Raw genomic sequence first — 104,699 nt, 5'->3', positions numbered from 1 at the left:
AATTTGAGATAAAGGGAAAATGCTTATTGTCTGTTTGTATGTTGACGATCTTATATTTACTGGAAGTTGTAATGGCATGCTTGAAGAATTCAAGAAATCTATGATGGATGAGTTTGAAATGTCTGATCTTGGTATGATGCATTACTTCATTGGCATAGAAGTGGTACAATCGGATGATGGGATCTTTATTTCTCAAAAGAAATATGTGGGAGAAATTTTGGACAGGTTTTAGATGAAGGATGATAATTCTATAAACACTCCAGTTGAGTTTAGCTTAAAGTTATACAAAGATCATGAAGGGAGGAAAGTTGACAGCACACTTTATAAACAAATTGTGGGCAATTTGATGTATTTAACTACAACAAGACCAGACATAATGTATTATGTGAGTTTAATTAGTAGATATATGGAGAATTCTACACAAATGCATTTGTTGGCTGCCAAGAGAATCATTCGTTACTTGCAAGGAACTAGAGACTTTGGGCTATTTTACAAGAATGGTGAAAAATCCGATTTGTTGGGATTTACTGATAGTAACTATGCAGGAGATCAAGATGATAGGAGGAGCACTTCGGGTTATGCTTTTATGTTTGGAACATGTGCTATTTCGTGGTCATCTAAGAAGCAGCAAATTGTCACATTGTCAAGTACATAAGCTGAATTTGTTGCTGCAACAACTAGTGCTTGTCAAGCTATTTGGCTAAGGAGAATTCTTGAGGAGCTACAATTCAAGCAACCAGGACCTACTAAAATTTTTTGTGAAAAAAACTCAGCAATAAAACTCTCCAAGAATCCGGTGTTACATGGAAGAAGCAAGCACATTGATGTGAAGTTTTATTTCTTGAGAGATCTTAGCAATGATGGAACAATTGATCTAATCTACTGCAGGAGTGAAGATCAAGTTGCTAATATATTCACCAAGGCCCTCAAGATGGAGTCATCTGTGAAGCTCAGAAGGTTACTAGGTGTTTGCACAGTGGAAAAAGTCAAGGCTTTAAACTGAATATTAGCAAAAATCAGTTTAAGGGAGGGATTATTAATATAATAGTTATTTCCTTTTGCACGTGTTGCTGATTTGGCTTTTCAGTTATTAGAGTTAGTGGAGTCATGTGTGTTGGTTATCCTAGTTTTAGGTGTTAGTGGGGCAAGTGCTTTATGCAGAACATGGGTAGTTATGGTGTGTTTTACGTTATGTATTTTGTCTTTTGTAAAAGACTTGGTTGTTCTATACGTAAGATGAAGTTTTAGCCTCATCTCTCCTCCTTTTAGCAATTTAACAAGAACGTGACCTCACATTGAAATATTTTAGTCTTCATCTTCTCTACTCTTTCTAAATAAGAGAAAACGCCATTCATCTTCCTTTTTCCTCATTCAAATGTGAAAATCTTACAAACACGGTATAAGGAACGAAAGTTCCACGACTTTCGAGATTTTTTTTTTTTTTGATGAACAACTTATGGTAGATATCTCTTTTTCTCATATTTCTTATTAATTATTTTTATGATAATGATTATACATTTCACAACATATAGAAATTTTCTTTAAAAAAGTCAAAGGGATTTGTCCCGAAGCCACCCCACTTATAGGAACACATGCGGCCTTTGTTGACTATGGCCCTATTCGAGTAATCGCCCCTCTCCTCTCTATTTCCATCTCTCTATATCTTTGGCTCAAGCCCATGACAACACGTGAATAGACAAGTGCGTTCATTTCTCATTACAAAAGCTCACACAAAATCACACGGCCCTCATTTTTATTAATTAAAGTAACAGTTAAAGTCTGTTTTGCATTCTTCCAAAACATAACTCCACCAGCTAACATTAAAACGTATTCGTATGTCAATTTTCAAGAATTAATGCAACCAGCAAATAGGGTTGAGCGGTTTCAGATTCCATAGATTCCATATAGTTCCACTTGAAATCTAAAACCTACCCTTTAAACAAGTTCCTCATTTTTATTAGTTGAAGTAATAGTTAAACTCTGTTTCGCACACCGAGTTATTCCCTACAAAGGCTTTTGACTTTCAAAATATCATCCACACAACAAACCAGAAAAGCTGTACTAGAAACTGCAAATTTTTGCATTTGTAAAAAGATCAAAGCTGCAATTCAAATCATTGTAAAATATGCAGCAAGCTAAACTGATAACTGATATGGTGATACCTAAAGATCGAGAGCTCCAAGAAGAGGCACATAGTCTGCCAAATTGAAAGCCCCGGCTAAGTTCTAAAACTCGCGAATCCCGGGCTTCAAGTTGAACTTATCCCTCGTGCTATACCCCAATATCATTCAGCACGCCAAGTCCCCACTCAGCTGCCCCAACTCCACACTCACGTCCACCGCCTCACACGCTGCCACTGCTGCCCTCACCCTCCTGACCACCCTTCCCAGCTCCTCCCTCCTCATCAGTGCAAAAGACTCCACCTTCACTGGGCTCAGCGACTGCAGTGTACACAGCCTCCTCACACCCCGCCAGTACGTACCGCTCTCCGCCAGCACCCCCTTGTTGCCGTAAGACAAGCGGCGCAGGGCATCCACGCTCGGGTGGCTCGAGAAGATGCCATCATAGGTCTTAAGGACCAACTCGGCCACCTCCGGTGCAACGAGACCACCACCATTGGCTTGTTGCCGAGGCGGAGGAACATGATGGGGCCGTGGGACTTGGCAAGGCTGTGGAGGCGGCGGTGGGGAAGATTGCCCAACGGTGAAGGTTCCCGATGATGGGCAACGGCTGTGGACCCGGCAGCAGCTTGGGGGCTTGCCGCCAGCGGAGGTGGCGGAAGAAGAAGTAGAGAGTTATTAGAAAGAGTGGTCGAGAGAATGGCGAGTGGGGTGAGATAGCTAGTATAAGCACCTAGATGGGGGTGAATAAGTGCAACAACAATTTCTCGTGATATGTGAGCAATATTAACCAATGAAAATGAAGCTCGCCTTTTTGATATCACAAGTAATTATGATCAAAGTTAAAGAGAGTAGGGAAGAGAAAATGAACATAAGGTTTATAGTGGTTCAGCTTTAATCCAAGCCTACGTCCACTCTCCCACGCTAACAGCCTTCTTGGCTGGATTCCACTATGCAACCAACAAGAGATTACAACTTTGAGTGCAAACACTTAGTAGTAGATCACACTATCTCACTAAGTCACTCTTTTGGTATTTCTCTCACGATCACAAATGTTTAAGCTCTCCAAATACAAGTGTATGATCGAAGGTCGCTCAGACTTTGGAATTATAAATTCTACTCTCTATCTCTTATTTGCTCATCGGTCCTTCATCTCCTTAAATACTTCTCCACTTCCAAACTAGCCGTTGGACAGTATCCCAGAGAATCGTCTTCCAATATACCCATTGGACAGCTCTGTATCTAGAAGATTTGGTAGCCGTTGAGTGACAAAGGTAGAATTCCAAATTGATTCCGATTGCCCATACAAATGGAATCTTGGTTTCCATAAGTAAAGCTTCTTCGTATAGAAAGTTCTTATCTTCAAGATCCAATCGCCAATCAATTAGATTGAATCAATCAAATCAATCTTGATGTGGAATCCAAACCAGATCACTAGCCGTTATATGATTGGGCTTGAGTTACGTTCTATCGAATCTGGATGTAAAATCTGAGAGCCATAGACTTTACAATCTAAGTCTGAGTGTGATAGACTTTACAATCTGAGTCTGAACATATTCTACTTCAACATAGAGTTTGTCTTCTGGTTCAGCTTCAGCATAGAGTCTGTCTTCTGGTTCAACTTCAGCATAGAGTCTGTCTTCTGGTTCTTCATTTACGTTCAGTCTTGAATTAGTCAGAGTTGACAGACTTCTAATGTAGAACAAACTTTGACACTAAAGTCTGGCAATCTTCAGACTTTGACATAGAAGTTTGGAAATCTTCAAAATATACTCTGGACATGTATTACGTTCAGTCTTCTGGCCATCTTCTGACTTTGATAATATCCTTTACATGTTCTATCATCTGCATGGTCTATTACTCAACCGTCAAACATGTTAGTAGCTTTTGATTTATTTTGTCATATTCAAAACTTCATAAGGGATTTCCCTAATAATCTCCCCCTTTTTGATGATGACAAAACAATCTCTGAATATGCAGATTTGTAAACATGCTTTTAAAAATATTAATTTAAATCAAAGGATATCAGAAGTTAGCAAATAAATTGAGCATAATAATATATAGAAAAATAATCACAGCTCAATATTATGCATTAAATAATATCAACCAATTAACACATATGCATATTCATATCTTCTCCCCCTTTTTTTCATAATCAAAAAATGATAATAATGGAAAAAGTTATCACGTAGAGAATGATAACAAATATCTTGCATAAATCACAATTTCCAAAAATCAGCTTTTATAAAGTAAATCGAATATTAAAGATATGCAATATAGCTCACTTCGATCATATATATCAGCAAGTATTCAATAAAAATCACAGATACATCATAAAATTCATGTACCCTTTTTGTCATGATAAAATGATAATATCAATACAAGATTTATCAATGACAAAAAGTAATAAAAGATGCACTAATCGGATTTTTTAGAACAAATTTTGACACGTTTACCTTTCCTTCCATCCATAATAAGATCACAATCAATCCAAAAAGATTTTTCCATAATTGATCAAAGCTCCCCCTCAATTTGTTGTCTTTTTGAGATGATCACGATTCTTTTCCTTTTATTTTGGATTTGCTTTCTCCCCCTGTTATCATGACAATATTTGCGAATAGAAATAATTATTGCTTGTGCATGTTGAACATAATATTTTTCCAGTATTTCCTTTGTAGCAACAACATCCGCAATGATCACTTACATTTTGAAATTCGAGGCAAAAATTTATTTTCTTTAACCAAGCTTATCTCGAATTCAACCTGCATAAACTTAACAAACAAATCCTCTTTCTTCTTTCTTCTTTATATCCTGCAAAAATAACTCATCTTTTCTTTGATACCCATTTTTTATTGGGTCCATGAGAGTTAGTAGAATATGTTTTTTTTACCCAATTTTTCTTGATAGATCTCCAGACTTTAGAACAATATTTTTCAAAGTGTTCCGTATCTCCACAATTTGAACACTGACGTTATTTCCACCAACAGGTTTTACAAACACTTTTTGAAAATGATTTTTGTAAAATGCCTTTGAAGGTTTTTGTCTAAGTCTCTCTTTTACTTTAGGATAATCAATTAAAGAATTATTTTCCTTATTGAAACCAAGTCCCAACTTATTATAGTAAGGAACTTGTATAGAAAGGATATGCTCTAATATTTTTGAACCATTTGAAAATCTTGTCGAAATATTTGAAAATTCTTTCTTTAAAGAATCATTTTCTTTGACAAGTAAATCTCGACTTTCTTTTATTTGTAGAAAATCTTTTTGCAAAATTTCAAAATTTTCTTTTTGAGAAAGATCATGTTGTCTAAGCCGAAAATTCTCATTTTTAAGTTCGGAGATCCTTTTAAGAGAAGATTTGAGATTTGAGCAAAGCTCATTTATATACTTTGAAAGGAATTTTTTAATGGCTTACCTCGATTTCCTCATCGAATTCTGAGTCTATGTCCGAGTCAAACTCTGATTCTGAGTCTGTGTCCGAGTCGACTCGATTCTTTGATTTTGAATGTGCCGTCAAGCATATATTTCCTTGCTCATCATCTTCTTTCATTATTCTTTTCTGGCCATTGTGCTTGTATTGTCTTCTTTCACTAAACTTCCTTCCTTTTCTGCTCAGCTTTTTGAATTTCTCGATCATAAAAGCAAATTCTTTGTTGTCCATGTCATTTTCTGAGTCTGTTTCATCAAAAACAGTATTAGATATTGAAGCAATGGACTTCTTACCTTCGGGATCTTCGTCATCGAGTTGTTCCACTTCATAGGATTGAAGAGTGCTGATCAATTCATCAACGGAGAGTGGCATAATCCTTTGAGTCTCGTGGATTGAGGTCTTGACATGGTTCCAATCTTTTGAGAGACCTCGCAAGAGTTTGTTGACCTTCATTGGGGAAGAAATTGGATGACCTTGATATGCCAAACCATTTACAATTTCTGTAAAACGATTGAACATATCTCCAATCAACTCTTCTTGCTTCATCTTGAAGGATTCATATTTGCCGAGCAGGAAGTTTACTTTTGTCTCTTTTACACGATCGATCCCTTCATATGTAACATGAAGTCTATCCCAAACTTCTTTTGATGTTTCACATGAAGAGATTCTGTTATATTCAGCAGGAGACAAGGCGCAATATAAAGAATAAATGGCTTTTGCATCAAGCGCTTCTCTTTTGGACATCTCCGTCCGAGACATAAGAGCGGGGAGTTTGGTTTCTTTGTCTTTGCCATTCTTGTTTGATGTAGATGCAGCAGTGGGGTTGATTCCTTTTTCCATAACATCCCATTGCAATGGATCTTTGAATCTTAGGAATGCTTTCATTTTATTCTTCCACACGTTGTATTCCTTTTCATCAAAATATGGTGGCCTTGTATTACTTTGTCCCTCCATAAGTCCCGGTGCCAAGATACTAGCCATAAAAGATATTTAGCTCAAAAGTAAAAACACTTTTATAAACCGAGCACTTGGCTCTGATACCAATTGAGATAGCTAGTATAAGCATCTAGAGGGAGGTGAATAGGTGCAACAACAATTCTTGTGATATGTGAGCAATATTAACCAATGAAAATGAAGCTCGCCTTTTTGATATCACAAGTAATTATGATCAAATTTAAATAGAGTAGGGAAGAGAAAATGAACACAAGGTTTATAGTGGTTCAGCTTAATCCAAGCTTACGTCCACTCTCCCACGCTAACAGCCTTCTTAGTTGGATTCCACTATGCAACCAACAAGAGATTACAACTTTGAGTGCAAACACTTAGTAGTAGATCACACTATCTCACTAAGTCACTCTTTTGGTATTTTTCTCACGATCACAAACGTTTAAGCTCTCTAGACAAGTGTATGATTGAAGGTCGCTCAGACTTTGGAATTATAAATTCTACTCTCTATCTTTTATTTGCTCATCGGTCCTTCATCTCCTTAAATACTTCTCCACTTCCGAACTAGCCATTGGACAGTATCCCAGAGAATCGTCTTCCAATATACCCATTGGACAGCTCTGTATCTAGAAGATTTGATAGCCATTGAGTGACAAAGGTAGAATCCCAAATTGATTCTGATCGCTCATACAAACGGAATCTTGGTTTCCATAAGTAAAACTTCTTCGTATAGAAAGTTATTGTCTTCAATATCCAATCGCCAATCAATTAGATTGAATCAATCAAATCAATCTTGATGTGGAATCCAAACCAGATCACTAGCCGTTATATGATTGGGCTTGAGTCACGTTCTGTCAAATCTGGATGTAAAGTCTAAGAGCCACAGACTTTACAATCTGAGTCTAAATGCGATAGACTTTACAATCTGAGTCTAAACATATTCTGCTTCAGCATAGAGTTTGTCTTCTGGTTTAGCTTCAGCATATAGTCTGTCTTCTGGTTCAGCTTTAGCATAGAGTCTGTCTTCTGATTCAGCTTCAGCATAGAGTCTGTCTTCTGGTTCAGCTTCAGCATAGAGTCTGTCTTCTGGTTCTTCATTCACGTTCAGTCTGGAATTAATCAGAGTTGACAGACTTCTGATGTAGAACAGATTTTGACACTAAAGTCTGGCAGTCTTCAGATTTTGACACAGAAGTTTGGAAATTTTCAAAATATACTCTGGACATGTGTTACCTTCAGTCTTCTGGCCGTCTTCTGACTTTGATAATATCCTTTACATGTTCTATCATCTGCATGGTCTATTACTCAACCATCAAACATGTTAGTAGCCTTTGATTTATTTTGTCATCTTCAAAACATCATAAGGGATTTCCCTAACACGGGGAAGTCTCCATTTGCAAGGGGAAGGTTATTTCTAGCTTTGGTGCAAAGGGTTTTTGTAGAGGTAGGGGATGAGACGGAGATGGGTAGAGGCGTGAACCAATGGCCTTTTGCATAGTAGCGAGCGGCCAATGCAACAGGTGAGTTGGGCTTCCTGTCGCCGAGTGCACCTAATCTAATATTTTGGGACGAGAAAGGTTGGCGCTTGATTTGATACTTGCGAGAGAAGACGGGCAAAAGATCAAGGTTGGCTACGAAAACGTATGGTGTCCGTTAAATTAAGTAAAAGCCAATTCGATGAATAATTAGGAATAATTCGTTAATCAAAGCTAGGGCCATTTGATTTTGTGCGGCTTCGATATGGAGAAAGGAGCACTTGCCTGTTCCCATGTTCTCATGGGGTCAAGCAAACGATGAATGCATGGGCAAGTGATTTTAAGGATGAGGAATTTTTCCGAGTAATGTGTATGAGGAGAATTACCAAAAAAGTCATAAACCTATTGCAATTGTACCAATTCAATCATATACTTTTTTTTAGTCAATTTAGTCCTAAACCTTTTATAGTTGTGCCGGTTTAGCAATTTTTTAATTTTTTTTTTTACTTTTTTCGAATTTTTAAATATTTTTGAATTTTTGAATTATTTTTTTCTTTTCCTTTTCACTTTCTCTTTCCTCAGGCCAGCCGGTGCAATTACAACATATTTAGGACTAAATTAGCCAAAAAAAAAAAATTGACTGAATTGAAGGTTATTATTACTAGTCATGAAGCTTTATGTGTGAAGCAGATGGAACTGATGGTTGTAGCGAACCTCACGAGGTGAACCGCAAGGGCTCACTGAGCAAAAATTTCGACAATGTGAAATGTATGTACTTGCTTAAGAAAAGATTCTTCTAGTTTCACACTTGGGTCCTGTATTCATTCCGCACAATTGATAGGAACTAACTAATGAAAAACTTTTCTGGGCATTCTCTTTTAAATTAATCTGAGAACCAACTTCGCAAGTATCTATTAATGTGGAGAGGGCCTACCGGTGCTGAAATTTTGAGTATAACAAATGTTCGTAGAAACAAGCAGACTGATATTCATAAGATCATATGAAATATGCAGTTACCACAGATAAAAGACGCACACAAGAAATCGCACATGATTATGGCCATCAACCTGGCAAATTTGATGTGGCAGAGAATCTTACTCTCAAAAGCATCAAATTTGTCCAGCACAAAGATAGACACTTCAAATTAACCAGAACTCATGTAACCCCAATAAGTTGAACAAAGGATGGAGTTGACACTAGATTAGAAATACAAGCAAACATGACCCACTGTGACTAACAGGGGACATGAATGAACCAAAGAACCACCTACAATTCAAACGACACCCCAAATGGACCTCTCCGAGAACGACTAAAATGAATCAGAATACAGTGCTACCATATAAAACACAATAGTTTCTTTTTATTTTCTTTTAAACCAGTGTACATACTCTATCCTAAAGAGGAAAAATATGAGGCAATGATGGTGATGAAGCTGACATCCTAAATGGAGATCCCTGCTTCTTCTCCCCAATAAATATGTGGGAAGTCATTGCGTTGACGGTTGAAAACCCGAACTCCAACTCCGGCACAACCATTCCACGGATGAAAGGCAGATTTCGAAACCCCTATGACCGTGGGTTTAGGAAGAATTGTGCAGATTTTTTCCTCAAAGGATACGATGAAGATGTGGGACATATTGGAGACTGGACTGATTCCGAGGGCATTGGCATGACGGTTATGGCAAGGAGATCAGATCAAGAATATGATGAGTAGATGGGAATCTGAAAAAAAAAAAAATAGAAAAAAGGAAAACAATGGTCACTGCTAGACTTCTGATGGACCTAGTGACATCTCAGGTTCGATGGATTGGCCCGCTCTATTGAAGCATCGTATCATCGAGTTCAAAGCTGGAAGAAGCTGAAGTTGCGTCACGGCTGTGTTGTAAATATCTCTGACAAGCTCATAGAATGATTGAGTATCAAAGTCGGTAGTGCTTACACTTGGTCCCCATATGATTGTTTTGCTCTGCGGTGGGAGAATTACCAAAAAAGTCCTAAACCTATTGCAATTGTGTCAATTCAGTAATAAATTTTTTTAAGTCAATTTAGTTCTAAACTTTTTATAATTGTGCTAATTTAGTTCATCCGGCCAAAATTGGCCGGTTGGCGCTAATATGGCCGCCAGCCGTTTGGCAAAAGTTGACATGGCAATTTTAATTTTTTTTTAAATTGAATTTTTCAAATTTTTAAATATTTTTAAATATTTTTTTTTTTTATTTTTCACTTTCTCTTTCTTTTGGTTGGCCGGCGCCGGCCAGAGGCGAGGGCCATCGAGGCCAACCTCGCCGGCCAATGGCGAGGCCCTGCCAGATCTAGCAAGGTGGGCCTCGTCGTCGCTAGGCGAGGCCCTGCCTGATCTAGCGAGGCTTGGCCCCACCCAGCCTAGCAAGGTCGCTGTCGCCGCCTGATTTGGCGAGGAGCCTCATCGGCCCAGTTTGGCAAGTAGCCTCGCGGCCATCGGCAAGGTTGACCCTCGCCTTGGCTAGGCGAGGCCCCGCCCGGCCATGGCGGGGCCGAGCTCATTGTCCTTCGCTCAACCTCATCATGGTTGGGTGAGGTCAAGCCTCACCGGATTTGGGGTCGGTGAGGCTCCTCGCCAGATCTGGCGATGGTGGCCTTGCCAAGGTTGGGTGGGGTCGAGCCTCATTAGATCTGGCAGGGCCTCACCAACTCTCGCTGACCGGCCAAAGAAAGAGAAAGTGAAAAAAAAGAATTAAAAATTTCAAAAGAATATTTAAAAATTCGAAAAAATATTAAAAAATTGCCATGTTAGCTTTCGACGGACAACTAGTGTTCACATCAGCGTCGGCTGGCCAATTTTGGCTGGATGGATTAAACCGGCACGATTATAAAAAGGTTTAAGACTAAATTTGGCCAAAAAAAAAAAAAGGACTGAATTGACACAATTACAATATGTTTATGATTTTTTTGATAATTTTCCCGTATTTTCAAAGTACGTCTTTGACCAGAGACATCTTGGGCCAACAAAGCATGGTTCGATTGCCGGTGGAGATCGGCCGAAATCCATATAGAGGGTCGGGTGGGGAATGAAGGGGTTGATTTTGTGAAGCCTAACTAGGCTTAGAGGCCCAACTCAGCTTTCTAACTTAAGTGAGTTTGGGAAAGAGCTTAATTATAAGCATGAAAAATTGATTGAAAGGGTAGAGTTAAAGGGAATAAACCTCTTAATTTTGATGGAGTTGTTCCCTTTTTATTATCTTAAAGAATTATGGGACGTTCCGAAAATTATCTAGGCCTATATACTATTAGGAGGATAGTAATGATCAAACTACAGAATTCTAGGATATTCAATCTAATTTTCACATATTGATGAAGGAAACCAAGATATGTGTAAGGATTAGTACATCACGTTTGTTAAGATCTGAGATGCCAACATGGCAAGGGGGCACTCGTTGAGTGCACTTTATTAGGAATAACTCTATTTTCAAGATATCGATTATGCATAATATGAGGGTAGCCATTGCATTGGATACTGTAAAGTTTTCTCAATTGGTTGCTTGGGGCACTTTTTAATAAAGTCCTAAAACTAGGAACCAAAACGAAAAAAATTAACTTAAAAAAGACAAGGCCCTAAAACTAAAATACAAGGTATTTCGGATGCCTCCCAATGCAACAAATTAGCGAGCTCGACTAGATTTGTCAAAATTTGAGACCTAGCTCGATGACCTAGAGCCTACTCTCTTCATCTTTCAATTTAGCCTATTAGGTATTGAAATACACATGCAAAGAGTGTTAGGTAATGTTTCTGTTCAAAAATTGTTCCAGGGAACAGAAATAAAAAAAAAAAAAAAGTGTTTACTTTCGGGAACAGTTTTTGAACAAAAGAACACGTTTGGTAAGTGTAAAAAAAAAACTGTTCTTGAAATAAAAAAAGAACAGAAACACGTTTGGTAACTGCAGTCAATTTCTGTTCCTAGAATAGAAAAAGAACAGAAACACGTTTGGTAAACTGTACAAAATTTCTATTTTTAAATTTTTTAAAAAATGCTTTTTTTAAAATAAAGTTTAAACTTAATATTAAATTGTCATTCTCATGAAATGTTCATTAATTTTATTTTGTCCATGGTGAGTGAAGACAAACATTTTGAACATGATCATATGGCATACTTGGTAGAACATGATTGGCCTCATAAAAATTCTTCTATACAAAAATTATATGCGAGGAATAGATACTATTGACTTTTAGATAAGACTTCTGGCCAAAAGGGGGGGGGGGGGGAAGAAGAATTTTGCACATGATTCGGACATTGATGATGATCCAAGTGAAAAATAGGATTTAAGATTACCGTCGTTTTGGAAAGAAAGGTCCAGATGATTGTCTAGATTACTGAATGAGTTCGATCTAACTTTAAAGTAATTATTGATATCTACTTCATTAGATTTGTATGAGTCATAATTCAACTTTAGATGTGTTGCGTAACAAAGAAATTGTGCAAGTTTCTCTAGATTTTGAGAGGTGTCACGAATTGTCGTTAATCTTGATTCGAGAACACACAACATAGATGAGTCGATAACACACAACATAAGATGAGTGTATAGCCCTTTAATCAATAAAGTGTGAGGTTAAGCATTTATGAGGATAATGGGTAAACGTTGGAAAGATACACCCAAGTGGATTTCGTTTTGGTAATTGACTGGGCATTCCTGCATTGGAAACCGATCAAGATTGCTGAGCTAATGATGGAGCTTTACCACTTTTGCCAATCATAAATATTAATTGAATACACAAGACCATCATTCTTGAGCCGAAGAAAACAGAAGACACATGATGATCGAACGCAAAGTCCAATTTGATAAAAAAAAAAAACATGAATGAAGTAACGGTGGATAAGAAGACAGCCAAAGTTCTTCCAGGACTCATTGGTGTTTCTTCCATTCCATTACACTGCCAACTATAAACTGTCCTTGCTAAATTCCCATCCACGGAAGGAGGAGGAGTAGAACAAGCATTTTACAAAATTCGACTGTTCTTCCGCTCAGGGGTTCTTTCTTCTCTTTATTTTGGGAAGAAAGAGACGGATGCATAATCTTAAACTCTAGAATGACCTAATCAAGGCAAAACAAACGATCATCCCTCCATTGCCTCCACCATCACATGTACTGTAAGTGTATGCATGCCATTTTTGTCACTGTGGAAGTTGCCTGCAGGTTGGACAATACCACTTCCCCTTGAATCTTGTCTCTGGTGTCAGCCCAACGCACGAGTAATGGAACCATTCACCTCCTTGGCACTGTCAATCACAGTTGGGACATTAGAGAAGAGTGACCACCAATCAAAAAGAATAGTTGAAAAGGGGAACATTGACAATGCTATAACTGTCACTGCTGAGAAACTACTAAGGAAACACCCAAAGGTAGGGCAGCTACTCATTCTGCAACAGATAAAATATTTACACAGTACATAAATGTTTTATTGCGTGGTATGCAATAGAGCTACTTTTCCTTTCATGGCAATTTTTGCCACTTCACCTTTTTCATTCACTTGCTAACCAAAAACCGTTTTGAAGAGTGACATTTTTGTTGGCTGAATGTTTTGACAAATGACATTGAATGTGTCATAAGGAGTACATGCATGTTTTCGGAGAAACATATACATGCTGCTGCACCACTTCAGGTTTCAACTGTAAGACAAAATAATTCATATGCGGAAGCCAGGATCAATTGAAGACAAACCTCCAGCCATTGTTCTTGTTCGCGTTCGTCAGAAAACCTGAAATCAAACAAAAATGGGGACACTCTACTACTCAATTCACTCTCGTACTGATGGTGTATTCTAAATGAGAGAGTTTGAGTTAGACCTTGTCATCACCCGTTAGAAATGAACGTACGTTCCTATTTATACATCGTCTCCCATCAAGACGGGCGGTTGTCACGAAAGGGTACGAAGCGTGGATCGAACAGTCGCAACTTTAAGAGAAAATTTGGGTAAAAAATGTGGGATCACAAAAATAAATAACATTCTCCCACTTGATCCCATCATTTTCATCATACGAATTATTCAACTAATTCCACGAAAACTTTATGCTTAAAGAAAAGAAACAAAACACATGAATCATGGCGACATGTCCTCTAAGAGTGAGTAATATCTTCCATGTATCACAATGCATCTTATTTCTTTAATGTCAACCTATATGTGACAACATATCTTAATGAATAAACCCCATGTTTATTCCAGAACCAAGGATAAATGTTATTCTCATAAACAACAAAATGTGTACACAAAAATTGAGAATCAACATTACAACTGAATAAGAGTTTCATACAACAAAAATCGTACATATGACGACAAATTACATGATGGGACCTATTCCCATACTAGTTACATGATCCTTATACTTCATTGGTGGCATGCCTTTAGTTAAAGGATCGGCTATCATCAATTCGGTGCTAACGTGTTCAATGACCACTTTATTCTCCTTAACACGTTCCCTTATGGCTAAATACTTAATGTCGATATGCTTACTTCGACTGCCACTTTTGGCATTTTTAGCCATAAAAACCGCAGCTGAATTGTCACAATATATTCTTAATAGCCTAGAAATAGAATCAACAATTCTAAGCCCAGCAATGAAACTCTTCAACCATAAACCATGTGAGGTAGCCTCAAAACAAGAAACGAACTCAGCCTCCATAGTGGAAGTAGCAGTCAAAGTCTGCTTGGCACTTCTCCATGACACGGCTCCGTCAGCTAACATAAAAATGTATCAAGATGTTGATTTTCGTGAATCAACGCAACCCGAAGTCCGCATCCGAATAACCGACCACTTCCAGTTGTCAGTCCGTCTATACATAAGCATATAGTCTTTGGTACCTTGAAAGTATCTCAACACTTTCTTTGCAGCTCTCCAGTGGTCTAAACCTGGATTACTCTGATATCTTCCCAACATTCCAATAGCAAAAGCGATGTCAGGTCGAGTGCAAACCTGAGCATACATCAAGCTTCCAACAACAGAAGCATATGGAATGTTGTACATTTGTTCCCTTTCTAGATCGTTCTTCGGGCATTGATTCAAATTGAACCTATCACCCTTCACGATGGGTGCTATACTTGGTGAACAATCTTTCATCCGAAATCTCTCTAGGACCTTATTGATATAGGTTTCTTGAGATAGTCCTAAAATGCCTCGAGGTCTATCTCTATGGATCTTAATGCTAATGACATAAGATGCATCACCCATATCCTTCATGTCAAAACTCCTAGAGAGGAATTGTTTCACCTCATGTAGCAACCCCTTATCATTGGTTGCAAGTAGTATATCATCCACATACAGCACAAGAAAACAAATTTTGCTCCCACTGACCTTCTGGTATATACATTGATCCATGACATTCTCTACAAAACCGAATGAAGAGATGACTTCATGGAACCTTAAGTACCATTGGCGGGATGCTTGTTTCAAGCCATATATAGATTTCTTAAGCTTGCACACCAAATGCTCACCTTTACTAGAGGAAAATCCTTCAAGTTGTTTCATGTAAACCTCCTCCTCTAGTTCTCCATTGAGGAACGCCGTTTTCACATCCATCTGATGTAATTCCATATCAAAATGGGCAACCAATGCCAAAACAATACGAAGAGAATCTTTCTTAGATACAGGAGAAAAAGTCTCCGTGTAATCGATTCCTTCCTTTTGAGTGAATCCTTTGGCAACAAGTCTAGCCTTATATCTTTCAATGTTACCTAATGAATCTTTCTTAGTTTTGAAGACCCATTTACAACCAATGGCCTTCGCACCATTAGGTAACTCAACCAAATCCCAGACTTTGTTAGATGCCATTGAACTTATCTCTTCCTTCATGGCATTGTACCACAAATTGGATTTATCACTATCCATGGCTTGTGAAAACGTTTCGGGATCATTCTCAGCTCCAATATTGTAGTCAGACTCTTGTAAATACACAATATAATCACTAGGAATAGCCGATTTCTTTATTCTAGAATATCTTCTCAATGTTGCATCAACATTCTCTTGAGGAGCGTGTTGTTCAACTGGTTGTTCAACAGTTTCTGGTAATTGCTGAACAACTGGATCTACTAGATCAATATCGGCGGAGTTGTGGAACTTCAACGATTGGTTGTTCAATAGCCTACTGAGCTAAGGGGCATTATAAGCAACAACTAATCTTAAACTTGAGGTGGAAGGTTGAGTATCTGTATGATCTTTCTTAGGATCAAGGTCTTTCGATCGATCGCTCCCACTGATCAAGTCATTTTCAAGAAATTTAGCATTTCTTGATTCCACAATCCTAGTGGTGTGAGATGGACAATAAAACCTGTATCCTTTAGACCTTTCGGCATATCCAATGAAATACCCACTTATGGTCCTTGGGTCCAACTTCTTTCCTTGTGGATTATAAACTCTCACTTCAGACGGGCATCCCTAAACGCGCACATGATGCAAACTCGGTTTCCAACCTTTAAATAACTCAAAAGGTGTCTTTGGGACAGCCTTGGTTCGAACTCGATTTAATATGTACACTGCCGTTTTAAGTGCTTCGGTCCACAAGGATTTAGGAAGTTTGGAGCTGCTAAGCATACTGCGCACCATGTCCAATAAGGTCCGGTTTCTTCTTTCCGCAACGCCATTTTGGTCCGGAGAACTAGGCATAGTATATTGGGCAACTATCCCATACTCTTGAAGAAATCTTGCAAATGGACCAAGTGCTTGTCCATCTTTAGTGTATCTACCATAGAATTCTCCACCTCTATCTGATCTCACGATCTTTATTTGTTTATTGCATTGTTTATGTACTTCCGCCTTAAATACCTTAAAGGCATCTAATGCTTCATACTTATTATGAATCAAATAGAGATACATGTAACGTGAGTAATCATCTATGAAAGAGATAAAGTATTTCTGACCACATGAGTCCATATCCGGACTACAAATATCCGTATGTATGATTTCTAATATTTCTGTACTCCTCTTGGCACCTTTCTTTGACTTGTTAGTCTGCTTTCCCTTTATGCAGTCCACACAAGTATCACAATCAGTAAAATCTAAAGTACCGAGTACTCCATCATTTACTAATCGCTTAATTCTTTCTATGGAGATATGTCCCAATCTCCGATGCCACAACATAGAAGAATGTTCTTTCACAACACATCGTTTTATACCAGCTTTATCATGAACATGCATCGCATCATAATAGGTATTGTCTTGTAAATTAATTCGAAAAAGACCATCAGACAAAGTACCACTCCCAACAATTTCATATTTAAATGATAAACAGAAGTTTGAATCTGAAAAGTTAAAAGAGTATCCCAAAGGTACAAGTCTTGAAACTGAAATTAAGTTTCTAGAAAAACTAAGAACATAAAAGGTCTTTTCCAAATCTAAAACAAAACCACTATTGAGAACTAGTCTATATGTCCCAATAGCTTCCACATGCGAACGCATCTTGTTTCCTGAATAGATGCTTTGTTCACTTCCCACTGGCTTCCGATGGTTTTGAAAACCCTGCAAGGAATTCGAAATATGGATTGTAGATCCAGAATCAATCCACCAAGTGTTGTGACTTACATCAATCATATTAGATTCATAACAAACACAAGAGATTGGATTACCTTTCTTCTCGAGCCAGGCTTTAAATTTGACACAATCCTTCCTTATATGCCCATTCTGTTTACAAAAGAAGCATTTTGATTCTTTCTTAATGTCAGCTTGGGGAGGTATTTTACCTTTTCCCTTATGCTTGCCATAGCCCTTATTCTTTCCTTGTGTTGCCAAATGAGCACTTTCTCCCAATTCCATAACCAGTCTTTCTTCCTCTTGAACACACATGGTCATGAGTTCATTAATAGATCATTTATTCTTATGTGTGTTATAAGAGATCTTGAAAGGTGCATACTATTGTGGAAGAGTGTTCAGAATATAATACACAAGGAAGGATTCAGATATCTCAACCTCAAGGTTCTTAAGCTGAGCTGTAATGTTCCTCATTTGCATGATGTGCTCACGCACACCTCTAACACTAGTGAGCTTCAATGATGAAAACTTCATAATCAGGGTCATGGCATGCGCCTTCTCAGAACTTTCATATTGCGCATCTATGGCCTCCAATAAAGCCTTAGCATTGTTATGCTGAGCAACTGAACCACGAATACTAGGAGATATCTTAGCTCTTATAAACATGGCACAAACGCGGTTGGACCGCTCCCATTGGTTATAAAGAGCTATTCAGCTGGAGTGCTCGAATCAGTAGGAGCAGGTGGTTCGTCTTTCCTTATAGCATAGTCAATGTCCATCCACCCCAATTGAAGAAGAAGTGACTCCTTCCAAACTTTATAGTTCTCACCATTCAGTATAGGAACATCAAACTTAAATTCAGAGAAATTCAAAGGTTGCGAAATTGCATATCAAATAATCATGCTTATGTCACAAAATTTGAGGCAAATATAAATAAATCATGTTTTACCAATGTAAACATGTCACAATATGAATCACATAACATAAAAACTACCTATGGGCTAAGTTTTTAATTTAAATAGATTCATAATTACTTCATGAAGAAACTACCATATTATATGCATTTTCTAAATCCCTGTGGGTAAATTAAGAAAAATAATATGATATTTCATCTAATTAATCATATTAATATAATGAAAATTCTTGTGGGATAAAATTCATCATATTAATATAATTAATTACAATCAATGTCCATTTCTAAATATGATCCAAAGGCTTTTAATATATAATTTAATTAATTAAAGATGTTGTGGCCACTCCCTAATTAATTAAATATATGGACCATTGGACATTTAATTTCATGCACAAAATGTTCATAAAAATGCATGAAATGACATAATAAATAAATACATCAAGGGCAGAACAGTAAATAAATAAATTGGCCAAGGGCATGATTGCAAAAATTTAAAAATTTGAGGCAAAATCGTAAAAAGAGGCGCGGAGGAGACGTCAGGTGAGTGCCTGGCACGCGCCCGTTCCCGCGGCAAGCGCGTGGTCTGCATGCGCGCGATTCAGCGCGCAGGCGCGTGCAATGCACTCGCGCGATTCAGCGCGCAGGCGCGTGCAATGCACGCGCCTGGCAACTGCCGTGGGCGTGGATCCCACGCGCGTAACGGTTGCCGCACGCGTGAGAGCGCGTGGCGCGTGGATCCCACGCGCCTGCAACCGCAGCGCGCATGGGCTCCACGCGCCTTCTTCCTCGCGAACAGAAGCATTTTCTTCACCGTTTTTCGCCGTTCCGCCGTGGTTTCGCCGGCCGTTTCTTCTCCGGCAGCCCATTTCAGACAAAAATAAATAGTGGGTTTTGAAGAGCATGTCGGCACGACCACATGGGTACAAGTTTCGGCGAAAATGACGAAGAAATAAACCCCAAATCATAAGAAAATTCCCAAAACACGAATCCTCAACCACCGCGACTTTCGCCGCCCAATTAGCCTCCAGCGAACACCGATATGCTGAAATAACTCATGGCTAACGTTCCTTATGGCGGTGTGACTGTGCGGGTCCGAAATCAAGGGGTGGGTCGCTGGATTTTGCCGGAATTTGCGAGTCTCTCTCGTCCTCAAAATCCAAGTTACTGTTCATCTCCAAAAATGGCCGAAAATACACCAAAAACACACAAAAATAAAACAAAACAAGGCAGAGGCTTTTAACACGCTCTGATACCAAATTTAAGACAAAATAATTCATATGCGGAAGCCAGGATCAATCGAAGACAAACCTCCAACCATTGTTCTTGTTCGCGTTCGTCCGGGCGTGAGAAAAACATACTTCATTCCCAATTCTCCCATAAGAAATCAAACAAAAATGGGGACACTCTTTCTACCCCCCCGGATTCACAAATCTATCCGGAACCCTAGTGAGAAGAGGAAGGGGATGGTTCCAAGAATCCATCACTAGCATTCCCGACCCGCCGAGAAAAAAGGTGCGACAACTACATACCACGGTAGTCCCGAATCGGAGATAGTGCTCCAGAACAAATAAGATCCAGCGGACCTCTCTGATGCCAATGGTCAAACCAAAGGGATGTCCCCTGGCCATCTCTAATCTTCCAGTGGAAGTTGAGGCGGAATTCGGATCTAAGAGGTCCGCTGGATCTTATTTGTTACTGAGCAAATCGATGGTGTATTAAATGAGAGAGTTTGAGTTAGACCTTGTCATCACCCGTCGAAATGAACGTACGTTCCTATTTATACATCGTCTCACATCAAGACGAGCGGTTGTCACGAAAGGGTACGGAGCGTGGATCGAACAGTCGCAACTTTAAGAGAAAATTTGGGTAAAAAATGTGAGATCACAAAAATAAATAACATCAACACCACAAGACTTGCCAAGTACAGTAACTCACATTCTATAAATTGTATCTACCACAATAATACTTCCCAAATGCACTACGTAAAAAATATCTGGAAAGGAAAGTAAAACTTCAAGGAAAAAGAACTGTCTTATAAAGAAGGTCTCACATTTTCGTTGTCACAGGCAATCATGTCTCCAAATGACACCTAGCAGTCACAACGATTCAATTGGTTAAATACCAAAGCTATAAAAGCCATCACGACATAGCGCAGTAGCACTTCAAATTAAAAGTAACTTCAAATTTTTACAGAAGGGTGAAAAAACTGAGGACCTGATGACAGACACAATAGGTGGGTTCATCTGGATCAATGGGTTGATCAACATCTGGGGCAGCAAAGTCCCTTCTATGACTTCCCGGAGGAGGCATGAGTTCAAAATCTCTATCCCGCTCGCGGTCCCAGTCCCCCCTGTAATCAGGCCTCTTGAATGATTGAGATTGAGGTGTTCCATATAGGGACCTGCGCCTTTCACTTTTAGGAATCAAAGGCAATGGAGGAAGAACTGCTGGCTCATCTGGAGGTATTTTTCCTTCTGTTTGTGTCATAAAGGGGAAAAAACAGAAGAAACAAACAAGCATAAGCAAATTAGCTATGAGGAGATGAAAACAACATGACACAGAAATTTCAGGCACACACTTATCAGCCAAATCAAGCAGAGACCTGCAGTACCATTGCCTAAGATCTCTCAGAAGAGTAAGTTATACTCATCAGAGCATATATTCATTGCTTCTTTTCTTCTTCTTGATGCTATAGCACACAATGGCCCCAAGTGCAAGCACATACTTACACATGCATATCCTTCAAAATCCATGCCCCTCATCAAAATGGACTTCGTTTATATAATTATGGACCACGAGTCTCCCTCCCTCTCTCTCCTTACACATGCATACCTTCAAAATCCATGCCCCTCATCACAATGGACTTTGTTTATATAATTATGGACCATGAGTCTCCCTCCCCCCCAAAAAAAAAAAAAAATCCATGCCCCGCATCAAAATGGACTTCGTTTATATAATTATGGACCACGAGTCTCCCTCCATGCCCCTCTCTCTCTCTCTCTCTCTCTCTCTCTCTATGGACCACGAGTCTCCCTCCATCCCTCTCCCTCCATCTCTCTCTCGTGATAGACATCATAAGCTGGAATTACTAATTCCAAATGCTTTTCACCAATTTAAGCCGAAGCAAGGATTTTTTTGCCTGCTTTTTACAATCCTCTGCACAAGCAATTTTAAGGATTAGTCTGGTCTCATAGTTGAGCTCCGTTTGACAGGGTATATGAAAGTGTATATCAGTCCGTAATCAAATTGCTCACAAATAAGTTGAACAAATCGACCAAATAAATCCACAGACAGTAATAAATCAGGAACTCACAAATAAGTTGAACAAATCGAGCTGCTCTGCCGCTCGAGCGACCCGAGCTGCTCTGCCGAGCGACCACAGCAGCTCGAGCTCAGCAGAGCAGCTCCAGCGAGCTGTCGCTGGAGCGACCGTCCCGGCTGTCGGCGAAGGTGGCTCTCGCCGAAGCCCTCTTCGAACGGAGATGGAGGAGCAGCAGAAACTTACCTGGATTCGGAAGCTTCAGCCGGTGAAGGAGCACCACCAGTCGGCGCCGGAGAGTCAGCCGAGTGGGGAGGCGCCGGATAGTCGTCGGAGTGGGGAGTCACCGGAGAGTCAGCCGAAGTGGGAGGCGCCGGAGAGAAGGGTGAGATGCCGAGAGCACGAACGAAAGCTTCGGGCACGAACGAACGCTCCTCCAGAAGTGTTCCGGTTTTGTTCTTTTATTTTTGTTCTTTTTAACAATCCGAGAAGTGTTTCTGGAGAACAGAAACAAGTTTTTTTTTTTTCTAATTTTTGTTTCAATTTTGTTCCGAACGAAAAACAAAAAAAACGAAACGCAAACAAACACGTTTCTATTCTTTTTTTTTTCTCGGAAAAAAACACAAATTTTATTTATAAACAGTTTTCAAAAGTGAAAACATGTAGGGCCTAAAAGTGCGAATGGTAACGTTTACGTTCTTTTTTATTCCGGAGAAACAAAAAAAAAAAAAAAAGTTTAGTTCGGGAGAACAATTTTGAACAAAAGAACGCGTTTGGTAACGTTTGTTCTTAATAAAAATGAATAAACACGTTTGGTAAATTTTATTCTTTTTTATTTCTTTTAATTTTTTAAACATTTTATTTTATTTTCATTTTTCCTTTCTTTTTATTTCTTTTTTCGGTCATCCACCCGGCCTCCGTGATAGGCCGACGAGGCCTCAGCCTCGCCTAGCCATGGCGGGCCGAGCCTCGTCGTGGTTGGGCGAGGCTCGGCCTCGCCCGCCCGGCCTCGGTCGCCGACCCTCGAGGGCGTCGCCGGCCCTCGACGGCCGATCGCCGGCCATGGCGAGGCCGGCGGCCGGTGAAAGAAAAAAGAAGAAAAAAAAAGAAAGAAAAGAAGAAGAGAAAAAAGAAGAGAAAAGAAAAGACGTTTCTTCATTTTTGTTTTGGAACAAAAACAACAATTTGTTTGTTTTTTTTTTTTCTTATTTTGTTTGAAAATAAAAAAAAAACAAAAAAACACAACCAAACGCCGCGTTTTACATTTTTTTGTTAGGAACAAAATCCGTACTAAAGTGTTCAAGAAACGTTTCTTTGGAACGTTTCCATGCACGCCCAAAGTCTAGTCGACCGAAATATTAAATCAGGTGCTGCCAGCTGAAAGCCCAACTCACGTCGGGCGTCGAGGTGGAGGCCCACTTTATCTTGTTGCAGTCGCCACCGCTCGCCACCACCCAAATTTCCAAAAGGCAAGTCGTTCATGGACTCTCCACATCTCCGCCCGCTTCATCCTCTTCCTCTTCAAAGACCTTCTGCGCCAAAACAAGAAACAGCCTTCCACCTGCAAATGGAGACTTCCCCACTCCTCGTTCTCTCGACCACTCTTCTAATAACTCTCTACTTATTCTTCCGCCACCTCCGCTGCCGGCAACCCCACAAGCTGCCGCCGGGGCCGCCACCGCTGCCAGTCATCGGGAACCTCCACCAGCTGGGCAACCTTCCGCACCGCTGCCTCCACAGCCTCGCCAAGTCCTATGGCCCCATCATGTTCCTCCGCCTTGGCAACAAGCCGACGGTAGTGGTCTCATCCCCGGAGGCGGCTGAGCTGGTCCTCAAGACCTATGATGGCATCTTCTCAAGCCGCCCGAGCGTGGACGCCCTGCGCCACATGTCTTACGGCAACAAGGGGATGGCGTTCGCGGAGAGCGGTGCATATTGGAGAGGCATGAAGAAGCTGTGCACGCTGCAGCTGCTGAGCACGGCAAAGGTTGAGTCTTTCGCACCAATGAGGAGGGAAGAGCTGGGGAGGGTGGTCAGGAGGGTGAGGGCGGCGGCGGCGGAGCATGAGGTGGTGGACGTGAGCGCGGAGGTGGGGCAGCTGATCGCGGACTTGGCGTGCAGGATGATTTTGGGGTGCAGCACAAGGGATAAGTTCAACTTGAAGCCTGTGATTCACGACGGTCTGAACTTAGCCGGGGCTTTCAATTTGGCAGACTATGTGCCTCTTCTTGGAGCTCTCGATCTTCAGGTGTCAGTTTTCGGTTTAGCTTATTGTACATATTACAGTGAAATGGAATTTATGTGTAGTAAGAGGCTAAAACAAACAGCATGAATCTAGCTAACTTGTTCTTTTACAGATGCAAAGAATTTGCAGCTTTTCTGGTTTGTTGTGAAGATAATATTTTGAAAATCGAAAACCTCTGTAGGGAATAACTCGGCGTGCGAAAGCTGTCAATCGAGCCGTGGATAAGGTGCTGGAGGACATCATTAGAGAACACGAGGAAGTCACGACCGGAAAATACGAGGGCGACTTCATAGACACGTTGCTCGCCGGCATGGGCCACCCCATGAACGGCTCGCCGCAAGACGACGAGCCGGTTCACGGGCTGGGTCGGACCAACATCAAGGCCTTGGCCCTCGACATGATCGCCGCGTCGTACGAAACCTCGTCCACCGCGATCGAGTGGGCCATGTCCGAGCTGATCCGCCACCCGCACGCGATGAAACGCCTCCAGCGAGAGCTGGAAGCTGCCGTCGGGTTGGGGCGGACCGTCGAGGAGGCGGATCTGCCGAAGCTGAATTATATGGACATGGTGGTGAAGGAGAGCTTCAGGCTGTATCCGCCGGCCCCGCTCCTGATCCCACACGAGTCCACGGAGGGCATCGAGATGGGGGGATATTACATCCCGAAGGGGACTCGGGTCATCGTGAACGCGTGGGCACTCGGGAGAGACGCCGGCGCTTGGGCGGAGGACCCGGAGGAGTTCCGCCCGGAGAGGTTTGCGGACAGCGGCGTGGACGTCAAGGGGCGGGACTTCCAGCTCGTACCGTTCGGGTCGGGGCGGCGGAGCTGCCCGGGGATGCACTTGGGTCTCGTCAACGTGCGCCTTGTTTTGGCCCAATTAGTGCACTGTTTTGACTGGGAGCTGCCGGCGGGGACGTCGCCGAACGAGCTGGACATGAGCGAGGACTTCGGGTTGACGATGCCGAGGGCGAAGCACTTGATCCTAAGGCCCAGCTATCGCCTGCTCGTTTGAAGTTTTGCAAAGCTTTTTTGTTTTTTGGTGTGGGTTCTAGTTCCTCTGTACGGTTGTACGCCTAGTTCAACGAAAAAAAGGATAACAGAAAGGAGAATGATGATGGGCAATGTCGGAATTCGAGCACTGGATGAACTCGATTTTCTAAAAGTTTGAATTGTTGAAATGGTAATGGGTCAATAATCATAAAAAATGTCATGGCATATTACTTAACACGTTTTATATAAATGTCAAGAACGTGACCTCACACTGAAATATTTTAGTCTCCATCTTCTCTGCTCTTTCTAAATAAGAGAAAACGCCATTCATCTTCCTTTTTCCTCATTCAAATGTGAAAATCTTATAAACATGGTATAAGGAACGAAAGGTCCACGACTTTCGAGATTTCGTTTTTTTTTTTTATGAACAACTTATGGTAAATATCTCTTTTTCCCATATTTCTTATTGATTATTTTTATGATAATGATTATACATTTCACAACATATAGATATTTTCTTAAAAAAAGTCAATAGGATTTGTCCCGAAACCACCCCGCTTATAGGAACACATGCGGCCTTCGTTGACTATGGCTCTATTCGAGTAATCGCCCCTCTCCTCTCTATTCCCATCTCTCTCTATATCTTTCGCTCAAGCCCATGACAACATGTGAATAAACAAGTGCGTTCATTTCTCATTACAAAAACCTCACACAAAATCACATGGCCCTCATTTTTATTAGTTGAAGTAACAGATAAAGTATGTTTTGCATTACCACCACCTGCGGTGGCCTAACTAGATAAGAGCCCCCATAACATCTACCCAGGATGGAGGGGTTCAAATCCCGCAGGACGCACGGGATCTTAAGCGCAACGTCGGGTGATGGGTCCTCCGCCAGCATCGCTCCAGTTATTAGAAAGAGTGGTCAAGAGGATGGCGAGTGGGAAGTCTCCATTTGCAAGGTGGAAGGTTGTTTCTAGCTTTGGTGCAGAGGGTTTTTGTAGAGGTAGGGGAGGAGACGGAGATGGGGAGAGGCGTGAACCAATGGCCTTTTGCAGGTTAGCGAGCGGGCAATGCAACAGGTGAGTTGGGCTTCCTGTCGCCGAGTGCACCTAATCTAATATTTTGGGACAAGAAAGGTTGGCGCTTGATTTGATATTTACCAGAGAAGACGGGCAAAAGATCAAGGTTGGCTACGAAAACGTATGGTGTCCGCTTAATTAAGCAAAAGCCAATTCGGCGAATAATTAGGAATAATTCGTTAATAAAAGCTAGGGCCATTTGATTTTGTGTGGCTTCCGTATGGAGAAAGGAGCACTTGTCTATTCCCATGTTCTCATGGGGTCAAGTAAATGATGAATGCGTGGGCAAGTGATTTTAAGGATGGCAAATTTTTCAGAGCAATGTGTATGGGGGAATTACCAAAAAAAATTTAAACCTATTGCAATTATGTTAATTCAGTCCTAGATTTTTTTTTAGTCAATTTAGTCATAAACATTTTATAATTGTGTCGGTTTAGCAATTTTTTAATATTTTTTTCTTTTTTCAAATTTTGAAATTTTTTTTGTGAATTTTTTAATCCTTTTCTTTTTCCTTTTCCTTTTCACTTTCTCTTTTCTCTCTGGTCGGTCAGCGCAATTATAAAAGGTTTAGAACTAAATTTGGCAAAAAAAAAATTATAACTGAATTTAAGATTGTTATATTGTTCATGAAGCTTTCTGTGTGGAGCAGATGGAACTATGGTTGTAGCGAACCTCACGAGGTGAATCACAGGAGCTCACTGAGTGAAAATTTCGACAATGTGAAATGCATGTACTTGCTTAAGAAAATATTCTTCTCGTTTCACACTTGGGTCCTGTATTCATTCCGCACAATTGATAGGAACTAACTGATGAAAAACTTTTCTGGGCATTCTCTTTCAAATTAATCTAAGAACCAACTTCGCAAGTATTTGTTAATGTGGAGAGGGCCTACCGGTGCTGAAATTTTGAGTATAACAAATGTTCGTAGAAACAAGCAGACTGATATTCACAGGATCATATGAAATATGCAGTTACCACAGATAAAAGACCACACAAGAAATCGCACATGATTATGGCCATCAACCTGGCAAATTTGATGTGGCAGAGAATCTTACTCTCAAAAGCATCAAAATTTGTCCAGCACAAAGATAGACACTTCAAATTAACCAGAACTCATGTAACCCCAATAAGTTGAACAAAGGATGGAGTTGACACTAGATTAGAAATACAAGCAAACATGACCCACTGTGACTAACGGGACATGAATGAACCAAAGAACCACCTACAATTCAAACGACACCCCCAAATGGACCTCTCCGAGAACGACTAAAATGAATCAGAATACAGTGCTACCATATAAAACACAATAGTTTCTTTTTTATTTTCTTTTAAACCAGTGTACATACTCTATCCTAAAGAGGAAAAATATGAGGCAATGATGGTGATGAAGCTGACATCCTAAATGGAGATCCCTGCTTCTTCTCCCCAATAAATATGTGGAAGTCATTGCGTTGACGGTTGAAAACCCGAACTCCAACTCCGGCACAACCATTCCACGGATGAAAGGCAATGAATGGACCACAAGCAAAAACACCCTGCAGACCAGAACTCCAAAGTCAAAAGATAGAAATGATATTCCCGCCAAGGGAAATAAGCAGCTAAGAGGTTAACTGCCGGGGACTAAGGAGTCATTTTCAGATATACAAGACAAGCCAAAAGATAAGAATTTCTCATCATTAACCTTGTTGATTAATCACCTGTAGAGTAATATTCACATGCATAATATACAAAGCTGCAGAACAACCTATGCTATAGAGGTCGATGCAATATACTCAAATGATATAGTCAATCCCATCCATCATCAAGATCCTCAAAGGATGACTTTTGCAGGTTCCTAATTCCAGATACAACAATGCTACCCATGCCCCCTTATTTTTCTCAAGAAGCATAACCACGTATTATCTAGATGATTCTTCAGTAGTCACTACGCAGTCATATAGCAGCAAGAATACAAGGTCATCGATAAGGATAGCATTATTGATCGTGAAGCTGCAAAGTAAAACCAAGTCCTATTAGCTAAAGATCCCTCACAAGCTCTCAACAAAGGTTTATTCGCAGATGTTTATCTCACAACTTCACGAGCACTAACAACGTAAATTTTCCATCAAAAAGCACAAAGGTTTCATTTTCTTCCTCACTTGGAGAAATCATCAAGCGAAGGAAAAGATGAAAGGGCAATCAAGGAGACCCCTCCAGAAAATCAAAACAGACAACACCCAGAACTGGCTTTTCCTAAATTATTCAATGATATAATAGTGCTAGAGACTTAGAGAGAAAGCAATACAGGGGACAATTAATGATTATTTTAAAACTCCAGATTCTAGGCAACAATAATTTATTTTGGCTGGAACTGCAATAGGAACCAACATTGTTTTGTCATAAAAAGACATCACCACATACCTCAACAAGCAGCATTATATAACCCAAAAAGAGGAGAAAAACAAGGGTGATGTCTGTCTTGGAAAGCCTGTACAAGGTCATGTAACTTAATGTTGTTCAAGAGCATGATGAAGTCCGGATGTTCGCCTGCGGAACAATGGCTCCAACCGGAATGACGGAACACCACTCCGTAACTTTTTAGCTTCATACATCTCATTCCATGCTTGTATAATCTCATCGATTTTAAATCCTAAACCTGTTGCACAGGAGAGGATCAGCTTCTTCTCAAGATTAATAAGTCAACAAAACACAACACGACAGGGAGTACATAAATGTTACCTTCCATTGCACCATGGTTTGAACAATGGTTCTTCACCATAACCGCTATATCCGTTGGAGAAGCCCCAGCAAGTTCAAACTTCTCGACCGCAACTTCCAAACATTCATGCCAGACAGGTAAGCCTAATTTGAATTCCACAATGGAACGCTCATACAACATGCTACCCCATAATAGATTTATCTGAGATCTCATGTTTGCAGCCTGATCAGCAGCTTCATTTGCTGTCATTTCATTGAACGATCCATCCAACCCTAATTGTTGCAACTGAACTTTACTGGTATTTGGATTTGAGAGATCCCTCAGGCGTTGCTCTTCCCATTCTTCCCACATCTGCATGCCCTTTTCCATGTTGTCCTCAGCATAGTTATAGAGTTGGAGAATCTCAGTAGAAGGCCATGTTTCCAAGTCAGCTTTGCTGCCTAGTGCATAATACCAAGAAAGTTTAGCCCGCTCAAATTGTTGCTGCCCTAGGGCTAGATATCCTTCATAGAAATCTGGTTTAATCTTCAATGCTTCTTCAAATCTCTTCCCCGCGCTTGTATACTCTTTTAATGCCCGATCATATGCAATTTTTATCTGCTCGAGCAAGGAATCCTCTGAAGCATCCTCTGGTAAGTGCACACCTTTTCTTGCCCTTGACATGTGGACATTACCCCAGTTGAACAAAGCTAGAGCTGCCATCTCTTGAAACTTCTCAGCAGCTACTGTGAAAATGCCTTGAGCCTCATCACTAGTGATAGTTTCCTCCATTGCTTCAGAATAAAGCTTCATACCAAGTTCATGAAGATCCAAGTATTCATCAGAATCTAAGCCAACGTAATTCTTGAAAAGTTGAGCAAAATTAATTATCCAGTCATCAATGCAAGTTGGCTTCTTTCCTGCTTCATCGGCTTTGACCACGTGCCCATTCCCCTGAATTCCATTGTTCTTGATAATAATGTCATGAACGTCATACTTGTCTGAAAGTCTCCCGTGAAATGGATCCTGGTCAGGATTCACTGGGACAACATACAATCTGATAGAACCCTGTGGCTCTGTGGATGCCTCAGCCCACCTTAGTTCTTCATCTGTAGTAATTGTGACCAAGTCACCTTCTTGGTCTCTGTACTTTATAAGAACAGCTCTGGAGCTCGAGAAGCGATCATGTACCACTTCCCTCACCTGCAAGAGACTACAATTAACTGGCAACTGAGCCCATCTTATGTCCTCTCCATAAACCAACTTTACAGTCTTCTTAGGCTCTTCATCCTGAATGCTCACGATTTTCTCCTCCACTACTGCCTTATCCTCTGGCTTCTTGTCTTCGGCTCCTTCTTCATCCTTGCTACTCTCAAATATCTGCTCAGCCTTATTCTCCTCAACTTTATTAACATTCTCAATCTCCTTAGGTTTTTCGATAGGTTTCTTCCCCTCAATTCGGCTACCTTTCTTTTTCCGAGCTTTCTCTTTCACTCGTTTTGCCAATGATGAAGAGCTAGGAGGTTCAACATAGTCAGGTGGCAACTCAATTGATTCGTTGTTCACAGTCAATCCTTTCTCTGCAATTGTGGCTTTCACCCTATCTGCTATCTCCAATGCCATTACATTATTTGGCTCCATGTTCAGAACTGTTGAAGTGTCCCTCAATGCTAAATCCAACCGATTCAATGCCTCGTAACATCTTGCCCTCTTCAGCAGTGCTTTAGAATACTTGGGCGTGACTTCTAGGGCCAAGTTGCACTCATTGATCGCTCGCGGGTACTCACTGAGACCCATTTGCATATAGCACGCAGCCATATTGCTGCGCAGATACGACACATCTATGTGAACCCTAGGGAGCAATTTGAGGGCTTTTTCATATTTCAGCATAGCTCCTTCATAATCTCTCTTTTGAAACAGCCTATTCCCTTCATCCTTCAGCTCCTGGGACATCGCAATGAAGACCGCCGTGTCCTTATCATATGCTTTTGGACTGTTCTCCCCAGTTCTGTGTTGCTTTCCAATGGAATCGCCAGATTTTCCTCCCACCGGTCCCTTCTTCCTCCCACTCTGCTTCCCCATCGCAAAACCGAGTATTGGAGTAGAAGAACTCCAATCCAGAAAGTGAAAGAAGATATACTTTAGCTACACACAACACCGCACCTCGTCACTGCCCAATTCAGACAAACACGTCCAAATCCGGTAAACACATACAAATTGACCACAACACTACCCGTCGAATCAAAATACACACCACGAAACGACCTACACGAATCCAACCCAATCAGCACCAACACCCGCGGCACCAAATGCGATAGTATCCCGCCCTCCTCAAGCACTCGATAGAACAGGAACCACCGAAGCGAACAAGCTAACTAAACCCCCAAATTCAGCCACGAATATTCCCAAACAACTCCAACACGCCAAGTATCCTCCCAGAGAGAGGCTCAAAGTTCGCAGCTTTATCCAATAAAGCCCGATACCCAGATCGGAACACGAATTGAAGAGACGAATTCCGGTCTCTCCAAACGGGATTCGGGCAAATAAGCCCTACAGGATCGAACCCAATTTGGAGAGACGCCAGAAAATGGAGAAAGGCGTCACCTTTAAGCAGCCAAGAAGCCAAAAATGGAGTCCCAGCCTGGAAAATCCGTCGAATTCCAATCCGGAGCCGCTTATCGGGGGATGCGGTGCTGCCAAGAAAGCTGCCGTCTTCCTCGGGAAAGCCCAAGAATGTGGTGAACTGCGAGACTTGCAAGAGAGAGAGAAAAACGTGGACGACTTTCAGAAAGAAAGAGAGAAGGAATGGAATGCTCAAGAGAGAGAAACGTAGGGATGCGTGGTTGGCTGGTTCTTCTCTTTCTTGACGTTGAAGATTTTCACCGCTTAACGTAAGCGCCACAAAAAAAAGAAAGGACGGAATAAAAAAATGAAATTCGCTTATTTTAATATTTGTTCTGTCGGAAAATTTTGTTCTGTTATTTGAAATTTTTTTGAAATTTTTTGAGTATTTAAGAAATCTGGTCTTTGGACAAGAATGAAGAATAATGCCAGGGAGGGCAGGCGTTTCGTGAAATTCCAAGCTCCTCGGGAACCGTGGACTTTTCTTTTTTTTTTTTTTTTTTTTTTTGGTAAGTGCAAAAAAAATATATATTATTATTATGAATATTGTGTTGAGGAAAAATCGAGAAGACATATTTTGGGTGCATCCATTGAGATTGTGCTTTTATGTCATGATATTCACTTCAAGTTTGGTTACAAAGATGTAGTTTATTTTTATACTTGCCTTTACCCCAAAAAAAAGAAAAAAGATGTAGTTTATTTCTTCAGTTTTTTTTTGAATTCAAAAGAGGTGCAGATAAGCATAATAAAAATGTATCATGATCTAGGAAGATTTAATTTCATTAATTTCCATATTATGATTTTCTTAGATGAGTTCAATTGAGATTACAATGTATCATGATCTAGGAAGATTAAATTGAATCAAGTACTCATTCATAATATAATATTCCATATTATGATTTTCTTAGGATACTCTTTATTTTATTTTAATGCCTTAGTAAACTCACCTAACACGACAATCGATTAAATCAATGGAAGTCCCCTCTGAAAAAAAAAATGAATAAAGTACTCAATCGACATTGTGGCCACCTTTCATAAGCAAACAATTCAACGATGAATCTTTGATCAGTTCAATGACAATCTCGAGCTGAGTCTCGAAACATCTCCACGTTTCGGCATGACTGAGAAGGTAAGCGGAAAAAGAAATAGAAGGTGGCTGACATTGTTCTTCCTGACAACCGGAAAACGCACAGGGTGGAAAGATTCCGGTCAAAGGACAACTTCATCGGAGCAATTAATTTAATCATCCCCCATGTCGAGAGAGAGAGAGAGAAAGAGAGAGAGAGGATGATGGGGTGATGACGAAGCTAATATGGCTGATGTCCAGTTCCTAGTGGGGTCGCACAGCCTTAAAGGTGGGACCTTTTCATCTGTCCGCCACTTAAAACTTGCACTCCCCCCCTTATCCTTTTGCAGCAGAACCACGTGATTCCGTGAACCGACGACAAAATTGGGTTTTGGGGAAATTAATGTTTGAGATCGACTCTTGAAAGTTAGGACATCCTCGTGCTGCTGCGGTTTCGCGCGAGGGATTTTCTTTCTTGGCTTGACGGGACGAGCACCGGCGTTCTTGGAGCGACTCCAAAGACAGCGATGGAAATTTGTTGACGGTTCTGTCTGATTGCTCCTTGTAAGTGGGAATTCGGGTTTGACTTTGGTTTCTGAAATGATGGCGATGATGTGCTGATGGGAGATTCCACGTGATGGTTTACGAGGCAAAGCTTTCATGTTGGTGATGATGAATATCTAGCTGGGGATCATAGAAAGGTGGATCCGGTATGATAATACGCTCATTTCGAATATTCTAAACGCATCTGTCGATCTTTCCGTTAAAAAATTTGGAGCTATTAGGAAAACATGAGAAGCGAAAGCACCTTTTGAGAAACGAGCAGAATTCATGTACTTTTCGGTCCCTTTGATGGCTACCAACTTCATTTTGTTAGCCAATAGGTCGGCGCTATATCTAATTGGAGATTAAAGAAATGGCCCTAGGTTTGCACTAAGGATATTCAATTACTAGGCATGGGGTCCAAACTTGGAGGGTTAGAGACACCCTCTTAGTTAAGAAATCGCATAAGAAACAATGAGCAGAGTTAGATATAAACCAAACTAGGAAAGTCGGTCGGCCGGCCTAGCCAAGCAAGTTTATTGTTTGACCAGCTGTGAGAATTACAAAAAAATGAAAGTCATGACGTCTATCAACATAGTTTTGCTATTTGGTCAATTTTTATCAACATAAGTTAACACGTCGACAAACAAAGAGAAAATTACTGACTCTATGAAAGTTCACCATGTTATAGTGGTACTATAGTTACTAATCATGTGATATTTTATTAAGAACGTAAGATATTTGCCAAATTCGTACTTCTATAAGCCAATAGCATAACATTGCCATGTGCAACGAAACCATATTCATACTACCCATGCAAAAAAGTTATCAACGAGTAGTTGAAAGATGTATAGTTATTAAGATGCTAGAGATGTAATCATGAACATTCGTAGCTTTTCAATAAGGTTGGTATATTTAACTTTAAAGTTAGCAATCTTAGGTTCATATTATTGGAAAGAATATCTCCCAAAAACAAAACAATTCCAAAATTGATTATAATTAGATCAAGACCAGACAAGCAATTTTTGTACTTTTGGCAAGTGCGGTAAGAGTTTCCAAAGTTGACACACTCTTTATCTTTATTTATAGGGTTAATACCATAAAAAAAAAAACCCTAAACTAGTACATTTGTGACAAATTTATCCCAAACTATTTTTTTGACCACAAAAAATCACAAACTGGTATACTTTTGACAAATTTACCCCAAACTGGCACATTTGTGACAATTTTACCCTCTATTAGTTTTCGTGAAATTTTAATTAAATTAAATTACACGTGACAGTTAACTTGTATACCAGGTTTGAGATTTTACACTCTGTTTATCACAGTTTACAATTTTTTTGTGGTATTAATCAAATTTAGCGAAGGGTATAATTGTCACAAATTTATCAGTTTGGGGCTTTTTGTGGTCGAATAAATTAATTTGGGGTAAATTTGTCATAAATGTACAAGTTTATGATTTTTTATAGTTAGTCGGAATTAAATTTACAAATATACCAAGATAGGGTTTTCCGAGGTATTAACCATTATTTATATAGATGATTTTGTCTTTTCATTTATAAAGGCAGTAACTCGGAGAAGTGATTTTCTAGCATATATTCTAACTACTTTCTTTCTAAACCATTAGCAAACTTGTACTTTAAATACATATAAGAAACAGCATTAAAGTGTATCTAGTCCAATTCTTTATAGATATTAGAGCCTACTATTCACAAGTATATCATTCAATTTTTTTTCCAATAGCAAAAGAATCCTCAAACACTAGTGCTCCTATTATAGTCACTGGCCCCTCTTCAAATAATGCCACCATGCTTGTGTCGATCAATGCATCCGTGCAATTATCCCTTAAAATAACATAGATGAAATTTCCCCTTGTGGTTGTCTAGCTTCAATTCTCTACTCTGGGCTATGATTTAATGGGTTGTATATAGATTGAACCATATTGTGCATGTTAACACTATCATCACTGATGGCAAAGCAATGGCCAATCCATCTTATTTTCGTTGGGTATGCCAATATCAACTATTGCTTCATGCATTTATAACTTCCACTTCATACTCAATCGTGCCTCTCATTGCTTTTGCTAAAACAACATGAGAGGCATCTTTGCCAACAAGACACGTTCGCACGTCATGAGTCTCAAGTAGCATTTTAATCTTCACAAAATGTGACACTCGATCAATAGCTAAGGATATAAGTCGTCAAATAATTTTCTAGCAAACTTGCCATCATCAATTCTCCCATTAGTGATGATTTGATAATGGATGTACTAAATGGGTCGACTTCGAATTCAAGGAATTCTCCCATTAGTGATGATTTGATAATGGATGTACTAAATGGGTCGACTTTGAATTCAAGGAAATTTCTGTTGCCATTAGAGTACGTGAATTTCCCATTTCCTTCGAGGAACTCCATGATGAAGTGGTATCTAGCATTGAGTTCCTTTGTTATCTTGTTTGGAGTTATCCAATCCAACTCCAATTCCTCACTTTATATAAACATGATGACATCATTACTTATTTCTTGGTTTATGTAGATGATTTGATCCTAATGGAGGTAGCAAAAAAATTTGCAAAAGTTTGTGAAAGCTTTTGTAGGTAATTTTCACTCAAGGATCCACATTTACTTCTTGAGAATTGAGGTGATATGCACTAAGTTTGGGCTTTTTTTCTTAACACAAGTATATAAGGACATGATTGATCGAGCAACCATGTTAGGAATTGTCACCCAATGGCAATCGGTGACTTTTCACTCTTTTGATGGATTGCCTCGTACAGGCACAACTAAATGTAGGAAGATTTTTTATGCTCTTCAATATCCAAGATTCATAAGACTTGATATTGCTTTTGTCTTCAACAAATCAACTAACCGAGTTACATTGGAGTCCTATTAAATATGTTTTATGTTATCTCAAAAGAACTATCAATCTTGGCCTGCATTTGCAAAGCAGTCCCTCTTCATCACTTCATGGGTCCTCTAAAGTTGATTGGGTAGGCAATCTAGATGACAATGTTTATATTGGCCAGAATCCTATATTGTGGTGCTCTTGAATTTATCAATTGAAGTTGAATATCGCATTATTATTACAATAGCTTCTTAGCTCACATGGATTCAATCTCTCATACATTGGGGTTCTCCTTCAAATATATCATGATAATATGATAATATTGGTGCTACTTATCTTTGCAATAGTCCTATTTTTCACTTCAAGATGAAATATATTTCCATTAATTATCACTTTATTTGCAATTCATTTATAATCCAGGTCAACATTCTCTTCTATGATCAATGGTATGGTAATTCAGAATGCACTAACAAAGCCTCTTGCACAACAATGGCTTATTCAGTTATAATCCAAGATCAACATTCGCAATGGAATGCTTCTCGTGTGATGACTTTTTGAAAAAAATATTTTTCAACGGTATAGTAATTCCAAATTTTACTCTCAATCAAATCAAGATCGGTCAAGCAATTCTTGTACTCTTGACAAGTATAATAAGAATTTTCAAAGTTGACAAATTCATTTTATCTTTCCATGTATAAAGGTTGTAACTTGGAAAAGTTGTTTCATTACATAGATTCTAGTTGATGTCTTTAAATTAACCATTAGCTAACTTATACTTTAAATACATGTAAAGAATAAAGTAAAGTGTATCTTATCTTATTCTTCGCATATATTGCCATGGGTAATAAATTCTACACTACTCTAATAAGATATGGTCCAGTGCATTATGCATTTGAAATTGAATGAATTGATAGATATGGAATTAAACGTACCTGCATTACTAGATAATATTTTAAAAGAGCGTCGGCAAATTTTTCAAGAATAAGTAATAGTCTATTATGAACACGAAATTACAAAGAGCACCCAAATAATCGGTCGCTATAGTAATAGCACACGAAACGTTAGTAAATATTCATATTAAAATTAATAACTTTCCAAATACAAATAATTTAATCAAATATATATCAAGAAAGGGTTAAAAAAGGTCAAAATTGGTATACTTAAAATAATTTATCATAAATTAATTTTTGACCAATCAAAAATCCTAAATTGATATATCTATAAAAAATTTACCATTCGTTAATTTTTATTAAATTTTATTAATAAATTTAAAATATGATAAATATGATAAATATGATTGTTGATGGGTATATTGTTTTGAGTTATCGTCGTAATTGTGCCAGTCTTTTCGGTTAATACCCCGAAAAACCCTAAACCTACACATTTGTAACAAATTTACTCCAAACTATTTTTTTGACCATAAAAAACCATACACCCTGTATATTTGTGACAAATTTACTCCGACTAACCATAAAAAAAAATCATAAACTTGTACATTTATGACAAATTTACCCCAAACTAATTTATTCGACCACAAAAAACCCCAAACTGATAAATTTGTGACAATTATACCCTTCGCTAAATTTGATTAATACCACAAAAAAATCAAAAAAATTGTAAACTGTGATAAACAGAGTGTAAAATCTTAAACTGGTATACCGCTTAAGCATCACGTGTCATTTAATTTAATTAAAATTTCACGAAAACTAATAGATGGTAAAATTGTCACAAGTGTGCCAGTTTGAGGTAAATTTGTCAAAAGATACCAGTTTGTGATTTTTTGTGGTTAAAAATAGTTTGAGATAAATTTGTCACAAATATACCAATTTGAGGTTTTTTGATAGTATTAACCCTTTCTTTTTTTATTGTTTTAACGTGAACCCTTTCGTAAATGGGCGTTACCAACGGCAGCACGTGACCAGTCACGCGACCAGCAGTGCTAGCAGCCGAATGACGTGGCGGCAAGCGATTGGGTAGTCCACGTCGGGCTGTGTCTACTGTCTCCTACTGTCTAGGCCTTTCGTTCACCGCCACCGCGACCACCCCGATCGCCGCCACCGCAGTCGTCGCAGACGCCGCGCTTGCAGAGAGAGCTCCTCCTTCGTCCTTCATCGATCGATCGAGAGAGAAGAGGATTCGCTTTCTGCTCGAGATTCTGGTTCCGCTGCAAAAAGCTCCCGACTTCGATCTCGGCCTTCCGCAAACTCCGATCCATCGATCGATCGATCGATCGAGAGAGAGAGAGAGATGAGGCTGTTGTTGCTGCTGTCGATCCTTCTCCAATCCGCCCTCTGCGCCCACGTGCTCGCCGACAAGGTCTTGACGGCTCAAGTCGGTAATTGATCCCCCACCATCATCCTCAATTTGCACGGATTTCGCGATTTCTCTTTTCTTTCATTCATCGTGCCTCTTTCAAGTTACGTTCTTTAAGTTTTGGTCCTTTCTGGGTTTCTTTGTTAGCGTGAGGTAATGCCTAGAATGCTGGAGAGAATTAGCTTCCAGTCTTTTCGATGAAATTGGATGATAGTTGTCTCCGTGCTTCGCTACAGCCGTCAAGATGGGCAGACGATGCGATTTGGGTCGCCATTCAGTTTGCCCGAGCTTTGCTTGCAAAGCTTGACGCGCCCATTTGGGCTTGCTCGAGTGTTCTGGTGATTTTTGAGTCCTTTTATTTGTGTTGCGTCCCTACTAAATTATTTCCCCATAGCGAGGTAATGATGAGGGGATGTAGGAATTGTGATCGGGAGTGAACCCTAGAAAGAAGCATCGACCTTTTGGCGGTTTCCTCATGCTGTCGGAGTTTTCACTTCCCAGATGGAAGGGGAATGTGATTGATTTTTCAGCTGTCTGTGAGAAGCCATTAATTGATTAGTCTCTTGATGGTACAGGGAAGAAGTCTGTCTTTCTTCTCTTTACACCTAGATACATTTGGCAATTTTGCTGAATTGCGTATGCGTTTCAGCAATTGCAAGTGCTGTTTCTTCGAGATTAATGATTGGGGTAATAGGGATAATATGGGTAGTTACGGAGGAGATTGTTTTGACTCCCGGTTCTGATTTTAACTTGCTTAGAAAAATTGACCTTGCGGAACTCCTCCTTTTGCCAAATGTTTGGCAGGTTTGTGAGTTCACTCCTAATAGTTTGATTTCTAGCCAATGCCTTGCTTTCCACTGGTCAAGCTTACATTCCCAAATGGTGAGATGACAGCTTCTTCTAATTTATTACGTAATCATGCACCTCTGATTTGGAAGCAGGAGAGATTCATTTAGAACTGAATGATCCAATGAAATATAGAAATCTGAACACTTCTTCGCATCTCTATGGTAAGGATACAGCAACAATCCGTGAGAGCAGGAAATATATGATTGAACTGTCTGAGCAGACTTCCTTGTTGTGAAGCTGATAGTCTGGCTTGACTTTCTCATGCAGTTTATTTCAAGATTCTTTGTGTGCTCTGTGCAGATCTTCATTTCTGATCAATGCAGAACTAAGTTAACCATACTGTAGAAACCGCAGAAGACTTGAAAGTTTACCGAGTATAAGCTCCAGTAGTTCCTTATTTTCATGACACTGTCTTGACAGGTGGTACATTTGGACGTAGTTCACAAGAACCTAAGTATAATATTGAGTTCCATCCGGAAGACTCTCCCTTTCATCCGGTAAGTTAGAGATTAGGTTTCTCCTGCCTCTACTTGGGACTTGCATGGTGTGTTATCTTCTTTAATTGGCTAATATGACTAAATTGGAGATGCTGCATTGCGTTGCATGATATGGGGAAGTAATGACACTTTTCAAGTTTATTCTCTGCTTACTGCAGTCTGATATTCACTGGAATTATTATAGTTTGGATGGATTAGTTGCTAAGAAATTTAAAAAATTGTCATTTTTGGGTGTGTGCATGTTTTAAACTCTCTTCTGCTTTTGCCTTTAGGATCATTAGCATGTTGAATCTGCGATGTTTTTTCTAATTTTAGGGTTAGCATGATGTCTCTGTATCATGACCTTTTGTGTGGTTTCTGCATTTCCTTTGTAGGAAAAGTTTAAGTTAAACTTAATATTTTGGCTGGAATTTTTAGGATGATGATCAGGAATCAGTAGTTATGCCTGGTAAAGATGGACAGAAGTATTTATGTTTCTTACCCAAGGTTGAGAAAGCCAAGGGTGAAAAACCAATTGTTCAGCAGAATGTGACCAGTATGATTGTGGAGACAGAGAAACGCATCAAATTGAAGACACCTGATGAGCTGCTTGAAGTACTAAAGGGGCAGTGTCTTGTACGAGTAAGTACCTATTGCTCCACCTCTGATTGGCTCCCTCCTAATGTAGAGAGGGAAAAAAAGTAGAAAGCTGATTTCTAGTTGATAGAACCATTAAGGATGCATTACATCTAGGTTTTCTGGTAGATATTTAGGTTGCGAGGACATATAGTATTCATTGATAAATTATTTCGCTTATATTCTGATCTTAATGCAGCAAGAAGGCTGGTGGTCATATGAGTTCTGTTATCACAAGAAAATACGGCAATTTCATGTGGAGGATGATCAGGTATTATAATTGCATGTGAAGTGCTTGAGTTTTTGCATGGCTCTGGACAGATTTGGCAACCTTGAAAAGAATTTGCATGCAATACTTGTCCTTCTTTCATGAATAATCTATGTCACAGTTTGGACAAAAAGAAAGTTTAATTTTGGCATTACTTTTTTTTGGTTGTACCTCACGCTTCATGCTAATCCAAGCCATTATTTGCTTGTTACAGGTGGTCCAGGAGTTTATCTTAGGTAGGTACGATTCAGAGGCTACATCTGCTTTCAACCAGAATCTCTCTGATGTCTCGACATTGAAGGATCCCCGATCGAAAGATGCTTCACAGAGGTTTGTCCAATGGCCTTATTTTCACTATTTTATAATATAGAGGGTTGGCTTGAGGAGACTTTCTTGTTGGAGCCAGAGATAGAGCTCATTTTGATACATATATATTTGGTTTATGTAGGTATCATGCTCATCTGTACACCAACGGGACTACATGTGATCTTACAAATGAGCCTCGTGAGACTGAGGTAGAATGACTTCTGTTGTTGATATCTCAGTAAAAGATCCCCTTTATTTTTTTATTTTTCTTCATATCCAAGTTTATTTGTGCAAGTGTAGGTGAGATTTGTATGCTCAGAGCCTAGAGCTATGATTACTTCCTTCACAGAGTTGTCCACATGCAAATACGCTCTCACAATTCAAAGCCCAATGCTCTGCAAGCATCCGTACGTGTTTTTTTCCTTTTCTCATCACTGATCATTAAAGTACTGCTGTACTGGCCATGACTACCCCGCCAGTTCTCACTTCAAAAGCATGTGCCGGTTTCTTCTATTTGAATGTTTGCTTTAAACCTTTCAGATTGTTCCAAGAGGAGAGACCTGTATGGCACACCATCAATTGTAATGTGCTTCATAAAGATCAGAAGGAAAAGAAACCAGAAAAGGTAAAAATTGACGATGATGGGATTATCATGGTTACAGAAGACAAAGTTTCAGTGGCTGATGATACAGAAGGATGAGCAACAAAATATCCACACACGAAGTAAATATTTTATGGGAAGGAGCTTCTCTGATTTGCTGATGTTGTAAGGATTTTCTAGTGCTTCAAACTATCTATGACCAGCGCTTGTGCTTGCAGAAAGCTTCTTCATACAGATGGATTTTTCTTTTTTTTCTTTTTTTTTTTGGTTGGAATACCACCATTCGAGATGCTCATCTCCTTTTAAGGAACAGTAGGAGTAGGTATACAGGAAGCTCCAGGTTAACACATCGGAGTTGCACTTGTGGAACTGATCCCTAGCTTAAAGTGTTCCTCAAGCAAAATTATGTTTAAACAAAGCATGCCTAAGTAAATGTACTACCACTAGGTCTAGTCCTAGTGAGAGATGGTTGGCCCGTTGTTGTAAATCTCTAACTACTCGTCTTAGCATGCGTGATTAAGGAATCTCTATATCTACTGAAGCTTGCCTGGAAGTTTATTTACTTCTCTGATCTTGATTGTTGGTGTGTTATACCAATCCTGTCTAATATATGAATGTGGTTGTAAGGATTTATGCGCCTTTCTACATGAGGTTCATTGCCATCATGTTTTAGGCTATGGCTATGCGTGATGTTTTATGTTTCCCTTTTGATCTAAACATGACGGTTTCAGTGACCCAGTGTTAAGTAAATTTTGAAACTGCACCAATTTTGTGAATGAAAACAATCTCATACGTGGAGTGGAAAGATGACACTTCAAATCTATGCATTATGACCAGAACAAGAGGAGGAATTTTTCTTGGTTTTGGGAACCTAGGCTTTCAGCAAAGCTGATGATCACATCTTTGAACTGCAAGCGATGGCGAGAGAGAGCGAGCAAAGATCTGTCCGGCTCATACTGATAGCTTTGGGAACTCGAGCCGTGATTCAGTATGAGTCACTACAAAAGAAGTTTTGAGGAATTACAACTAGATGCACAACTGCTCCAGCAAGAAATCAGACCCTTGACACCGGCCTCTCTGCCTGCGCTCCATTGCTTTCGCATCTTTGTACCGCTCGAATAAACTCCTTCGAGCTTAAATTTCCATCGCGGTTAGCATCGAACAAGTGGAATATTATGTCCACCACGTTGCTTGTAATGGAAATGCCACACACCTTGAAACAATCAACCATAAGTTCTTCTCCAGAGAAATGCATAGCTTGGAATTGAAAATTTTTCATTAAGGAAAAAGAGATCTTTATGGGGCGCAAGTACCTGGGAAGCCGCCCTCTGGAAATCCCTTTTGGTGAGCAGTCCTTTTACTTTCCCATAACTGAAAATGGCAAGCGAAAATGACTGCAACATTTTACGTAGCTCTGCGAAATCCTTGAATTCCTGGAAGGAGATCCTCAGGTCCCTGAGTGACGGTTCCCCGTCTATTTCATCTACTCGGTCAAGCAACTTGTTTAAGTGGCACATGTCAGCGGATGCAACCAAGGACAAGGCGAAATCTTTTGCTGATATCGTCCCCACTGATCTAGTGTCGTAATGTGAAAACTCTAAACGCAAGATCTGGTTAGATGAAAAGAAAAATGCTTGAATTCATTACAGGAGAACTTCGTCTGTAGGGCTATCTGAATGAGCAATCTAGTCATAACAGATAGCTCTGAACATAGATGGTGAATAAAAAGAAGCAGCACAGAGGTTCAACTAGCGAGTAGAAAAATATGGGGAGAGCACGTACTTCGTCATGCAAGTCTTTCAGAAACTGGACAAATCGTCCATGTTTTAGCTTTTCCTGGCCGTCCTTGCCGAAGAAGTACTCCAGCAGACCGCCTTCCTCCACCGAATCCTTGACTTTTAGCCCCACTCTCTTGCCGTCCCTGTGCTGAGTCCCTTGTCTGCTTTGGGATCGCATTAGAGCCATCACCTTCCTGAATTCTTCCTGGTCTATTTCGCTGTGGACGAATGCAACTTGTTTTAGCACAGAATTGGTCAGACCGTGATAACGTATCTCCTAAGAAAAGAAAGTTCCTTTTTTCTCTCTATGTAGTAGCACTTCTTGTAATGTTTTCTGTATCTCAAGCACATCATACATTGGATGAAGAGAGCATATTGAACACAGCAAACACATGTTTCTTCCATTATGAATGTCGAGAGAGTAAGATGCGAATCTACAAAGCTATCGGGAACTTTCTGGCTGAACCATAATTACCCATTGTTGTCCAGATCAAACATTTTGAATGCCACCTCAAAACTCGACTCGGGGATACTGAGCAGTGTGACGAAAAAGATGTACCTGTTAAAAAATGATTGAAAGCCACCTTAGTGATACAGTACAGTGAATTTCAATTCTAATAGGCGGAAATTGTGATGGTGACTTCTCATGGCCAATCCAGAAGAGTGCTAATGACAGTCCTCTTACTCTGGAAATGAAATAAGTCCATCATTGTTCATGTCGAAGAGCATAAAAAATTTCGAAGGAGGACAATATAAGTCGCCAGGGATCCTCTCTCCTCTCAAATATCCCTCTCTAACACGATCCGATTCGGATGGAGGAAACACCGGCACAACTGCTCGCATCAAGTCCGCTGGTGTCATGAGAACCTCTCCTGAAGGCCTCCGGACTGATGAAAAGTAATCAAAAACCTTGAATATCGTCAAAAGAAAATTTAAACGGGTGAGTTCTCCTAGATTACATTTGGGCGAAAAGAATGCTGCAACTTAGGCCAAACAAAGCACTCATTTTGGAAGGTAAAACTGTACAAGTGACTCATAGAACCCCAGGAGATTTTTAGCTCGACGACTGATATGAGCAGAAGTGTACCTTTTCAGGGGGGCTCTGCAACCGGATCCGCCTCTCATAATTAAAGAAGATTCTTCTTCTGTATGCATCTGCAATAGATCATTGAACTAATTAGCATGGAAATAGTGGGAGCCGTGGCTTCCCACGGGATTTTGCGTACCACGTTAGCTAATGCCAGGGCATATGACGATTCTTCGATAAATACATTGTATGCTTACCTCCAACGAGGAAGTTGCTTTTCTTTCCTCTTGTTGAAGCTTGGAGATCGTCGCTGGAAGGCCATGTCTCTTTGGGACAATTCGCGAAAGACAAAAGAGGGCTAGTCTCTGAGGAACTTGAAACCCAATAGCAAAACCCAATGCATGACCCGGCAATCAAAACTCCTGAAGAAACGAATGACCCTGCATGATTTCCCAGCAATGTCTCTCCATTCCTTGCATCACCAGATTGCCATTTCCTATAGGAAGAATAGCTCCTCAGCCGTTGATTTTCTAGGACTTGGTGAATGAACCGCAATGAGCTCCTCAATGGCACCCGAGAAAACATAGTACAGCGGCGAATCCTCAATAGCAAGAGCTCTGAAAACAGATGCATCAAACTGAAAATCCAGAAGGATAATGGATTCCATCGGAGACTTTCATGGTATTCCTTTTGACCGAGGAAAAAGAGGGTGGTTTGTGACTGTTATTGTGGCGATTAGTTTCAGTTGTTTACGAGATCCTACTTTTTAGTTTTTAGGACTTCACCAATCTCAATGTCCTACTGACCAAAAAAAAAAAAAAAATCTCAATGTCCTGATTCCTAGATACTTCTAGCCTCGTCTGTTTGTAACTTTTAGTTCTACTAATTTATCTCCGCCCAGATGACGTCCTTTCCTAGATAGTCGTAAAAGGCCGGCCCGTTCAATGCACAAGACGTGAATTTTTTTATTTAATAATTTATAAGTATTACTATAATTTTTTCGGCCTAGGACTCTCTTCATTTGATTAATTTAAGACTTTCAGGAATCCTATGATGAGGCTAGCAGGTATCAACCGGAGAAGGTTATAAAATCTTGACAAATTACGCTGCACTTGCTAACTTGTCAAACGGTAGAAAATTTTTATTTATTTATTCCCGGGAGTAGATTTGGAAAAGAAATCCATTTGGTAAATTTTTTTTTCTAGAAATAGATTTGAAACAAAATGAAGGAGTAAAAAAGTTGATTCTTTGTTTCTAGGAATAATTCTAGAATCAAGACAACTCATTTTTTTTCCTCTTTCCTCTTCTTTTCTTCTTATTCTTCTTATTCTTCAATTGTTGCCACCGATTGCTGGTGGGGCTTGACCTCACCGGGCCATCGTGAGGTCAAGCTCGGTTGGCTCAGCCTCACTAAATCTAGGCGAGGCCGCTCACCTAGCCAAGGCTTGGTTGAGCCTCGCCCATCTTTCAGCATGTGACGACCCCAACACGTCACGGTTGCTATAGAACTACTATCACCGATATCTTCTTCATTGTAATTTTTTTTCCCTTAAACATGCGGAAGCGTAAGGGATAACAGAAAATTCAAGGTACATGCAATTTTTTGTAAACGGGGCAACTTCATTTCTTATTTATTCATACATGTACATCGGCCGACAAGTGGGGTGCCATGGGGAAGTACAAAAGGTCAACACTAGGCTGACTATACTAGACTCTAGGTCAGTCACCCCTCCTTACCTAGCTGTACAAGTGTCATCTAACAGTGGCTCCTAATGTCCTCAAAATCTTCTAAGCTCCAAAAATCTTGTTCCCTCCTCCTTAGTGAAGTTCACCGGCACCCCGTAACAAATCATCGGGAGGCAGGTGAGATTGACATTCTAATGATCTGAAAGGATGAAGTCAACAACCAATGAGTCACAACCTAGCAAGTAGAATGTCCACCGGTCTATACCACACAAACCGATTACCGTATGACAAAGATAGTCTCAATAGAAAGTTTCGTGAATCACATACACCACAAGTTACCCGAGAACCTTTTCAAAATACTTGGTTGATCAATATAAGTAATAACTTTTCCTAACAATTGACCAATAGTTTGATTCAGGAATACCGAAGTCACAATCAATACAATTTCATGCTGCCATCATCTTCCGGGGAACCCCATTACCCTCGGGCATCTCGCACCCATCCGGCATTGCGAGGCGTCCGGGGGACCCGCATTACACCCCCAGGCATCTGGAAGAACCTAGTTACCCCTCCAGGCATCCCTACAACAACCCGGGGCATCGTTGTTCCAAGGATCGACGGCATTCTCAATCACACATTCAAACCATGATGCATCAATTCCATAATTCAATTAAAGTACATCAACACCACTACCATTTAGGGATTCAAGCATGCATCTAATAAATCATTGGTCATTTTCATTCATTAGACTAATACAAACTCATCCATATAGATATTAAGTGAACCGTGGGGAATGTCCACATTCTAGGCCCAAACTTGCCTCATAAGGCATCTCACACGCCTCTAGAGTCGATGGCTATTGTCTAGGTAATCGATCTCCAAAAATTTATGAAAATTTAGTACAAGGTGGACAAGACCTAAAGGAACATCTTTTGTGAAGAACCCAAAATCCAGTTCAGTTCATACGGTTCTAAATAATTTTTGCAATTCGGTCTCAAAACAGTCAAAATATCCAGGACGAAAAAATAAATATTTCACGAACCTATTGAGACCCAAAAATTATGAAAATTTAGTATAGGGTATCTTGGGATGTTCTTTACAACTTTTGTGAAGAACATATTTTATAATTCTGGACCGAGAAATCTGTAGAAAATGAAAAGCATAAAGAGGTCGGTCCAGCAACCCAAAAACAGATTTTGGATTCTGAAGTTTTTCAAACATATTTTTGTCATATGAAACCCAAAAATTATGAAATTAAAGTATGTCGTAGAAAAGTCAATAAGGGAAAACTATTGTGAAGAACACCCCATGAAATTTGCATCACATAAGTCGGCACAAAATTAGCAAAATTCTGGGTCGGGCTAGATCCGAACCCGCCCTCAGCCCAGTCACGAATTTCTTCAAATTTTCTGCCGTTCTGCCTTCGCACATGCCAAATATTGACTATCTATGCCTCCACGACCTAATTGCAAGTTCGACTATTTCGAACTCGACAGCATAGCTAAGTAATGTAGTCGGAACTTCCGACTAAACCAACAATGTAGTCGAAACTTTGATTAAACGAAAATCTCAATAACGTTTTTGGGTTTTTAAGAAACTATTCTTGTCACCCGACAAAAGATCAACATAGGATAGAATGGAGGATATCCACTTGCCTCAGGTCCTAATGTGTTGCAGAGACAGCTTGGTGGAACGGAGACAAGCTGGTGGCGATGATGCAAGGGATGAAAAGAGAGAAAAACCCAACCTCCTTGTGCTGAGAAGAGGCCTATGTTGATGGCTTCTCTGCACTTTGCTGGCTGAAGTGGACGGTGAAATGAAGGGCAGAAGGTGGGCGTGGGGATTCAAAGGCCAAGGAAGAGCTTCCCTCTTTCTCTCTCTTATTTATTTCTTTTCTCCAACGCCATATTTGGTCAATTTGGGCAGCATTTGTTGACTCACACCAGCTGGAACGTGGAACACCTTGGAAAAATTCAAGAGTCTTGATATTTTTTTTTTTTCTAAGCTATTTCTTTAAAGGCCAATGCTTTGGAAGTTCTTGGGGTTAGGATGTTTGGATCAACATAGTTTATTGACAATGAGGTAGTGGTGGTGACTCAGTGATGTCGCGATAAGGATGCAAACGGCGTAGTCCGATGGAGAGCTTGCTATTTTGTCGAGCGAAAAATCAGGATGTCACACAGCAAGGCTTGGTCAAGAGGAGCAGCCTCGCGAGGGCAAATGCTCCGATGAGATCGCCAGCCCTCATCTAGTCGTCGCCAATCATCTCAAGGTTGATGACCAGCAAAGTTTGAAGAAGAAGAAGAAGAAGAAGAGAAAGAAAAGAAAAAAACAAATGAGAAAAAAAATTATTAAAAAAATTTAAAAGAAAATGATTTGGATTAAAAATTTTCAGAATAGTACCAAACGCAATTAGATTCTAGGAATAGAAATTTTGGACAGTTATTGAACGCCTTAAAATACTTAGAAATTGTTTATGAGAACAAAATAAATAAATAAATTCTAATCAGAAATTGTTCTCGGAACAAAATAGTTATCAAATGCACCCTTAGTGTGCACAAGATCCAGATTCTAGAATAAAGTTCAAAATCTTTATACGGTCAAACAAACTTTAACAACAACCTGCAAGTGTGCAATAGACTTTTAGCAATAAACAATAAGAGAGTAACAATAGAGAAATATTTAATGCCCAAGACTTGAAATTTTTAATTAAAGATTTATATGTATAAAGATATTCAACTATCATTTTTTGGGCCTAGTACTCTCTTCATTTGATTAACGTTAGACTTTACAGGGAATCCTATGATAAGGCTACCAAGTACTAAGTGAAGGAGGTGAATAGGTGATAAAATAAAATATTGACAAATTAATGTGAAATAGAACAAATCAAGATTAAGGTTTGCACAAGATTTAGATTCTCGAATAAGGTTTAGAATATGTTATGTGGTAGAATGAACTTTAAGAGCAACCCACGAGTGTGCAATAGAATTTTAGCAATAAACAATAAGAGAGTAAAGATAGAGAAATTGCATACAAGTTTTTATAGTGATTCGGCTTTAGTCAAGTTTATATCCACTTTCCTACGCTAACAACCTATTTGTTGGATTCCATTATATAATTAACAAGAGATTACAACTTTGAGTTTTAACACTCAATGATAGATCATACTATATCACTAAATCACTATTTTGGTATTTCTCTTACGATCACTATTCAATAAGTATATGATTTGAAGTACACTCAAACTTTGAAATTTTATATTCTACACCTTGTCTTTTACTTGCTCCTCGGTTCCTTGATCTCTTTATATACTTCTCCACTTCCATCCTTAGATAGTCTTTAGATGATCATCTTCCAATCTACCCTTTGGACAAATTTGTATCAATAAGATTTGTTGGTCATTGAGTGACAAAGATTGAATCTTCATTTAATTATGATTGATCATACAATCATACTATTGATTTCCATAAGTAGAGCTTATTCTCTTAAAAAATGCATGTCTCAAGATTGATTTCCCAATCAATTAATATTGAATGAATCAAATATTTCTTGGTGAGGAATCCAAACCAAATCACTAATTGTTATATGTTTTGGGCTTATGTCACGTTTTGTCAAGTCATCTCATTCTAAACTTGCCTTGTTCTGAATTTGTCACATTGTGGATATGTCATGTTTTGTATGTAAAGTCCGAGTGTGTTTTGTCTGAAGTAAACTTCACAATCTAGACTTAAGTTTGAACATATTCATCCTTAGAGTTTGCGTATGAATATATTTAGCCTAAAAGTTTAGACACAATCTGAATAAGTTCAATTTTAACATAAAGTCTATCTTTTGGTTTAATAGTATTTACACGTTCTATCATCTACATAGCGGCTTTTATGTCTTTCACTTAGTTAATCAATCTTTAAACATGTTAGTTGCCTTTGATTAATTTTGTTATCTTTAAAATATCATAAGGGGTTTCCTAGCATCCTAAACCTATTGAATGGAGAGCAATTCAATTTTAAATCTTTCAATTATGCCAACTTAGTTCTAAACTTTTTAATAATTTACTAATTTAATTATAATTTTTTTGATGATTTGCCTTTTTTTTTTTATAATAAAAAAGAACCTTTTGAGTAGACATAGGATCCCACAAAAGGAGCATCAAAACTAAGCAACTTCCATAGGGCTTGTGGGGGTGTGCTACCCAGTTCGATGGAAGATCGTTCTGTTTATGGGCCCTAGTACTGATTGGCTTCTCTTGCACAATGGGCTAATGAAACATTGAGAGTTGGCCCAATTGCTCAAAAGCCTCCGTTATAAGTACTTGCACTTCCTGAGTAAACTAATATGTGCTATTCGAGGCTTGAATGATAATTTGTCAATTTAATTTTAAACTTTATGATGATTTGCCAATGTAGTCATTCTATCCAAATATCCAAATAATAGGTTTATGATTAAATTGAAAAATTATCAAAATGTTTAAAACTAAATTGACATAATTATGATTGAATAAGTTGCCATCGATACATTTAGGACTTTTGGATAATTATGCTAACTTTTTTAGTCTGCATATTGTTTTGTCTATCAAAATATGCCTTTTCGAACTATTTCAAACTATGTTGAGGGTCGATCTAAAAGAAGAGAAATCTTTATCTCAATGAAAGTTATGAGTGTTGCACCCCATATTTATTTCTTCAATTGCATCCATACATAAGTAAATGTCTTCAAACTAACAAAAAAATTTCTTTCAACGGCCTTTAAATTCGCAAATATAAGTTCTGTCTAGTTTACAAGTTTACATAAAAGGAAGAGTGCTTCCTCTCAGTATTAATCTCTCCTCTCCTCTCCTCTTTTCTCCTAAAGACTATTTTGGAAGCTTGTCAAATGATATATCGACCAGGACAAAATTTTTCCTCTTTTCACATCTTTCGATCAAAGATCAGATTGATTCCTCCCAGAACCATGATCACTGGCGAAATCCGAGTCGCCCTTATAGTCGTCAGCCAGAAAATATGACCGATTCTTCCAGAAACCATGATCGTACGGGTTTCATGGTTTCTGAATTTGCCGCTCTGGTCCTTGACGTTGTTATAACCATAGCCTTCCAAGTTTATGTACTCATTCATGGTAAGATTACATGAAATCTGCAGCAATTACAGAATAGAGCATAAGGCATCACTACTCATATAGCAACAAAGGATCTGCAATGTGGAACAAAGACATTACCAGCAGTTGTGTGCTAAGTCTAAGTGATGAGGACCGAACCCGCCAAATGAAAAATAATAGCACCGGCATGCTGCCTTCCAACGTGTTTCAACCGAGCTCGAGAAGAAGAAGACGGTGCAGCCGGGTCCCCAAAACCTCTGGCATGAAAGGCGCATTACTATGAGCAAAAAGACGAGAAGTTGTACGAAATATTGTCTGACTACAGTCAGAAATGGCCAAACATACTCTTAAGAGCAACTACACTGGCAATCGGCAATGCAGAAACTAGTAAAACTAGTGATGTAAAAAAAATCCTGTATGTTTCTCTGTATCACAAGACGACAAAGATCAATCGGCAAACAACACCAAGGGGGAAAGACAATCAAAGGACGGAGATTTTCTTGTTGAAAAAGATCCTGCTTTTGTCAAAGTTGGAGCTGGTCGCAACCTCGTGTCCACAATGCCGTCTTGCTACTATTTCAGTCTCACTGATCTTTTGTCTTACGCAAAGGACTCACTGTGCAAGGTTTCTGTCAACACCAATTTCTTGCATCTTTCATTCTGGAATAACCCTTCAAATTATTTTGAAAAATCACAAGATAAAATGAAAAAGATCATGAGTTATGGAGGTCATAAATTAATGAATAATGGCGATGTGGCTATCACGAAGAGCTAAGGACCATGCCTTGTAACATCCATGCTTGTGTGGTTTCTGCTCAGCTCTGTCCACTTCTGCATTAATTTGGAGACATGATCCCCGTGATATTATTCTGAGTCCCACATCATGGGCTCAAACAAGACCAAGCATAAATAGGAAAAACAAAAAAAGGGAAATAAGTAAAAATAGGAAGAAAGGGAATTTATTCATGCAAAGAGGTCAGAAGAAACTAAAGCAATCTTCATTATCCAGTGATCTCAGCCTATGACACCAGTCTTGGTCGCGATTGAGATTTACACCGTCCAATTGGACAGAAAATTAAAAAGAGGAAAAAGTCAAGTCTAAGCGCATATGGCACGCAAAGGAAATCCAATCGGTAAGACTGGATCTAAATCGTAGCTCAAATTCAAGTTGGTTCAGTGAGGGCGATTGCAAAAGTCACCAAATAGGTCCTCTTTTCCTTTAGTTTGTCCGATTTAATAAAATAAAAATCGAGCGGTGTGGTATTCCGATTCTTTGAATTTCTTCGATGTCAATTGGAGTGAAGATAGGCAGCCTCTGGATTCGGTTCCTTCACGGTTCCTTCATAAAGAAAGAGGGATGACCAACCGTATCTAGGTAAGATTTTTCATGATTTGAAGTGATTTCGATCCCTTTGACAGAACATGATGACTTCAACTTTTCAATAATCTTTCAAAGAGTTCGGTTAATATAACAGAAGTTGATGCATGCGTTTAAAACAAAAATTGCCATGTTTACAAAGATTGGTAACCCATAAGATTACAATCCATTGTTTTTACTAAGTAAAACTGATTACGAAGTTCAAATCCCCTAAAGGTATTTCGGCCTTGAAAAACATGGGTGAATTTCTCTCTATTTGGTTCTTGAAAACAATAATTTCAAGAATGTAATTTTTTTCAAGAACACTGCAAGAACAGTCAACTGCAAGAACAGTCAAAGCCAAATCTTCTCCATCTCATTTCCCCCTAAGACGGACCTACCACTGGCCCGTGAACCCATCTCACCCCCCACCTGACCTTTATAATAATCTTAACCCAAGATAAAAAAAAAGTGACAAAGTCAATGCTCTAGAGAGAAAAATTAGTATTTAATTCGGTTATTGCATGTTATGGTAGTAGGTTTATATGATATAAGATCTTTAAATGGCTATATCTCTCCCTTCTTTTGGCCTTAATGACTTTTTCAGCCTACTTTTCATTAGAGTTCACCTGCCCACTAACAATAATTAAGAACCGATTGAAGAAAACAAGGCCCCTCTCTCAACAACATGTAAAAATTTTCCATACGATGGTTGGCCTAACGTGACTCCACTATTTGCTCGGTTTGCCTTTTTGAGTGCCACTATTAAATTTGCCATCAATTGTCCATGGGGGATGGATTGCTATCAAGTTTTGCCATGCCTAGACTAGAGGGAGTCCGTCTACAGCAATTTGTCCAAGGATGGAAAGCTAATCATGCAGAGAGAGAAGATTTAATGATGAAAATTTTGATAACTAGACATTTTTGGAAAGATTGCATAGCTACGTTGTAACATCAATTAGCCTACTTAACACCTCTAATCTGAGATAAATTGACAGGACGATGGCATTCCAACACGTCTTTGATTGATGATAAACTAATGCTCCTTTGCCACATCTCAAATCTATGACCATGAAGCATAATCGACAAGAGATTAAAATAGACATGAGTGAGGTTCGAAAGGAGATAACCAAGTAATGTTTGAACATTAAGCTAAGCGGTACGTAATAGATCTAGATCACTCGAAAATTAACTTAAGGCCATGGGAAAATGGGTATGTTCATCCCATCCATGACTTAAAGACTACTCATGCATGACACCATTTTTAGACATGAAGGCATCCCACCTGCTGGTCCTTTCAATGAATTCATGGTCCCAATTGATGCTTCATGTTGTCCCTGTTTGGGTTCAGCAAAGTGCTAAGACTAGCTTGTACATGCACTGTTCTTACCCCCACATCACTCTCTCTCTCTCCCTAACTCCCACATGGGCATGTAGAAGAAGACGCATTCATGACCATGACACCCAGAAACAGCAGTAAGTTCCTGGTATGATTTGGCAACCGCATTGCTTTTGTCACTCTCAGTACCTCAACTACCTTCCAAACTCTCACGAAAATATATACCCACAAACCTCCAAATTGCATACCCAAAGCCAGTATTACTTAGCCCCTTCCTCTCTCTCTCTCTCTCTCTCTCTCTCTCTCTCTCTCTCTCTCTCACCTTTCTTCTTTCTGTCACTCATCCAAAACACCAACCCCTCTCACACCCGTGAACATCACAAAAGCACATTCAAGAACCCAAGAAACACAAACCAAGCCCCCGTAAAAAAGATATGGACTGGTTCTCCTGGCTATCCAAGGGCAGCCTTGACCCGTCCCTCATCTATGAGTACGGCCGTGTGTTTGCGCTCAACCAGCTCCAGGAAGAGGATATCAGCTACTTCGACCATGAGTTCCTCCAGAGCATGGGCATATCTGTGGCCAAGCACAGGCTGGAGATTCTCAAGCTTGCCAAGAAGGAGCTTGGAGGGCCTAGACCAATCTCTGGCCTCATCATGGCATTCAACAGGACCAAGAGGTCTGTCGGTAACTACATCAGCAAGCTTGTTTCCCATGATCAAGATAAGGATGTGAAGGCCTCACCAGAGCCCAGCAGGTACAAAGAGCAGTGGAGAGGTGCATTGCTGTCAAGGAAGCACAGGAGTGAGAAGGAGATGAAGCAAAAGACAATTGTGTGCCAAGACAGGAGAAGCATGACACTGTCTGGTCCTTTGGATGGAAGGGTGCAGGACAAGTATATGATGGCCCATAAGAGCCAGCAGTTTTCTGGACCCTTGGACACCAGGGCCCACCAGAAGCCGGTGTTCGCGCTGCCGAGGTGCCCGAGCCCGAAGTTTTCGTCCGGGCCTCTTGATGCAAGGTCGATGAGAAGGTGTTGTACCCGATGAGGAGCCCAAAGTTGTCCGGAATGCTTGGAGGCAGGATTCCAGAGAGGTTCACGGTCCCGAGGAGCCCGAAACTGTCCAGGCCTCTTGAGAGGACAGCTCAAAGCCCGAAGCTGCTGTGGAGTGATTTCAACAAGGTGAAGATGGATGCATATGAGTATGATGAGCACTCCCTGTGGGCGAAGCTGTTCGATGACATGAAGCCTACTTGAGAGAGCAGCGAGAGATTCTTTAGATATTTATGTTGGGTTTTTGATTAGCATGGGGATGATGAGGGGTAGAATTTCTACAGAGAAGTTCTTTCTTCAGACAGAGGAGCCATGTGTGTCTGCTCCAATCTTCTTGTTATGACATGCATGAACAGGTGGTTTGGTTCCCTCATTTCTATTACTATAACATATGCATTACACTTTGTGTAAAGACATATATTTGGGTCATCACTGGGCCAATTCTATGCGATGCAAGATTCCTAGGGGTTTGCTGTATTCAGTTTTTTCAAGCAACAGCGTCCAAAAGTTTCTCGCTCTTAAATAAACGCTGAAATGTGCTGGAACAGTCGGTTCTAACTGCTGGGTCAGCTGAAAAGATAAATCAGAAGCGACTGGAGTCCAGAATCATCAGCACTGAAGGCTAAAGAAAGAATAGAAAGATCTGTGCAGTGGAAGATTTTGAATTTGAAACTTTCCGCACCAAAATGATTCTCTTAAGCGAAGGTAGTCGCGCATTTTAGTTGCACAATTCAAGTCTTGAGTAGCTGAACTCTTAGTATCATAACTCTTAATATCATAAATAACCATGCACATCCTTCCTTTGTTGAGCAGGTATAAGTACTCTAGCTTAAATTTTCCAACACCACATTTAAGCCCATATAATATAAGTTCATACATCCATATCCACGCCGGATACTCTTTTAATGACAAAAAATCACGTCAAAGTAGTCAAATCTGCAATGTGATGAACAGAAAAAATGCAGATCTTTGCTTCAACGCGAAGTACACTCTCCATAACATGACCAATCTTTATAACCAATAGTTTGCTTTTCTGGGTGCGGACTGGTGACCACATGCTGTCCAATGAGTTAAAATTCCATGTCCATGCTCTGTCCTTTGAGTCAGTCAGTGACGAGAACTGTTTGGCAACCTAAATGAACCCCCAGAATAGAGCATCTCGTAAACGGGCTTTATTCTGATAGTGAGAATTATGCTCATAATCACACCAAAGCCGCAGACACCAGCAAGAACAAGGAAAGTGAGCCTAAAGCAGTTTGGACCGAGGCAGGACACGCTCGATTTTAGAAGCATGAGTCCGTGGAGAGTGAGTCCGTGCTGTTTGGCAGCCTCGTTGTCATAAATATACCCAGCTAGGAGGCCGGAGAAGAGGAATGCACCAATTGGATTCCCCATCAACATGAAATTGTAAAATATTCCAAAATGCTTCAGCCCAAAAGTTCGGAGACAGTCGGGACCATTATAGAGAATTGGACGCCGTAGCAGAAACCGAGCAATGCAATCGCTGCATAAAGCGTGCCATCAAAAGCAGAAGCAAATAGAAGGTATATGGCAATCATAGCAACTTGCGTCCACGTCATCCAAACTGTTCGAGGCATAGTCTTCGTCCTGCACAAGTAGCACATATACAAAATGTAAGTCTGAACGTGGGGTATTTCTGTGATATATTGTGACAAAATTATAAGGTGGCCCACAAATATTTCAGTTGTCTATCGAAGTGGTTTATACAAGCACTATCAACAACATACAGTAGAACAAGAGAAAATAAGTCTTCCCAGATATCAACCAGTCATAAAGAAGAAAGAAAAATTTTGGTTGGATGAAGGATTTGGAAAGGAAATGACTGAAAATCTGATTACAGGCAAAATCTGATGGACACTGTTCATGTAAGAGACGCTACATCTTTTACTGGAAACTAGGGGGACTGGCCCGCATAATATTCAATATGCATTTAAGATCTTCTTTTGCCAAGTATTTTCCAAGGTCTTTTTGCATTCAGTAACCAAAGAACAACGCCAGACTTGTTAAAATGGAAAGCAGAGAACAAAATCCTGTAGTATACCAACCTGACAAAATGTTCAGAAACGACGCCCCCGCCAAGACGGCCCGCAAAGTTGCCGAAACTGAAGAGAGACAACAAGATGGTTGTGTCATGGACACCTTGAGCAATCCCTATTTGGGCCAGATTATTAAGCACAGTCACGCCAGTACCAACTCCAACAAAATACACCAAGAACAGAAGCCAAAAATCTGCCTTCACAAGAGCCTCGAAAAACTTGAAATCCTCCCCTCTCTTGGGCCTCCTCTTCTTCTTCACTGCTCCCTCACCTTCTGCCAAAAGCAAGTCAATCTCTGACGGCCCATCACTCTCACGGAAACTTCCTACATGTGTTGCAGATGATACGTGTGTCAAAAGTGGCTCAGTTTTCTCATCGACATTCTCATTTATTGGACAACCCGAAGACGTAGCTGATTGGTTAGAAGTCTCTGATTTGTTCGTCACACTGCGAAACAATGTCATCTTGACAGGTATTGCTAGAGGAGCCATGAGAAGGAGAATCATAATGACAATGAAACTAAAGGATATGGGAGGTGCCAAAGACAGCACGTCACCCAATATTGTTGTCGTTAGGAGATATAAGCCAAGCACAATGCTTGCAGCTTGTATGAAAAGAAAATGGCTGTGTTCTGAAGCATCTTCACCCAAAGCAGGGGTACAAGCCCTAACAAAGTACATCAGGGTGATACAGAGGAGAGGGATCCCGATGCAGAGGAACGCGAGTAACTTGGAAGAGGAATGTCGAAGCAAGACACTGTAAATTTCAGTAAATACAGCAGCACTTAGGCCTCCATAACCTTTGAGGATCCCTGCGACTGTGCCTCGGCTTAGAGGGAAGTTTCTCATGTTTGTTACCAGAATGGCTGTGCTTAACCAGGCACTGCTATTGGTGGCAATACAAAGGGCAAGCCACAACTGCACCGCCAAAGATGCAAATTAATAAACAGATTCAAACTTTGTTAAGCATCCATATCTTAGTAAGTGAGATAAGCAACATCTGAAGAAGCAAATGGCAGACCGACGTCATTAGGTACGGAAGTTTTAAGTTTGAGTCTGCCACTTACTTGGGTTTCTTAGCTCGAGACAGCCGTCGGTTAACACTTAGTGGCTCGACGGAAATAGTGCCATTGAAGACCAACTCCTATTTTAAGTAAACCAGCCCTTAGAATCCATCCACCTCCTATAGGAATAATACATAAACCAATCTCTTTTCCAATACCATATGATAATAACGGTCAAAGCCTTTCCCCTTTTTCCATCCTTAATACTAGTTCACGGTTATAAGATAACCCATGATCTATCCAACTATCAACACAGCCAATCCAATACTTAATCCACTAACTCAGGAACTCACCATATCGATAAAAAATCAATTGCACATAGGCTCTTCTCTAGACTACAAATTCTTCACCTAAGCCATATTCAACTTGGTCACAGATGCATACTTGTGACTTCAAGAGTATGTTTATCTACATTAACAACAACAGTAACAGCCAAAATAGATTAATTCCATAAATTTCTGCAACTTCTTTTTCTATCTACTTTCCTTTCTCATTTTGCGATAAGCATCTCGATCGAGATACACCATGAGAACACGATCTAAAGAAACCCCAAGATCAGATACTTAAAAAAACAAAAGACCCATTTAAAAAAGGAAACCACTCACACTCATCGATTGAACAAAACCAAACAGCTCAACTAAATAGCTCGAACAAGAGCAGAAAGCTAGCTCGCGGACTCACCAACCAGTAAGGCAGGGACTCGACGGTCCGGCTCACGGCGAGATAAAGCACGCCATACCCAGAGAAGCACGTGAGGGCGCCGATCAAGAGGACGGCCCAAGGAGGGAACTTGTTGATGACGAAGCCCGGGAGGAGGCCGACGTTCTCGCCGATGTCGTTGGCGACGCCGAGCATGGTGAGCTGGTGCTGGTTGAACCCGAGGACCGATTTGAGGGAGTGGGAGTAGAGGGGGAAGTTGAAGGCGTTGCCGGAGGCCACCTGGAGCCACACGCCAGCTCCCAGCCCCACCCACGGCGGCCTCGTCCCTCCTTTCAGATTCGCCATTGAAGACATGAGGAGAGCTTCTTTCCTTTCCTGGTCGCGAATGTTCTCCTTCTTCTTCTTATGACGCTAGAGAGAGGGGGCGAAATACGTTCAGGGCATGCTTGGAGAGAGAGAGAGAGAGAGGAGAGAGGGTGGCATTTGACGTTTGGACAGACCATCTGTCTCTTCCTCTGCTCTCTCCACGCGAGCAGGACAGGACAGGAAAGGAAAGGAAAGGATAACTAGGGCGGTTAAACTGTTTGTGTGTCCAGTTGGTTCTTGGAATGGGATCCACCTATTTTCTGTTTTTTTTTTTCAATGTAGACTCAATTAAAAAATTGATGATTAAACAATAACATCTCAAATAATCCTAAATTGATATATATATATATATATCTGATAAATTTTAATTTAATTAATTTATTAATCATAAAAATTTTGAAGTTGATTACCTAAATTAATTTTTAACATAAAAAATAGTATACTTGTGATAAATAAATCGTAAAAGCTCAAAAAATAGTAACAAATGCACCCCTCAATTAATTTATGTTAAATTAGATTAATATATCATAAAATAGTATACTTGTGATAAATAAATGATAAAAGCTCAAATAGGTATATTCGTCAATTGTTACATGTTATTTAATTTAGCGATTTGACAGATAAAATTTAACAAAGACTAATTAAGGGTGAATTTATTGCATATATACCAATTTTAGGTTAGTCTAAGATTTTTCTAATATTGATCCCCCCCCCCCCAAATTTCAAGATCATTTGTTTAGCTTAAAAAAGAACCGTCTCTTATTAGTTTGGATCATCTTTGACAGCTGTTTTCAAACTTAAAAAATAGCATTTAGTATACGGATTTCCACCTTTATGCTTCAAAAGATCTTGATTCAATCTACTGACAATGCCTACTCCTCCACGAAGAGGAAATAAACCTGCAAACTTCATCTGGGAATGCATATCATGCCTATACAACTCCGTTTAGAGATGCAAGCCTCTCATGCCCAATGATACTATACTTTCCAATATAAAAAATTAAATGAATTTCAACCAACATATGAGATTGTTATATGATAAAAAGAAGAAGAAGAAGGGTATATTCACTCAATTTTTCAAAGGGTAAGACGCCAGTAAACAATCCTAAATCTATGGATAACATATTCCAAGTTTAATGCCAAGGAAAATCCTATGCTTTGTTGCAAAATGGAGAGGGGTGGGGGCATATACTTTCATGTGATGTGACATGCCCCTACCCCATCCATATCTCGTAGGATCATCCACGCCACCTGCCTTCTCTACTGCACGTCTCTTTCTTTGTGACTCAAGCATTCGTGCTCGTGTGGCCCAAAGCGAAGAACGCACCGAATACAGGTCGGGTCCCACTACGAAGCATCACTTGCTCCGTCCTAGACAGAATCGATCGGGCGATCTCGTTGGGTCGGGTGGCAGTGGTGGCGGACAAATTGATTTTCGAGCCCCTGCTCTATTCTCAATTTTTCAATAATTAAACACTGATAAACAATTTGAAAAGCATAAGGAATCATCTGATCGCATCGAAAGGGAAGATCCCACGCGTGAGCAATATTCTATTGAAGTTGGATTTTTGCTAATGAATGCTTTATGGGGCAGTAATCGAGCCGGGTGTCTCTAAACATGTGGATTTGCCGCATTTATGGGCTAATCTTGAGAGGATGGTAACGCGTGGCTTCGGCTTTATCTCTACGTGGATGGTACAAGAACTGCCGACTGGGCCGTACTTGATTTCGTCGTTTTGGTGGCTTTGGCCCTCTAGACAAAGGACGCGTGATGGCCGGTCCCTACCTCACGTGAACCGTAAGGGCACGTGAGTCCGTTTTCTTGCATTTGTTAGTTTGTCTTGATCTCTAAAACACCGTTGGATCATGGAAAGGAAGCAAGCGTTGTCGAGAGGCATTTTCTTTTGGAAAATTTCAAATAAAAATTTAAAATGAAATCGTTTTTTCAAAAAAAGGCTCAAAGTGAACGTTATCTTAAATAAAGCTTTAAAGTGACAAACCAAATCATAAATAAGGACTTGAAATGACAAATTTGATCTCTAATAAGGCCCCAAGTTTATCTAGCCCAAGGCAATTTTGTCCAAAAGTATTTCTCTTTTTTTTTTTGTTTGCTTCCTCTTTCTCTTTCTTTATTCTTTCTTTCCTTTTACGTTTTCTTTTTTCTCTCTTTTTTCCTTCATCGTTCCGCAACCCATTCGGAAAAATGTCACTTGTGAAGATTGCAACGGCTTTGGACACGAAAAACTTGCTTCGAGTCTCCATGGTCAAGAATAGAGCAAAGCAAAGCAAAGCACTCCCGTGTTCTTTCAAAATGGTTATGGACGGAGAAAAGGTGCAACTAGGAGTTCTCCCTCTGGAGTTCTTGAATTGACCACAAAGCTCGCATATTTTCAACAAAACAAAAAAGAAATATTTTCTATTACATGGAAACTTTTTAATGAACCGGGTTTGCTAATTCTATTCTTTAATTTGTATATTTTATTTTAGGTCTGTAATACTTAATATCCAAATTTTCAAATTTTTCTGATGAAAGAGGGGGAGGAAAAGTCAATTAAATTTTTCTTTTTCGTCTACTTTCTTTTTACATAAAATAATTAGGTCAAATTTGATCATATGCAATGACAATAGGAATGGGAAGCTGAACCAAGAGTGTGGTGTGATGCTTCAGAGAAATCATCCTATTGATAACGCCAACAGTGATCGGAATGCCTTCTAAATACATCAAATCTTATAAGCCATCAAGTAAGATTGTTCATCCTGGATAAACTATCAATGACTATCCCATGCAAATCTGGGTTATATTATTGTTCCATCCTGTCTTGAGTGAGGTGAGAGTCGACTCGATTTCTTTAGTTCTAGCTCGTGCCGGACCTGAACGAGTCGTTTTTATTGATTACTTTTGAGTTTGGGCGTGCGCTCTAGCTCCGAACAGGTCAATATTCACTCCCCAACTCGCTGTCCGCCATCTGTTCGAAGAGATGCTCGAACCAGATTTTGCTTAGGCCTCCTCTGATTTTGGGTTGATTCTGGGCGTTTGTTGGTCCTTAGACGCGGCTTATAGTTTTTATTTGATTCGTTGCTTGATGTGTCTTTTCTTTGTGCGTATTGTGTCTTTTCCGTGGAATGCCATGACTGGCTGGAGCGTCAGCAGCCGTCGGGAGTAGATTTGCTTTTCCAGCGGTGAGTCGAGGTGGAGGCCGACCTGGACGTGGGACGTTGGTTGCTGATTTGCTATGGGTGTATGGGCGTTAATCGGCTGGCGTTGGAGGCGAAAATTGATGGGCAATCGGTCTGGCGATGGGCGTATATTGATTCATTCACTGTGATTAAACTTTCTCTCAAATTTCGTGTGCCACTCTGATGCCTTGGTGTGATGTGAAGGATCCCGTTGTTGATGTTCCGGCATGGTGAGCTTCGGTCATGTTTGGGCGTGCTCTCTCTTCTTACTTTATGCAGAAAAAGAACAGAGAAAGGGGTGAGGGAGGATAACGTGGGCTTAAGTGGGCTTGCTATGAATTGGGCTTGGTTTAGGTTAAATGAGGCCGGGCTTATATGTCAGTTTGGTCTGGGTTTAAATTTAATTGGTTTTTTTTTGGGTTTGAGAACCCAATTTTGTGTCCATGGCCCAACCCGAAGACCCTATTTTCGGGAAAATATTTTTCTACAAAAAATATTTTAAAAATTAAAAAATTCAAACAATTCTATTTTCTTCTAAAAAATTTTGTGAGTAGTTTTCTCTTAGAATGTGTGAAAATCCTTGATAATAAAAATTTATGCTCAAAATCGAACAAGCATTTACGATTTTACCATAAGATTTGAGTGTGCTTAGAGACAAACGCCTAAGTTGCTATCTCTTGATTGCGCACTTTCAATGCTTTGATTGATGTTTCCCTTTAAAATAGTAGGGAATGGGATTTTTCTTATCTCTTAGCGTTAGATTCTTGTTTTTTCTTGCTATTTATTTAATGCTTCCTTAGTCAATGATTACTATTTTAATAATTGTGCAACTACATGATCACTTCATATGTTAGTGGATAAAATTAAAATCAATCCACATTGACTGAAAAACATCTTCTTGAATTGAAACGAAAAGGCATTAATTAATTAATTAGTGTAACCAAGTCCTACACCCTAGATTCTCTAGTTGCGAGGTAGTGAGATGTATTCCCATGCTTGGTTTCTAGCCATCCCCAATAGCCTAGTGATGGCTTCTCATTAGGAGATTCTTGTAGCTTCAATTGAACCTAAAATTGAACATCACAACGTCGCACGAAGTATGGACTTGGGAGAGCCCACGCTTAATCAATGGCTGTAGGCCTGCCTTTTAGGCAATACCTTTAAACTTATGTCTTTTCCCCTCCAAATGGGAAAGGTAGTTCGTGGCAACTATCACAGGCAAATCTGATTTATATAAACTTATGTCTTTTCCCCTTTGGATGGAAAAGATAGTTCGTTACAACTATCACGAGCAAATTTGATTTATAATTGTCTCAAAGTAATGCTTTTGAAGAATAATTTGCTTCCTTCTTTTAAATCTATTTGGTTCATTTTACTCCCTTATGCAATGTCTTTCTATTTCATATTATCCATGAGGATCCTCAACTTAAAGAACAATTTCTTCAAATACGTACTCTTTAGGAAATCCCTTAATCTTCAGTTATCTTAATCCCTTAACGATTCTTTTCATTTAAATCATTAGCATGCTTTTGATATAGTGTTATATTTCTTCACAAGATTCCCCAGCCATTTGGATCCCTAGCTCTAATTTACATGTCAAATTTGACCAAGGGTTGAAATGTCAATCAAATTCATCCTGTCAGAAAAATTATCTTCTGATTTTATGTTATGTTCATTCAAGCATTAGATTTTTTACGCCATGCAAGGTGTTGATGCTTGTTTTGGACCTTCGAAATAGCAAGATATACTATATCATGGATCTTATTAAGCTTTTCTGTAGCAAGAAAGTATGCTAGACTCTAAATGCCCACGGGGTCTAAGGCAAGCTAGCTAGCAAGTGAGAGAGAAAGTGAATGAAGCTGCTTTGGTCTACCCTTTACCCAAGTACCCAAGGAGGTATGGTAAGGAAGTGTTGCACAATTATAGTTATGCTATGGTCAGAGCTTATTTTACCTAGTACCAGTCATCTTAAAGGCCAGCAAATAAGACAACAAGCGAGTTGTAATCAATAGGATTAAAATGTTTAGTTCCATTATTCTCGCAAGCAATCTATTAGGCTAGTCTCTTATCCTTTCAAAAAGGAATCATCAAGCCCGTACTAATCTAACTCTTAGGGGATCCTTTGAGTGTGAGCAATCCGATTTAGGCAAGTAATCCTGTGAAATTAAAGGTAAAAAGAAGTCATTTTCAAATGGGCTAGGGATTAGATAAGATTCTACTATTATTCAAAAAGAGTAGGAAGTCCCTAGTAGAGATCTTAGTCAAGAAACTAAAAAGCAGGAGTCTTCAAAGGGGCTAGCTTAAGGGCTAGAGTACAAGGTAAGGTTATGTTGATGACTAGCTAATTGCTAATATTCTTAGAGTTAGGCTAAGGCTAATAGATATATGTCTGGACCTTTACTCCTATGGGCAAGGAAGTTATCAAAGAGCAGTATTTCAAGTAGGGATTGTTGGGGATGCTCATATAGCGGTTTGAAAACACTTCTATTCTTTTTTTGTTCTGGGAACGAAATAAAATAAAAAAAGTGTTTCTGTTCCGGGAACAGTTTTGAACAAAAAACGCATTTGGTAAGTGTAAAAAAAAACTGTTCTTGAAATAAAAAAGAACAGAAACACGTTTGTAGCTGCGTTAATTTACTGTTCCTAGAATAGAAAAAGAACGAAACACGTTTGATAAAGCTGTACAAAATTTCTATTTTAAATTTTTTTTTTAAAAAATGCTTTTTTTAAATAAAGTTTACACTTGATATTGAATTCTCATTCCCATAAAATGCTCATTAATTTTATTTTGTTCATGGTGAGTGAAGACAAACATTTTGAACATGATCATATGACACACTTTGTAGAAAATTTTGTAAGTAAAGTTTGTATCAAATTTTTTTCAAATACTTTTTGTACTTTTTATTTTTATAACATATAAATTTGATATTGAATTCTCATTCTCATTCTCATGAAATGACGATGAGGGCGGTGATCAATGCGGTGAGGGCGGTGATCAAGGTGGTGAGGGCACAGACGAGCCTAGCGCTCAAGGAGGCCAAGGAGCTGATCGAGGGGTTGCCGAAGAAGTTCAAGGAGGGGGGTGTCCAAGGACGAGGCGGAGGACACGAAGAAGCAGCTCGAGGAGGCCGGTGCGAAGGTCGCCATTGTTTAGGGAAGGACCCAATTTGAGGCGATTGATACAGAGCTGATAAGAAGTGATGGTCTTTTAGGGTTTAAATCGAAGAGTGATTTGGTGAGAGGGTTTAGTGTAGTTATAGTGGGAAGGAAATGGTTGTTCATTGGGGGCCTAAGCTAATGTTGTATTTGCATTTTTAATGAGGAATTTGACTTGTACGAATCTCTAAATTCTTTTCTTGTTTCTCCATTCGTTTCGATCGATCTTTTTGGGCTTCTTTTTGTTTGGTATTTCTTTCGATGCAATACACAAGACAACAACATTTGATTTGACAAAATTGCAGATGAATTGATCAATCAAAAATCACAGAAAATGAAGTTCAGGATTCAAGTGCCAACAGCCATACACATCAGATACATCCTCGATTCATGGCCCAAAGTCTCCAGCCAAGAATCAACGACCAATCTATTAACATGATAAAATTGGTCATCCACGAAATGGAAATCAATCAGTCGTCGACAGGATCCTGAGGAGCTTTATCTGCGGGCCTTTTGATGGTTATGACAGGGCACTCAGCATGCTTCACGCAAAATTCACTGATGGTGTCGACAAATACCCTGTGATGTTATGAGCATGATAAGATCAAGCAATGAGGTGTTTCCAGAAATATGCATGACATTAGCTAACTCTAAACAGACGATAGAGATGTATCGACATGCGAGATGTGACAACTAGTAAGCACTCACCCAGCAAGTCAATGATGAGGTCATGAGAGGAAGATCAAGCTGTCTTGAAGCCTATGGGGACTCCACAGGGGCAGGCTCTCGATTTATGAGATGTTCAGTTGAAAGCAGAATCCATAAAAGAGCTCAATATACCTTTGGAAAGGGCCAAGACCCCTGCTTCCCACAACAAGTAAATCAGGCCTTACTCGCTTCACCTCATGACAGATGACCTCTTTTGGATCTCCTTTCTTGATCCATGCTTCACATTGTACCTAACATGAACACATCAAAAGGAAATGGCGAATATTATTGTTGGCAATGTTTATTCAGGAAAAAGAGAGGAGAAAAATCTCCAATACCCCGATTTCATGACATCTGTTGACAAAGCACTCCAGTAGATGAATTCCTCTCGCCTTGTCCCTCTGTTTCAAGCTCTTAAAATCGTCCGGAGATGCATATACACTATCCATGTCATCAAAACCTATGGCAAAGGCAAAGTGAGAGGCCATATATCAGTGAGGATGCAGGATTTCCCCAAACAATTCGCACAGGCAACAAGAATTGCTGAATCAAAAGGCACGACTGACTTATTGCCATACATATATAAATGCCACACCCAGAGTCTAACAAGCAAAACCCCACATTGATCTTTCTATGAAGTACTTCTTATGGAAATGATTACAAAACCCCACAGCCTCGCTCGAGATGCTGCTCGAGCGAGCTGCGGCTCAAGCTCGAGCGCGGCTCGCTCAAGAGCGAGCAGGCCGTCCCAGTCTGCGGCGGATTCATGGGCGAGCAACGCTCGCTCGAGGCTCGAGCGAGCTGTCCCCGGATCTGCCGTCGGCAGCCTCAAGCGGCGTCCTAGAGCTGCCGCGCGCGAAGCCCATCGTCGATCGGAGAAGGAGGAGCACCGAAACGTGCACGGTCGCCGGGTGAGAAGTCGCCAAAGAGTCAGCCCAGTGGGAGCCGCCGGAGAGATGGGAGAGGCGCCGGAAAAGGGAGAGCACGAGAACGAAGCTTCAGCCGAGAGCACGAGCACGCACGAAGGAGAAGAAGCTTTAGCCGGTGTTGTTCCAATTTTGTTCCGTTGTTCTTTTCGTTTTTGTTCTTTTTTCCCTTCGAAGAAGTGTTTCTTTTCTAAAGAAACAACTTTTTATGTTTCTTTTTTTGTTCCAATTTTGTTCGGAACAAAAAAAAAAAAAAGAATAAAAAACGCAATCAAACGTGTTTCGTTCTTTTTTGTTAGGGAACAAAATCCGTACAAGTGTGTTAAACGCTTCTTTGGAGCGTTTCCATGCACGCCCTTTGTGACTCAAGCATTCGTGCTTGAGTGGCCCAAAGCGAAGAGCACACCGAAACGGGTCGGTCCCACTACGAACCATCACTTGCTCCATCCTAGATAGAATCGATCGGGCGATCTCGTTGGGTCGGGTGGGGGTGGGGGTGGTGGTGGACAAATTGATTTTGAGCCCCTGCTTTATTCTCAAATTTTCAATTATTAAACATTGATAAACAATTTGAAAAGCGTAAGGAATCATCTGCTCGCACCGAAAGGGAAGTGTGAGCAATATTCTATTGAAGTTGGATTTTTGCTAATGAATACTTTATGGCGCAATAATTGAGCCGGGTGTCTCTAAACATGTGGATTTGCCACATTTTTGTGCTAATCTTGAGAGGATGGTAACACTTTGTTTTGGCTTTATTTCTACGTGGACGGTACAAGAACCGCCGACCGGGCCGGACTTGATTTCGTCGTTTTGGTGGCTTTGGCCCTCTAGACAAAGGACGCGTGATGGCCGGTCCCTACCTCACGTGAACCGTAAGGGCACGTGAGTCCGTTTTCTTGCATTTGTCAGTTTGTCTTGATCTCTAAAACACCGTTGGATCATGGAAAGGAAGGCAAGCGTTGTTGAGAGGCATTTTCTATGGGAAAATTTCAAATAAAAATTTAAAATGAAGTCGTTTTCTCAAAAAGAAGGCTCAAAGTGGACCTTATCTTAAATAAAACTCCAAAGTGACAAATCCAGTCATAAATAATGATTTGAAGTGAAAAACTTAGTCTCTAATAAGGCCCCGAGTTTATCTACCAATCATATCTCTATATAGCCTAGGGCAATTTCGTCCAAAAGCCTTTTTTTTTGCGCTCTCTTTCTCTTTCTTTATTCTCTCTCTTTTCTTTTATGTTGTCCTTTCTCACTCTCTCTCTCTTTTCTTTCATCCTTCCGCAACCTATTCGGAAAACGTCACTTGTGAAGATTAGCAACGGCTTTGGACTCGAAAAACTTGCTTCGAGTCTCCATGGTTAAGAACGGAGCAGAGCAGAGCACTCCCTGTGTTCTTCCAAAATTGGTATGGACGGAGAGAAGGCGCAATAGGAGTTATCCCTCCAGAGTTCTTGAAGTTGGTCATGCAATTCAGTAAGTTTTGGCTGCACTCCTGGCTGAAATAGTCATCTGCACAACACCCCGCTAGGTCTCAGTGTCACAATTCCTATATATCTATGTGGACGACACACTCTGCTTTATGAATAAAAGATCAAATTGAACAATCACACGATATGATTTCATCGCCATCACTTAGCACATTCAACGAGTCCAAGTATTAGTTGAAGTTATTGCCCAAGACCGGTCCATGAGAAAGAGAAACTCTAGACTTGCACTTTTTGTAATAAAAAGCAAATGTCGATGTTATTGCCCACACAAGAGCATTTACTCCCTCACAATCTCCTCCCCCGACCTAGAATATTGATTAAAGCCGGCTCATGAATGAAGAGATAGTTTAGTGACATTATGAAAAAATAGAGTCCTCGCTGGCATGTTAATCTTACTCATGTCTCTTCCTCTTTTAATCCATTAGTACCTTACGTCATTTTATCTATCTCCGGTCCTTCATATACTCTTTCAAGAACGTGAATCCATGCATGTATAGACAAGTAAAGCTATTGTTCACCAACAAGAAAGGATTCCACATTCATCCAAATAAAATATGTCCTTGTAAACACGCGGGCCAACAACTAGTTATATCAATCGATTCGACGAAGAAAAGTTGAAGGAATCTACGCCAAAACTCACTGTTTTTGGCTTGAACGCAGGCATCGTGCTTCATGCAGCATGTGTCGGGGCCATCGCAGGGTCTTTCCTCCAGACTTCCTCTGTAAAAGATCCCACAATACTGGCCATATCTAAGAAATGGAGGCACTGTGTCATTTCCAATGATAATTATTTTTATGTTCGATACTAATTAATCAACCACAAAAAAAAAAAGCTCCAATTTAATTGACAATCCTTCATCACATCATATGTCCCAAAAAAATTGATTTTCATTTTTTCTAGAGAAGAGCAAGCATCACTAGATACCTGAGCAGAACTCGGATTCACATTTTCTGCTATAGTCTTTGCTCTGCGAAATTATTCATTCGAGTAAGAAAAAATGTTGCCCCTGGTAAGTATTATAATTATTGTGACTAATAATCATGTTTTTGGTGAACTGGATAGTTTCATTGTATACTTGCGCAACTGTGAGTCACCCGCGTTCTTTACAAAAGAGAGTTTTTGTCAGTTATCCTTTTATTTGTTAGTTCGCGTTATAATTTGAGTGGCTATTCTTTTTTTCCTTTTTTTTTTAATGAAACAAAAGAAGATTTCTTGAGTTACATAAAAGAACAAATACGTAAAGAGTTGTATTTCTATTGATTAAATAAATTTGATATCGCTGTGATTAAAGTATAATATGAACTAAGTTTAAAATTTCAAGTTGCGTTAATTTTGAATATAGTGCGTGAAACCGACCTAATTTTGTCTTTGTCTAAACCAACAGGGAAAATTCATTTCCTTCTTTTCCGACTACATTGAAATACTAGCACACAAGATTTCGTCAAAAAAGATTGGAAGACAGTCATAAAAGACTCATTTCAATTTTAACCCTTGAAAGACAGCTTTGGATAATTATCAATTAAATGAAGCACATGTACCATTTCTTGGCTGAGGAAACTCCGAGATGGTGATTTTCCTCGAATGCTCGTACCTTTGGGATACTTATGGTTAGTAATTTTACCAACAAAAGCATGATTTTCCTTATTGTGCTCGTATTAACGAGGATCTATCTATAACTAGTAGATAACATTTGTATATGAGAATGAGATCGTACTTTTCTACAAATGCAAGTGACATCAAGGCTCCCATCATTAGTAACCTTTTTATGAATGATATTTTTTCTTAAGTGCCTGAGACTTTAAGGAACTTAATCTTAATGAAGGATTGTAATTTTCCTACAATGTTCCTAACCGGACCACCTGAGCAAGTAGCTTATAGAATGCATCTGAAAGTGCACAGCTTCCTCTCTTAATTGAACGGCTGACGTGCTCGCCGAAACCCGTTCCATTTTCGTTGCCTAGGGACCTTGGAAGGATCCCTTTTTCCGCTAACAGTTATTTGCAGAGGAAGACAAAGATTGGCAGAGCACACCACTTCAAGCAAGCCGCTTCGGGATCCAGACACTATTATTAGAGTAACTAAGACTTTCTAGAAATGACTTAACTCATGGAGAATGACGCTTTGAAATTGTAACTATATACACATCCTGTTTCAAAGAAAACTTCATTTCATGCCTCCCACTATGTCAATTCAGTACTATTGCAAGCCAGGTGATACCAGTGCGAGTATTTAACTTTGATCTCTAATGCTGCTTGTTTGTGATGCCCAACTATTTTCGAAATTCCACCAGCTTGGATGCCGATATGTCCCTTCTTGAAATTATCATCGACTTGTTAATTTGTCTTGGTGAACTTCGTTTTCTCTCTCCAAGGAATACTTTCTTACTCACAAAGTGACGGTGGACTTCCGTGTACTTTGTTCTCACATGAATCACTCAGTTCTCTACCGGTGAAATCGCCAATTGATTGTCACTGTACAGTCTCACGAGGCATTCATCACTTTTCTAAGGCATATCCTTTAGCAATTGCACTAACCATGTGTGCTTCTGAGCTGCCACGGACGCGACTCGATGCTCGGCTTCAGTCGTCGACAACAACACAATCAGCCGTCTTTCGACGCACCAAGAGATGACTCTTGAACCGAGGCTAAACATAGAGCCCATCGTCGATCTTACGCATGTCGTAATCACCAGCATTACCGGCATCACATTAGCCAATTATCGGCACGTGCTTACTTCTGAACAGCTAGATCAATTCTGTTTATGATATCTAATTTTGTTGCTTGCTCCGCCGAAGATCATCAATCAATAGAATTAGCATATGCATCTTCCCTTTTTCGTTTTCTTTTTCTGTTAAAAGTTTTTCTTTTATTTTTAAAAACTCAAGTAGATGGATTCTTCACGAAAATGTCGATAAGGCCAACCGAAAATCAGGTGGGTAGGATGTCATTGTCGCCAACCTACGTAGTGCATATATCGAGCGACTCGGAACGCACTAAGGAGGACTTGCATCTTCCCCTATCAATGTCAGAGAGAACCATAAAAAGTCCTAAAAAGGATATCAAAAAAAAAAAAAAAAAAACACTAACGAGGAAATTCCTAGGAAAAAACAAGGAGCCTGCAAAAGACAATCCGAGTCTGCGAAATTACGTGACGCGTCTCCTTACCTGTCTATAGATTGACTGATTTTGGAATAAAAGAAAAAAAAAAGTGCTTTGAAGAAGCTGGAGATGCTTGATGCCTTTGATTGCGAATGGGAAAAGAATACAAGGATGGTCTTAACTTAAGGATCATTTACGTGAAAAATGTAGCGATTTAGTGTCATTGACGATGTGTAATCGGAAAATCCGATATGGCATTATTTTAATATAAACCATCATGCCGCTCGCCAATAAAGTGAAGTCGGCAACAGTAATATTGAACTATGTTGCCTATGTGTGTTATTTGCCCGCCATCGATCGAACTGGGGCTAAATTTATTTTCTTTTTTTTTTTTTTGGTGGAAAGATAACTTATATTAGATTAGAAATCAATACAAGCGGGTGCCCTAGCGTCCAAGAGATAATATTTAGGAAAATAGATGGAGGGAAGAGAAGCCAGCTTGTAAGTGGGCCTTGATCCCTGTGGGCTTTAGCGGCCCAGTCAGCTGCTAGGTTTGCTTGACGCTGAACATGTTGAAGCGAGAGATTAGGGCATTGCTGAAGAAGATCGCTGAGAATCGCGAAGAGATGGCGTTCCGTCCATGGCGGCTGCTGTTTCTGCCGAACTATCTCCACCAACTTTAAGCAATCGATTCAATCACAAAGTGCTGAAGATGGAGTCCCCGCGGATCGGCCGTTGAAGAGCGGATATGAGGGCATAGATCTCGGCTTGGAAAGCCGAATGGGCGAAACACGATCTAGTAAGCACATCGGTTAAAATACCTTTACTATCTCTCAAATACAAGCGATTGATCCTTTCTCCGATTCCATGCGAAAAGCCCCATCAATATTACACTTTATATATCCCTCCGCGCAGCGGTTTCCATCCCCGATCTAAACCGACCAATTTGGTGTTGATCTTCGTGGCGAGGGTGTAAAACCTTGAAGATGTTGCTTTGGGTGAGGGCATCATTGACGACTTGGAGAGGATCCAGTGGGATCTGACGAAAAACGGCGTTATTTCGTTGCTGCCAGATCTCCCACAGAACGTGAGCGATCGCTTCAAACTCTGGATACGCTTGTGGGAGGGAAGCTCTGTTGACAATCCAAGCATCGAAACGGCTAACTGAGGTAGGTGATATGTGTACTCTGATTTCTTCATGACTCCAAATGCCGTTAGTCCAAGGGCAGAAGAAAAACAGATGCTCAATCGATTCTGGAACATTATTATTGCATAGAGAACAGTAGGGATGTGGGATGATATGGCGTTGATAGACATTTTCTTTTGTAGCAATTGCATTTTTGCAAGCTAACCAGAGAAATACCCGAAGCTTTGGGGCAGTACGCATATGCCAGATTTTCCTCCATAACAGGGTTGGGTTAGTATAAGAAGATGATGCTTGATGTATTGGGGTCTGATGTGGTAAAGAGAGATAATGGTAACAACTTTTCACTGTGTGGGTACCAGAAGGTGTTGCTGTCCAAACGAGTTGATCATGTAGGAGTGAAGGATTGAGAGGAGTATTTAGAATTGCTGCATTGACCTGGACATCAAAGAAGGCAGTAACAAGGGATGACTTCCATTCAGAGTGCTGTAAATCAATGAGATCAGCGACTAGTGCAGGTTTGCCCTCCTCTGGTAAGCCTCCTATTGGATCTATTGGTAACCAATTATCTTCTCTGATGCGTATCTGTGATCCATCCCCGACTAACCAACGTAGTTTATGAGTAATTGCTTCATGACCTTTCAACAAACTCTGCCACCCCCAAGAAGGACGATATCCTGAGGGAGCAGTTTGAAAGGAGGAAGATCTAAAATATAAACCCTTAAAGAGCTGACTCTATATAGCTTGAGGTTGCTGAAAAAGACGCCAAGCTTGCTTTCCAAGCATAGCTTTGTTGAAATTAATTAAATCTCTCAATCCCATCCCCCTGAAACTTTTGATTGCTTTAATTCGACCAATTTTTCCAAAGTGAATTCAGATTGACCGTTATGTTTACTCCACCCCGAATGCGATATCTTCCTTTCTATCAATCTGCAGAGACAGCGGAAGCTTGAAGATAGACATGGCATGCGAGGTAAGGCCCAATTACTGATTTCAATAAGATTTCCTTGTCACTTTTCGATAAAAATTGTTCCTGCCAACCTGCTAGCTTAGTATTTACTCTTGCCAGGATCCAGGAGAACATCTCCCTTTTTGAACGACCCCAATCCGAGGGAATGCCCAGGTACTTACCATACTTACTGATAATAGGGACTCTGAGTTCTTATGCTAGATTATGTTGTAAAGAAAGAGGACAGTGTTTGCTAAAGAACACACCGGATTTGTTTCGATTAATGAGCTGGCCTGTAGCAAAACGGTATTGGTTTAGGAGATTGGCAAGGTTGTGGCATTCAGAAAGTGTGGCTCTGAGGAAAAATACTGAATCATCAGCAAAAAATAGGTGAGATAACTTAGGACAGTCTCTATTAAATTGAATCCCCTATTTATGACCCATGGCCTCAGCTTGAGTAAGAGTAGTGGACAGGGCATTGGCAAGTAAAATGAAGAGATATGGAGAGAGGGGATCACCTTGGCGCAACCCTCTAGTAGGCTTAAAGTAAGGGAGTTGTTCACCATTAAAACGAATACTGAGAGATACTGTAGTAACGCAAGCCATTACCCGAGTAACCCAACTGTCATTAAAACCCAAATGCTTCAAATATGCTTCCAAGAAATCCCATTCAACCCTATCGTAGGCCTCCTGCATGTCTGTTTTGAGAATAAGGTTGAAGCGTTTCTTGCATGCTCGTACTTTAAATTGATGCATGACTTCTTGAACCACCATGATATTGTCCTATCCGTCATCATGTCACTAATAAAAAGCGCTTGTTCTTTTGAAATCAAAGTAGACAGCCAAGGTTTAAGTCTGTTGGCCATAATTTTTGAAATAATCTTATAAGCGAAGTTGCAAAGACTTATGGGCTCGATGCTTGTTCAATACTTTCGGATGCTTTGAACTTTAGGGAATAGGGCAATGATTGTTACATTTAGTCTAGGAGGCATACAACCCGTTGTAAAGAACTCTTGAACTGTTTGAATAACGGTTGTTTTGATAACATTCTAGTGATGCTGATAGAAGAGGCCATGAAGACCATCAGGTCCAGGAGCCTTTGAAGCTCCCAACTGGAAGGTAGCCTGGTAAATCTCCTCCTCTGTTCCCCTACTCATCAAGTGGTTATTCATTTCAGGTGTTACCACTGCTGGACATTGCTCTAAGAAATGACGAAAATCCCGGTAGCCCACAGATTGGTATAGCTGAGAGAAGAATCCCTGTGTTAGATCTTTGAGCTGTTCTGGTTCTTTGATCCATTACTGGTGAGTATCCGCAAGCATAGTAATTCTATTATGTTGTCTTCTTTGCATAGTGTAGGCATGAAAAAAATTTTGAATTATGATCTCCCCATTTCAACCATTGAATGCGAGAACGCATAGCCCAGAATTGTTCGTCTTGAGTCCATAGTTTGTGAATTTCACATCTAATAGCAGTGGCTTGCTCCTTATCCCCCGCCTGATAATATGTTCTATTTATAATTGTTTGCAGTTGAGATTGCAATTGAGAGATTCGTTGATGACAATTGCTAAAACGTGCTCTGCTCCAGCTTGCTAATCGAGTAGCAACTGCCTCTAATTTGGATATCAATGAGGTACTACTGTTTTCCCATGCCTGTTTGACCATTTCGTGACACTCCTTATCTTGATTCCAGAAAGCTTCATATTGAAAAGTCTTTGCACGCTTGACAGATGGTGGACGAGCTTGCAGCAACAGTGGACTATGATCCGAACCAACAGGTGGTAGGGCAAATACTTCTGCAGAAGGGTAAGACATCAGCCATTCCGGTGAACAAAACACACGATCGAGCTTCTCCTTTACTAGAGCATCCCCTTCTCGATTATTTGACCAGGTAAATTCGCATCCTTTACTTTGTAGTTCTAGTAAGGCACAGTCATTGATTACACTCCGAAAGGAGGTCATGCGCGAAGTGATTGCAGGTCTTTTGCCCATTTTCTCCTAGGGAGAAAGGAAGTCATTAAAATCACCTATACACAGCCAAGGTAAATGATTTGCAGCATGGATGACTCTTATGGTATCCCAAAATTCCTGACGGAGCTGATAAGTTGGAGGTGCGTGCAGGCAAGTGATATGCATTGAGGCTGCTGTCCTAGGATCAAGGGCGATGAAATCAACAAACTGAGCATTCGAATGTACAAGAGTAACTTCAAAGTTATCATTCCAAAACAGGGCAAGACCACCCTTAAAGCCAACTGGGTCCTTCACAAAAGAGTGAGTAAATTTAAATTTACGTAACCTATTCACAAGAGGTTGAGCATTCTTTGTTTCCATTAAAAACATGATATCGAGCTTGTCACGGGCTAACTTCGCCTTTAAGGCTTGAATTGTCAGGGGTTGGGTCAGGGGATTGCCCAACCCCTGACAATTCCAACTTAGGAGTTTCATTGGGGACACGGTGGCTGTTGAGGGCCAGCCCGCCAAAGCCCAAGGAGTAGGAATATCCGCCTCCAACACCGGAGTATCCGAAAGGAGGGACTCATCAAAAGTCAGAGGAAGGAAGCTTAATGTCATAGGGTGAATATCTTTTCGGTTTCTTACTGGATCCCCCAAGTGGCATTGGGCGAGGAATCTTAGATCTCTTCTGTTGATGTTTATCCACTGGAAGGACTTGAGTGCTTTTCATCTTTGCTGCTATAGGTACTAAATCCGTAGTGATAGCAGTTGGACTGATAGGATTCAGATGCTTGGAAGTCCCTATAGGTATAACAGGGATCGAAGCAGCATCCTCTGTTGAGGTATAACTTCGCCTTTAAGGCTTGAATTGTCAGGGGATTGCCCAACCCCTGACAATTCCAACTTAGGAGTTTCATTGGGGACACGGTGGCTGTTGAGGGCCAGCCGCCAAAGCCCAAGGAGTAGGAATATCTGCCTCCAACACCGGAGTATCCAGAAGGAGGGACTCATCAAAAGCTGTAGAGGAAGGAAGCTTAATGTCATAGGGTGAATATCTTTTCGGTTTCTTACTGGATCCCCCAAGTGGCATTGGGCGAGGAATCTTAGATCTCTTCTGTTGATGTTTATCCACTGGAAGGACTTGAGTGCTTTTCATCTTTGCTGCTATAGGTACTAAATCCGTAGTGATAGCAGTTGGACTGATAAGATTTAGATGCTTGGAAGTCCCTTTAGGTATAACAGGGATCGAAGCAGCATCCTCTATTGCGGGGATAAGAGGGAGAGAAGTTTGGGAGGGCTGGGTCGCATTTGAGGTGGAGTTTCTGTCTACCGTCTCTTCCATTTGCTTGATTGGTACCGTAGGGTGATAAAAAGCATCACAATAAGGGCTAAATTGTTTAATCTCTACTCTGAGCCAAGGTCCATAGACCATCGTATCACGGCCATCAAATTGTGCTTCATCATAAGGGTACTCTGGACATGAAGCTGCATAATGACCAAGCCTTCCACAGGAATAGCAGTAATGGGACAGTCTCTCATACCTAAAATCAAGCCATAGTGTTTTGCCTTCAATACTGATAAGTTTTCCTGTCTTTAAAGGGTTTTTCAGATCTAATTCTATCTGAATTCTTGCAGATGTGTCAGTTTTCACTTCCAGAACTTTACCTATTTAGGACACAGCTCGACGCAGGATGGGAGGAGAAGTCCACTCCAAAGGTAAGCCGATAACATGCACCCAAAACAGACATTTACCAAAATCATAGCATTGTAAGGGAGTGTTAGGTTGCCATGGTCGTAGGTTAACCAATTGACCTGAAAATAACCAAGGGCTACCATCCAAAATGCGACGTTTTTCCACTTCGGTTCTGAATTTAATTATATACAGCCCAGTATCAGCCGGAGTAATCTCTACATGATCCACTCGCCAAGCTTTCTTCATCGCAACATGAAAGGCAGATAAATTTACAGTAGGATTTGCAAAAATATTACCCACCAGTATAAGGCGACAATCCTTCAGTTTGGCCGACGCAAGGATGTCATCCCAAATCTCCAACTCCTGTTCTGAGCATAAACGACCCAGGCGATGACAGAGGGAAGCAATTCTCGAGGTATTGTCACTTTCATCCATGAATGAAGTAACAGTAGGTCACTAGTATAGATAATTAGAAAGAGCAGATGACTGAAAATGAGATTTGCAAGGGTTGCATGTTACAGATCGCCAACATGCATACCAGGAATTTCTGGTTATTGAGGAAGACGGAAGAACAGCGGAACCGGTGTAAGGGGTAGGAGGATAAAGAAGAAGGTGATGGTTGGAGGGGATGAAAGAAATTGCGCATGTGGAAGAATCAACGAGGAGGAGGTACAGTTAGGGTGGAATGGCCGAGGAACAACGGTGGTTCGAATGAAACTCAAAATTCAGAAGAACAGCTGGCTAAAATGAAGACATTGCGTTCTTCAGCAGAGGAAGTGGAGCAGATTTAGGTGCTGAAATTTGCGATGGAGAGCGGGAGCGAATGAACATCGCCAAATTAAAGCATGTTCCAATCGAGAATCACATGAACAAGAGCTGCAGGGTCGAGGGAGCAACATAGTTACCAGATTGAATCGATTGGAGCAATCGGGCTTCTTTGGAGTCGAACAGTCAGCCTTCTCGGGAGAATTTTCCTTTAAGTGATTTTTATCTTAACTTTATTTTGGAAATTTTTTTTTTTTTTTTTGGTAAAAGTAAGAAATGGAAAAAATTATTTTTATTAAGGTGGAAAAATTTTATTTTTCCACCTTAATTTAACTGAAATCTCTCTTTTTTAGCTTTTTTTGGTCGGACCTATTCTACTTCCAATTTAACTCCCACTCTCAAACTTTTGTCCTGATTTTTTGGTCGGACCTACTCTACCCCTTGCAAGGCGGGAGTCGAAACCCACTCTTGAAACTAATTTGTCCCCACCCCAACCCCCTGAGAAGATGGGGATTCGAACTCCCCACCTCCCTCTTCCATATTGAAATGATGGCTACTTGGGGTAAACACCAATGATTCTCTCTCTTTTAGTTCAAGAGGCACGTAATCACTTCCAATATTAGGAAAAATCTCTTATTATTGTGATGATCAAGACTCCTAAAATTGTTATTTCATGTCACCTCTTTCACAAGTGCTTTTTCCTATGCGGAGAATGGTAAGCAATATAGGTAATACTTCCTTTTCATTCTTGTTTTTCCTTGCTTTTGGATATAATATTAATGTTGTGGCCAGAAAAGATTAATGCAATGTAAACGATAAACGATACTCCCATCTACAGCGCGGGCTAACTAAATAACAAAATCAGCTCACATCTGTTGACTCCCATTCCCCAGATAATGCCTAGAAGGCAAGGACTAAGCACGCGCAGAGGAAGACGACTAGAAGCGAAAAGGAATGGCCCGCTTAATGCCAGAGAATGGAATTATCAGTCGCCGAATAATAATGCCAAGGCGGCAACGACTCAGCACTTTGCTAAGTCTAGGTCAAATAATCAGTTTATTTTTCTAATTACATTCAATGATGTTTGTTCGTTGTAATTACTTCTCAATAAAAAAATGGTGACTCGCGTAGAGGAATAGTGGGCTCGTTATGAGGTCCAATAGGGAGCTCATTTCGAGGACCGTGAGGAGGCAACGACTCGGGAATTGCTTTTAGTCAATTAACAATAAAAAATTTAGTCAAAATTTGAAGTCATCTGTAAATTCCAAACCTAAACATATGAAATATATGTCGTAATTTCCTGCTTTGCCTCCACCGTTCCCTTCTTCGTCTTCACCAACGATGCTCTAAATGTGGTGCAGAAATAGTCAAGTAGTCATTTCATGCTCAAAATTATCCATAATAGTTGAGTATGGTTGACAAGGAATCCACTCTACTTTCCCCCTCCTAAAAGTAGAAATTGCAAGAAACTCAGCTCGCATGGTCATTTAGAGTCTTCGCTCCCCTTAAACATCATATGGACAAAATCAACGCCATGTATAATATATCATGAAAGGCACAGACAAATTCAACAATGGATATAATCAAATGAGAGCTCAATTATGTATATGATCACTATATAAAATAACACTACTCAACATGTATCATTCATTCAGTGCATGGACGTTTAGTCCAGACATATACACTTGACTATGTATATGTCGACATCATAAGTTTTTTATGTTTATTTAAGGGGTTTCCGTTGGAATATTTAAATAATAAATTACGTTTTTATTTAATAACTTAAACTTTTAGAACAATTGGCTGCGGTCTCATAAAATTTCACATTGTATCAAAGCGGAGGTTATGAATTCAAATCTCACCGGGCCCCATTGCCTCCCAAATTAAATTTCCATACTTAATACTAGATAAAAGACTAAATTAAGTATAAGAGGGAATGTTGGAATATTTAAATAATAAATCACATTTTTATTTAATAATTTAAATTTTTAGAAGAGTTGGCAATAATGACATGGAGTGTCTGTGGAGCCGTATAGGTCCGACGGGATTGTCACTGCACCAGTCCAGCCTCACCGCAAGGCGACTTAATGCAGTCTTTTTTTATTTAGTAATTGTCTGTCTTGTCCCTCTTGATCGATGAGCATCTTGAAGTACAAATTGCTGAGTCTACCGAGTCACGGGTGTATAATTGCGAATGTCAAGACGTGGGGGACAGCAATTGGAATGGCCACTTGATGAAAGATGCCAATGGAATGAAAGATGCCAAGGGAAGGAGAAAAGGGGGGAAATGGAAAGGAGCGCATCCGAAAGGAGATGTACTCTTCATTTTGTAAATATGATTTCTACAATGCTATAAAAGCCACCTATGTACTCGTTTAACTTAGCACGAAGATAAATTTGTAAAATGCATGTTTGTTGTGACTTTGACTTTTGATTCTTGCCCTTTGGCCTTTGCACTGTTGATCTTATCGTTAAATGTTACTTGTCTAGCTTTGAAAAAAATAAACATATTGCAAAAATAGAACATAAAGAAATGAAATGTCGCCTTCTGAAATGGCATATATGTTAGTATGAAAAAGGGAGAGCTTTGTTGGAGGGAGGGAGGGAGAGAGAGGAGCGGGTTGAATTGGAGCTAGAGATTGCTAACTAGTACTGGTTTTTATGAACTTAAACATGAAAATCTAGATTTAAAAGATAAATTCATGAACAATCAAGTAGTTAATGATTATCTAATTAATATATTTTGAATCTACGACAACTCTAAAAGATATCCTGTAGAAGATACAAGGTATAGATGATGGGTATAGGAATAGTAGCATAACCACTCTGTACTTACCAATTCTGAACTTTTAGAGCCTAGAAATTGCTCCGCCAACTCCAATGCCCATCTTGAAACTCACCAATCATGTCAATTTCATAGCAAATTTCGCTGATTTCTCTGGAACCCTATTTCTATTCACAAAGTTGAATACTTTTATGGCAATACAGATGCAACAAAATAACATCTCATCATAAGAGTAATCCATCAAAAATTAGACAATTGATGCTCGCCATATTAAGAATCTATCTTTTAATAGAGGGTGCACATCATCCAGCAAAGGAGTTTAGATATGCAACTTATTATCACTTAAAAACATGTGCACACTATATGTTAATGAAAAAGTTCAGAGGTGTTAATGAATGTAACAAAATATAAGTTCAGGTTAGGCAGAAGGGCGATGCAACTTTTTGAAGTTTGAGATTGACATGCACCAACTTCAAAATTATGAAGGGTAAAATGAAACTTTCCTTAAAATGTAAGAATGAGATTTCATATTCTTCTTCTAAATGCACAGAGACTAATTAAGAGTGTCGTTATAATATATATATAATTTGAAGTGATTTTCCTCATCGTTAGTTGATGTCATTTTTTCCTCCGTACTTAGTTGGAAAGAATTTCCTACAATCATATTTTTTATTGGCATTCAATTTATAGAAATACCCATATGCAGACTTAACTAAAATTAAATATGGATGATATCTATATTTGTAATCAATCAAGCAGGGTCATTGTAGTAAAACTGTTGATCATCAAAAAATTGCAAAAACCAATATTACTTGGAACATACGGGCCTAATGTTAAAGTAAAGAAATCCCTCACGGACGGACGAGCCAACTCTCTGTTCTTTCTACTTGTGAAGCTTTGCATTCTGACACTTTTTAATGCCCAGTTATAGGCTCCAATCTACTGCTGAATTGGAGACTGTCACTGCTCCACTTATAGCTCCATGAGGAAAATGTGTGGCCAAAATTGCTGAACAAAAAATTCACTGATGCTCACAAATTTTAAAAGACAAAATCCTCAACTTTAGGAACCTTAGCTTTAGCTTCACGTGCAACTTCAAGAACTACATTCTTCCAAATAGTTTCTTATTGTTAGGCTTACAATAGACATTGATTTGTTAATCTAATGATGCCCTGCTGCACGGAAGTTCATTCAATAGGAAATAAGGCTCCACGAACGAAACTTCACGAAGACGTTCCTGGGAACATATTGATTATGTCGATGCTTTAGAGAGCATTTGATAACATTCCCAGGAATAAGTATTTCTATTCTTTTATTTCCTGGAATAAAAATATAACAGAAACGTGTTTGGTAATTTTTTTATTCTAAAAAATAGATTTGAAACAGAAATAAGAAACAAAAACAAAAACAAAATTGTTTCTTGTTCCGGGGAACAACTCGAGAAACAAGCTTTTCTTTTCTCTTCCTTTCATCCCTTTCTTTTCTTTCTTCTTCTCTTTCTTCTTCCCTAGCCGATCACAAAAATATTTGGGGTCGTACCAAACATGTTTTTTTTTTTTTTGAAATAGAAATTTTATATAGTTACCAAAAGTCTTAAAATACTAGATAAATGTTCTCAATAATAGAAATAGAAAAAAATGTTTCTAAAAAGAAACTATTCACGGAATTAGAAACTTTACCAAACACAGTCTTAAGCTCTTTCCTTTTTCTTTTAGACTGGTAACCTGTGTGCTTGACATGGACAATGAAAAGGAAGAGGGTTATGATGGCCTTTGAGACTCAGAAAGAAGAGTGGTAAGGTCACTTGAGAAAAAAAATTGATGAATGCTTTCTAGTCATGTGAGGGTGGTTGTCGTCTCAAAACCAATAGTGCTAAGGTCATTTGGACCAAAAATCAAAGAAAAATAAGTAAGAACATGAGTGTCAAATGGTTATGTTTATTATCTTTTGTCATTTGCCAAAGTTCATAAGTTAATTAAAGGCAAATTTGTTGACGTGCTTGCACAGAGAGAGAGAGAGAGAGAGAGAGAGAGAGATAATTTCTTAGAGCTATAAATTAAGCTTATAAAATGAAATATGTTTCATAAATAGATCTAATACGGTGGATCTATCCTATTAGATAAATGTAAAAGTGATTCTCCAAAACACTTTCAATGGGTAATTGATAGGCAACACTCTCCATGAAGGTTGTCTATCTTAATTTGTTTTTGAAGAATTTTCTTTTTACTTTTTCCACTTTAATTGAACTAAATATTTTTCAGTTTTAGTTCAAGGGGTGTGTAATTACTTTCAATATTGAGAATTGTTTGAATTACAGTCGGAGGAGGGCGAGAGCGAAGAGACATTTTTTCTTCCCTCTTCGGACTCATTGGAGAAGATCAATGTGCCGACAGAGTCCGGCGCGAATTCTTGGCCATCTGCTTCATCCACCTCTGTGATTGGAAACAATTACCACGTATTCCTGAGCTTTAGAGGCCCTGATACTCGCAAAGGCTTCGTTGACCACCTCTACCATAGACTTAAAGATGTGGGCCTGAAGTTCTATCCAAACTTCGTGTTCAAAGATGATGAGAGCCTCCCCTTCAGTGAGGACATTGCTGCAAATCTCCTCGGTGCAATTGAGCGCTCTAAGGTTTCAATCCCAGTCATCTCTGAAAATTATGCTGCTAGCGAATGGTGCCTCCGCGAGCTCATTCATATTATGAAATGCAAGGAAAGTAGAGAACAGATAGTCTTGCCTGTGCTTTACAAGGTGAAACCCAAGGATGTGCGACACCTAGGGGGCAGCTTTGGAGAGACCTTTCGAATCCATGAGCATCGTTTTGATGAGGAGGTCAAGCAACAAGGACCGACAGCTCTGAAAAAAGCACTTGATCTTAGAGTATTCGAATCAGACAAATTTGCTGATGGGTATTTCGTTTTCCTTCTTTTAATAGATCCTTGTCCAAAGAATTTTTCCATTTATCATCCTTAATCCTTGTTTTGTGGAGCCATTTATAAGTTCTCATGTATTGTGTTGTTTGACAGGTGTGAAGGGAAATTAGTAAATAAACTTGTAGAAATAATAGTGCGTGAGCAGCAACATGATTTTCAACCACATCTTCCCGTGAACCTGGTTGGAATTGAGGATCGTGTGGCTGAGGTCATGAAGTTGGTGGATATTGCTTGCCCAGACACTCGAATTATTGGGATTTGGGGGAAGGGTGGTATCGGTAAGACTACTCTAGCTACGATCATTTATAAAAAGCTTTTTGACAAATTTACGTGTTACAGCTTTCTCAAGGATATTCGAGAAACAACTAAAAGTAAGGGTATGGAGTATGTCCAATCTCTACTGATCTCAGATATAACAAAAAATCATGAAAGTAGAGTGTGTGATTCCAAGACAGGGATTAGAATGATCCAATCAAGTTGTGAAAAAAAGAAGGTACTTATTCTGCTTGACGATGTGGATCATCGAGACCACCTTGACAATTTGATTGGAGATTCCAATTTCAAGTCAGGAAGTAGGGTCATTATTACATGTCGAGATAAGACCCTCTTGAAGTTTGAATATAAAATGTATGAACTCAAAGAAATGAATCGCAAAGAATCTTTGCTTCTATTTAGTAGATATGCATTTGAAGAGGAACAAATTCCAACAAATCTCGTGACTCTTTCTCGTGATATTGTGACCACCACAGGAGGGCTTCCCTTAGCTCTAATGGTTATAGGTTCACTTCTCAACGAAGTAAAAGATCAAATGGTGTGGAGAGAGACACTTGAGAAATTGAGGAATGCACCTAATAAGACTGTAAAAGAAAAGTTGAGGACAAGTTATGATACATTAGAATATAAGGAGCAGCAGATGTTTCTAGACATTGCATGTTTTTTCATTGGAACTGACAAAAGAATTGCTACTTACCTATGGGAGGATCTCAAATTTTTCCCAATAATCGGATTGCAAGTGCTGATTCACCGTTCATTAATAAAAATTGATGACAATAATCAATTGAGAATGCATGATCAATTAAGAGATCTAGGAAGAGCTATCGCCCGTCCAGAAGATGTGAAGCCTTGGCATTGGAGCAGACCATGGGACGTGGAAACCACGAAAATTCTAGGACGCAAGGTAACGATCATGTGTACTTTTTGTGTCTCCCCATGTTCTCTAGTGGCAGTCCCTCAAATTATTGTTGTTCTTTTTCTCTATATCTTGGACCATTATCAACATGTTGTTAGCATTTTCTTGGTAAAAGCTACATCCAATTTTGGCCTTTAGTCCATGAAAAGTTTGCACTCGTGATTATGAGGCTCAAAAGAGGGTTTTGCTCTTTTGTCATTTTAACATTTTTTAGCAGATTTGTTACTGCTTCTTACTATATTACTTGTTGAAACAAGCATCACACGGTTTTGAAAATTTACCTTATGCACTTACAAATCCGGTTCATCACACTCTAAAATGCATGAGTCTCTATAATTGTATGCCGATTGATTTATGTTATTCAACCAAATAACAAAAACTTTATTGCCGATCATTACTTTGTTGTCTTTCATTTTATCTTCCCAAAATATATCAGCAAAATAGTTTTTGAAGTACGTCAGTGTGAGGATAAATACATGGATCACATGTTATACACCTTTTTCATTATTGGAATTTTACTTCTTTATGATATATTTCATAATGTCCTTCTCCGAGAATCAAATACATTATTTGATATTCAATCTCCAACTGCGAATACGTGCAACTTGCTCGTGTATAGGTTCTGCTTTTTATCAACAAAAAGAAATTAAATTATTTGCACCTCAACTATTGGCTATCAACTTAAGATTATGTTCAATTTCAAGTAATAAGATGTTATGCAGTGGTTTTATATGTACAACGAATCTATACAATTGTTTTGTAGGATTTATTATGCATGTTTGCGATGTAAATCCAATATGACAATGTAAATGCAGAAGTACATGTGCTTAATACAAAGAAAAATAAAGATTTAGTTTAAATTGCATTACTTAGTGAATGTTAAAAACATAATTGAAGAAGCACCTCTAAATATATCAATTTTTTTAGTCATCTAGAAATGCACAATTATGTTATTAACATGGTTGGGTTGGTTGATAACTTGAAACAACACTACATAATTTGGATGCCTCTTAATCAACAATAAATAGAAAACTCTTATTTTCTTTTCACTTAAAGGACTGATAAATTTTAGAGAAAATAAATTCAAATTCTCCATTGCGACTTTGGCTTTTCTTTTATTGTCGCCTATACCAAGTACCAACTTGTAGTCAAATTAACAAATTACATGAAAAAGATTGTTGGAAGATTGTTCAAGATACATTAATTGCAAAGAAAGTGGCATAATTCACGTTTTTTAATTTTAGTTATGAGTTCTGCACTTGCATCATGGATCATTAGTGTTCATAGAACTCACAATATTTCGATACCTGACGTGACAACATAAGGCTAATCTACCCAGTTTTCATAATATATCCTAATATACATACTGGTGCTATTCATTGGTATTTTCAGCACATAATTCAACATGGTGTAAATAAAAAATAGTTAATTATGACAGAAGAAACTAAATAACAACTGACATATGATTTTGTAGGTATTCATACAAAGCAATTTTCAACCAAAAATTGAAAAAGCAAAGATCAAAATTAAAAAATCAAATTATTGTAGGAAGTACATGACAAAATAGTGAAAGGTGAAAGAAATTGTAATCTCCTCATATCTGCCCTTAGTGTAATAGGATATCCACCTCTATTTTGTAAAGTAAGGATTAATTGTGCCTTCACGTGCACACACACACACTAACAAAGAGGAGAGACAAAAATCTATTGTTAGGTATTAGGGAAGAAAAATCAGATAATTAACTTATCAAATAAGATAACTAGAGGAGCAAAAAATAATAATTGCTAACCTTTATTTACTAATTCATATATTTTTATATGATTGGGTGAATGCAAAAATGCACGAACAAATTCTTAAAATCAGGTTGAATTTTATGATTGATTGGGGAAAATTCAATGATGACTAATTGAATAGTACACTCATCTCAAAGGAAAATTGTCCAATCAATCATAAACTTATTGTATGAATGTCAATTCAGTCATGAACTTACTAATTTTGTCAATTTAGTATTAAACTTTGCACAAAATTTCAATGTAGTCTCCCAAATCAATTTTTGCTAGAAATCACCAACATGGCAGTCCAATTATTTTCAGCTATCCTATATGGCACATCGACACATTAGTGATTTCCTAAAAAAATCGCCGAAAAGACTACATTGAATTTCATGCAAAGGTCTAAGACTAAATCGTAAAATTGATAAGTTTATGATTGATTAGACGATTTCTTCCATGTCTGAGGATTAGTTGTTGAGCTTTGAGCTTGAATATCCAAGAATGAAAACTTAAGTTCAAAAGACCAAATTCTTGTTTCTATCCAGCCATATGCCAAACCAAAAATATTTTATGAACAGGGGAATGTTGTCATACCTTTATGAATGCATAAGTTTGATTAGATACTTTTTGTTTTTGAAATGTGTAACAGCTTCTCACATATGTCAAAGGGACACCATATTTAGTCAATCCTCAATACTACATATGTTACAAAATTTAATTTCAAAATCTATAAGAATACGAGACTGATTTCATTTAGGAATTTCACATAAAACATCAAAAATTGGGGCATACAAGTGAAGATCGACATATTACATGATCATGTAATTGTAGAAGATCAGATATATTTCTTTTGCCCTCTTAAGTGTAGACAAAATGCATCGGCCACAATAACATGCAGACTATACTAACAAAAGGAGGTTGGATGGTATTTACAATCTTCAATTTTATTTTATTTTTTGTAGGAGGAAAATGAAAATATTGAGGCACTATGTTTGGACGAAAGGGGTTCCAGAGAGTTCATAAAGCAAGAGAGCTTCAAAAAAATGCCTAACTTGAAGTTCCTTCATGTGAAGGATGTGGACTTTGATGGAGATTTCGAAGGATCACTTGCTGAATTAAGATGGCTAAAGTGGGAGAGATGTCGCGACTCTTTTGAAGGCGACCAACTTTCATTTGGAGAAATTAGTCGTACTTGATTTATCTGGTGATCTTTACGTCGTGGAAGCGGTATTAGTGAAAATTGGAGAGGATGGAGTTCAATTAAGGTAAAGATGAAAAAGGCTTTTTCTTTTGTTACATTTGATGATAAATCATTATATTTCTAATTGCTAATCTTGAAACATGTTTCTTTCTTGTAGATGGAGAGGTTGAAAGTACTTAATCTTTCATGGTGTTGTTTACGGCACATCCCTAATCTCTCTGCGTTTGAAAAATTAGAGATGCTAAACCTGAAATTTTGTACTGAATTGGAGGAAATCGACCCTTCCATTAGAGATGTCAAGTGTCTCGTTTCCTTGAACTTGAACGGTTGTCGGAGTCTCAAGAAGTTACCCGAACAACTAGGTGAACTAGAAAAATTGGAGGAACTTGTTGTAAGCCACACTCGGGATAAAAGAAATCCCTCCATGTATAGGATCTCTAAAGAAGCTGAAGAGGCTTAGTACTTGTTCGAGTTATAGAGCAGGGTGGTCAATAGTACGGATCCCTTCTTCAATTGGTAAGTTGGGAGAGTTGCTTGAGCTGACTTGTCATTTACAAGTATTAAGGAATTACCCGAATCCATTGGGGAATTGAACAAATTAAAAATTTTGAAGATTTTTGAGAGCGGCATAAAAGATTACCAAGCTCTATTGGGAAATTGCAAAGCCTTCAAGAGCTCCGGCCTCCGACTGTAAGCTGGAAGGACAAATTCTTTTTGATAAAGGTGGATTGTCTTCTCTAAAGACCCTTGATTTACAAGCGCACAAAAATTTCTGGCTTGCCGGAAAACTTAGATCAGCTTTCTTCTCTCGAGCGCCTCATTTTAAGTGGCTGTCGTGAGCTTGAGTCACTCCCAAAACCTCCTTGTAGCTTATCATTCCTGGAGCTCACCTGTCGGAGCAATGAGCTGCCATCGCTCTCTCACCTGAAGCATCTACAAGAGCTCTACCTTTGGGATTGCGGATCTCTTCAAAGCATCCCAAAGCTTCCTTCTTGTATACGAATGCTTTTTGTTCGGAGATGTCCCAAATTGGAAAGGTTGCCAAATCTTTCCAATTTGGAATTTTTGTCGGAATTATGGCTCAAGGAATGCGATGGGCTGAAGAAATTGGATGGACTGGAAGCTTTAAAATCCCTAAGAGAGTTGCACCTACGCAGATTGCCGCTAAAGTTATTATCCGAGGCACAAAGCCAGAGTTGTCCAACCTCGACGGCTTTGATGAAAAGCCAGATGATCTCCATGCGATAGAAGGCCTTGAAAAATTGGGATCCCTAGAAGTGGTGGAGATCTCTGCGCGCAAGCACATTCAAGTACTGGACCTTTCAAAGTCGGAGCATCTGAAGCGGTTGATTGTTGAGGATTGCAAAAGCTTAGTTGAAATTCGCTGCCCTAGTAAATTCTTGGAGTACTTTGATAGGCGTGGGTGCGAGTCACTCAAGAAATTACCGGACTTTTTACCTCACGACGGGCTAATGGTTGGATCGTTCGTGAGTGAGATTCTGGGCATGGGGGTAAGAAGAGGAGGAGGGTGGAAATCGAGCACAGAGAGAAGGGGAAGGGATTGAGGGGTCCAGCATCATCTAGTGGTCTGTTTCTTACTTCCGGTGGACGATGATGGGACGACTGATTCCAAAGTGAGATTCATGCTCACATGCTCTGCTAGCTGAGAAAGGATCTTCATGTTGGGTCTTCATTGCTTCCGGTTGCCATATCTTTAGAGTCCAAGTGATTGGAACCCTATTAACGTTAATCCATTCTTGTCGCCGATTGATCGGTTTGTTCATTGGTTGATTCTTGGTGTGATTGGTGCATGCTCATTCTGGTGATTCGAGGTTTTGAGTCGCTATTGTTGGTTTGATTTTGGATGTTGATGTCTGCACACGGAGGAAATGAAATGAAACTAATTCGAGCTTTTCAGCATGTTCAGCGAAGCATGTTTAGTTCTCCTGTTATATTTATCAGCTTGTGATTCCTGTTAGGTGCAGAGATCTGCTCGGTTATTCTCTTCTACCAGTTTGCTATGGTGTAATGAGATGACTATAGCAGCTTTTGATTAGGTCTCGTGTCAATGGTGGTGAATTTTCCTTATGTTATTTGAGCAGTTGTAGAGCATGTATAGTAGGATTATCAGGACTTACGAGCCTCTTACAGGCTTAGGTTGATTTTATCACCTTGTCTAGGTAGCATGGAAATTGACTGCAGAGTTGTCGGAACTAATGTGAACTAACTTTAGGTTGAACGGGAAGATTACCTTGATTGATGAGGTTCTACTTTCATAGCCATTTCTTTCTTGTTCTCGGATCTTGAAGCACCTTGAGGGGTGATGAGAAGTGGAAAGATGAACAATCTCCTGTGAACCATTTGTTTGTACCTATGATCCAAAGTAGCATTTTCTCCATGAGTATGTGGAAATTCCTTCTCATAAGATTCTCCGAGGATGTCCTCACTCATCCCCGTTAGCTAATAACATAGTGAAATGGTGTTGAAGGCTACTAATTTCACATGGAAAAGGATGCTAGTGTCCGAATTGTTGTGATGGTGATATGGCTTGTTCATTTTGTCCTTACTTTTTCTTTGCTAGCTTTCTAGTTGAATGGAATTGCTCCTTATCTCCTTCTGACTGTGGGAAAATGCAAAAGCTTGAGCTGCGATAATAGAAGTCCATTGGTTTCTTCTTTCACCGGGGTTATCGGGCTCTGACATTGTGGCGTGTTTGGAAGAACTTTTGCTTTTAACTTTCATCTATACTATTGTTTTTAGCATTTGCGATGTGTCTTTTGTTTAGTGCTCAGTGCTTCAAACTTTCAGAAAACATAAAACTTTGCATTTTATGGCCAATTATAGCAAAATAATTCTTGTCTTGTTGACAAGGTCAGGAAGTACCTTTTGATTTCTAATGTTGAAACAGAAACACCATTAAATTTGTTTCTATTTCCATGGTTGGTTTCCATTCTGTCATCCTCTGTATGGATCCTCTATAATGTGATGGTCTTGCTTTTTGAAGGTTACAAGCTCTATGCTAGTCGACTGTTGCCCGCACCAATGTGAAATTCAGAGTACAGAGTTGACTGAATCTGACAGTAAGTGGCTTTTCTTTTAAGTTACCTGAAGATTTCAGTTCACAAAAGGGTGTTGAAGAATGACATTGAGTTGTGCTTGAGAAATATCTGGTTGTTGGCCGGTTCAACTATGAATTTGAGGATTGCGTCTCCAGTGGGGATGGGTTATGTTTGATGCAGGGGTGGAGACTGCTTTGGCCAACTTATTGTCTGTTCCTTAGCTTTTCAACGTTTTTCTTTTCTCATGTTGGGCAAGAAGGTTGGTCCACGATTGAGCCATGCCCTCAATCTCTAGTGCTGCATTGTTTCATGGTGGAGTCTCTCCCCAGATTTGCCTGCAAAAACTCCATCTGTGCTGTTTGGGAAGCTTGATTGTGGAATGGTAAGGAAGAAGATCAATCTTTGGAGCTTAGTTTGGAGGCTTTAGACATTGCCACCATAAAATAAGCGACATTTGTTTTGTCCAATTTGATTGTTGCAGATAATTATGTGTCACTGTTCAAATCTGCTTTTGTTCAACAAGTGTACTCTATTTTTACATTAATACATAAAAGGTTGTTTGGGGTGTTCATCCCCAAGTTTAAAAGTTGAAGCATGCGGGTTGGTAGATGAGTTACTGATTTGATGTTAATTTTTAACCCTAGTAGTTTGGTGCAGTATGTTGTCATTGACTTATCGTGATGAAGTTACTGTAATACTTGGGATTTGACCAAGTAAAAAAGAAACTCTGGGGCCATGAAAAAAAAAAAAAAAAAAAAAAGAGAAGGTTGAAAAATCAACTAAACAAGGGAAGTGGACGTCGGCTTAAGGGGAGAAAAAAGAGACGCTCAGCTCCCTCTTAAACTGAGAGCTCATGTAAAAAGAAAATGGAGAGAAGAGAGAAAGAAAAAGATCTGATTTTGGAGATTGCTAATGTCTCCTGCTTAAAAAAATATATAAAAAAAAAAAAAAATCAGGTATAGTGCCTTTTTCTGTGGAGATTTCCTGCTTTTATTAGTATTTTTAGTTTGGACGGGGCTTTTTGTTGACACGTTATTGTTTTTCAGTCTTAATTCCAGCAACTGGAGGAAGTTGTTTGAGCAAAGTAAGTGTGATGCTTCAGTGTTTTCTGGCTTGTGATCTTGACATGAATAAAAAAGATCCCAAAAGGATATATGATGTCTTCAATCATATAGTACAAGATTCTTCATTCTTAATGTGATATCAATCTGCGCTTGCGTAAATAAAGTAATACTTCTCTCCAACTTGTATGAAGTAGAGAAATTGACTATCTGATGGATTCTGGAAACTGCTCATGCACTTTTGATCTTGATTGCATTTTATTAACTCGTTATTTGGTCATGGAAGTAGGCAGTGAAGGTACCATAAACGTGTTCTGCATTTCCTCAAAGCCAGGGCACTAATGTCAAGATAATGAATCTTCATGGATATGTGTCAAACTTTGATCGTCACTTAATATGCCAGTGTGAAGGTTGCTCTCTTTGAAGGCAAATATATGGCCTTGATCAGGCTGAAAGTATTATCATCAACAGTGGAAAGCCGGTACAAATCATGTCGCCACTCTTTCCTTGTATTACTTCATGCCTTTATTAATCATCTTGCAAATTCGTACCTTAACATCATTCGCGATTTATTACTTCAGTTTGGTCATTGTTTGGTGATGACAATGTCTGCACCCCAGAGGCTTTAGAAGAACAGAAGATTTCCACTGTATTGTGGATAACAGTGTGAGATGCAAACCAGAAGTATGGAGGAAGTCCTTAAATCAACCGTATTGCTTTCATGTTTTTGGGATAAACATGACTAGTAATCAATGGGTGGCTAGAAGGTGATTTGCTAATGTTTGAGAGCTGATCTAGATCTCTTAATGCCATCTTTTGTTGAACTGCAGCTCAAATTAGAATGTTTTGTTACAGCTGCCACTGAATAGAATTGGAAAGCCACTTCTGCAATAACTGTGGTTTCAGCCAGAAATGTGCACCATTTTTGGCTAGGCTGATGGCAGGGACAAAAGATCTTCAAAGCTTGGGTATTACCCAGCTGTTTATGGCACCGAAATGAAGTGGGAGGAGCTGTGCATATGATTTTTAATTCTGTGGAGAGCTTAATTGGTACTGCATCAGAAGCGAGGACTTCCAACTATAACTGTAATCTTGACATTGGAGTAGCTTATTGGCAATATTAGGAGTGCAAACTGACTTGGAAGATACAAGTCATGTTCTTTTCTTATCATTTTCACAACAGTTTGATGCATGTCTCTAAATCCTGATGAGAGAAATCATGTTCTTTCATTATCATTCACTCAAAGAGAATACCAGAATGATGGAGAACACATATGCCCCATATAGAATTATGAAGAATAGTTGCATGACAGCAGCACGATAGAGATCAGGTTCTGGAGATCATCCTTATTTCCTAGTAATTGTAAATATAGCAGGAAAAGTATCATATCTAGTTAAGAGTACTTACTTCACATTAGTAATTTCAGTTTGGTATGGGGTTGTGTCAATGTCTTATTGTTTTTTGTCTTATTTCAAGTAATCTCAGCGAAATTGGTCGACTAAGTGAATGCAATGCTTCGGCATCATCTGGCTTGTGATCCTGGTGGGAACGAAAGTAGATAAGAATGCCTTCAAAGTACATTGCATGTCATTATACGTCATCAGACACAAAGAAAGACTCTTCATCCTTGACATGACATGAATATGTTTTTATGCAAGCAAAGAGTATTACCTTTTTCCAAGTTCTATTAAGATTGTTTCCTTGAATAGGGGATGTTTATTATGTGTTTGTTTTTTCAATTCATTCATGCATAATAAAAAAGAACTTCATTACTTGTTAGCAAAAGATCCAACCAAAAGCTTAGAGGTAGATTCGATGTATATAACCCCTGTTGAAACCCTTTATTTAACCAATGTGGAATGACACTTCTAATAATGGATTGATTTTGGCAACTATTCATGTCTATGTCGTTTTGATTGCATTTTTAGTAGCTTATGTCCACTTATTCTGTCATGGATTAGTAAGTTACTGGAGGCACTAAATTTTTACTTTTCTCAAGTCCAGGACGCCAATGTTGAGATGACAAATTTCCATGGATCTATATGCAACTTTGTTTGTCAAATGAGATGCTAATACATAGATTGCTCAATCCGATGATGGATGCATGGCCTTCATCCTGTCAAAAGAAACATACTGTATAGTGGAAAATCTGGTAGGAATCATGTTGTGCTCTTTCTTGTTTGTAGTCATGCATGTATGCATCTCACATGTTCGTACCATCTGTCAGGGTCTTTACATATCGAATTTGCATCCTTCTGTTCGTTCTTCTTTTGGTGATGGCAAATATCTGGGATATGGATGCAACAAGGACATTCTTTAAGCCGATTGCATTGCGTTGTGCTGTATGAACGGGAGCAGTCCATCATAGTAATGGAAACAGGTGCTTTACTTCACTCCTGAAATGTTTGAGAGCTGATCTGAATCCTTGAATATCCATTTTTTCTTGAACTATTACTTAATCAGATCAGAATACTTTGTTACAGATGCCATTGTTGCAGAATAGAATTGGAAGTTCAACCTACCAAATGCAAGAGGACTCTGGAAATGACCAACTACGATCCCGGCAAGTGTGTTCGCCTTCTTAACTCCAAACCCTGCAGTCTATCCCCGCAGTTTATTCAATAGGGTACTGAACCATCTCAATTATACTTGCTACTAATGACATTTTCTCGCTAGTGGTCACATCAAATTAACCAGAAGATTATTCATACCATTTTCCAGAGTAGAGCAAACAAGAGCTTCTAGGTTCCTAGCTTGCCAAAACTTGTCAAATGGACACACATGGTGTACCAAACAAAAAGCTACCGCCAAAGGCTAGCGTGCCCAACCCTCTTGGAAGATAAATTGGCACTTACTACGAATGCTTCTGTGAAGTAATCACACACATGTACACAGAGAGTGTTGAAATGGCTGATAAAATGGTTGATCAGATCAGGGCAATGGGCTTGAACAATAAAATAGAATGGTATCCTGTGATTTCGCGTGAATGGCTAGGAATGTTGTGATAGTCGAGTCGAGATATCACATGATATATACTGTTACATATTCTTTTAGCTTTGGAGTTCTGGTGGAAACATATGGTCCCGATTTGGGATTGGCGATGGAACTTAGCATCTATGTTGGGCATGTGATTCACCACTCCAAATGGATTTCAGCATTTTTTCTCTTTCTTTTCGACATTGGTCGAGTTACCTGGTACTTCGTCTAGATAACGGTAAAACCTTGGAGATACAACCTTACTACTTGTTTCAATTTGCACATACATTGCCGCATTGTTGGAAGTAACTGCAAATTGTTTGATTCTTGATGTCTGGATTGAAATGTAATCTCACCTACCTTGAGGAGAAAAGAAGTATAGCCCATCCCTGGAGATTGGTTCGTTTAGTTAATAAAACTCATGCATGGACTACTTAAATTATATCATTACACATCGAGACTAATATTGTGAAGCAAAGATGAATATTTGCGGCATGGTCGAAACATGATATTCTTACTCTTGATGAGTAGGGAGATATCTTGTGGCTCTTGATATATAATCACTTGTTCATAGTCAGCGAAGCATGGCAAAGTTGCAATTCTGGATGGTCAAATCCAACTGACGGAGAAGGATGAGTTTGTTTACCAAGAGATGCTCACGCATCTTCCCCTCTGCTCAATCCCAAACCTGAAGAAGTTGGTCTCTCTTTTTATTTCTTTCCAACTGATTTCATATTTTAATTTTTTATGCTGTTAAAGTGCCCACTTGATATTTTTACAGGTGCTGCTTGTTGGTGGCGGAGATGGAGGCATTCTGAGGGAAATATGTCGTCACTCGTCCGTGGAACTAATCGATGTGTGTGAACTCGACCAAATGGTGATTGATGTGAGCGAAAATAAACTGCAAAAACCTTCCAAAGTTTCAAGCTTGAGCCTCTCATTGCTCATCAAATCCTAAGGTTCAGGAGGACCATGGCTTATCCATATACTTCTTGTGTCCTGTTGCAGGTTTACAAGCAATTCTTCCCTGAAATAGCAGTTGCGTACGAGGATCCGCGAGTGAACATCTACATTAAAGATGGTATATGTTTCTTCTACAGTTCTTACTCATTAATGATTATTAATAAGTTGCGAGAGATTATTTAACATACTTTAATTTCAACATCGCAGGACTTGCTTTCCTGAAGGCTATTCCTGAAGGAACTTATGATGCGATCATTGTGGATGCATTTGATTGTATGGATATTGTCAAGTGCCAATAACCTCCCCCACCCTCTTTGAAATTTAGAATGCCTCCAATTAATTGAATAACTTAGCAGAATAACAGAAATCTCATAGGGCTGGTAGGTCATACATCTACTTATTTCAAATGATTTGCAACATTCAAACACCTCCAAGAAAAGGAGTGCTTGCTTGCTAATCATCTGTAAAAAAATTCAAGAGCTACTGCGATTGAACTAGCGAATGAAGAGTTCTTGGAATCTGTGGCTTGGGCGCTCTGTCCTGGAGGTGTCATATCTGCTTCGACAGACAGCTTTTGGCTGGACAACTTCACAGGGGAAGATACTATTGTTGAATGTCGCCAAATCTTCAAGGGCTCAGTGAGATATGCTTGGTGTTCAATTCCTTCCTACTCAAGGTATCAAATCAAACTCTTATAACCGAGTGTTTATGCAGTCTCCTTTTTTCAAGTTTATGACGAGAAGAATGAATTTTCAACTGTTTATTCCATTAGCAGGATGATTGGATTTGTGCTTTGCTCCAGCGACAGGGCCATTTGAGAAACCTATCAATCCTCTAGATATCAAGAACAATGGGGTGGCTAAAGGGCCTCCTAAGTTTACGACTCTCAGATAAAAAGGATAAAAGTTGTTACACATTATGTGAACTGAAACTTTGATCTCTTGTTAATGCAAACCTCTTTGCCAGATCCATGCTCCTGCTTTCTGTCTGCCATCTTTTGCGAAAAAGGTTGGCAGTGCCAAATTCTGATAAACAGATTTTCTCGAACATATGGCCTATGAAAGACGGAGAAACAACGTCCTTATCATTTGTGTTCTTCTGTCTTCATTTTTTTCCTGTTGTCCATTGTTTCTCGATCATCGACTATAATACCCAACGTGGCCATATCAAATTACAAATAAGCATCAAAATTGTTGCCCATCAATTGCCAACACACAGTGAGCTATCATTTTACTTGATTAATGGTCGATTCCCGTCCTGCTCTAAGTTACCGAGTCCATTTGTCTAGGTTCCTCTCATACATGCACGAAGAGACTTGACACATCACATATTGCCACAGTGGGGTGTCAAAAACCGAATCAAACCGAATTAAAAAATTCAGTCTTTTTCAATTCGATTCTTATTCGTTTGGTTCTCATTAAAAACTGGAAATTTTTAACTAGTTCAGTTTTTATCGGTTTGGTTAACTAAACCAAATCAATAAAATAAAATAAAATAATTCTTTTATTTTTTAAAAATCATTTTTTATTACTTTTTTTTTCTTCTTCATTCGCCAGTTCGGATCATATTCGGTTCAGTTCGGATCAATGAATTTCCTTATGATTAGTTCAGTTTTCCAGAAAAATCAAACTAAACCAAACCGAATCATTTACACTCCTAGTAGCTAGGATGGCTCCTTTAAGTAGTTATGTTGCGAGTAACAAAGGTTTCAAATTCAATAAGCTATACTCTGACACATGCCAAAAACCAACGTAGCCTTATAGCAGTGAGATCAAAGAGCTATAGTCTGCTTCACTGGTTCATGGACTAAATCTCTGAATCATCCCAACATCAGTGATGGGACTTTGAATTAACTCCATAATTTCCAAAGTCTAACTTCCATTGGAAGTACGAAGATTAAGAGAATTATCAAAAAGGATCTAATTTCTATAAATTTGTAAGGGAATTATAAATGATTTCATAGGTCAACATTAGAAAAATTCGCAAAGGTTTTCGGGTATTTCGCTATAAACATAGATCAACCAATCATAGTCCCACAATTTGAAGAAGGAAAAGGTCCAAAGTCAGACGAGACCTAAAGCCATGAAAACTTCAGTAGGACGAAGGCGATTAGAACTGCAGAAATTACTTGATCTGTGAACAAAATTTCTTGCATCTATATATGGAGGCATGGAAAATTGCACGTAATTTTTCTGCTGCGTGTGCCGCGATCAGGTCTACGATCGCGACTTCGACGCCGCCGTGGTCCCGGCCCAGACCGCGACCTCCACTCTGCCGGCCTCCACCCGCTCCTCCGGCGGATCCCGGGCGGTGGTGGTCCCGGAGAACCTGCGGAAGCGGCGGAGGGTTGATTACCGGCCGTGGTCGCCGGACCCGCGCGAGCGCGCCCTAATGGGGAGCTGTTCGAGCCCCCTCGGGACCGTCTCGACCTCTGATTTGCCGCGGGGCTTGCGGGGGCTCAGTAACTTGGGGAACACCTGCTTTATGAATTCGGTGTTGCAGGCATTGTTGCACACTCCTCCTTCGAGGAACTACTTCTTGGGTGACAGGTACAATAGGTACTTTTGTCTGAAGAAGAATGGGGTCTGTGGAAATGTGAGTAAGAGAAATGTAGATGGTGCTCTTGATGGAGGCCATGGGAGCAAGAATGGCAGCTTCTGTTTGGCCTGTGACATGGACGCCATGTTCTCCGCAGTGTTTTCGAGGGAGCGGACCCCTTATAGTCTGGCGAAGCTCCTGTACAGGTCTGTGATGGAGGAAATTGCTTGATGGTTTCTGATTGGTTTTAGAAGCACATGGGGGGGTTGGAAATTATCCAAGAGGCTCTGTAAATTTTGCTGTTGTGACCTAGTGGGCTGTGAAGATACGGAAGTTGTCCGATCAGTGCGTGTTCTGCTATATTGTTAGTATGATGGACATTACCTAATTTACAATTGCGCTTTGACCTCCTTCGTGTCATAGGTTAGCCGCTCCATCTCTTTTTTTTTTTTTTTTTTTTTTTTTGGCAAATGGAAATTGGAAAATGTTAGAGAGTGCCCCTTTGCACTTGTTATGGTTTGTAGAGTAAAAAAACACAACCATCTTGGTTGAGATATGTTGAACAGCTAAGATCAATTGCATTTCAGTCCAACGATAAAAGATTGTAAGGCACTGTGGCCTGTGGGGACTATGGCTTTGCCCCTTATCAGATGTGCTCTCAAAATTTTAAATTTATCACTGAACGTATTGCCTTAGTTAAAATGTGTATTTCTTTCATTATTTTAAGTGTCTTGGAAAGTATTATTTCTGATTTTGCTAAATTTTTAACGAGTGCCCTTGGGGCATTTGTTAACAAGGCCTTTGGAAATTATCTTCTTTGATTGAGTACTTTCATCTACTGGCTTTTCTGAAAATGGCTGTGGACATAATGGATAGGCATCTTTTCGTTATTCTAATGATACATGCTTTTGTGAAGTTCCTTGTTGACCATCAATGTTGGACTGAGACTTTCTTAACTGTTCCATCTAATTGACTTAGAGGGAAATGTGCTTTATACTTTTTTTTAATTGATTTGGTTATCCCAAGGTTGGTGGCAACGTGCAGCTAACTTGGCAAGTTATGAGCAGCAGGACGCTCATGAGTTTTTCATTCCATGCTTGATGGGATCCATGAAAAAGTGGATAAGGATCGATGCCGGCCACAGTTTTACAGGCATCACATTAAACCTGTTTCATCCAGTCTCCATTTTTAACAGGCAGTATCTGGAATCTGCTGGTGCTGAGGACTGAGATCAAGTGTCATTAACATTTTCTCTTGGGTCAGTGGTTCAAGTGGGCTTGTTTTTTTTTGTATAATTATGTAAATGAACTTTTGAACTTAGGATCATGCTTGTTCTGGGTTATTTCCTTTCTGGCATTTCCCAGCTCTAATACCTCTGAGTCCCTTGGGAAGTTTCATTTTGTTCTGGTGTCATTCTTTCTTAGTGGCATATCAGTCAGGAGATTCAACTCTGTCCACTAATATCTGTGGGTCTTTATATTTGGCACGTGTTAGCCTCTAGTTTCAACTTTTCTTTCAAGTTATTCCACAATGGAACTTATTATTTGTTCCATCACATGGTAATTTAATGCATCTATAATCTCTGCAAACAACTGCTTTCCTATGCAAGTGTGCTCTTTTGTGTCATGTCCAACAGTTGTGTGTTTGTACTATAAAATATGTTGTGTTGTGACTTGTGATGCTGCTGAGGAACTTTTATTTTTATGAATTGTGGATTCTCAGATATCTTTAGAACTACACTAATGAATTATTACAGGGAGTGGAGATTGCTGTATTGCTCACAGAGGATTCTCTGGTATCTTACGCTCCGATGTCATCTGTATGGCAACATATGATCCTTGCTTGGATATTTCTTTGGATTTGGAACAAAACCAACATGGTTCTGCGAAGTCGACATCAGCTAAGTCACATCACTCCTGCAATGGTAAGGCAGAGTGCATGAATTCAAGCCAGAACTCTGGGATACCGACCTTGATGGGCTGCTTGGACCGATTCACAAGACCTGAGAGGCTCTGTTTGGACCAGAAGTTATTCTGCCAACAGTGTCAGGTGAGTCAGGAGTCTCTCAAGCAGATGTCCATGAGGAAGCTCCCGTTGGTTTCTTGCTTTCCCATCAAAAGATTTGAACATTCTTCCATACGGAAGATGTCGAGGAAGATCGACCGATATCTGCATTTTCCATTTTCAATGGACATGGCCCTTACCTCTCTCCTTCCATTTTGAGGAGAAGATTTGGGAACAGGATTTTCCCTTTTGATGGGGATGAACCTATGCATCAAACGAGTTCTCCTCAGAATTTGAGCTGTTCACTGGTGTCACTCATGCTGGTAAATTAGACGCGGGCCATTATGTGACTTATCTACGTCTGAGCAGTCAGTGGTACAAGTGCAACGATGCTTGGAATACCCAAGTGAATGAGAACATTGTGAGAGCACCACAAGGGTACATAATGTTCTATGTCCAGAAAATGCTTTATTATAGAGCAAGTGATAAAATGGGTGCTTCATGATAGCCTTCAGAAATCGAAATACCAGTTGCTGGTGCAGTATTATGTGTCTGGCGCTAAATCGCTGGCACTCGAGGTCAATATGCAGAATAAAGCAAAGAATAGTGCTGCAATTGCTGCTTTGTCTGTGAACTAAACTTTAATGAGCTGCTGCAGCTAATTGCGGAATGCCAAACATCTCTTCTACCAGGGCAAACATCCGTTGGGAAATAATCTGTAGTTCTACTTTGGAGCTGTGCTGAGCCTAATTTTATTTGGGGTGCCTCAGCGGATGAGGGAATCGCTCAGTGGAGCCCCTGGAGTTAATTTATGAGTTAATTATTTCAACTTCCCACCCACCCCCCCTCCCCCTTCCTAATTTTTCCTGCTTGTCCAAGTATTGATGGTGGGTTGATTCTTTTTGTAACATGGATCCTTGCGAAGGTTGATGCTTGGAGGTGTGGATTCTTTCCGGTATGCTTATTCCTTGCATTCCATATTATTGTACTTGTATTGGGATTTTTTTTTTCGCTTCGGAGGGGGAGGCACTTCATATTAATTTCTTGACAAGGAAATGCCAGGAATGTTATGCTGGAGATTCTGTATGTCATACTTGTTTTGAGCAAAGAGAAACCATAGTATGACTAACTACACCTTTACATTTTTGATAGCGTTCTCTTGCCATCATGATTTGGTCTTAATATCAAAGTCCATAAACGCCAACCTGACTCTGGTGAAAAGTAGTTGTGACCTTCAATTGAAATGTTACAAACTCATTGAAAAGCAGTATGATGTATTTAAGTTTATGAGCTTATGCTGGATCGAGGAACAAATACTTGATTGCTGTTTTTCACTTCTTTGAGGTGTCGTTGGATCTACAGGGCAGACTTTCTGCTGTCTGGCTCTCGGCAAGACAAAAGTTAGAACAATCTCTCTAGCTGTTAAAGCATAGCTCAGATCATCCTGAATATGAGTACTGAATCACCAAAGTTACGACCAAACTACCCAATACCACTGAAGAAGCTGGTTCTGTATGAATAGAGCCTATTGAAACCTTACAGAATGAAGAGAAAGTGAACACAGTGAGAGATAGACCGACTTAAACAGAAATGGTGAGAAGAATGTCAGATGGAGTTAAAACCAACGTAATAACTGTGAATTTTCCAGTTTCCTTTTCATGTCTCACCTACTTGAGCCCTCTTTCATCTATTTGGATCTTTTGAAGGGAGACTCTACCAGCAATTGCAGAGATCATCCAACTTTAAGCACCACACTGTTCAACTGCTACATATGGGTCCTAATTTTCCTTTTGCTCAGTTACGAACTCTTCTTTCTGTTGAGCGTTATTGTGACCAACGGTAATGCCACCGAAAGCATTGATACTGGTAGTATGCTGAAGAGGGTGGTGGAAAAATTGATCCATCGCAGTTCCATCTAATCGCCATTCTGTGACCCTATTCATACTGACATTGATTGTGCCAAGTTCGCTCTCGAAAATTCTGTTGCACGCTTCACCATGATTGAGCAACATAGGAAGAGCTGCGAGGTAAATGTGTCCTGCTCAGACAACATTCAAGCAAACCCACGTTCAAAAGCCTCTGTGGGCGTGTTCTTTGTGGAGCTTTACATGAAAGACACATCTCACCCAGTGCTTGATGGACAATGGAAATGCCCTTCTCTGGGTTCATTGTATTCCTTGAGAAAATTGTGCTCAAGCCTCCGTCCCAATATACGATCTTAGCACATCCTCAACGTATACAAACGTATCATGCCTGTCAGAATATTGTGACGCTTTACACTGTCCAAAATGTGATGAGAGCAACCATTGCAAATACGAGGTAGAATATGAAGTCGCATGGCCAACAGAAGGGATACTTGCCAGAGAGTCCCTCATATTCGACACGTCCATTGAAGGGCTACTCATCATACCAAATGTTGTCTTCAGGTGCATTCATGAGAGCTCGCTCAGAGTGCATTCTCAGGGCATCTGAGGTCATAAGTCATCAACGAAGGTCCTTATTCCTCGACCTGATATCAATGACTAGCATGTGCAAATGGAGTAAAATCTTTTCTTCCCAAAGATTGCTTCAAGGCTGATTTGCCTCAGGATATCTGCTGTGTGTTTCTTTCACTTGGACTAACAAAGATCTAACTCCCACCTGGAGTTCCTAGCTTTTGTGATAAAATGGCTGTATATAGACTCGCTGCATATCAATTTTCTGTTGCGATCTATCACATATTTTTCCATTATTACTTTCTTTTAGTTATGCATTCCACAAAATGTACATGAAAACTGACTCAATGTTTAGGAGGAATCTCGGTTTTGATACTAGTAAATCAGGCGTTATCTTTCATCAACCAGAGTAATTCTTCCTCGCCAAGATAGCCATGACAGGCATGTGCAGATACAACAACTTTCCTAGTCTCATATTCGAAGTTTGATTTGCTTGAAACAGAGGAAACAGAGCATCGGTTATGGCTTTCTTCCATGTATACAAAAACATGAGGAAATTGAATTTTCTGATTAATTCTTCTAAGAATTTACTGATACACACAAGCTGTTGATTCATTTTCTGTAGTGTCCACGCTGCATGGGATGCAAACTGCGGAAGTAAATGTAACTGTCGACTAATGCTAGAGAAAAATAAAACTGGTTTCAAGATTTGGTTTACAAAGTGATATGCTTGCTTAAGTGCTCATACATGGCTTACTTGGGTAACTTAAAACAATTTTGTAAATTGGTCATGCCATACCTAACACTACTCATGGACATGGTCATTCAGGCAGAGCTCAAGCTGAAAAGTTTATGCCAAGAGAAAAAAGCCTCACTATGTGAGTTTTAGGATTTGTCTAATCCATTCAATGGTTTGGGAAACTGAATTGAAGAATTTTCACAATTCCAGTCTTCAGTTGCATCCGTCTTAAGCCTGTGCAGACTAAGTTTGGGAATTAGTGAAGGATATCTTATTTCAATGAAGATGCTGCCATTGTATAACCAGTTAAAATTAAAATGGGAGATATTTAGGCAATTCGGCCAAAGGGGACAAAAATAAAAAGGAAAGGAATCCTATTTATGTCAATTTGGCTCATTTGAGGGTTGAAGGCTATAACTTGACTTCATATGATTATCGAATTTCAGGGAACTCAGTCTCCAAAATGAACCCATGAAAACAAAGTCAGTTTAGGGAACTGTCAAATGAACATGTTTCAATTTGGGTAGACGATCGTTTGTAGAAATCATTACCCCTCTGCATTTTAAAGGGAGAGTTCTAATTGTAGTGAATTTGCATAATGTGGACTACCCACCATTTTCGCCAACTCAGCAAGATTCTATTTGTTGCGACAAATCAGCAACTCTTTTATGCGCAACCCGATCGGTATAGCAGGGGGTTTATCTGTTTTTTTGGAATGACTCAGTATCTTTAGAGTTTGAACAGTGTTCGGAGTACCTTTTTGATATGATCTGTCGAGACTCCATGGATGATAGGCTGACAAGGCTGACCTGTCTTCATGCTCCTTCATCTTTCCACAATCGCCAGTTATTCTGGGAGGAACTTAGAAGAATTAGCAACGTCAATACTCTACCTTGGCTCTGCGCTGGGGATTTTAATGAGATCCTTTATCCCTGGGAAAAGGTTGGAAAGCGACAGTCAAATTGGAACCGTTTAAATTCTTTCCGGACTGTAATCAATGAATGTGTGTTGCTTGAGTTAGAGAGTAAGGGCTGCGCCTTTACCTGGATGAATAATAGGGCCGGGGATGACTTAGTTAAGGAAAGACTGGACCGTGTTTTGTGCACAATGGACTGGAGACTTCTATACCCTGCTGCGGAGGTGTTTGCTTTGCCGGCCTTGGGCTCAGATCATAGCCCGCTTCTTTTGACCAATTCAGCTCAACCTAAAAGGGGCGGTAGGCCATTCATCTTTGAAGCTTACTGGATCCAAGACCAAGAATGCCGCGATGTAATCTTCAAAGCATGGAACTCAGTTAAGGGTAGCTTCCCAGCTTCGGGATGAGATTAAAACTATATGGCAGCAAGAAGAAAAGTAATGG

At 39.6% G+C, this 104,699-nt stretch overlaps 7 protein-coding genes, 3 long non-coding RNA genes, 1 other non-coding gene and 1 pseudogene across 13 annotated transcripts; 7 read left to right on the top strand and 5 right to left on the bottom strand.

The window, feature by feature from the left end:
• Positions 1–12,790: 12,790 nt before the first annotated feature.
• LOC120291565 (PHD finger protein ING2-like) lies at positions 12,791–21,218 on the bottom strand. The gene is made up of 4 exons (XM_039309218.1): positions 21,206–21,218; positions 20,588–20,847; positions 20,424–20,462; positions 12,791–13,221 (listed from the first exon to the last, which is right to left on the bottom strand). The coding sequence occupies exons 1-4, from the start codon at positions 21,216–21,218 to the stop codon at positions 13,117–13,119; spliced, it is 417 nt and encodes a 138-aa protein (XP_039165152.1). The 3' UTR covers positions 12,791–13,116.
• Positions 21,219–23,052: 1,834 nt separating this feature from the next.
• Positions 23,053–25,082, top strand: LOC104438881 (cytochrome P450 CYP736A12). Its single transcript, XM_039308280.1, has 2 exons — positions 23,053–23,880; positions 24,059–25,082. The coding sequence occupies exons 1-2, from the start codon at positions 23,113–23,115 to the stop codon at positions 24,887–24,889; spliced, it is 1,599 nt and encodes a 532-aa protein (XP_039164214.1). The 5' UTR covers positions 23,053–23,112; the 3' UTR covers positions 24,890–25,082.
• A 1,811-nt stretch (positions 25,083–26,893) lies between these two features.
• LOC104436180 (protein PHOX1) lies at positions 26,894–31,482 on the bottom strand. Its single transcript, XM_010048918.3, has 3 exons — positions 28,667–31,482; positions 28,349–28,583; positions 26,894–27,483 (listed from the first exon to the last, which is right to left on the bottom strand). The coding sequence occupies exons 1-2, from the start codon at positions 30,705–30,707 to the stop codon at positions 28,435–28,437; spliced, it is 2,190 nt and encodes a 729-aa protein (XP_010047220.2). The 5' UTR covers positions 30,708–31,482; the 3' UTR covers positions 26,894–27,483; positions 28,349–28,434.
• Positions 31,483–37,721: 6,239 nt separating this feature from the next.
• LOC104436177 (protein OS-9 homolog) lies at positions 37,722–41,712 on the top strand. The gene is made up of 8 exons (XM_039310295.1): positions 37,722–38,036; positions 39,284–39,360; positions 39,778–39,981; positions 40,175–40,246; positions 40,458–40,573; positions 40,692–40,758; positions 40,850–40,956; positions 41,090–41,712. The coding sequence occupies exons 1-8, from the start codon at positions 37,949–37,951 to the stop codon at positions 41,247–41,249; spliced, it is 891 nt and encodes a 296-aa protein (XP_039166229.1). The 5' UTR covers positions 37,722–37,948; the 3' UTR covers positions 41,250–41,712.
• A 184-nt stretch (positions 41,713–41,896) lies between these two features.
• LOC104436176 (calcium uptake protein, mitochondrial) lies at positions 41,897–46,164 on the bottom strand. The gene is made up of 8 exons (XM_039310294.1): positions 45,693–46,164; positions 44,213–44,572; positions 44,016–44,083; positions 43,614–43,837; positions 43,404–43,487; positions 42,933–43,146; positions 42,464–42,760; positions 41,897–42,363 (listed from the first exon to the last, which is right to left on the bottom strand). Exons 1-8 carry the CDS (start codon positions 45,709–45,711, stop codon positions 42,205–42,207), a joined length of 1,425 nt encoding a protein of 474 aa, XP_039166228.1. The 5' UTR covers positions 45,712–46,164; the 3' UTR covers positions 41,897–42,204.
• Positions 46,165–53,439: 7,275 nt separating this feature from the next.
• Positions 53,440–54,931, top strand: LOC104438880. The gene has a single exon (XM_010052036.3). It carries the CDS (start codon positions 53,863–53,865, stop codon positions 54,475–54,477), a length of 615 nt encoding a protein of 204 aa, XP_010050338.2. The 5' UTR covers positions 53,440–53,862; the 3' UTR covers positions 54,478–54,931.
• A 294-nt stretch (positions 54,932–55,225) lies between these two features.
• Positions 55,226–58,812, bottom strand: LOC104436175. Its single transcript, XR_005549481.1, has 3 exons — positions 58,284–58,812; positions 56,549–57,456; positions 55,226–56,090 (listed from the first exon to the last, which is right to left on the bottom strand). It is a non-coding gene; the product is annotated as a protein NUCLEAR FUSION DEFECTIVE 4 (transcript).
• A 6,525-nt stretch (positions 58,813–65,337) lies between these two features.
• LOC104447237 (universal stress protein A-like protein) lies at positions 65,338–66,334 on the bottom strand. Its single transcript, XM_039310321.1, has 3 exons — positions 66,007–66,334; positions 65,801–65,919; positions 65,338–65,539 (listed from the first exon to the last, which is right to left on the bottom strand). The coding sequence occupies exons 1-3, from the start codon at positions 66,154–66,156 to the stop codon at positions 65,431–65,433; spliced, it is 378 nt and encodes a 125-aa protein (XP_039166255.1). The 5' UTR covers positions 66,157–66,334; the 3' UTR covers positions 65,338–65,430.
• A 17,913-nt stretch (positions 66,335–84,247) lies between these two features.
• Positions 84,248–87,740, top strand: LOC120292239. Its single transcript, XR_005550023.1, has 3 exons — positions 84,248–84,578; positions 87,325–87,627; positions 87,721–87,740. It is a non-coding gene; the product is annotated as an uncharacterized LOC120292239 (long non-coding RNA).
• A 2,616-nt stretch (positions 87,741–90,356) lies between these two features.
• Positions 90,357–91,214, top strand: LOC120291263. The gene is made up of 2 exons (XR_005549217.1): positions 90,357–90,643; positions 90,803–91,214. It is a non-coding gene; the product is annotated as an uncharacterized LOC120291263 (long non-coding RNA).
• Positions 91,215–93,955: 2,741 nt separating this feature from the next.
• LOC104436078 lies at positions 93,956–95,741 on the top strand. 3 transcript variants are annotated; one of them, XR_005549021.1, is made up of 5 exons: positions 93,956–94,064; positions 94,168–94,310; positions 95,235–95,356; positions 95,442–95,546; positions 95,669–95,741. It is a non-coding gene; the product is annotated as an uncharacterized LOC104436078 (long non-coding RNA). The 3 variants fall into 3 exon arrangements; XR_005549020.1 differs by having other exon boundaries at positions 94,406–95,356; XR_005549019.1 differs by lacking the exons at positions 93,956–94,064; positions 94,168–94,310 and having other exon boundaries at positions 94,324–95,356.
• A 2,078-nt stretch (positions 95,742–97,819) lies between these two features.
• Positions 97,820–102,652, top strand: LOC104438821 (annotated as a pseudogene).
• The last annotated feature ends 2,047 nt before the right edge of the window (positions 102,653–104,699 follow it).

This window comes from Eucalyptus grandis, chromosome 3, assembly GCF_016545825.1.
Source record: "Eucalyptus grandis isolate ANBG69807.140 chromosome 3, ASM1654582v1, whole genome shotgun sequence".
NCBI classification, from domain to species: Eukaryota; Viridiplantae; Streptophyta; class Magnoliopsida; order Myrtales; family Myrtaceae; genus Eucalyptus; species Eucalyptus grandis.
This window is presented reverse-complemented; position numbering and strand designations above follow the sequence as displayed.

What these genes read in the sequence shown, in the direction of transcription:
- LOC104438881 (XM_039308280.1), top strand. Translation starts at nt 23,113, where the DNA reads ATGGACTCTCCACATCTCCGCCCGCTTCATCCTCTTCCTCTTCAAAGA. An exon ending in TTGGAGCTCTCGATCTTCAG is followed by an intron (nt 23,881 to 24,058) that starts GTGTCAGTTTTC and finishes AAACCTCTGTAG; the next exon opens with GGAATAACTCGGCGTGCGAA.
- LOC104447237 (XM_039310321.1), bottom strand. Translation starts at nt 66,156, where the DNA reads ATGGCCTCTCACTTTGCCTTTGCCATAGGTTTTGATGACATGGATAGT. An exon ending in ACAGATGTCATGAAATCGGG is followed by an intron (nt 65,920 to 66,006) that starts GTATTGGAGATT and finishes TGTTCATGTTAG; the next exon opens with GTACAATGTGAAGCATGGAT. An exon ending in GGTCTTGGCCCTTTCCAAAG is followed by an intron (nt 65,540 to 65,800) that starts GTATATTGAGCT and finishes ATAACATCACAG; the next exon opens with GGTATTTGTCGACACCATCA.
- LOC104438880 (XM_010052036.3), top strand. Translation starts at nt 53,863, where the DNA reads ATGGACTGGTTCTCCTGGCTATCCAAGGGCAGCCTTGACCCGTCCCTC.
- LOC104436180 (XM_010048918.3), bottom strand. Translation starts at nt 30,707, where the DNA reads ATGGGGAAGCAGAGTGGGAGGAAGAAGGGACCGGTGGGAGGAAAATCT. An exon ending in AAACCATGGTGCAATGGAAG is followed by an intron (nt 28,584 to 28,666) that starts GTAACATTTATG and finishes CCTGTGCAACAG; the next exon opens with GTTTAGGATTTAAAATCGAT.
- LOC104436177 (XM_039310295.1), top strand. Translation starts at nt 37,949, where the DNA reads ATGAGGCTGTTGTTGCTGCTGTCGATCCTTCTCCAATCCGCCCTCTGC. An exon ending in GGTCTTGACGGCTCAAGTCG is followed by an intron (nt 38,037 to 39,283) that starts GTAATTGATCCC and finishes CTGTCTTGACAG; the next exon opens with GTGGTACATTTGGACGTAGT. An exon ending in TCGAAAGATGCTTCACAGAG is followed by an intron (nt 40,574 to 40,691) that starts GTTTGTCCAATG and finishes TGGTTTATGTAG; the next exon opens with GTATCATGCTCATCTGTACA.
- LOC120291565 (XM_039309218.1), bottom strand. An exon ending in CCTATTGTGTCTGTCATCAG is followed by an intron (nt 20,463 to 20,587) that starts GTCCTCAGTTTT and finishes TGTGACTGCTAG; the next exon opens with GTGTCATTTGGAGACATGAT. An exon ending in TTGCCTGTGACAACGAAAAT is followed by an intron (nt 13,222 to 20,423) that starts GTGAGACCTTCT and finishes TGTGATTGACAG; the next exon opens with TGCCAAGGAGGTGAATGGTT.
- LOC104436176 (XM_039310294.1), bottom strand. An exon ending in TGCAGAGCCCCCCTGAAAAG is followed by an intron (nt 43,838 to 44,015) that starts GTACACTTCTGC and finishes ACGATATTCAAG; the next exon opens with GTTTTTGATTACTTTTCATC. An exon ending in TGAAAGACTTGCATGACGAA is followed by an intron (nt 42,761 to 42,932) that starts GTACGTGCTCTC and finishes TCATCTAACCAG; the next exon opens with ATCTTGCGTTTAGAGTTTTC.